Here is a 142,598-nt window from a genome sequence, read left to right on the forward strand (position 1 = left end):
AGCTTAGGTCTTTTCCTCTTTCCCTTTTTCCCCCCCTTAGAATCCCTGAGGAACATCCCCTTAAATACCCTCCCCCCTTGTCTCATAAAAAGCGAGTTTCCAAGGAGTAAATTTTGTGAAACACAAATTTATGAATGCCTGAAAATTGACTTTAAACCGAACTTTGGAAATACTCTAAAGGTTTAGGAATTTAAAGAAATAAGTTATATTTTAAGATGAAGTATTTTAATATTATTAAAAAATATATTAGTTTTGAAAATATACAAAATTATATAACCTTTAAAGAACAAGCAAACTGAAATATTTAACTTTAAAAACTTCTAATATGCATTTCTATTTTTATTTTATAGTTTTTAAACCCAAACTAACAGCTCTATATGTTCAGAGAGTATAAACATTTTCTAAGATATTTTTGGCAAATACTTTACAGCTCGCTCCGCTCATCATGGTAGCTGAAAAGTTTTTCTTGGCCAGAAACAAGACTCGAACACAGCCGAGCCAAGTTAGCGAGGCTAGGCAGCTGTCTGAAAAAACCCCTGCAGCTCAAGGCAGTGATGTCTAGTTAAAATTTAAAAATATATCTAAAATGTGTCCAAAATTATATAAATAAGGAAAGACCTTAATATATATTAACTAATCTCTTGTCTTTAGTTAGTTTCCAGTTTAAGACCCTTGAATACAGAATTTAATACCTGGAAACTAACTAAACTAAGTCTTACTTCTTGGGATTGTAAAGCGGTAACCATGAAGGATCGGTAACAGGAGCTTTAGACTTCCATTTAGCTAGCAATTATGGCCTACATGAGACCCAAAAAATGTTCACATTCGATGCCGGCTAACATGTGGCGGCCCTAATCTCGCTGAAATAGACATGAAAATCCATAGTAACTCCGGGAAAGACACACTCTCTGCCAGGAAAAATAGACTAGACAGCTGCACATATACAAGTGTATTTGTGTACTTTCAGTCCTGACTGGTTGTCCCTATTTGCAGATGCATTATGTGGGATTTGGTCTTTGCATTTCGAATAAAATATCAAGTTGCCGAAGCTCGACTTTTGCAATTTCAATTTTCGCCATAAAAACAACAAAACTTTTCGCCCCCACAAAAAGGAAAGTAAAAGAAAAAAAAAAACATACTAAAACAGGAAACATGGAAATAAATCCAGAATGAAAAATATGTAAGGGAAACTTGGTTCTCGATTTGAACGGGTCTATGTCCCAAAAAAAAACTTTCAAGTCAACTGGCCAAAATCTAATTACACTCCGAATGGGGGCCAAGAAATCAATTGCAATGTTATGTCATAAGTCCCCAAAAAAAGGGAGGGCCAAAAAAACTTTTCTGATTACCTTTAGCCAACCAACTTATGTGACCGACCGAAAGTTGTGCAACTTTTTGGGGGGAGGGAAACGAAGGAATTCTTTTCACAACTTGAGTGCAATATTAATCTGCCTTGCTAAAGCATTTGATAGATGTAAACTTTGCTTGATATCGGATTTATGGATTGCAATGGAAATTAAAAAAAAAAACCTTAAAAACTTAAAAACATTTTTAAGCTTTTCTGACAAAACTAATTTGTATTTGTTGGCCAATACCAGATTAGAACTAGAAACCCAACTTCTATTGGTTAAAAATAATCGTATAAATCCTATATATGTATTGCCACTTCCCATATGAAATTAGCATAATTCGATTTTGGGCCTTGTTCGGGCCATATGTTACGTCAATTGGCCGAGCCCACAAATCGTTGCCACTCAGTTGACTTTTCGCATCGAATGGTGAAATAAATCCAAGCCATAACCCAAAAGTGGCTATGTGCTGGTTATATATATGCATAAAGATCTCAATGTAGGTTGGATTCCCGCACATATTTTATATATGAAGAAGAAGAAGGAGGAGGAGAAGGAGGAGGGCACTTGGAAATTGGGAATGCATATATTATATCTTTCTATACCCTGTAATAGTGGGGTGACTTAAGAGTTAAGATTCTTACACATATTTTTGATAAAACTTTTGATTTTTAGTTTGATATTTTGTTAATATTCTGTTGATATATATGGGTATATCTAAGATACGTTAATATCTTTCATCTAAATTATACAAAAAAAATGCTTAACAAAACTCTGTTAAATTATAAGTCCCATAAACATAACTAATAATTTCTTTAATTATCCATAAAATATATATAAAATATCTTTTAGTTTATGTTACATATAAGGTTAAACCTTTGTCTAATCTTTGCCAGATTGTATTTTCTATTCTATGTCATTCTTTTTGCATTATTTTTTCTAACCAGCGAGATTTATGTGACTCACTTTGCCCACTTTCACCCAACGTCTAAAGCCAGCTGCATCTGCCCCGAGTCTTTTTCCACAATTTCCCTTGCTTTTCCTTTAGCTTTCCTCCTGTTTTTGGTTTATTTTTTTTTTTGGTCTCCAGTTTCATCTCGGGCTTCATCTCTGGTTTTGGTGCTGCTACTTCTTTGGCTTTGGCTTTGGCATTCGCTCCTTGTGTTACCCGGCAGCCACTTCTGTCCTACCAAAATGTCATATGAATATTTTCGCGCTCGACTGTCGCAAATGCGTGGTTCCAAGGTCCCAAAGATCACTGAGAAAAATCTATAGGCCCTGGAAATTAAATGTTAATTAATTATTAGTGATATTTGCCTATGAAATATTTTTAGAAACGAAACTTGTTTTCCATTTAAACGTATTACGATTATGGAAAATTCGACCTTTTCCCCTGCTTTACATTAACGTAAGCACAATTTATAATTTTCTCTCAGTGTACCTATCATATACAGTATCTAGCAATTTCCATCTCTATCTGAAATTGTTTGTCTACTTGTGTTTTGCACAATTTTTGTGCATTTTGGAGCAGCTAACACAATTTGTGTGTGCCTGATCTTATGATAGCCCTGTCTACGTTTCCATCTACGTTAGTCAGCCATGTGTGCCCCGCATCCTGGATCCTCATCAGCCCATATATAACCCACATACCCTGCACCTAACATGTACATATATCCCGCCTTCTGCCACTAACTACAAGCTGACTGTCGCTATAATTTTCCAAAAGGATTTACAATGCTAAAATTACTTCCTAAGCCATCCGACCATGTCGTCGTCGTCGTCGTCGTCGTTTCGTATGAGGAGCTCCATCTGGAGTGGGCTGGCAAGGAGTGCAAGGACGAGAAGTTCAAGGAGATGGAAGAGGGCATGGTTCTGCCGGTCTGAGAAGTCGGCAAAATGGCAAAACTCGCGAGGCTTTTCGTCTTTTTCTCTAGTTCTCAACTAAGCGCAAATCCGCGATGAAACCTCTTAGAGATGGCGTCGTGAGAAGGGCAGAAATTGTGATTATTATTTAATGTCCTACATTTTTGATATAATTTTTTGTTTTAAAAAAAGAAACAAATTATACTTTTTGTTAAAAACTTTTAACTCTTATTATGATTTTCAACTTTTGCACATCACATTTACGATAGTCAAGAATTTTTCTGTTTGTTTTTTTGCTTTTGGCCAACATACCAATGTCCTGGTTCTTGGTTTTTGGGGCTTCGGGAGAGACCATCCTTTATTTCTGTTGAGCCTTTCTTTCTTCTTTCTCCTTGGTGAGCTTTGCTTTTTTTTCCCCTTTTGCCTCCTTGTCATCCTTAGGCTTTTGGCGTTGTTCAACTTTCGCCCAGACGCCCACATGAAATGGCAGATGTTGTTGCCGCCTCCCCCCACCAAAAAAAAAACCCCTTCTATTACCCTTTAGTTTCCCTATTTTCCCCTATTCCTAGATTTTATATACCCCCCCCTTTGATTTTCCTACTACCCCAATAGGGCCGAAAGCGGAGAAAAAAGAAAGTAAAGAAGAAAGACAGGATTGCGTTCTCTAAGTCATTCTGTCGTTGCCTTTTGAACTTTAATATACTGCAACATTCATGTGTTTGCGGAGGCGACACCCCGCATATAACTGTCTCTTTTCTCAGCTCTATGGCTGTCTCTATCTCGCCCGCTGGAAGTCTTTTTTTATAGCACCCTCTCTGTCTCTTTCCCACTGTCTGCTAAAGACAAAGGACAACTCAATTTTACAAAAGGCGTTGATGTAAGCATGCCAGCACTCACACACTGTTACATCAACCAAAACAGAAAGAGGGGGGGTGTACAGCGTACGAAAGAGAGGGATGGGTACAGCGTACGAAAGAGAGGGGCTATAGATCGAGGTTAGAGGATTTCTAATAGTAATTCCATTTATAATTTACTGTCGTCGATTTATAAATGAGCCTAAGCCATCAGGACTTGAGCCCCCAAGCCTTTGCTCGTGCGTTTGCCCCTCCTTATCGCCCTCCTTCTTCATCAACCATTCCTTATCGCTCTGGCCTCCTCTTGCCCTTACTTCTGGCTCACTTTCATCCATCTCTGTAGATTCCGGAGACCAAGAGCAAAGCTGCCAAGTGCTTAACATAATTTTAGGCGCATTTGTGGCATTAACATGGTGGCATTTGCATATGAGAGGGTACCAGTCTGTGTGCTAAATGCACTGAGAGAAATTCTATGAAAGGAAAATCCTTAAACTAGAAATGGAAGGTAATTACTGCTTAAATTTCCACCTACTTTAGTTAAAGTTGTTAATAATTTTAATGGTTTTTTTTTTATTTTGTACATTTCCAATTAAAATTTCTGCCAGCGCAATCGCATTAGAGGCCACAGGTGTGGCCTGCACCGGAAGCTCTTAAGCTGACCCGAAGTCTGGCATTTGTACTGCCCGTAAACGGAAAGAGCCTCGTATATATGCATATACTACACATACAAACATATACATATATATACCCATATAGAGGGGACTAATAGTGCCACATGACACATGCCGCACACTTATTAGAATTTCATAAAGTGGCCGCATGCTGCAGGAAGCCGCAAAACCATGCTAAAATCTCAGATTAATGAAACGCTGTAAAGTTTTTAGCTTATTTTTTGGTCACACAGAGAAGAGAAGGGTTAATGAAAAATTGAGGTCTTAGGAGAAGTCTTGTTTACTGGAAAGGAAAGGAAAGGAAAGGAAAGTGAAAAGAGGAAAATCTAAATGTTAAAGTAAAAACTAAACCATTCCAAACCCTCCTTTTCTTAGCCCAATTTACCTTTTCCAATCCTTAAGCTGAGATGTTATTTTTTCTTTTACCTTAAACTTAACCATAATAATTCACTAATGATTCACCCAACCACCCCCCAACAAGGCACACAAGTACTATATTTAGCATATGCACAAAGCCTTTTTGTAATTTGTTATGTGGCTGTCGAGACGAAGAAGTCCCCAAGACCCATTCCCATTCCCATTCACATTCCCATTCACATTCCCATTTCCCTTCCCATTCCCATTTCCCAGATTCCAAAACTTATAAAATTATGATACCCAGAAAGCAACAAATTTTAATTGCAAGAAAATTTTCGTAATTCACGCACACAGTAGAAGGAAAATGTTTTCGTTTGCAGGGATATTTCCACGGGGGCATGGAGGCAAGGAAAGTTGCAGGGAAATTGCAAAGGTTTCGTTTACCGCATGCATGGCGTAAACTTATCGTTGATACAAATGTATCTAAAGTAGCACAAAAACCGAGGCTTCACTGTACCACAAGCACACCGCCGTAAACCAAGACAAACGCTCTAAAACTCGCTAAAGTTTTTGGGGGGCTATGCAACTGTAACTGTGTAACTTTCTCGACTCGTCTGTCTGTCTGTTTGATACCCTGGAAATGTCTAAGCATCGAAGGGTATTTCGAACTTGAGAGATAAAGATTTGAATCAAATGTTTAATATTTTTGAAAATATTCCAATAATTAATACTTAATTCTGCCTTAGAAAGTATGTGATATTTTTTTCAAGATTTTTAACCAATAATTAAGAGGTATTTTTTCTATCGAAATGCCAATTTCTAACTTCCCCTGACTCGGGGTGTGCTTGTGTATGTTCGCATTATAAATTTATTTAGCAAAAGCGCGTAAAGCGCATAAATTGCTGAGCGCAAGCTGCTCAAGGGCTGTCCTACGTCCTACGTCCTTCGTCCTAGAAAACGGAAAAGAAGGATGAATCTAGCGGGAAAACCAAGGAGCAAGGATTCCCCATGAATGCAATGTGTGTGTGAAAAATTGAAATTTATTGTTATTGTAAGCCCCGTGCTAGGAAACACCAACACACACACTCACACACACACACATACTAAAGAAATATGGTTGGGTTAAGATGGCCAAGGGTTAAGGCGGTGGTTGCACCTTTTGCCGTTTGCTGTTTTTGCCGCTGGAATCACTCGCCGACAATATAATAATGTAATAATAATTTTTCCAACTCGTTAACACATGAAAACGTGTGAGCTCCCCGCACGCACATTTCACACATACACAGACACACACACAAACAAGTTGTCCTGAAAAAGGCATCGGGGACTGCCCCCATGGATAAAATTAATGATGCGAAACTGGCTGCGGGCGAAAGCAAAAACCAGGAAAACCAGGTTGAATTCCCAGGCTAAACCAATTTTTCTGGGACAATATTTTTAGAACTTAAGTTGAAAAGTTTAAATAATAATAATAATCATATTTTAAAATGTTTCCCATGAAGTAAAGTGAAGAATACTTTGTGTTAAACCTAAAATTTAAGACCAAAAGAACCTTTAAATTACTTCTTTTTTTGCAGAAAAAGCTCTGTTCTTGGACCTCCCACACCACAAACTAAGCCATCCCCACCTTAAGAGAGAGGTAAGCTCTGAGAGCTCCTTTCAGCCGCGGCACCTGTTCCATTCAATATTGTTTTTAGCCAGACAAAACACAAGAAATCCATTTGTGAAACCTCGTCGAGGGAGGTTGGTAAGGGGGAGGAGGTGGATTGATGACAGGGCCACAGCGCCAATAATTGAAATCAATTCATTGGCATAAATTGCTTTAATTAAACGAGCGGAAATAATAAAAGAGAAGTTGGGCAAAAACGCTTAGCACAGCTGTCTTGGCTGGAAAAGCTGTGACAGCTATCAGGATGCCATCCATTTTGGCCCAAAAACCATTCATCAGTTTTGGTTTTTCTTAAAGTTTTTATCTTGTTAAGTAAAGAAGTCGAGCCAAATTTTTTTCTAGGTTTTTTTTTTTCCAAACTAATGTTTAATTCACAATTTTGTAACGCATGTATGTAATTCGAAATATGAATTGTTACTTGCTAACTGCAATTTAAAGGGATATATAAATCTCTCCATAAATATTAAGAGGCTGATTTCATGCCCAACTGCTCTCTCAACTTTTGGATTATTAGTTTATTATTCTGGACAAAATTCTCCATGGGTGTTACTTGATTCTCGAGCGGCACTTCTTCTGTTTCAGATTCGTTGTCTGAACCAACCAAAAATCGCATACCTTCCAGATAATCTTCAGACATCTCGTCGTCAAACATATCGTCTTCAGGGTTCTCGTTTCGTTGTTCTGCCGTCTCAGGACAAAACCAACGACTGAACGATGGTTCAGCGTTTGGGAACCTCCCTGATGTAGTGCTGCTTCGACCGAATAACGAATTGTTGGCTCTTTGACCAAATTGCGAATCGTTGGGGTTACGTCCCATACGGCCGCCAGACATATCGACGCCAAACCTTAACCTTTCCCTGGTCGGGTATGGCTGATGTTCTATCGTCTGTGGACCAAACCAGCGACGGAACGTTGGTTCCGCGGTTGGAGACCTCCCTGATGTAGTGGTGCTTCGACGAAGCACGAACGAATTGGTGGCATTATGTCGCATACGGCCACGCAGCATATCGACGCCAAACCTTACCCTTTGAGGGGTCACGTATCGTTGTCCTACCGCCTGTGGGCCAAACCAACGACGAAACGATGGTTCCACAGGTTGGGACCAGTTTGAAAAAGTGGCGCTTCGACTTAATAGCGAATCGTTGTCATTTCCACCGAATAGCGAATCGTTGTCATTTCCACCGAATAGCGAATCGTTGGCATTTCCACCGAATAGCGAATCGTTGCCGTTTCGACCTAATAGCGAATAGTTCGATCCTCGACCGAATGGCGAATTGTTGGCATTTCCACCGAATAGTGAATCGTTGGCATTTCCAGCGAATAGCGACTCGTTGGCACTATGAGCCATTAGCGAATCGGCGTAATTCCGAATCTCTGATATTTCATCATCGCTGGACATATTGTCCGAGGAGAGTTCTGGATCAGAGTAATGAAACCTAACCGAGTTCATTGGTCGCCGTGCACGACGTCTCCTTTCTATTGTATTGCGAATCGAATTTGCCAATTCCCGTTGTGCTTGATCACTACTTACGCTATCATCGGAACTTGAATACGTTGTTAGTTCACCGTCAGATTCAATTTCAGAATCCGATTCAGATTCTTCTTCTGGCACCTCCGGAATGGTCTGTAGATCATTGCTTGTCGGCAGAATGGAACGTCTTGGCAATGGTTCTATCAAGCCCTCAGCCCGTTGCGAGGCATAGAGCAGTATTGCCGGGCCACTGATTAAATGATTATATGGAGCCTTTGGCTCTGCCAAATGATACGTACAGTGTTCATCGTACAGCCATTCTCTGGGACCCTCTACGGCAATATCCTTAGACCGACAACATTCGACAAATTCTTGACGAGTTTGATAAAGCAATCGTAGCTGTGATACAGCTATGGCATTACTGATCCTCTCCTGCAATTTAATATCATTACGAAAAGCGTTCCCCAAAGCTTCATTGCGATCCAAGGGATAATTGATTACCACAATTCCAAGCCACAATTTGTGCAGAACGGACAATGGCAATAGGGTAAACCGAACGCAATCAATGATTTGTGGCATCGCCTTGGGTATATCCGCCGGACGATGCGCTAGCCATTTTATAACACTCAGCAAGACCTCTAATTCAGAATTGACACCCAAATTATTCTGCTGCAACATGCTCATCACATCTTCCAATGGCATTTGCAGAAATTCTTGACCACCGACAATGGCCAAAAAGTGTACACCAATCCGCTGAAGCATCAACTTACGCAGACCTTCAAGTTTCGGATACTTCAAAGCAGCTAGATAGACATCAAAGGCGATCTTCTCATGGAAATGAGATGAGCAAAGGAGTTGATAGCACAACATCTCAAGCAATTCCATTTCCAATTGCATGGCTGTATGGATAAGGAGCATGATTAGATCTGGCTTCATCTGCTTGTCTAAGGCCTCCTGACTTTTCATCCAGTCGTAGGCGATTCGAAAGCCCATGGCCGTAAGATCAGCGCCTTCGCGAAAACGATTTACCTAAAGGTAAGTATTTGAATCATTTTTATCGATTATCTATTTACTATATCTATTATAAACTCACTCTGCGAAAATGTTGTTTAAAAAACTTAGAATGCAGCTGTAAAAGTGAGGGAATACACCAAAAAGTTTCTGTGCCAATGCAAACTCTGACTGTGGATCTATAAGGATTAAGTGTTCTACATGGACTAAGATGAACATTGTTTCTATTATTATTTTCTGTTTCAGGATCAATCTCTTGCCTCATAAAATATATAGCTCGACGTATTTGGCTGCGTCGCCGTTGAAGGGAATGCTCATTGGTCTGGGCATTGCGTGGATTTGATAATGGAACGCTACGATTATTCCAGGGTGTCATATGATTGAGAGCCCTTTGAAGTTGACGTCGACGTTCTGGGATATCCATATCAGTTGATAATAATGGGCAATTAACTTGATTCACCACCTCTTGCCATACAATTCTGTCCATATCGAAAATCTCATCAAGGCTTTGGCTCTGCTCCTCCCCCATCAAAGGATGAATCGTAAAACAAGGCTAAAAAAAAAACGAAATATTAGAAAATGTAAGAAAAATTACTGCTCTGATGAGCTGTGAAAGTCAGAAGGCAGCTTCCTAGTTTTTCCACATTTTACTCATCGCTTGCTGTTTGTATATTAAATTTTAAAAATCAAATTTGTAAAGTCAAGAGAGCCTCTTTGGCATGAATTGCAGTGTGAAATTTCTCTATTAGCTCGGCAAGGAATTTCAATTATTTCTCAAGAGCCTGGCAATTAATATCCGGAATTTAAAAAAAGAAAAACTCACACACGCCCCGGGGCGATGCGCGAAATTGGCTTGTCAATTCGATTATTCGCTTGATTTACCAACTGACTTACCAAATACAAATTATCAGACAACTTCAGCTTGCAAATGTATGAAAAGTTGAAAAAAATATATATACAATTTTAAGTAAATCTTGCTGCTTACGACAGCCTTGTTTCAGTCGTACTGTTAAACTGAACTGAAAAAGTTTAAGCCTTGACAGATTAGTTTGACCAAAATCAAAGCCTTCTAAGATTTCTTAGTTAAACTTAAGAATAAGCTGTTAAATATCTTAGAAAATATTCCATACTAAATCTAAATCCTCCCCAAAAAAGAGGAATAGAAAACCCAAAAAGCTGAAAAATAGATTTCACGGCAGAGGATTTGGATTGCCCTCGAGGCCAATCTGAATTTTCTGACTATTCATCACTGTGCGTGATGGCACTTGGTGATTGATTTTGGCCATTCCCAACCACCAAATCAATCTCATTCCTGCTGAGCATATTTTCGGGCCTGGCTAATGGAATTTTAACACAAATTAGTTGTGTTGGTTAAATGCCAGCTCGTAATTTGGTAATGCCAAGTGCCAGGAACAGAAAATGGAAAACACAGGAGCACCACCCAAGCACTGGGAACTGGAAACTGAAAGCAGGAAGAAGCAGGAAGAAGAAGAAGCCGGCGTTGACCTGCGGCATTTTTTGGTAATTACAAGAGAGTCAGAGTCAGAGAGTATCCACCGCAAAAGCAATTTCTTTGGCCAGGATATTTACCACCCAACCACCAGCCACCAATTTTTGGCCAAAAGGATGTTTGCTCAACCTGAACCAGCCCCCCTTCATCCCGTCTTATATTCAATACTTTTCTTATGCTCTTCTTTTGGGCAATAAAATCAAATCAACAGGGCAACAAGTGCTGCTTTTCAGCTCCTGCCAGGCTTGTCATCTCCTGTGGAAAATGAAATCATTTAGCCCTGAGGGCCGCCTCAATATGAAAACTGTTGAAAAACGGCATGGAATGTATAAAAAGCGAAATAATATTGAACATGATTTATGCCATTTCACTTTGAGCTTAAGAAAAATATTTGGCGAGGTTGGAAAGGCGGAAAAAAAAACGAGCTGAAGGGTTGTGTGGTGAAAGGCTTATAAAAAGAAAAGGATAAAAGGAGATCTACAAGAAGCTGAGACAGTAGCAAGAAATCTGATATAGAAGGCAGCTGCTAGTGTGGGAGCCAAGAAATTGGCAGCAAGGAGAGGAGGAAGCAATATGGAAAAATCTCGTAAACCCAAAGGGTTTTCGTTGCATTCCGGCACGTTGGCAATTTATTTGCCTCTGCTGTGCCTCCCCCCCCTGCCAGTGGGCGTGGCCAACTATTTAAAAACACACACACACACACTCACACAAAATAGAAGGTTTTCAAGGAGCAGTTTTAGAGGAGGTGGAGTGGGGGGGTTTGTACCGTGATTAATGCCCGTCGTGGGCTTCTGTGCCTTCGTGTGCAAATTTCGTGTAATCTACTTTAAAGCCCGGGCATTGCATAATTTTAGGCAAGAGACCAACCAACCTGCCCGGCACTTTGGCCCCTTGCAACCCACCTCTAACCTCCTCCCCGATATTACCCACTATCGGATTAGCTGGCCAAAAAGGAGGAGGAGTAGCAGAAGCAGCACCAGCAAGAGGATGACTTCCCTTCCTGGGACACAAGATAAAGCAGCAATTCTCCGAATTGAGACGAGCTCTCCACTCTATGGCCAGGTGGGTCAAAAAGTGGGTTAAACTTGGGTTACAATAGGTTAAAGGCAACACCACAGCAACTATAGAGTGTTATTAAAATCATTTTTGACAAGAACATTTGTCTTGATCCTTAGAGCCAGATCAAGTTTGGTTTTGGTTTTTGGGCGGTTGCACCAAGGTTAAGTTGGTCTACGAATATTCCGATTGAGTTACTTTTGGGGAAGTGAAACTAAGAAAAAAAAACACCTTTCAAAAAATGCCAAACAATCGAAATTCATTGATATTTGTTTCGCTCTCGTTGTTTATATCCAACCACACATATACTTTAAGTGCCCTTCTTTTGATAGATTTTCGGTTAAGCAGACAAAAGTGGCACCACAAAAAAGTGGTTAAGCCTGAACTTTGTTTCCGGACTTTTGGCCGGGCTCGAAGCGAGAGCGCCGCTCTTAAAATTGAATCATGGCCAGTTTAAGTGGCACTTGAAAACGGATGGATTGAAAAAGATTCGAAATCGTTTTGGCCAACGCTGGGCATGAGCATAAAATTGTCAGGCAGCCGCATAAACATTGGCAATATGGTGACCTGCGGTTGTAAGGGCGGGGATTTTCCACAAGTTCAAAATGTGAGGGAGTTGGTTGGGGACGGAAAAGCCTGTTCCTGATGTCCTTGTCGTGTCGTGTTCCGCGGTTTCCCTTTAGTGGTCGTAAACAATTTTTACTGCCCAAACATTTGGCCGCGCTTTGGCCTCCCCACTTCGTCCGCTTTTCTTATTTTTATTTATATTTTTATATTTATTGTGTTTATATATTTAAAACAAAATGGCGCAAGCCATTCCAAGCGACGCTTAGCGCCATTCCAAGGCCACTCAACTTCTCTCAAGTCTCTATGAAAAATAAAAAAAAAGGAAAAATTTTTAACTTAAATATGAAATTTTATAAAAAAAAAACTTAAAACTATATTTTATGGTATAACCTTAATGACCAATGCTTAAAATAATAATATAATCTATAATGTAATACCCAAAACTTTCGCTCAGTGTAATTGCTTGTGCTGGGGCTATGGGTAGTGAGGGGGGGGAGGAAAATGTGAGAAATGAGGGTGGTAACGAAACGCCTGTCGCTGACGCTAAGTAGTTGGCTCAGACGACGGCAACTTTGGACTTGGTTTCGGATTTGGATATTCGGACTTTCAGTTAGCTCCTTGTTGATTTCCCAAGCCTTGCTCTTCGCTTTCCTTTTTTCTATGTAAAAGTTTAGCGCATTTATTTGCGTAAATGGCAGGCTGGCAAATCTTGCTGCATACTTTTTCGGGCATCTTCCCCCTCAAACTTATTTGGTCTTTAAAGAGCGTTAATTTATGCATGTCACTGGCAGTCGAAAAATATATAGATATGGTTAGAGGGCATAACGGCATAAGAACAACACTCCAGACCAAACATAAAGATGGGAAAAAGAAAAGCACATTTCCCATTTTCCTTTTGGGCAATGAATAAGTGGATTTGCAGTAATTTGCTGGGCTCCACTTCAGTTCGGTAAGAGTCTATTTAAGGCTTTGATACCCTATGGTAAGTATATATTTTAAGCAATTTAAGAAAAGAGCAAAGAATTTTCTTCATAAACTTAAAAAACTATTCTAAAAGTGGTTAGTTTATCAAACAGAAGTTAATTTCTAGTTTAAATTTCCCATTTCTTTTGAATTTTTAAATATTTTTTAGTACAGGGAATGCTCGATAGTCGTTATTAAGCAATTTTCCGGTAAAGTCATTTCCCATTCAAATTGACATTGAGCATATTGTGGGCCACCCAACACGGCTTCTCCAGTCCACGGATATTCCCCTGAATTTTCGAGGACAAGACAAGACAGGACAGGACAGGAAAGGACAGGAGAGGAGAGGACAGGACAGGACAGGGGACAGGAGAGGAGACGGGTCGGCATGGGACAATCCCCGGCAAGTGTCAGCGCCTCCTGTCGCCTGTCGCCTGTCGCCATTCGCATTCACGTTCCCTTTTATTGCTTTGCACAACATTTACTGGCGAAAATGGAAAATGGGAAATGTAAATGAACAAAATGAGCTGCACAGCAACAGACGAAGATAAACAAAAATAGAATTGTCCAATTGCAGGCAAGAAGTAGATATTGCTAAGAAGTTGCCGTTGCCGTTGCCGTTGCCATCGCCAACGCCAACGCCATTGCCATTGCCATCGATGTCGCCATTTCCATTTCCCTCATCGTTTGAAAATTTATTTTCGATTTCTATTCCCTAGCCAAGTTTTTCCACTTTTCCTCCTCATCATTGGCCTATCAATGTGCGCTATGTTGACAGTGGCAATTGCTTGAATAAATAAAGGAGCCGAATGCCATTGCGAATGCCAGAGCTGAACCTTCTGGGCAAAGTCAACATACATACATAGAGCAAGAGCATACCCAGGCACCCACTATACTCGCTACACCCACTACAACCAACCACCCACTCCCCCAGGCACCAAAAACCCATTTCATAGTCTCATTTTTCATACAAAAATCATTCCTACGTAAATTTGACTAAAATTTTTTAAGCCTTAAAAAATTGATATATACTTTTTGATAAGTTTATAAATTCTATAAAATATTTCGTAATTTTCAGTTAGGATTTAAATTTAGTTTAGATTTTACTTTCAGTGCATATGTGGCAGTGTGGTGGCCAAGTTAGCGAATGCATTTCTCATATTTTCAAATGAAATTTCATGCAGAGACTAAGAGAAATGAGCTGCTGTCTGATGGAGCGCCAAACAAATGACCGAATGAGTGAGACAAAACCAGGCGAACAGAAAGAGATGGAGTGACTACAGAAAGTATTACTAACAAAAGCTGAATAACCAAGAATTATACTTTGGCATGCCAGGTGGAAATTTATCAAGCCAATAAATGATTTGCTAATAAAGAGTTAACCGCATTTTGTGGGTTTTTTAAAGAATATAAATAAAGTAACTACAAGTTTTATTCCTTAATTAAATAGAAGTTAACATAATATATAACCCGCTTTCTGAAACTTACAACCGGGAAACCCTTTTTTGACCCCCCAAAACAGACCTCTCACCGATTTCCAACATGTTTTTGCCCCTTTAAGCCGCTTACCTGAAACTTTCCTATTTAAAAAAAATTCCCTGAATTTCGATACTCCACAGATACATTCAGAGTTCGAGAGTCGAGAGCCAGCCCTCTGTGCATTATTCAAAGGATGCGTCGATTATGCGGCTTGCTTCCGTTCTTATTTATTATGCCCATGGTGACGACGACCACACGGAACGGTAAAAGTAGCTAACACGGAAAAAATTAAATATTATATATGTATATATTGTGCGAAAAGCGAGTTACGTAGATAGTTTTAAAGTGCAACAGGAAAATAGAAGAGAGAGACAAGTGAAAATCCACGAAAAACTGCCGATGCCGTTGCCGATTCATGATAGATGGCCAGAATTCCACGATGAATTTTAATTCAGACATTCATTTGGTTTACTTTTTCCGAGTGGTTTAAGCTCCGTTCAAATTTACTGAGTTGAAATTAATTTCAGTTTTTCTACAAATTAAGTCGGATGGTGATTAATGGCAGTTACTTTTGGTATATTTTTTAAAAATATATTTAAATTGATTTAAAATATAAAAGATGGTTGGCCCATGTAGCGTTTGCTATTTGAACTATCAATAATATTGACTTTTACATTTCGAATGTCATTGTTAATGTGTCAAATATTTAGTAGAAGGTTTGCGGTTTACGAAATGGTTAAATTTATGCTCGAAGAAAATTGGGAAATATTGATATTTTTATAGCGAAATAGCAAATCTTCCGTGGGCCACCCTATAGAAGTAAGATATTTTACTTCATTGTTAATTATCGGTAATAATAGTTATCGATAAATTTTTGTAAACATTTTTTTTAGCATCTTTTGACATCTGGCAACACTGCTCAAACGTTATTTGCGAGTTTTTTCCAATAGCAATTTTTTTTCTAATATTGAAAATGTCAAGTTTTATACCCACAAATCACGATTCGCAGACATCGTTGCTTTTCTGCTTTCTTTGAAAGAAAACTGCTGTGAAAGCCCAAAGAATGCTTGTGGAAGCTTACGGTGTGCATGCCCTAAGTTGCATTAGAAGTTGCCAAGCCTGGTTTTAAAAATACCGGAGCGGTGAATTTGGAGTTAAGAATGAATAGAGTGAAAGACCACCTAAAAAGTTTCACTGAATTGCAGGCGTTCCTTGATCAGGACGAAGGCCAAACCCAAGAACAATTAGCAGAATAATTGAATGTTGACCAGAGTTGACCGTTGGAAGACGCCTCAAGGACATGGGAAAACATTTAAAGATCAGCAGATGAAGTAAAACGCAGTTTCATATGCATTCCCCCATGTAGTTGCTTTTAAACATTCTTCATAAACTAATCGACTCTTCAGGCTGCACATTCCATATGCACATATATTTATAAATATATGCGAATTGCTTGGGGAAAATCAACGGAAATTGGTGGATTCGATAAGAGGGGGGTAGAGGGGTTAATACCTTGTGGGTGGACAGGTGAATTGCGTCACGCGACATATGCAATTATTTTATTTATGCTCAAGCGCCGTTCGCCAGGCACACGCACACATGCATAATTCAGGGCTTACATGCACGTACACCTGCCAATATTTGATTTAAACATACAGGTGTGTGTGTGTGTGTGTCTCTATCTGTGTGTGTGTGTGTCTGTGTGTTTCTCTGTCGATGATAAAATCCTTTCGGTGGACGATCACGGCGAAAAGTTGATGAGCCCAGTTCGGAATTTTTGTTAACCTTTCATGGCTGAAAAAAGGGAAATTATAACACCTTTCAGGGGAACTACTACTAAGGAAAATAAATGGATTTTTAATAAGAAAATACTATAAAATTAAAGGAAATATTTAAAGAAAAAGTGGTTAAGAGATATATAATTTATATTCATAAGAAATCACATCCCGACCTGCACGTGATTATGCAACATCACTGTTACTCACGCATGGTTTGCATTAAGTTTGAATTATGCATTTTTATTTGAACTTCTTTGGCGACGTTTTTCCATTTCACTATATATATATATATATATATACAGAGAGAGAGAGAGAGAGATTTTCCTTTTTCCTTATTTCGCAACGCTTTCCGCAGCTCGTTTTCTTTGCCCTTTCCGATTGGAACGGGTATTTATTTAATGGCTCATACTTTTTGCCACAGCATGCACTAAGGAGGGTAGGAGGAGGAAAAGGAGGGTTTTCCAGTTGGCGAAGGTAGAAAAAGCTGTGAGGAGGTAGCTTGGCTTTAATCCACGGCTCGATTCCTAGCCAATAACTCACAGGTGCACATGGCACGGGCCAAATGAAATGAAATAATGAAAACAATTTCAACGCTCGTGCATTGAACTGCAATCGAAGGGGAGATGGGAAGATGGTAGGATGCGGAAAATGCTGAAAAGCAAAGAAAAGCAAAAGCATAGCAAAGAATAAACAAAACTCTACGGCCAAAGACCTATTAGTTATGCTACATGGGTTTTATGGGTCTTAAGACTTAGCCACCGCCGGACAATCCAGACACGAACAGCACAAAAATAACAGAAAAAAACCCAGAAATACCAGCAGTAGCTGATGGGCAAAAAAGAAAAGCACGAAAAAGCCAAAGTCAGGCAAAACGAAAAAGAGGAGAAGCCGTTTCAGTGTTGCAAATCTATCTTTTTTTTTGAGCTTAAGACAAATTATTAAAATAATATTAAAAAATAATAATAGGTAAAGCCTAGGCTTGAATGCCAATCGATGGGAATATTAACTACGATTTCAGAGATGTGCGAGGAAGGACCATCCTTCGCGTTGTTTTCTCAAAAATTGTGATTATTTTCATTAAAAATCCGGACTATGAGTTTTAATACAAATTGCCATAATTTTGTGGGTTTTATGGGTTTAACTTTGTCAAAATCAGACTTACATCTTTAAGAGTGGCTGTCTTGTGTAGCTAACTAACAAAATTTACTTTCTGTATCATTATTATTATTCTTAGATTCGAGAAAGTCATTTTAGTCAAAATATTGAGTTTTTTGTAAGGGGTAATATCATCATTTTTGGCAAAAATTTTATATTTTTAGGTGTGAATTCAATTTTATTAGAAATTTCATCACGAACTCTCCGAGTCATGACAATCCATATTTGGAGCCTTATTTCTTTTGTTATGATCATAATACTTCTATTTTAACTTAAAATTTAGAAAAATCTGAAAATTCAAATCTTGACAAAAATCTGAACATTTTTCTGGGATTTTTGTCTATAACTTTGTAAAAACAAATCCTACAGCTAAAAGGGAGACTGTTTTGTCCATCTGACGACCAGAAATAACTTTCTGTATCATTATTATTATTATTTTCCAGAAATTCATTTTAGTCAAAATGTAGAGTTTTTTGTAAGGGGTAACATCATCATTTTTCCCAGAAAATGTCAAAAATTCTACATTTTCAACTTTGAATGCAGTTATGTTAGGAATTCGAAAACAAGCTCAACGAGGTATTGAATTCCATATTCGGACCAATATTGGCTTAGTTATGGGAAGAATACTCTCATTTTGTGGGGGGAAATCTATATAAAACCAATTCCGCATTTTTTTTAAGGGGCAACATCATCTTTTTTGTGAAAAATTCCAAAAATCTGACTTTTTAAAGTGTGAATAGAAGTTTAAGAGAAATTTAATTAAAAACTCAAAGATGTATGACTTTCCACAATCGGACCAATATGTCCTTATCTATAGTCAAAACTTAAAGAGTTTAAGTTAAGTTTTCCTGGAAATTGAATTAGGAGCTCATTGAGATATGACAATCCATACATACCATACATTTTTCCCATTGTTATAATGGGTTATTGATTTACTGAGTTTTTAACGCTCAAAATCAAGATAAAAATTGTGTGGAAAAAACTCATTATTTTCATAGGATTTTTCAAATTTTTTTAGGATTTTTATTTCCAGCCTTGTTTACATTTTTAGAAACCTCAGTACAGAATCTCTTTTGGCTAGTTATCTATATTTTGGCAACACTGACACTGGCCAGAAAAACGAATTGGATACGCTTTGTGTTGGGTCGTGTGCCGCCTGATCCCTTCGATTAAAATCATCCTGTGACTCCTTCATTACTTAGACGGTTTATGGCAATCCGTGATTGCACATAAACTTACCTTTTGACGATGTCCGGCAAGGGCAAACTTTAATTTGCTTTTATTCTGTGGCTATACTGTATAAGCAAGGCATGTTAGGGGGGGGGAGAAGACCTTGAAATTAGTTCTAGAAACTTTTTGCACAATTATTTTGTTAATGGAATTTTATAGCAGAAAGTTGTTCCAAGAACTAAACTTGAAGTTCCTAACAGAAATGTAGTATTAAGTTTGATTTTTGAGCAACCAAAATCTAGTTTAAAATGCATGCAAAATGTCATATCCTTGCCGTTTGTGTCCCTTTTGATTTGAAAGCTTTGTTTTCCGCAATGTTGTTTTTTTTTTTTGTCGATTTCCTTTGGGGCATGCATTTTGTCCTCGTCTCTTTCCGCTTTGCTGCTCTCTTTGTGGCAATCAAAAACTTCAATGCAAATTATAAGAAATCGCTGGCATCTTCATCTCTGAAGCTTTATCCTGCCGCCCTTGTCCTTTTTCGTTGTTGTTGTTGCCTTCTAGCTGGGCTCCATTTCCATTTCCGCAAAATGTCACGTACAGCGAACAGCGAACAGCGAGCAACATGTCCAAACATGCAACAAACTAAATGTTTCGCCTTTAAAGCGTCCTCCGCCTTCGCTTATCCAGATCCCTCATCCCATCCCCGAATATCAAAGGACACAGCAGGCCATCAGGACAGTGCCGGAAGCTCTGGCATATTTGCACAAAAAAAAAGAAGAAGAGTGGAAAGCGAACAGAAGTCGAGGAATAAGGATCTTTAAGCTATATACGCCTCCGTTGCAGCTGCAGCGAGGGGCGGATCGAAAGTTAATGGCATAGACGGGTGAGAATCTTAATTTATACTGAAAATTGTATATTTTATGTTCGTTTTTTCATAATAACTTGGCTAGAAATGGAGCTAAACTAAAGCCTTTTTACCCAAATCACTTTTTGGAATTTTTTGAAAAATTGATTTTTTGGCCACATTTTGGGTTTTTCACACAAAATTTACATTTTTAGGTAGGACTACAGATTGACTGGGATTTAAAAAACAAACTCAACGAGGTATGACTTTCCATATTTGGACCATTATTGGCTAAGTTATGGACATAATATAGTCGCCTTGAGGAGAGAAATGGGAGTAACCATTTTTAGCATTTTCTATAAGGGGTTACCCCTCATTTTTGTGAAAAATGTCAAAAATTTTACATTTTTAGGTGAGAATGCAGTTTTATCAGAAATTTAAAGACGATTTGAACTAGATATGACATTCTATGTTTGGTCTATAACTTCCATAGTTGTGAGAATAATAAAGATCTTTTTATTCCTGAAATAAGAAAATTCGAAACGTCAAGATTTGACCAAAATGGAAATATTTTTTCAGGTTTTTAAGCTGTAACTCAGTCGAAAAAGGTCGCAAAGGTAAAAGAAACAGAGTTTTGAAAAGCTAACAACCGAAACTTACTTCCCTGTGAGTTTTGTTTTGATATATGAAAAATCAATTTTTAGTGAAATTTTTCTTTTTTTTTTAGGGTTTACATCATCATTTTCTGTGAAAAATCGTTAAAATCTTACATTTTTAGGTGAGAATGCAGTTTTATCACAAATTTAATTACGATTTTAACGATATATAACATTCTATATTCGTGCCATTATTTCCAATGTTATAAGCAAAATTCGGATTATTTTATGGCTAAAAATTGAGTTTTTGACAAAAATCGGACATCTTCATTGGGTTTCTCTTTCTCAACTTGACTAGAAATTATCTTACAGTAAAACTACTTACTGATTTGATTAGTTTACGACCTCATCTTTCGATCTGTGCTCATATCCAGATGGTTTTCCAAAAAACAATTTTTAACAAATTTCAAATTTCTCAAAAGGTGGAAATCAAGATAAACCAAATTTTGTATTTTTGATCATCATTTTCTATGAAAAATGTTAAAAATCTTACATTTTTAGGTGTGAATGCAATTTTAACAGAAATTTAATTACGAACTCGGCAAGGCATGAGAATCCATGATCCTTAAACTATTTCCATTGTTATGAACAAAATACTGACCGGAAATCAGTATTTACTTCCTTAAAAACGAAAACTTCTTAAGATACTTCTTAATCCAACCCCTCTTAATGTCGAATTCCAGTGGCTGTCCTTTTCCTCCTTAGCTTGCCTTCACCTTGTTACTCTTTCTCCCTTCCCTTTTTCCCCTATTTTCTCAGATAGCAAGGGACCATTGCAACTTTGTACCGTCAAATGTCAGCCGCCCGCGAATTGGCCACGCCCACAGCTAAGCGGGCATGACGTCATCGCGAATGATGAGCAAAGAAAGCAAATCTGAAAATAGAAAAAAAAAAAAACCGGGAAAAAAAAAGTAAAATAAAAAATCGGAGAGAAAAAATAAAGTAACACATTGCTTTCCATTTTGCAACACACTTGAACATGCTTCCGCACTTAGGCGAATGCGTGAGACGGTGGGTAAGAAAGAGGGTGGCAGCGATGATGCAGGGTGTGAGTGACATATGCATTCCATCACCCACCCAAACCCTACATCAAGTGTGCACTTTACACGCCTACTAAGACTCATATTACTTACTTAGTTTGCGTTTTACTCTTAATGAAGACAATGTACAAAATCCAGAGGGGGGTTGGTGACCTCAAAGAGGGGATGGCGGAAAGGAAATAGTCAACGGAAGCTGTACTTGGTCTTTTTTGATTATCAAGAACTTAATCTAGAGTTTGGGAGAAATCAAGTTGTTTATGGAAACAAATAAATCAAAAAATTAAAACAAAACTTAAAGTTTATACAGTCTTAGCTTAACGTATTTCCTTAAACTGCTTTCTGGCTCCGTTTCCACTGGCCTAAATTGAATTTCTGATAAATCAAGTAAACCCTAATTTGTCCTGTAGCAACACTTTTCTTACCAATTTAGTCGTTACTTAAACCCAATCAACAGATTTGAAGTTTAAGCTTAGCTTAAAGAACAATCTTTGAGTTTCTGGCGTCCAAAACAACTTCCTCTGTAATGGCCGCTAGCGCGAAAATGAAATTTACATCAAACCATAATCGATTTAGTTTGTTTTCCTTGCAACAAGGACACACACACACAGATAGGAGTCCCAGGATAATGGCCAGGTACTTCTTATGGATAGCCGCCCCGAAAATCCAATGTTATGCCAACTGTAAGGTGGCTTCAGAAAAAGTGGCCCCAAGGTGAAACGCAAAGCAATGCGCGGCCTGCCAGCTGAAAATTTAATTACATCACAGAATGGGAGAATGCGGAAAGGGAAAATGGAAAATTGTGGAGGTGGATTTTTGGGAAAGTCCGAGCCAAGACAGCGCCACATTTTCCACATTAACGAAATGCTTTTAATTGTGCACTTAACGCTCGTAAAATGTGATTTAATAGTTTCGGCGAATGCCAAAGGGCAGAACAGCCAGAGAAAAGGGAACGACAGAAAGGGCAGAGGGTGAACTGGAAAGAAGGTTTTTTTTGTCAGGGTGGTGAAAACGGGGCTGGGTTGACTGTGGTCTTGAATGTCCTTCGTCTGGGCAGGCGGCGGAAACGGAAGTGGAAGTTGGCTGCGTTATAAGTTGGCGCAGTTCCTATTTAACCGCAACACAAGCACACACTTTCGAACACTAACAGAAAAATGGGAAAGCAAGTTTAAGTTTAAAAAAACAAAGTTAAAATATTTGTTTACAAAATTCCAATAATATGGTAAGAACATCAAAGAATGTAAAAGAAACTTTTGTTCTTTCTTGAGTTACCATTTTTCAAACGACTTTTCTTTCAGTGCTTTCAGAATCACACAATTACAGACAGCTGACAGCCCAATTTGGGGCTGCATAGGTGCGAGCTTATCGGAGACTCCATCTCGATGGGAGAACTCCGTCGCCTGACTTTGGGGAATTCTCCGGCCGTCGGCTGGCAAACAATAAAAGCCAACGGTTTGTGCTTTGTTCACACTGCGGACATGATGATGATGATGAGGAGGAGAAGGAGGCGGAGAAGGATGTAGAGGAAAGCAATAGTAGTTTCCAGAGCTGAAATCAATACGAACTGGGTCACCAAATGGGTCCCAATGCGGTCACTTAACCCGGAACCGTTGGCCACTCAGTTCCCCGATGGCCAACAAACACGGCCAGCATGTCGGACAATTGTCATCCAGGAGCAGGCAGGAAATCTTGTGACACGGGGCAAATAAAGACCAGATGCTGAAGGAAATCACGTCGTCTTTTGATTGACACTTAAAGGGAAAGAAACAATTTAAGACCACCTTAAGGTTTATTTGAGTACTCATTAGTGGTTAGCCACTCAATCTAAGGTTTTAAAGAAAAGTTAAACCATAATGGCATCCCGATTTCAGAGTCCTGCTTCTCCTAGTCTCAAAAATGGTAATACAAGGCCTACAGAGTACTCCTTAGGATTGATTTCTTTAAATGGCGTGTCCCTTTCTTGCCTGTAGCTGGATGCTCTTCATCCCAATAGCCGCAGCTTAGCGTATACATGCCATCCTCCATGGTCAGAAATCCATGCAACCAGCCAGCAGTCAGCGTGTTATCCACAGCCAATCTCACCTGATCAACGGACTTGGCCTCCATTTCGGCCACATAGCCAGCCACCTCGTCGAGTTCAAGAGGTCGATGAAAGACATTGAAGGCCTCCAAGCAGTGATCGGCGTACTGGTAACGCGACATCACCAAAAATAAATTTCTACAAAAATTCGAAATTTAAATTTGAAATGTTAAAAGGCAAACCGAATGTTGAGTGAGTAAGACTGAAAGGTTTACTGGTTTCTGTTAAACATTTTAAGAGACTAACTTAAACCCCATTTTGTAGCCCAAAACTTGATTGCCAGTTTTAGTTAAGCCCAACAAATAGTTACTTTCCGGTGTGAGTAAACCTTCGATTAGTAGCTATACAGCTATTAGAAAAGACTTCAAGAACAACCGCCCTGTTTCCTTCTAAAAACAAGTTTTCGGGCTTACTACAGTTCTCGGTGTTTTTTGCCATTTTGGGTGGTAATTTTACCAAAGACCCCAAGACCAACACCATCTAGCAAAGGGAGAGATGGAGACGAGGCGATTATATCGTTTACATTTACATTTACACCAAATGCAGGAAAATTGGAACGCCAGCCATTCCCACATTTTGCTGGCTCTTTTGGCCCATTTAGTTGTTGGTCGTTTAGCATTCGCATTCACTTCTAGATTTGTCATTTATGATAAGCAGTCTTGCCTTGAAAATGGCACGGCCGGAGCCCCTGTTTTCCGACCTTTTTTTTTTTTAAGCCAAGAACTACTGTATACTATATACTATATATATATGTATATATATCTTATATATATATCAAAGAAACATGCTTAGTTTAACTGCATTTGGCTTAGATGCAAATTGAAATTCAAGACAAGCTCTTGGTGGAAAATCTGTGAAACATTTAGGAAAATCTAAAAGAAAAAAGATAACACTTGGGACTTTAATGGAAAGGAAACTTTAAGCTTAAAACTAAGAGGAATTTATCTAATATTATTTATAATTATATATTAGATATACTTATAACTATTATTTAAAGAAACCCAAGATTTATTTTAAGTTTTTTAACAATTTTTTTACCTGTTTTATACTTTTCTGAATATTTTCCTTATCTGTCCAGAAATCCATTTAAAAAAGTATATAGCATTAGTTACATACTTTGATAATGTTTTAAGAATTTTTCCAAGTGCTTTAGCATACACGCTTAAAGGTAGGTATTTATGTGAACTCTTGTCTAGGCTGTCAGAATTTCTTAAATGCATTTTCCTCGCTTACCCAGTTGAGAAAGGCATTACTTATGCCAGCGGGCCATGAAATGTGTCAAATTGCCCAACACACAATTTCCTTCTCGTCCTTCTCGTCCCTAATGAAATTAAGCAAAAATCGATGAAAAATGCCCCAGAAACAATGCCTCTCTTTTGGCTTTGACTTTGACAAATGAAAGTGCGAAATGCTGAATGCCAAATAAACTAATTGCTTTAGGATATCATTTTTGGTTACTCATATATATACAGATATATATATTAGATATAGCTACGAGAAACTAAACTTTAAGAAACGAAAGTGGTTTTAATTTGAATAATCAAACATTAAACAAAACTTTTGTAACAAGTCAAATGCCAATTTCAGATACTTTCTCCTCCAGCCAGCTCCGTTGAGAATTTCTATCAAATAATGCCTGCGGTTAACGATGCGGCTTTTAATTTGCCACGGCCATGGCCAATGCCAGTCCATAATGGTTTTTTTTTGGTGGGGATGGGGGGGTGGTGGCCGAATTTCGAATGAAGTATGCAAAAAGTTTGCAATTAATTCGGATCAATTATCGAATTAGTCGAGACAAAGTTTGTTCAATTAAATTCAAGGAATTTCGGCTAAAGCTAATTTCATTTTGCACTCCAATGGATTTGTTTGGATTGCCTAATAATTTGCCCACATTAAGTTTTCCATTTGAGAACACTCAATACAAGTGTTGATTTAAACTAATTAATGAGCCCAAAATGTGTTATGAATATAAATCTTAGAGTGCCTTAAATAGGGATAAGTCTTTAATTTTGATTTTAATCAAATTTTCTAATCAACTTTAGTTGATATTGCTGTAGAAATATTATTAAAAGGCTTTCAATTTTTGAAATTCTTTAAAAAAACATTGCCTGAATAATACCCATTGCAGTTTTCAATTTTCAATTTACCGATTTTCCATGTATAACAATCACTTTTACCACCCCCAAAATCCGTTGAATTAAGCCCTTTCGTTAGTTACTTTCCAAGCCTCTCGGAAAAATCCCTGAACAAAAACAATCAGCCTCGCAAAAAATAAAGGAAAAATGCACCAAATCAAAGATCCATTTGGTTTTTGGGTGAGTGAAAATTAACGTTGTCATTGTGGGTGGGCTAAAAAAAAAAGAAATACAAACAGAAAAAAACAACAGCGGGCCGTGGGGAGGTGCAAATGTTTTGGGGTTTTCGGTTCAGGTTCCTCCATTGTCCATTGATTGAAGCGTTTGTTGTGGCCAGCAATGGGGAAAAGTCGGAAAGGGAAATGGCAAAATCGGAAAACTCGGGAAAATGTGCAAAATAAAGAGAGATGTGTGTAGGGGCGGGAAAGAGGGGAAGGACACGGAACGAGAGGCACGCGGAACGAAACCGACACCCCGGGGCCAAACAAAAATCGGTAGCAGGACAAGAGTGCTGTAATGGAGTTTTAATTGTGCCCCCATCCGGCCGCCTCTATCTATCTATGTGATTTTATACCCAAACTCTGTCTGCTCTTCTGATTTTCAGCCCGCTGGCATTTTCCGATTTTCCCGGGCACAAAGCGCAGCCAATTGGCAAATATGCTTTGACACACACCGGAGCGGATCGTTTCAGGATCGAAAGGCCACAAAGCCAGTCCAAAAGTCCAAGGACCAGCCGCCAATGGCAGCCAAGTTTTGGATTTTGGATTTGGATTCACTTGCGCTGAAAGTTACAGAGATGGAAAATTTAGATAATCTGGATTAGATATAATATTTAAAACATACAGAAAACTTAATCAAAGATATCCCTCTAATCAGTTTGGTTCTAGAATCTAATCCGAAATGATAGAAAAAAACCATAAACAGTAAACCCCATCATCATTATTTCCTTTTCTCAGTGCATGCAGCATTCACTCCCACACACATTTACTGTGTGGGTGTGGGGAAATCCCCCTTCTCCATTCCGGCGGAGGTGGCCACCGGACCCGGAGATAATGCCAACAATCAGAAACACGCTCTAAGCGCGCTTTGCCCAATGAGCCGCAACAAAAAGCGAGAGCCAAAGCAAACATGAAAAGGAAAACTGGCGGATGGAATCATATTGAACTATGGATGCCCTGAAAGGTAAGTTTATAACCTAGAAAATATTTATAAAATATTTTAGAATATGAAATTTAACTTAAAAGAACTCAGAAAGGATGAAAGATTTGATCTAAAACCTTTTTTATAAGCAAATCAAATCTGTTTATATATATTTTACAGATTACAAATTTGATATTACTTGACATTACTTCTTTGATCTACTTTCTAAATTTTCTCAACTATGAAAACTATATTCGAATATAAAACTAGTTTCAAACTAACATTCAATAACTTAGTTTGGCATTTCCCCACTTAATGAGCAATCAATATTAGGACATAAGTGCCCCATGCCCCATGCCCCTAATGCAACGTTCTACGCTCTCCTTTTTCGGAACCCTCCTCGAATACGCATCATTCCACTTCATTTCAATCTGAATGCCAATTACCTCGCTTAGCGTCATTTCAGTTGGCAACCAATTGAGGGATTCGAAATTATGCACTGAATCTGCGTAGGATTTTGGATGTGCAATGGATGGGCCTAATGTTTAGAGTTTACTCTAAGAGTTGTTTTTCGTTCACTTTTAACTACGCTAGATCACTTGTATTAAAGTTAAAGCTTTCATCAGTTAATTTCAAAGAGTGGTTGAACAGTTTGTAATAGAAGTCTATTCAAGAAAAGCCTATATGCATATCAACTTTTTAAAAAAGAAAATCTCTTTTTACTTAATCAAGTTAGTTTACATCTTATGACTGGCCTCTTTGGCCAATAAATTGTTTATAAAAAATTCCGTTTATAGCTGCATGTATCACAAGGTCTGGCTGTTAATGTTGCAGGTGTTCTGTTCGAGGGGAAATCCTTTGGGATGGTTGGATGGGTCAGATGGCCAGTGAGAGAGGGAGGCAATTAAAAATTTATTGAAAATTGATTTTCAAGCGCTCATCCCTGATGGCGGCACGGCTGCTGTCACAGTTTGCAGACGCAACCCCCCAGCGGTCAGTGCTTTTCCCGTTTGTCAACGTTGTCTGACGGCCAGACAGTCCACTGCATCCTCAACTGCATTCGCATCTGCCTGCATCTGCATCCACATCCCATTCCCCAGTTGACTTAATTGCAACGTTTAAAAAATTTCCATAATTTCCCGCTTTTTGTTTGCTCGGCACTCGACAGCAGGCTCCTGCTCCTGGTTGTTCCAACTCCAGCTTCCACTTTTTGAATCTATTAATAAACAAATTTGTAATTAATTTAATTATAATATATATAAGGTTCTGGTTAAACAAAAAGTACGGACATACATTAAATTTTGTCTCCCCCTTTACTGCAATCTATCGACGACCCCTTCTCGACTCAGCAGCTGCCTTCCTGAAGCGATTATGCGATCCTGCGCCAAATTGCTTGCCAGCTGCCAGCAGCGCCGTCGAGCCGGCCACCTCGTCCTTCTCTGGCAAATGGGCCACATGCAGGATATCGTACAGCAGCTTGGCGCTCTGCTGCGATTGCAGCAATTCCTCCAGCTCCTTTTGGCTACGCAGCAACAATTGCCGCAGGCTGCCACCCTTCCGGAGAAGGCCGTGTATATTTCGAGTCTGTACACCGGGCAGACGTAGCAGGAAATCGTAGATGCCGCTGTTGAAATGCAATTGCTCACCCGCCGTTGGCTCATCGCTGCCCAATGCCACTGCCTTTTGGGGATCCGGTTCGGGTTTACCCAGTTTCAACTCTTCAAATAGCTGGGCAGTGGCATATGGACTCGGTGACCAAATGAGTCGAAGTTTTGGAAAATGAAGCGTTAGAAGTTGCAGTTTCTGTACAATATCCGCATTGGCCATACTCGTCTGCTGGGATAGCATGAATTTTCCCTGAAGATGAAAGGGTTTATTCTGATCGAATTCGATCAGCAGAATGGGCTTAGCATAATGTCGTTGCATCTGAACACATTGATTGTACAATCTTCCGGAATTCAGAGAGCCAATCAAATCTGAGATTGACTTTCTTTCCACACATACATCCGGGGTGAGTATATAATCACCAATCGTAATGGTCAAAGGTAGCACCTCCAGGCCACGCTTGTGAATCAAACATGGCAGATCCGAGCGAAACTCACGCATGTCCACAATCACTTTGGGCGTCTCTTTTGGTGTCTGTGGCGCTTGGCCACCTGCCTGACGACTCTTGGTATTCTCATTCGTTAACTCATCATCGTAGTTCTTATATAGCGTGAAGGCTTCATCGGTCTTGCCATCCTGATACTCGGGTATCACCATTTTCTATAAGATAATAGTGAAATTCTGATGCAATAATCTACAAAATTTGCATAACTTACACTTTTCGTGTCGATAATCAATTCAAAGGCCGCCTTCTCTCGACGCAAACTGGTCAGATATGCCTGCTCTTCTACACTGCGTGCATGGATCAAGAAGTATACTCTCATCCTCTCCGCAGGCGGTAAACGTCGCCTAGCTTCAAAGACTTCCAATTGCCGAATGGCCGTCACATTCGTATTGTACATAACAACGTATTGTGGCTGAAGTTGCTCCAGCATGTGCTCCAGGGCCATGGAGCCTTCTCTCTCCGTTTTAAAAGTCTGCAAGCATATATACGGTTGATGAGGCACCGATGCCAGTGCTGCTGTTACATCAAATTGTTCTAATTCCGGTATAGTTTCAAAAATAGAGGCATCCAAATCGGGTTTAACATCCGACATAGGCTCTAGCTGTACAGGCTGTGTCATGGTTAGCATGTAGCTTTCCTCGTAGTACTGACCTTCTACCTCTGCTTCACTTAAAAGCTGAGCCAATTCATCCATCCCAGCAGATGGTGGCTGAGAACTAGAAGCTTCCTCTTTGACTGGCTCCTTTTTAGTGGAGTGCTCCTTTGAAGGAGCTCCTTGAGATTGGCTTTCCTTAGCATATTTGTCACTTAGTTTGCCTACAGGCACTTCATGATGCAGTGCCTGTTGGAGTAGAAAACGTGGCCCGCCTTGCGTTAGATATTGTTTCAACTGGTGGCAGGTGCGTGCATCTTGGCAGAGGATCAACACTTTTGGTTGCTCCGTACGTTTACTACGGCGCATGTCACCGGGTATATCCTGGGTTAGCAGTTCCGTGAGAGCATGCCATTTCGGACAGGGTTCAGGCTCAAATTCTGCATGATTAAAGGAATTCAAGTGGAAGCATTGCTTTTCATTTGATAGTCTTACCCTGTTGACCATTGAAAACACGCTGCCTGGAAAGCGTAAAGATCTGCTCGGCGGCATCTAGCAAAGTCCATCCTGAGTTACTCAATGCATATTCCTTACTCCGATAGCGTTTCATCAAGGCATAGGCACCTACTGCATCATGGTACATGGTGGAGCTATCAAAGTTAATCAGGTTAATTAAAAAAAAAACATATAAAACTGCAACTTACATTATCAAACTGCGCAGAATTTTGAGGTCCGCCACTATTAACTTGGTCTGCGAATTCAGCTGGTGCCAAATACAATCCAACTGCGCCTGCAGGATCTTATGAAATTTCTTGGTTACACAGTTCTCCACGGTAACAGCTTCCATGTCAACAGTACGATTGATCCGCTTAATCTCCCGCACCAGAAAGTTCATGATGTCCAGAATGTGCGTTTGAATGGCAGTCATGGTCTGGCTAAGTGGAACATGCAGCTCGATCGTTTGTGTCTGCCACGGATGCAAAGCGCCACGAACGGTGGCATGGAATCGTGGCCATATATACAAATTCTTCACGAACAGATTGCGCATGGTGCGCTCCACGTGCGAGTAGCCAATGGTGAAGGCTTCCGGACTGCTGGAGAAGGCCTTGATAAATCCAGTTTTGTTCTTTTGCCTATACAATCGCAGGGCGAACGCCTCCTGGCAACTCTCAATGATGGTGTGGGCCCGCAGGACAATAATACCGCTGATCAGCTCAATGGGGATACGCTGCTTCAGTAGATCCACTACCAGGATGCGGGTGCTGATAAACTGTAGGCCGCCTTCCAGATAAACTCGTTCCCTAGACAAAGAAAGGATCAATTAAATTTCAATTTAAAGGTTAGTTTAAGATCACTAAAAAGAGTGAGAGGAAAGCAATTAAACCTGTAGGTTTATTGCTGGGATATATCTGTATAAATATCAGGGATCCTTTAAACATTTCTTAAGTGGAAAGCTATATATTTTCGTTTATAAGATGTTTAATGATTATATTTGTTTTTTGCTTTTCGCCGTAAGGATTATAGTCTTACCTTTCGGTGGCCGTGTTGGCCACTTCGTGGACGTATTTGGCTTCCAATTTTGATTTGTAATATTGCTCTTCCCAGTCGGAACTGTTGATTACCAGCACCAGATTCCCAGCATCACTGTAAGCCTTCAAAATATTCATTAAAACTCGCTCATAGCTCAGACCCCTATAGGAATTAAAAATCGAAATAAATCTGGCATTAAGCTAGTGTTCACTAGTCTTACTTGGCACAAACCAGAAGACCATCAGCCTGAACCTGATCAAGAAACATTTGTTTCTCGTATTCCAGAAGGACTACATCCTTGCGCATTAAATACTCCTCGGCGGTCACGATATTTGCAAGTTCCTCGTCCTCCTCAAGGGCAGCGGTGGTTTCCAGCAGCTTAGCGGAATCAACATCTTCCGGTTGCTCTTGTTCGGCATCTTTTTCGGTATTTTCCGCACCCGAATCGGACATTTTTGTAATATAATCAAGAACAATAAGATTTCGCAATTTAACAAATCTGCCGGTAAAATCAGCTGGTTGTGGCTATCGAAAAGCGATTGAAACAATGTTACCAGGCCGGCAGAAAATAATTAATAGCTACTACAATGAAAATAATCAAATATTTGCTAAACTGACAATAAACATATAATACAATTTCTTCTTTCAAATCTCAAACGAATACATTATTTTTAAAGCAAATCAATGCGCTATCCAATTATCAATATTCCTCATCTGTCTGGCAACTTCTTTAGCTTTTGCTATTAGAAATCTATCGAGCAATCGATAAGCCGCCGGCGTAAATAGCTGTATAAGTAAGCACGTGCGAAGACATTTCAAATATCTTCAGTTTTGTGCCAAAACATACCAATATTCAGTAAATCGTTTTGTTTTATATGTAGGTGCATTACTGCTTTCAATACCCGTTCGTAAAACTTTATTTGTGTCTGAAAAACATCCGAAAAATGCCAAAAGCGGCGTCATCTTCGGGTGCGGAAGCTCAAGGCAGTCGCAAAAAGCCCAAGAGCCCAACTAACGGTACAGCTAAAGCCAAGAAAACTCCCAAATCGTCAGATATCAATACGGACGATGTCGATATGCTACTTAATCCAAGCTCCAATCTATCCAAACAGCAGAAAGAAAGGCTTAAAATGTTGGAGGACTACGTGACCACCGAATTCGAGCGAGCTGGCGAATCAGATGGAGAATCTAGCCCATCTTCACCGGAAGAAGCCACATCTACGAAGGGCAAATCGAAGGCAGCCAGGCCCACGGATCGTAAAAGGCGTCATCAAGCTGAGGTTTCACCACCAGCAGATGGCAATAATAATAAAGCTCCTAAGGTGGCCAAGGAATCCGCCCAAGGAGCCACCGCAGCCAATCGCAAACAACGCCGTAGTCAGGGATTGGAAAAGACTTCGCCAATTCAGGTGAATGGAGAGGCTCTGGCATGTCCTTTGGTGCGAAAATCCCTGCCAGCAGCTAAGAGTGGAGCCTCGGGGTCTTCCAATAAGTCCCCAGTCCGTAGTGGTCCAGCCAAATCTTGTCCTCTACCAGAAAAACGGAAATCATTGCCGGCTGGAGCTGCCAACTCTTGTCCACAGCCACCCAAAAAAGACAATCCTGCCAAAAGCCCAAAAATTAAACGGGAAGTGCCAGAAGACGAGGACGGTAGCAATCAAGTGAAGCAAACAACCTTGCCAATAGAAATTCACAAAGCCGACAGCATCGACGAGGGTCTCCGGATTCTGAAGTGGATCATCAATCCCGTTAAAACAGATCATTTTTTCAACGACTTTTGGGAGAAGAACGCCTGCCTGGTGCAGCGTAAGAACCCTAAGTACTACAGCGATCTCATATCCTTCAAGATGATAGATGAAATGCTGATTCGCCATCGTCTGGACTTCACCATCAACCTGGATGTAACCAGCTATAAGAATGGCAAGCGTGAAACTCTAAATCCCGAGGGCAGGGCAACTCCACCAACTGTTTGGGCCTTGTACTCCGAGGGCTGCAGCATTCGTATACTGAATCCATCAACATATCTGCCGGGATTGCGGCAGGTATGCAGCATACTGCAGGAGTTCTTCCATTGCTTGGTCGGGGCAAATGTCTACTTGACGCCACCAAATAGCCAAGGTTTTGCCCCACATTACGATGATATTGAGGCCTTCGTTGTCCAAGTGGAGGGACGCAAGCGCTGGCGTTTGTATGAGCCGCCCAAGAAATCGGATCAGCTGGCCAGATTCTCATCGGGCAATTATGATCAAGAGGAGTTGGGCGAGCCTTTGCTTGATGAAGTCCTTGAAGCCGGCGATGTTCTATATTTCCCCAGAGGCACCGTCCATCAGGCCATTACCGAGGAAGAACAGCACTCGTTGCACATCACCTTGAGTGTGTATCAACAGCAGGCCTATGCCAATCTTCTCGAGAAACTTGTACCCATTGTTCTTAAGAAGGCCGTGGAAAATAATCTTTCATTACGTCTCGGCTTGCCGCTGCAAACTTTTCATGTTTTGGGCGAGGCACAGAAATCCAATAAAAGCAAAACTCGCGATCAACTGGTGGAGAATGTCCAGATGATGGTGGCTAAATATTTGAAGCCCACTGCTGATGATATTGATCAAGCTGTAGATCAGATGGCCAAAAAGTTCCAGCACGAGGCATTGCCACCGACCCTTTTGCCAGAAGAGAAGATTCGCACTGTCTTCGGATCCCGGAATAGCACTGACGAACAGGGTAACTGCATCTGGGATTACGAGTTCGATAGCAAGACATCGGTGCGTTTGCTGCGCGCCAATATCCTGCGTCTCGTGACTGAGGAAGATGGCAGCGTGAGGATCTATCATCATATTGATAATGCCCTTGAGTACTGCAAATACGAGCCCATTTTCATGGAGATCCTACCCGAGGAAGTGCCTGCCGTTGAACTGCTCATATCTGCCTATCCATTTTACCTCGAAGTCAACCAGTTGCCATTGGAAACGACGGCTCGAAAAGTGGAAGTAGTCACTGCGCTGTGGGAAAAGGGTCTTCTAATGACCGAGAAGCCATTTAAGGTGTAAAATCAAGAGGAGATAGCTGGAGATCATTAGGAGTTTAGAGTATTACAAAATGTTAGGAATTCTATGAGAAATTTCAAAAGATCTTTAAGGTGTTTGAGCAGAAATCTAATATAATATGTAAGAGTCAATTCAAAATCCAAAATAAGAAAATCCAAAGGAAACCAAAAGCATGTCGTAGAGTTCACCTCCAAGCTCAAGTCACCTATAAGTCCCATGGATTTGTTTTTTTTTTGTTTGTAATCCAAGCTGGAAAACCATTCACATATGTAATATATATATCGTTTTGTTTAAATCTTGTTTTATCTTTTATTTGCACTAACTATATGTGGGAAAATTAAAAAAAGCAAAGGGATTTTCTTTATGCGCTGCGGATTTTCTTGCGTTCGCGGTAGAGACTTTCCTGTTGAACTGGAAAAAGAGAAAATTGTAATTCAAATTAGTGTAATGCATATGTGAGGCTTATGATTAAGATATAATAATAAATTAGCGAATAAAAGCAATACATTTCAAAGGAATTTGTTGATATAACTTCAAAGTAATGTTTAATAATAAAAATCTCTTATATTAAGAGAAACTGTGAGATATATATTTATATGTGCCATAATTTTGAGCGCAATATTTGTAGGCAATACTTACTGTATGGATCGAAGCGAATTATCTCCAATTTCTCAGCCAAACGATCGCGGAAGGCATTATATTGGTGTCCACTGACCACACTTTCCAGCACAACCATGATTCGCCTGAAAAACGGTAGATGTTATCAATTAAGCCTAGTTAAAAAGTAAAATTACTTACTTGCTCTTCACTTTCTTGAATAGAACATTTGTCAGACGCATTTTGTTTCAGTAAATTTATGAAAAATCAGTAAAATGTTGAAAAAATGCCGAAGAATTGTTGTGCAAGCGAAACGATAAGTAAATGAAACAGCTGACTGCGGCTATCGATTGGCAGGTGCCCAACAACATAGTTGCCAGATTTATTTCGGAAAAGCTTTCAGCGCGGGCAATTTGAATTTCGTTAGCTCATTAGTTTATTATTAATATAATTATTTATTTGTTTATCACTAATACCTTATAATGCATTTCATAATATAGACATTGATAAACGCAGCAAAACTTTGCAAATCTTATTGAATTTGTTTTGAATCACAAATAAATAAAGCAACATTATTGCTAAAAAACAAAACTAATAACAATTATAAAGGAGAAATGTATATATAATAATATCTTCCTTTGTGCAAGCAAAACATTCCCAGGTTAAAAGCATTAATTTCCCTTTAGACTACTTTATCCCGGGAATTAAGCTCTGAACTTTGAAGCTTTGAAGAGAAAAAAGTCCTTAAATATACTCTTATATTGGGGTTGAGTCCTTGCTTACTTGCTGTTAGAAATGTTCCTTATTATACTATTACCACTTTATATTCCTGATGTTATTCTTCTAGCAATAGTAATGTAGGTATTAGGAAAATTTACTCCTGCATTAAAACGTTAGGAAAAAATAAACAGCAGCACAAAATTCATAAAAATGTTACCGCCAAATTTGGGTTGTGACCCTGCTAGGGCATGTGTCTGTGCTATAAGTTCCCAGTTTTCCAGATTTAAGCTATGGTCATACTGCCGCCTGCTGGCCACACCATTCTTCATACTCGTGCGAAACGGACGCGATTTTCATTTGTGCTCCGGGAACCAACAACAACAGACAAAATAAAAACAAACAAATTAAGAAACGGTTAAAACTCCGGGTAAAAAAAAACGCAAGCGGTGTTAATTAAAATTAGGAAATATATAAAAGCCACAGACAAAAATCAAAACAAATAGCGCAAAACAAAAGTCCTTCGTTTTAGAAACCAAAAAAAAGTTAGCGCAACACGCGCTTTAAGTCACTCCTTTTTGCCTTGCGCTCTTGTTTGCCTTTTTTTTGTGATTTGGCTTCCTGACAATTTCTGATATTCGCGCGAGGTAAACAACTTTAATTTTTTTGCGGTGTATGTTTTTTAAAGTGAAAAAAAAAAAACAAAACAAAAAGAGGAAAAGATAGAGAAGAATAAAAACAGAAACCAAAAAGCAGCAACAACAAATCAACAAAACGGAATCAAAGTCAAACAAACACAAGCACAGCGACAGACAGACGCGAAGGAAGCTTGAAAAGAGAGGAAAAAGCGGAAAAGTGTCGAAAGAGGCGAGGGGAGAATCAAAGGTAAGAGGAGCATTGCGAAAAATGCGTATTTCTTGTTGATTTGCATATTCAAAAGTTTTGTGCCGTGTCTGTGGGGGTTGCAAAGGCAAATTAGTTTTAAAAGCCCGCTTTTAGGCGCCGCATTTAAGCTAACATCCTGCAAGGCTACAAAAAGTGCCAATAAACTACAGTGGGTGTTAGGGCACATTAACGGATCTACTTTATTTTATAATAACTATTCATTTTTGTCGAGAAAAAGACTGCAGTTAAACCTTTTGATTCTTAAAGGAAAAGAAATATGAGTACCTAATTTTTATTTATTTATTTTGTTTTAAGCCTAAATGCAATTTAAGAATTTAAATTATGTAAACTTAGTGATACGTTTTCTGCTAAGAGTTAATAAGTAGAAAGTCAGAATTAATCATTCAAAGTAATAATTTATAAATATTATTTTCTCTAAGCGGCATCATAAATGCATATATGTAGCTTTTATTCATATAAAAATTGTTTTTTCTTTACCGTAATTGAAATTCATAATTGTTGATATTTCGAAAAGGGGGTTTTTGAAAAGCGATCATGGTCTGAATTGTAAATGATTTACCAAAACGTAAACTTGGCCATGAGGCTGGGAAGAGGGGAAATAGGGGGGCGATAAAGTAGAGAAGGAGGAGAAGGACCAGGTGAAATACATAAACAAACAAGCGCGCGAAGAGGAAGCTACGCAAATACATAAGTAAATGAATAAATAATGTAAACAAAATATTAAATTAGAAGAAATTTACTTGCGCGCACGCCGACGCAAACACGAATGAAAAGAAGGGGAGGAGAAGGCAGATGATAAGGCAGCGTCGGAGGAGAAGCTGGAGGTGGAGAGAGGAGAGAAACGCACATAAAATTGAAGCACTGAAATTTACACACGCAAAAAACGACGTCGGCAGAGCAAACAAAAATTTGCACGTCCTTTCTCACTCACACCCATTGTTACCTGGTCTCGTTCTTTCTCATTCGCACACACAGTAGCCACTTGTTTCGCCCTCTGCCAACGTCAACGCAGCTAATGTGCACTGAAAGAAAACAAAATAGTACACTTAAAGTAATGTATTTATGTAAAAATATGTTAATTATATGAAAAACTTAAAAAGTAGACTGCTATGAATGACTCACAAATGATTATTTAAATCTTAAATAATTATTTAAGACTGCACTAACGAACTCATTCACTAAGCTAGCAAAATGAGTCATATCAGAAAGTCATTATAATTTTTTTATGTTTTAAGTCAGATTTCAGTAAGGAATTCAATATAGTTCTTTCCATATTTTCCTCTGTAATAATTGTGAACTGCATTTAAGAGGCTTTACTGTACTGCATTGGCGCAGTTTTTGTGGCAAGTGTGGTGATCAGTAGCTTTCTTCCCCTTCTCCCGCTACCTATTCCATTACCTTTTGTTTGTTTGCCCTGCAACCGAGTTAAAGGGGCGGGCCAGTTGGGCGGTGGGTGGCATCGGATTGTGCAATAAAGCTATAATACAAAAAATAACAAACAAACCGTTACAGCGACCGCCGTCGCACACTCATCCTACTAACACATACGCACTTTCGTTTGGTTCGGGTAACGGTGAGGGGGAAACAGGCGAAAGAACAATAATAATCATATTTGCAATCGTTCTCCCGCTCGCACGATCAGCACCCACGCAGAGCGGGAGCGAAAGGGATGGAGTGATGGGGAGCCGATGAAAAGGAGACGATATGCAACAGAGAGTGCCAATACAGTAGTTATTGGTTAAGTTGATGAAAGGATTAGGAGAAATTAACAGAAGATCATTATATTAAATATATATTTTATGTCAATATTTAAAATTTTAAAAATATTTTGGAATATTAATTATTATCTGTAATTAGCCGTTGTGAGTGCCCACTGTACTTAAGATAAACGCGCTCTCTCCGTTTCGAGTGCCTAGTTCTCCATCGCTGCTGGCTCTCCGTTCTCAGTTGGTCAGTGGTCGTCCACCGGAGCTTTTCCCGTTAGTACCGCTCGCATAATATAATCCGCGATAAACAGGGAAAAAACATCGAGAGGGAGAGTGGACAGAAAATAGAGAGTAACAGAGGGAGAAAGCAACGTGTTTTGCGGTTTCGTTTTGATTTCGGTTTTAGTTTCGTTTGCCGCACAGGTTGAGTTTTTCATTGTGTTCTGGGCTCTTCGTTTTATTTTTTTGGTTTTCTTTTCTTTTTTTTTGTAAATGTGCGAATAAATATTCTGATCGCGGTGTTTTTTTGCAGTGACGTTTAGTTTGTGACAAGTGATGAATGCAAAAAAAGTGCAAGAAGAAACGTTCGTTTGTCACCTGTTGTGAAAACGAGGGAATGCGAGAAAGGAGAGAGAGCAGAAAGAATGAGAGAGAGAGTGAGGCCGACTGATCAAAACTGTAAATCGTGCAATGCTCTTCAAACTGAAATTTGCAAGGCGGGAAAAAAACAAACAAAAATATAAATAAACACAAATAACAAATAAAAATAGGTAACGAAAAACAAAACAACAAAAGCCGAAGCCAATTAATTAAATACGTAAGTTAAACACTTGAGCCTAAAACCAACAACTATGATCAGTACACTACAAAAAACGGTCTACTATTTCATTGCTATTTATTTTGTTTTTTGTTATTTATTTTCTCTGTGTATTTCTCATGTTTTAAACTTAAAAACATTTTCATTATCAGTATCATATTTCTGGAAATTTTAGATTTATATACATAAGCCGGATGAGTCATAATTTTATTATTATAAACTATATTCACAAACAAAGTCTTTCTATATAGAATTTTAGTTTAAGATTTTTAGAATATACATATATTCATGAATTATAAGGAATTAAAAAGGGAAACCACCCACATGGCACATTTTGTAATAGATAATAAATGTTTGCCCAGTTCCGGAAAACAGTGTTATCTTTCATATGAAAATTGCTTGGTAACAATTTATGGTCTTGTATGCAGTAAATAAACTTGAATTATCATAAATAATCTAAAATCGCCGAGGATTACTATAGCTTGCAAGAGATAAAAACGTTGCAAACACAATTTTGTTCTGTTTGCGGGGTATAGAGAACAGCGTTTTGTTTTGATTCTAAATATAGAGAAAAATGGCACCCAAAAGTCCAATGTTTTGCTTGATATTCGTAGTTTTCATATCACCGATAAGAAGAGAACCGAATTACATATCCAATTACAGATTAGTTTGTTTAATTAATGTTCCATTTTGTCATATCCATTTGGTTGAGACAGAACACAATACCCCTCATATGTATATCCACCATTTTCATTCGCATTTTCACACCCATTGCGACAATTATGGTTCGCATTGTATTATGCATTTATCGAGTTAAGGCCTTTTGTGCCTACGACTCAGTTCACCTCGCTTGAGTTGATTCAGTGCGATTCAGTCAGTAATACACGGCAATTCAGTAAATTCGGATGACATTGGGGCCCCTCCAATGAATGGCAATCGTTGTCGAACGCGGTGCACGCGGCGTATGCGTAATTTTTGCTTAAGGCTCTTCCGCACTTTTATTCGTTACAAAATAGAGAAGAACCAATGAAATTATTCATAATGAATAGGGTTTTTATTGATAGTTTCTTTTTTGTATTAAAAATTTATTGGGTTATGGTTAGTAAGCAGAAACCTTCCATCTTTTAGGCCATAAAAACCGAATTACTTTGTATATATGTTATGGCTAAAATCGAATAGAATTACTGGGTATTACATTGACCACCCACAACCCTATGGTCTGAACTTTCTGTCAAGTAATTCACTGCCAAGCTGTCAATCGTGTTTGAACACCATTTCGAAATTAGAATGAATTGTGTATTTCGCGGTCGACCGCAAACCGAACAATAATGGATTTGGACAGTCACATTCAGATATTGCAATCAATTGAGGTGGAAAATACAAATGGGATATGGACATGCACACACATTAAGTTTTATTTGCCCAATGTTCGTATCATTTTGCGTTCTTATAACTTTATTATTACTGTTATTTAAAGTCTAGCAGTTAGGAATACAAATTCGTTTTTTGTTAAATATCATTTTGTTATCAAGAAACTTAAATTCAGGCTAGGGGAAATTTTTTATTCGAATTTTTCTGGTTTAGCTTGTGAAATACTATGTCAAAAAAGAAAAACGAAATGTTTTTAGTGAGCGTAAATGAAAATTCTCACAATATCCCCATTGACCCCTTTTCGACTCGACTCTTTTAAAAACTCCAAAACAATGGAAAAGACTCTCTTGATCATTTTCCCCTCATCATCGAATGAAGTTAATACATGGCAATAAGTAGGAATACGGCGGCTATCGCTATTCGAAGTAAATTATCAGCCATCGGTGGTGTGGCAAATGCGGGAGCCAGGCAGTCTAGTGTTTCGGCCACCATGTGGTATACGTAACCTTGGAAAGCTCCTTGACAGTAGCCCCATTCACGTTCCGTCAGATAGAAGATCATATAGCGTGCGAAGCCCATGCTCTTCTTTAGATTCGAAATCTCCTTTTGCAAATCCTCATCGATCTCGTTCTGGCGCAGAGCCTCTTTGTATTTTCTAGGTAAAATAGGTTAAGGATCTTGTCTTTTTGATAAGACTTTTAAAACTTACAACTCCAGCTTGGCCAGTTCTTGTTCGCATCGCTTCAGAGTCTCGTAGGCGGTGTTCAGTTGTTCCTGTTTCTCGGCCAGAGCCACCGACATCTGATCATTCTGTAGGGCAAACTGATCCTTGATTGTGAGCAGCTGATCCTCCAGCTGGGCATTTTCATGCTCCAAATCGAAGGCTCGTTTCTGTTGTTTGGCCAACTCGGCAGCATTTTCACGATAATTTTCCAATTCGCGAAACATTTCGGAACGGCAGATTTCTAGCATTTCAGCGAAATTTGAACATTCCTGCGACTTGGACGCCAGTTCGCTGTTCAAAAACGCCTCCCGCATCTTCAGCTGCTGCAGCTCATTGTCCAGTTCGGCGCAACTTTCCATGGTCATGCGGATGCGACTCATGGCCCGCATCAGCTGATGAGACAGCTGTTCGCCACGTCGTTGCTCTAAGCAAATCATCTGGTTTCGGGTTAACAGCTCGGTTTGGGTGCGAGCAGCCTAAGGTGAATAATAGTTGTAGAAAATATAATATTTTAAAGAAGTTCTTATTTGGATATTTCTTGTTAACTCACATGAGCCTGGTATTTGCGAACAAGCGTGTGCAAATCCCCGACCTCTGACCTCCGGCGTCGCCATAGCTTCGCATGCATTAGATTAAAGAACTTGATGACCAGCAGACGGGTTTTCGCATTCATTTCGTCTTCTGGAAGATCAAGAGTCTGGTTTTCGATAGCCAGCAATGCCTGTTGGGGTTTTTCCTCAATTTCCAGCTCAGTTTCCTCAGGGTTTAAGATGGGATTACGAGTATGGGTTCTCTTAATTTGGCCCCTTGATATTCGTCCCGCTGGTGCCTCATCCCAGCCATAGAATACCGGATCGGATTTGTTAATATTCCGTAGACTGTTGTTGGGCAGCTCTCGAACCGGAGAAGGTGACGGTGCTAGGCTTTCGAAAATCCGCTGCAGTTCGCCTAAGGTTGTGTTTTCTTTTTTATCAATGAGAATCGCTTTTTTTTTATCAGACAAACTAAGCTCACCTATGCTCTCGTCCACTTGATGGTCCACAATGGAACTAGAGAAACCCATCTGTCGATTTGGTACATCTAAATTGATGGGATCCATCTCGTCCAGATCCTTCAACTTCCCATAGGCGAGTGGACTAGCTTGTGGCTTGAGATCAATTGATTGCTTCGATAACGACATGTTTTCCCGTCCTGAGATGCGCTATTCCTTAAAACGAATCCTTTCGTTAATAAAGTGTTTATTGTTTTCTTTTTGTTTTTGTGATACAAAATGTGCCGAAATATTTGAGGGTGAATGGAAATTTGTCTTTAACTGTTTTGAACTCTTATTTCGATGTGGATGTGTACATGTAATCAGCACTGATTGACAGGCCATTCACAGCAAACTGTGTATGGATTTTTTGTAAATTTATAGAGTTCTGGTGGAAATGCTTTAAGTTTAAAAACTAATTGGCTTGGTTAGGATGGGATGCAAGTGTTTGGAGACTCTGTTGGCGACCTTTAACCTCGTTTAGCTTGCTTGCGAGGAATGCTGGCTGGGTTCGTTTAATGGCCCGCCTTCAACTCATTTCCTCATTCATTTCCCCACCACTCTCTCTCTCTCTGTGTATGTAGTCGAAATATCAAACGAGAAAATTACATTATTGACTCACTGACGTCGTTGGCATTGCCGTTTCCCCCATTCCTCTGTGCCTCCTTCCCCGTTTCTGTTTCTGTTTTGGGGTTTTGGTTTAGGTTTTTCCTTTTTTTTTTTTTTTATGGCCAGCGCGCACCGCGCGCCATTTTGACAGTTTGAACGCTTTGCAAATAAACCGTTAGGAGGCATGGCGTTGACAGCATGGACGTCGCGACGCCTGATGCCTGCACTGCGAGAAAATCTTACTTAGAAGAAGGATGAGGAAGTAGAGCCTTAGAGGCTTTCAATCAAAAAGAGCAAAGGAATTCGTAACCTCTTATTACATTATCATTAACATTATTAATATAGAACTTTTAATGTAATTTTTGTGCGTGTCTTGATAAATGTTTGCTGGCCGAGGCATTGTGATATCAACGAGGCAGGGGAGCCACAACAAAAGGGGTGGGCGAGTTGCAAGAGTGGGTAATGCAAAAGGGTGGCGGATACATGACAGGCAAGATTAGATACGACCCGGGGAACTCTCAGAAACAGATATGTTTGATGGCCGGAAATTTCTGCACTTTGCAGCTTGCAACTGTTGCTATTTGCCATGAAAGTAGATCTACTTACTAACTAAGATTTATAACATTCATAGTATTAGTTAGTTTATTCATAGATTTCCTCTTTCAATTTCCTAGATAAACCCTAAGCTTGCCCTAATTAAGATGTTAAAAACATGTTAGGGGTTCGGTGTCTATATCTGGCCATTGGATAAATAGCCAAGTGCATATCGTAATTACTACTACTCACCGTGTTTATCCATGAGATACAAGTAGTACTTGAACGAAAGTATCTCAAGGTATTCAGCTGCCAGCCAGAAGTATCTCATGGCTTTCATTTTCGATTTGATCAAAGATTGCCGCCGCAACAAGGAGGCTAGCGAATAAATTCAACAAAAACCCAAGCCGCAAGGCACTGGCTTGGAAAAGCAGTCGGTGGGAAGGGGGGGGCAGGGGGAGAGGGGCTTTTCGGTTGTGGGAAATGTGGAATTTTCTGGGAAATCAACGAAAATCGAATCAGGCCCAAAAAACACACACAGGCAGAGGAAAAGTGAACAATTTTATTAAAGCTGCCGCTGCCGCCGCCGCCGCCGCCGTTGCGTTGCGTGAAAAGCCAAAAGGTTTTCCCCCAAACTGCTGTTTCACTTGATTGACCAACTGACGAAATGACAGAAAGGACTGAATGACCAATTGACAGACGGACGGTGAAGTACCTTAGTGATTATTTACATGAGTACTTATTTTTTAGTACCTCTTAGTTATGATGTAGTTAAGGTTATAGTATTACATTTTTTATAGTAGGAAATATACTCAGGAAAAATCTTAAATTCTTAAAGAATCTTAAATGAAAAGTTAAGCTATATATATTAAACTTATTTCTGTTAGTCATTGACACTAAAATGAAGCCAAAAAAGAGGTATAAAAGTAGTGCTACCTCTGGAAAGTTCGGCATAGTTTTAATTAAAATATCATTAGGCCAGGCGAAGTGAATGTTTTTCTTTCACTTTTTGTTTTTTTTTTTTTTCTCCTGCGCCTTGGCAACGCAGTAAGCCAGAAGCCAAGGAGGGAGTGGTGGATATAAAAGGGCGTTCGCAGAGGGGGGGGCCAAGAAAGTGGGAACGAATGAGGAAGTAGGTTGACTGCAAACATCATCAAACTAATTATGAACAAGCCGAGCAGTAGCAGTGGCAGTGCCAGCAACATAAAGTCGAGTATCTTTTGCATATGAAAGCAGCTGTGGAAATTGGAACGCTGTGGAAAACCCCCCTTTTTGCCCAGGCCCGCCCAACCAGCCATTGATTAAAAGTTTTCTGAAAAGTCAACACAGGACAGGAGCAGTGCTTTTTTGACCAGACCAAAATGCAATTTGCAGTGAAAAGAGTCACAAAAGTTTCCCTGAATTATTCAGCAATTCAAGATGAATTTTTCAACTGTGGAATCATTTTTCGAATGGCCAGGAAAATGGGGGAAAATGTACACAAAAAAGGAAATGTAGGTTGTTGGTCCTTATCTTAAATTCTACGTAATGAGAAAATTTTAAAAGGCTAAAGTTAAGTTTAAAAGAGGAAAATTCTTGAAATTTATACTTCAACTTTCCTTTGAGTTTTCTTTTTGTGTATTTTAACCAAAATCCTGTGTGGGCGTGGCACGCTCGCCCTGTATTTTGTGTATGCCGTAAAGCTCGAGAGCTTATCCCAGGCCGTAACCCACCTCCCCGCTCGGAATATCTGCCTGCCCTTCCCCTCTGTATTATGGCCTGCCCTTTTTTGCAATTTCGCTGCTCATTTGCCAGCTTTTTTATTTGCATAGCCGTCGTCGTCATCGCTGTTTGTTGCTGCCTTCGTTACCTGTTACCTCTGTTACCTCTTGCCTCTTGCCTTTGCCTCCCTACCTTCAGTTTCGCCTCACCTGGGCGGCTGCTGCTGTATTTTATTTTATTTGCATTTGTTTGTAAATGATTAACAAAGAGGTTAATGTGCACAGCGAGCGAGATAAACAGCGAACAGGGAACGCCAGCTGAGTTTCAGTTGCCTCTTTTTTTTTTGCTTTTCGGGATTTTCCAAGGCAAGGGCAAGGCAATGGGTGGGTGGATGTTTGTTTCTAGAAAGGCGAAGGAAAGAAGGGAAGGATGGAATGAAGGGGGCAGCTGGCAGCTGGAGCAGAAAACATACAGCGCCCGTCTACACCAAAGGCAAATACAAGGCACTAAGATTAATACACAGCAAAAGCAGATTGGCTAAAATTTGGGTAAAATCTGTGAATATTTTGTTGGATTTAGAAATGGTTTTTTTTTAGAGAATTTTAGAATGAATTTTTATATGATTTTAGTCCCAAAAGAAATTGATTTTATTTTAATTTTTTGTCTTTAAAAACTTAAAAAACTTAATGAGAAAAATAAAGTTGAAAAATTACAATATTTTAGTTTAGTATTTCTCACAGTGCACTGAAAACTTGTGTGGAAAGATGGAAATTTAGTTCATTAGGTACACCGCCCTGCATGTGTGTGTGTTTTAGTTTTTTTTTCTCTTAGTATCTTAGTGTTTGGGTGTGGAAGTGGGTGGCATCATTTAGAGATGCAACATGAATGACCTTCGCTCACACACACACACACACACATAGACAAATTACACTCGTGTGGCTGCTCGCTCGTCTTTTCTTTTATTTTGTTTGATTTGGAAAATTAAGGCCAAAACTGCAGCAGCTGTGGGACTTGAAGTATATACACGGCTTACACGCGATATGAGAATAATGTATACAAGCATCCTGCAAACTATTCAGATTTTTAATATATATGTTTTTCTTTCTTTCTCTTTGCAGTTTGCTTGGCTGGAGTTACGCTCATCAATTTCTATCTAAATGTGGCGGTAAGTTCTGTGTATTTTTTTTAAGGATCTTAAAGTAGAGAAAATTCCAGACTTCTTCTGCCTGGAAAATCACAGAATATTTGACAATGGCAATTGCTATAACCTATTGCTCTTTTAGTTTCTTGGTTGCAGCTTTTTCTATCTTCGCCGAAATAGAAGCCAAGAAGAAAAAAATCAACCCAACAACTTTTAAGTGTGGTTGAAAAGTTTGGTTTTTTTGGTTTTTATTATTTTATTATTATTAGAGTTGGTTCGTTGGCTTCGTTGGTTTATGTATATTTCATATGCCATGAATGGCACACACGCACATTGCTGATATATGTACAACACTCATACACACACACAAACACACACACGCTCACAGCATACAATAGGGGCAAAAGTTTTGTCATGGATTCAAGTCGGCACGCCTCAATGTATGCAACACACTTGTGGCTCATGTTGTATTAATATAATCACTTTGGGAATTTTCCCCGACTTACCAAACGGCACTGAAAGGAAATTTGTTGTCATTTTTAACTCTCTCTTAATAAGAGTTAATAAACTATCTGTAAAGACACGCCTAAATCTGATCAATTATGTTGAATTTTTGTTAAACAAAATGTGTTTGGTTCATTGCTTATAGAATGCAAACATAAACAAACAGCAGGAGCTTATATTTACCTTTTCTGAAAGCAGATGTTTAACCCTTTATTTATAAACTGTTTTGCTAAGCAAATGTTTTTCTCAGTGAAAAGCAGAAGCAACAACATGCGAGCATGTTAAATGGATATTAAACTATGACTGCGGTTCCTGCCTGTTCCCTTTTTGTTGGTAGTTGAGGTGGGGTTGGGGGGACTTTATCCCCCGATTCTGCCCAAAAACTTGGCCATTATGTTCCAGTTGATGTTTTGGTGGCTACCATGTCCGCATCCCTGATTATGACAGTTATATGTCGTGCGGCTGGTTTTCGGTGAGTCAGTTTCAGTTTCAGTTTCAGGTTTGGCTTCGGTTTATGGGGCGTATGAGTAATCTCTGCCCTTGAAGCTACCTTTTGCGAAAACCTACAAAATTCTCGGCCAGGAAATAAGGGTTTAAACAGATTTTAATTACCCGCCAAGAAAGGCAATGCTTGTTTTTTTTTGGATTCATGGAGTTGGTTTAGGATTTTTGGGGGATTTTGATGGAGGATTGAAATCTTGATTTCTGTTCTTGTTTAAAAGGTTTTCTTCCAAAAAGTGTTAATATTTGTATATATTTTAAACTTAAATAGCTCAAAAAGTTTATATATTTATGGCTAACTATCCGTGTTAATCTATATTAACTTTTTTACAGAGTATTTGGATGAATGTTATTAAGAAGAAGAGTTTTCTAATCTCACTTTTGCCTTTTCCGGTCTACGGAGGTAGAGAGGGAGAAATCTCTTCCCCTTTTTTTTTGGGAAAATACCCGCCCTCCATTTCCATTTTTGCAGACTTAGTTTTTGGGGCCCTTTGTTTTAGCCTCGTTTTCCTTTTGTCATAATTTGGGCATGTTAATTTGCCGGGCTTATGGCTTTTGAGTGGCGTGCCGTGCGTATCCTTGTCGACCCTCAACCGCTGTCCTTTTACCCCACCCCCCCCCCGCCCAACACCCAACCACTCTTCATTTCCCTCAGTGTTTTCCATGGCCAGAAATAACACACTCATACAGCCACACACACCCTCACATAAGCACTCACACAGACAGGATGGATGGGTGGCCATCAAAAAGTGTAGCATACAGTTTTGCGTCGCTTATGTAATGCAATGCTCGAGCATCTGACGTTGTCTGCCTTGACTTTCATGCGTACGTAAGTGTGTGCGCTATGCGAAAAAGAGAGAAAGCAACAGAGAGAGAGAGAGAGAGAGAGAATGTGAAAGAGATGGAAAGAGAAAGGAAGAGAAAGTGATAGAGGCAAGCAAAGTGAGACAGTGTGTGGAATGGACCTGGCTACGTGCACATACATTAAACGTTCGCCTAATGTTGGCGTCATTAGCCGCGCCACCAGCCCAAAAAATAGAAAACAACACCTCCCCCCACCCCCTCTTTCCCTTGACCTACGCTCATTCTTACCAACCGCCCCCGCCCCCTGCAAAACATCTCACCACTAACGTTCACCTCCACACCAAAAGTTTTCAGCATTTTCATGCCTTGAGCAAGTCTTTCCTTCTCACTGAATTTTCTCGCCCAGCAATTTGGGCACTGAGATATGGCTTTTATTTTGAAAAGAATAAACTACTTTTCCAGTTCAAAGAATAAATTCAAATATTAGCCAAAATTTCAGGTTTTATAATGGCAAAAACACTGAGAAGTTTTTGAACTTAAAAGGGCCTTAAAGATACTTCCTTGATCTTTCTTTAATCAGAACTAAATTCTATTGATAAATCCTTAGTTAGTAGCTCTGTCCAGGTTGGGGCTGGACTTTTGTGGCATTTGCAACTTTTCGAGCAGCCCAAGAGCCACCCACTCGTAATGCTGATGACATCGGTGGCAGGCAGACTGCACTCGAAACAGCGAAACTTGGGGGAAGGGTGGGCAATCTGGCGCAGGCGGCGCATCTCATCAGACCAGGAATGTTGCTTGAATATAAACCCACGAGTTCGGACTTTTTCCAAAGGGGCACGGGGGGGTAAGAGGAGAATAATGGCGTCACTCACACACACTTGTAGACTTGCCAGGAAAGTCACACAAACACACCAACACACACACACGCACCATCAGCAGCATTTTGTTGACTAATGATTTACAAAATATCCTGCTGAGCTGCCGTCACATGCATGGCGCACAAGTCAGGCCACGAGAAGAAGGACACCACTTGGCTTCGCCTTACACTAGCAAAAAAGAAGCCTCATTCTGATTTTTGTGAAAAAATATTCAGTATTTTGTTTATAACAAACGAAATAATAGTCGGAATGTGGATTGCCAAACCTCGCTGAGTTCGTAATTAAATTTCCAAGAAAACTGCTTTCACACCTAAAAATTTAAGATTTTTGACATTTTTACAAAAGATGATGATGTTACCCCTTATCGAAAATGCGAAATTTGGTTTAAGGAGATTTCCACCCAAAAATGGGTAGTATTTTTCCCATTACTCAGCCAATAATGGTCCGAATATGGAATGTCATACCTCGCTAGGCTCGGAATTTGATTTCCAACAAAACTGCATTCACACCTTGAAAAGTACAAATTTTAAGGTTTTTCGCAAATTTTGATGATGTCGATGATGATGTCGACCCCTTACCAAAAATTCAAAATTTTTCCGAAAATTGAAATTCCCAAAATCGTCTAACGAATGATGAGGAAAGTTAGTTCTGGTCGTTAGCTTTACAAAACAGTCTTCATCTTAGCTGTGCCTCTTGTTTTGGCCAAGTTATGGACATAAACCCGTTAGAAAAGATCGCTTCTTCTGTCAGAACTCGTAATCCTGATTTTTGCCCCAAAACATTCAGAATTCTTCCCACAACAAAGTCAAACATAGTCCGAGTATAGAATGTCATATATCGATGAACTCGTCATTAAAATTCCAACAAAACTGCATTCACAGTTTAAAATGTGAAATTTTAGCCATTTTTCGAAAAAAAAGATGATGTTACCCCTTACAAAAAAAGTGAAAATTCGTTCAAAAATTATTTTTCCAAAAATCAGCCAAGCAGTGATATGGTTGAAAAGGTGAGGTCGTTAGCTGCTCAAATCAGTTAGTGATTTTCTTGTAGGACAATTTTTGGTGAAGTTATGAGAAAAAAACATAAAGAAAATATCGTATTTTTGCCAATATTCCTGATCTCATTTTTGATCAATAAAAATTCCGAATTTTACTCATAACTTAAGAACTAATGGTCCGAATATAGAAAGTGATATCTCGTTGAACTCGTAATTAAATTTCCAAGAAAACTACATTCACACCTAAAATGGTAATTTTTTGTAAAATTTTTCACAAAAAATTACGAAAACATGCGAAATTTTGCTAAAAATTGGTTTTTATAAAACCAACAAGACATTGGCATGGCTAGAAAGGTGAGTTCGTAAGCTGTGGAAATCAGTCAAAATTTTTTCTCTATATTATGAACTATATTATGAGAAAAAACATGAACAAAAATATCGTATTATTGGGAAAAATCCAGATCTGCATTTTTAATCAGAAAACAATAAGAACTCTAATCATAAAAAAGAAAATAGTTGGCTATCTATAAAATGCAATACATCGCTGAACTCGTATTTAAATTCCCAATCGATTGGCATTTCCACCTAAAAATATAAAATTTTTGTTTAATTTTTTTCAAAATTTATATATTTTCTGGGAAAACATTTTTGCCACAGTGCTGGCACCGTTGTAGCCTTTTCTTTTTTGGCTTTTTATCCCTCGATTTGATGGCAATTACGAACAAGCATCGATGGCATCAGAATTCAATGTCTAATCGGAATGGATCAATGTCAACGGCCCCGAAAAAGGTTGGAGGTGGGATATCTTGTAGCTCCTGTGTCCTGTCTCCTGGCTGTTGGCTCAGCCAGCTCCTGTCTCGCTCTTCAATTAGAACGCCAAGTGCAATCATCGTATGTCAGCTATGGGGGGTTCCGTGGATGGAGATCCGGAGATGACGATGCCAACGACGTGTCTATGGCCGGCACATGAATGTGTAACCATGTCTAACACATTATTTACACAATACGCCCAAGTTAATTGGTGACGGGGTCGAAGTAGGATCGCGATACCCATCTCCATAGTCATCTCTATGCCCATCTCCATAGCCATCTCTATGCCCATCTTCATGCCCATCTTCATGCCCATTCTCTATCCATGTCTAAGCCTCTCGCACATCAGACATATTTGTGTGCTGTTTATAAATGGATACAGGATTCACAGGACACACACACACACACACACAAGCTGAGTCCTGACTGACAGACAGACACACATATATATATTTATATATATTGAAGGAAAGATAGACAGGACCTCCCGTCCCGTCAAAGTGTGCGCAATTAATTATTTGTCATTGGTTTCCCCGCAATTCGTTTTCCTTTTTCCCCCCCATTGAATGGCGTTTTGAGGAGCAAATTAACGCATCGGCACAAGGGCTTTAGGCTTTGGGCTTTGAGCTATGGGCTATTTAGAATGGGATTTTCAAGGTGTAATCAACATATTTTCTACAACTCAATGGGATTTACCTAAATACTTCAGCTATTAAGATAATGAATGCATTTTGGTAAGAGATATTTAGGGCTAAAAATGTATTTCTGCAGAGATTTAATGATTAAAAATGAGATTTAAACTTAGGAAAATCATTCGAAAATCAATACTTTAGTGATAGTTTAGCAGCTGAATAAGTTTTAGGTGGATATTGAAAGAAAGGGTCAGTGAACTCAGGGAATGTTTTTATATTTATACGAGGTGTGTTCAAAAAGTAAGGTGACTCTTCAAATTTCGCGAATTTCAAATTTTTCGATTATCGAAACCTTTTAGAAGTTATACGAGTTGTGTTCAAAAAGTAAGGTGACTTTTCAAATTTCAAATTTTTCAAATTTTTCGATTATCTTCAGTTTTGGGAACAAGAAAAAGTCACATGGGGCCAAATCCGGTGAATATGGTGGCTGAGGCATTATTGTGGTGTTGTTTTTGGCCAAAAAATCCAAATCCTTTGATCCATATTTTTCGATAGCAAAAAATCGCCGAGCTCGCAAAACAACTTGTAACTTTACGCCTCTCACAACCAAACAAAAGAGGATGTTCCATTGAAACTTGGTACAGATGTTAGGGAAGAGTGTACCAATATAACAAAACAAAAAAATCGATAATCGAAAAATTTGAAATTCGCGAAATTTGAAGAGTCACCTTACTTTTTGAACACACCTCGTACACACGAATCTGTTGACAGAAGTAAGTTCTCTGTCATTTGAGCATTTCAAATTGATGATTGCTTTGTGGAAACTTTTTCCTTCTCTAAGTTTTGTTTTTATTTTATTTTTATATATATATATATATTTTTCTTCTTTTTTCTTTTACCAATGAACAAAGCTAACACCATTGTGTTGGCTATTAAGGGGAGGTTCAGAGAGCCAGCTAGCGAGCGAGGCTTGGCATTCATTTTCAACTTAATATTGACCAAGCCAAAATATTTGGATGCTTTCTCTGCTTTTTCTGTTTGCCTCTTTCTCTCTCTCTCTCTCTCTTTGGCCAGCCAACATTTTCGGGGCTTTCCTTGACTGGTTTTTCCGACGACCATTATTCCCATTGAAAGTTCGTTGTCCTGCTGGAAGCGGGAAAAAACAGATGACGGAAGAAAAAAAAAAGTCGCCTGGAATTCCCTTTGAGTTTTTGTTTTTACCCTCCCCCCCACTCATCCCGAAAATGTATGCTACAGTTATGATTCTGTTTTGGTTTTTCCCTGTTGATGGCGCTGAAAATGATTTCCGGGTCGCTCATTAACTCCAAATTTGATTATATTTACTTATTTCCAAGCTTCCCTCCCTCTTCGACCTTAGCCTTTGCCCCGCTTTTCCAGCAAAAGAAAATTTGCGAGAGAAAATACGTAAATAAATCAATGAAGAAAAATGTCAACTTCAAGTGGATTCCTTCTCATGTAATTCGATGCACTTAACCTTTTCGGCAGTCACCTTGGCAATCCTAAAAGGCAAAAGCACACATTAACAAAGGCAGAGCGTTGAACAAAAGCAGCAACTTTATCAAAATAATAAACAAAATGCTTAGACAGTGAACGGGGATAAACGAACTCAAAGCGAGTACATAGATCTATGCATATGAAACTGCGTTTTACTTCATCTGCCGACCTTTAAAATGTTTTCCCATGTCCTTGAGGCGTCTTCCAACGGTGCTCTGGTCAACATTAAATTGTTCTGCTAATTGTTTTTGGGTTTGGCCATCGTCTTGATCAAGCAACGCCTGCAATTCAGTGTCCTTAAACTTATTTGCTGGTCTTCCACGCTATTCCTTCTCAACTCCAAATTCAACCAGGCTTGGCAACTTCTAATGCAACTTAGGGCATGCACACCGTAAGCTTCCACAAGCATTCTTTGGGCTTCCACAGCAGTTTTCTTTGAAAGAAAGCAGAAAAGCAACGATGTCCGCGAATCGTGGTTTGTGGGTATAAAACTTGACATTTTCAATATTAGAAAAAAAATTGCTATTGGGAAAAAAACTCGCAAATAACGTTTGAGCAGTGTTGCCAGATGTTAAAAGATGCCAACAAATATTTGTACCAAAAATTTATCGATAACTATTATTACCGATAAATAACAATGAAGTTAAACGCAGTTTCCTATGCATAGACCTATATATATTTCGATTTTCATAAACTAACTCGGGCTTAGTTTATAGTGGCAGGATTTAATTTGGATTTCTATTAACTGAATTGGGTGAGATTTTGGGTTTCCGGTAACAGTATAGCAAACTGGTTGGTTAGTAATAAAAAGCAGAACTTAAACTTAATTATGGGAATTAGTAAATAAGACCTTCCTAGGAAAAGGTGAAGTAAGAACCACAGCTGTCTGTTATCCCAAGGCATACCTACACAGCCTTACGTCCTGTAAGAAGAAAATATAAGAGGTTGTTACCTAGAAAGGCAATTAAAAAGAAGTAACTTCCAGGAAAGGTTATAGAACTGTAAGATTTTTAAGGAATATATATATATTAATGCCCTAAAAAAAAAGGGTTAGGTAGAGCGTACAACCTTGTTCTTGCCAAACACACAACATGCTTTGCCGTTTAAGCCAAAAAGAACCTTGAAAAATTTTCATTTTCAATATCAATTCAAATTGTACATTCACGAGGCTTATAAATCCCATGTAGATAATAAAGCTGATATTTTAAATACACAAAAAATTAGCAATAATTACGATAGAGAGTGGGTGGATGAAATGAAAAGAGCAAATGCAGATGCCCTTTGACCCCTTGGAAAACGAAACTTTTCCCCCCTCCCCCCACTCCTTTTGCCTTTTGCGTCTGCGGGTAATTAACGCACATTAATATTTCAGCATTAACAACCTTCGATGCTTTTGTTTGCCTTTGACAGCCCCCAGCCCCCCCAAAATGCTGTTAGATAAATATTTGCCATAAAAATAATTGTCGGTGGTGTGGTATTGCCTTTCGCTGGGGTGGCAGAGCGGGCGCTGCTAGAAATGTTCATAAACCTCAAATGCGCATTCTTTTGGCTTTTATTGTTTATAAACAAATAACAACCAGCTAATAAATAAATCAAATTAATTTCAATTCCACTAAAGTGTACAAATACTTGGCGGTTCCACTCTCTCTATCTCTCTCTCTGAATTTTCCAGTCCAGATGGGATTTTCACAGAATGCGGATGTATCTTTAAGCTATATTGTTTCAATTAAAACGAAGATCATTTTTCGTAGATCTTCTTCTGGTTATTTCCTGCATGTGTTTGCAGATGTGAAAAGATGATTCTATGATGGCCTCGCTATCAATGTAAATAAATCAAAAGATATAGACAGAGATACAGCTACAGAGGTACATTCTGGAAAAGAACAAAAATCAAGCGAATTGTATGCGAAAATAAATCATTATGTAATTACGAAAAGCACACATCTAGCAAGCAGCTATTGAAATTGACTAACTAAACAAAATGTCCGCCACGTGTAATGGGGGAAATGTGTGTTTACGATATACGAGCTATGTATGTACAGACTACAGACCATATAATACCCCCATCCTCTCGCTCTCTCCTTCTCTCTCTCTCTGTGATATTTGCCCATATCTTTTAAATGATGCGTGTGGGCAGGCCAACCGACAAACCAACAAACCGACTGACTAACCAACCGCCCGCCTGGAATGCCATTCAAATGACAGACTATAAATAGGCATTCAAACAAACAAGTTGGCCAAAGTGACTGCAATCGAATTCCCAGAACAATGCCACCGACAAATGGGAGCTGAATTTCTAGGGGGAAAAAAAAACCAGCACTAGAAAAGTGAAGTTGAAAAGCCAGACAAGAGTCGGTCGTCGTCATAAGCAGAAATCATAGGAAAAAATGTCAAAGTTGCAATAATCAAAGCAAGTTCTAGGAATTTTCCATTAAGGAAATGAGAAGAGAAGGCAACTTTAAGGACACTTTTTTTTTACCAAAGAAAAGTAGAAAGACATAAGTTTTAGCTTGAATTTAAAGTTATTTATTATCATTCTGGGCAGAATGGAAATACTTGGGCTTAAGCGGACCTTGAGGACACATCTATTTTAAAGCTATCCAAGCAGATGGTGATGGTTCATGGTCTTCCATTTTCTCCAAGTTGTCAATCCAATTCTTAGCCTCTTCGTTCATGAAGCATATTGATTTTAACTTCTCTTTGATTTTCTCCATGCGTTTCTTATCGGCCAGCATGAGATCTCGTGCCTCTAGGAGTTCATCTTGCAATTTAGCGAACTTTTTCGATTGTTCGATCAAACGTTTATTGGCCGTTAGAAGCATGTTTATCAGGAATTCTGGTTTAATTGTTGCCTTTTCTTTGACTTTCTTCGCCTCTTCTGCCTTTTCTATTGCCTTAATTTTTTCTTCAAACTCTCGGGCCAGCAATTCACTTGTAACCAATATCGTGAACGAGTTGCTACGCAAACTCCTGCCATCGTTTGCCATTATGAAAAATTCAAAAATCAAAAAATTTGAAAATAAAATAAATTTAAAAATTTGGAATTTCGATCTAAACTGTTGGATGCCTTGACGATTTCTGAACTAGAACGGGTTGGGCCTGATGATGTTAAAGGGAGACGCCTGCTTGTTGCTTGTTCGGAAAAGTTTCTGGAAAATGATAAAAGGGTTTGGGTTTTTTTTTAGCTTTTCAATTTGCAACCATAAAACCCTACTAATGCCAGGTGACTCAATCTAGTCGAATCCAATTTCCAAACCCATCCATGACCTATTTAGCACACCTGTTTAATGGGTTCTTTCCATCCACCTCCCTCCCCCCCCGCTCTCTGGTACATACACTCCCCACTAATCGCTCAATTGTCAACTGGAGGAGTGACGAGTGACCGATCCCTGGACTATTTGTAATTACCAGGATGTGAAGGGGGATTTCGTTTCGTTTCGTTTCGATAGGAAGGTCGTGAGTTAGCTTCATGGGAGCAAGGAGGAGCTGTGGCAATGATTATTTGATTAAGCGACAGGCAACTAAGCTGATTACGTATACGTAATGCAATACAACCACCTATTCGCAACTTGGATGCACTCAACAACACACGGCTAATCAAAGTGGGTGTGCTTAGGCTGTGGGTGGCATTGGGCAGTACACTAAGAGAAAAATCTAAAAGGGTTTTTGGGTAGGAAACATAGTTAGCAGCTATAGATCTATAGTTTACCATATATTGTAAACGAAAATCAAATATTTTATTGATCAAATAAGGTTGTAAACTCTTCCTTCTTTTCTCCCAGTGCCTTACTGTGAGCAGACTCTCGATTGCAAAATGGTTCTGGTGTCGGATGTCGCAATGGCGTCACTGTTTGTCCATTCAGGTGAAGGTTGCCTGTCCAACGTTTTCCAAGGGATATACACTTGTCCCTGCACTGCGCTTAACCACCCGGCTCCCACCCATTTCCATTCAGTTAATTAGTGCAATTGGAGTAGCTTGGTCGTAAATACACGCTGCACTTCATTGGGATTGGCCCAAATTTATGGCATTGACACGTTTCGATTTCGCCAACAGCAGCTGCCTTTCTTTCCACGGATTTTTCAAAAACCCATTTAGATAAGGTGTTTGTATTAAAAGGGAATTAGTTTCTAGGATTAATGGCAAGTGTTTCTTTTTTTTTTTGGTTTAGTTTAGTTTTTTAACTCTTTTTGTGCGTGGAGAATTGGTTACAAAGTCAGGCCAGGCAGGAAATGTAATTTAGCAATGCACTAAGCCCTCTGATTTGCTATGAAAAAGGCAGGTATGAAAAGGATTTATTAGTTTCCTAGTTACTAGTAATATTTTTCAATATTTTCATTCAAAAATCACAACCAGAAACGATGCCAAAAATCTTAAAAATCTGTAAAAAGAAAAGCCCCTGTAGTTCGTAGCTCTAATAACACATTTTCCCTATCCAAAGACAATGGAACTTCTCTGGCAACCAGTTTTTCTTGCCAAGGTTGAAGCTCTCGCGTCATATTTTCCACAACCTTGATAAGCAGTTTATATGGGGCGTATACGTAATGTGCAGTATAAAAGTCCGCTTCAGCCTGGGAATCCGGGAGAGATGAATGAGCGACGAGTACACTAACGACGTTGACAATAAAGCTTACAAATTGAATAAACAGAAATATGGAAAGATATATATATATAGTATTTGCATTCTTACAAAAAAGAAAATTATAAAAAAAAAAAGAAAAAGGGAAACAAGATGGGTGGAGAAAAAAAAAAGGGAAAATTCCCGAGAGCGTTCTCACAATTCATTTGATGTTATTACCTCGCATATTATCCACTTAAATTGAGAGACAGTGATGGCAAAGGGTTAAGCGGGGGTTGGGAAATGTCAATGCAATGGTGCCTTTGCCTCTCCCCCTCCCCCTTCCCTCCTCCTTCTCCTCCTCCTACTCCTCTTCCTCCTCCTCTTCCTCCTCCTCCTCTTTTTTGTATATGTGTAATTAATGCGCTTAAAAAGTATTAAAATGAAATTATGCTCGCAGCTTACAACTAAAGCTTGCAGTCAGGACAAAAGGGTAAAACAAAAATAGGGGAAAAATCAACAACAACAACAACAATATATATATGGGGAAAGGAAAAGAACAATAAGACGAAAGAGACAGATAGAGGGCGAGAGAGGAGAGAGAGATGGAGGGGGGGAAAACCCAAAGGCCATCAAACATAAAGAACAAACTGTAACGAAAACAACAGAGGGAAAAATGCGAAAATGCGAAACGGGAGAAATGAAAACAAACTTGTTTTTCCAATGCAGTCATCACAGGCAGCTAGAGAAAAGTTTTCATCTTTTTTTTTTTTTTTGGTTTTTTTTTTTGGATAACCAAAGGCGGCGTGCACGGAATTACAACTTTGGCGATGGGATAGAAAGTTTTGCTGATGGAAAACTTCTCGGCTGCTGTTGGCATTTCCATCAGCCGTGAGTTTTTCGCTGGATGGAAAATTCAGACAGTGAAATTTCAGCCAGGAGCCCAAAATCAGAGAGAGAGATATACGAGAAGGAGTATGAGTGAGATATAAAGTTTTCGGCCTCTGTCGCTGACAATTGCCCTGCCATTTCTGGTTGCCTTAATTTGTAACTTGATCTAAGTTATAGCCATAACTATAAGGGAGTTCTATTTTAGTTAGTCCCGCGATCACATGTCAGCTATATATGCGCTGCTTGGGGAGGATAAAACTAAGAAAGGAAACTTAACTTCAAGATTAAAACTAAGCCAAGGCTTAGGGTAAGTCAAACTACACATTATCTAAACTATATTTAATTGAGAATTCTCATTTGAATACCGAAAATTCATAAATAACTGAACGTGTAATTGACTTTGTTTTTTCTTTAATGCCATGCGGACTTCATTATTTGTATCCCACGAATCGGTATTCAGTATCTCGGCTTATCTAGACGGATATATCTAGGCCACATCGCATGTCCTGCTGGCTCCTTCGACCTTGCTGACTTGCTATTGCCTGCTATTTATATGGCAAAGTGAAAGTAAATCAATTCAATTAAAAGCTCATCAAATATAATTGTCCATGGCAATCGATAAAATGTCTATTAGACCTGCTCACTTAGTCACAGGCAGCTCCAATTCCCATGTCCAATTGGCATTGCCATTCCTTCTGGCCACTTTGTGTCCCATAAACATAAGCGAACATTTTACGAGCTCAACGAAATTATCGACAAATTAGTATAAATGCCCCATGCTGCCCCATGAAGCAATCCATCCATCGAAAGAGTTTTTCACGTCAGACTTTCGGGGGGGTGGTAGGGGAACATGCAAAGAACTGGGCTTTCCATTTTCTTTTTGGAGGAGAAAGGGGGGAAAAAAGGCGGGTTTACCCATCCTGACAACCCACGACGACAACGAGACCGAAGGTCCCCGCAAACCTTTGTCAAATCAAAACACGCAAATTGTGTCCTCTTCTTTGCATATTTTCATACTCTCACAGGGGACAAAAACGACGGAAAAGTGAGTTTATTAAGTTAATTAAAGAAAGTTTTAAGTAGCTAAATTCTTTACTTACTCTATTTAATATTGTATTTATTTTTTAAATATATTTTAAATAATGATTTTTGGAATTAAGCTAAGGAAGCTATTTTAGACAAACTTTACTGCATACTTTTAGGCACCTTGCTAAGTCTTGGCCATTGAAATCCCTTTAAAAGGGCATTCAAGCTGCCGCAAGGAACTTTCACTTTAACGATGATTTTCATTTTTTTTGCCCGCTTCTGTACTGTTGTTCTTATTCCCGCACTGTCACATATTTAATATGCACAATTTCACCAAAGGACCAAAAGCGGCAGAAGGGAAAGGAAAGGGCATTCGGGTTTTGCGAGTTGCGTCCGCCCCATGATGATGTATTGTTTTGATTCGAGGAATTCGAAGTTTTTCACGGCCTGTGGGGGCTAAAAATAAAACGAAAACCGCCGCCAGAAGAGAGGAGAGCCTGCTACGTGCCGCAAAAGTCCGCCAACAGCTGTAAGCCATATGACAAAGCCTCCTTTTCTCCCTACCTTTCTTTTTTTCTTTTGATTTTGGTAAGGTTTTTGGCCCGATCTGCTGTCAATGTTGTTTTGTTTTTTTTTTCTTTGGCCTGGCGAACCATACCACCCACTTTCCTTTGTTTTACTTTTTTTTTTCTTTCTTTTGGTTTCGTTTAACTTCTTCTGACAGTTGCTGACAGTTTGTTTGAAGGATGCCCGTGCTGTCGTTCCGCCCATCATTCGGTTTTGATTTGCCTGTGCCACGCCCCTTTGGCCCCTTGCCCCATGCCCTTTTGGAAAAACGCTGCCCCTGACACTGCCACGCCTTCTTTAACGCCTCTCGCCTTTGGGTTCTTTCTTTAGTCTTCTTTTTATTTTTATTTTATTTCATTTTTTTTTTGACGGATGGTGCGTGCCTAAGCGAGTTTCTTGGCCCAGAACTTTGCATATTCCCACACATCACGTATACGCCAGGGTCACCTGGGTGTAGATCTATGTGTGGCAGGAGTGTGGGTGTGTGCGTTGGTGGTAAATGATAGTCAAAGCATACAAGTGGCTTAGTGTCAATAATGATACGGATTGGTTGGGATTAATTAAGAACATGGGTTCTATAGGGTGGCCTATGTAACGTTTGCTTTTTGAACTATCAATAGTTTTGAGTTTGACATTTCAAATGTCATTGTTAATGCGTCAGATATTTAGTAGAAGGTTTGCGTTTTACGAAATGGTTAAGTTTCTATAGCGATTTTAAAACGCCAAACTTACGTGGGCCACCCTATAGGTTTTTATTTTGATTTCATTATTACTTTGACTAAAGTTAACTACAGAGAAGTAAACTTAAATGAAATGAATATTATTGAGAAGTTTCATAGTTATTTGGTAAAAATAAAGGAACGCCTTTGTGCTGGGAAAAGAATTTATTTCCATTGAATACCACAAATGAATGGCATTTAAGAGTCTTTCAAAGCCACAATATAAATATGAATTTCGATAGAAAATGGCAAACATATCAGTTGAAAATTAAGCAGAAAGCAAATGAAATCCGCTCTTTGCCAGCACATTCTGCATATGCAGGATTCATTTGGCAAAATAAATATATAAATGTGTGGGCATTTGCTTGCCTTAATTAAACGAAAAATTGTTCACTTGGCAATCAGGAAAGTATGCAATTTCCACCGAAAAACTGAAAGAGAAATAACTCAAAATTTGAATAGGAAAAATTGTGGATGTGTGCTTTGGTAATTTGTGAAGTTATTTGGCATATTTCCTGTTTATTTATTTCACTTTTTAGTTAGTCCTTAGCATTCAGCACTACCCTTAGACACCACCTCCGTCTCTGCTCTGTTTCTCGGTCAGTTTGGGCCATCTTTTTCTTGGTCAGTTTGGGCCATCTCTTTCTCGGTCAGTTTAAGCCATCTCTTACTCTTCGGGCACACATGCCATTTCAATTTGTGCATACAATAATAGAGGACTTGTTTATCAGACGTAATTACTTTTGGCCCTCAAAGTCAAGTCAAGTCAAGAAGAGAGGAAGACAAAAAAGGAACAGGAGCAGGAGAAGGAGAAGGAGAAGAAAAAACCCATTTGGTTTTCGGTTTTGGATTACCTTTCTCGCTTGATTGATGTAATTGAGCGGGGCGCTTGATTGATTGACCAACTGGCTGCATGAGGCGAGTGTGTGCAGTGCCATCAATTTTGATGGATGCCCGGCGCCAGCAAGGTCAAGTTGTATGACCCCTTTGAAACTCACTCTACCAGCTCTACCATCGCCACCTCCCTTTCACACATCCCTCAATATTTCATTTGTGCAATCAGTGTTCACTGTTCGAATCGGCTGCCTTATTTCTCCCTTTTGGCTAGCACCCAAAAAAAAACAGAAAAAAGAAAAGCAGACACTCAAATATTTTACTACCTGCGATTCGCTGCGCATTTCCCTTTGCTTGTCTCATCAAATATTTAAATGCCAATTTCACAAATATTGTATGGCCAGCAAATTCAATTTGGTAAGTGTAATGGCCGAAGAGCAGCAACAATGGTCAAAACACTGCTGCCAACATATTGAGTTAATAGGAAGGACTAACTGCAGAGAAGGTTTTTTTTTCTTTTACTAGCAACTAACTTAAGTTATAGCTTAGAAAGTCTGATCAAAACTAGAAAAGCTATAGAAAACTGACTGCATATTGCAGTAACCTTGCCGACGACAAAAGCAATTTTAATAACTGCAATACCAACATTGTTTACAGATACCCAGATATTGCAATGAAAAGCCAGAAAAACAGAAAACAGAAAAACAGAAAAAAATGCCATACAGCCATAAAAGCTGTATCAACAATTGTTACAACCATAACAATAAGACCAACAATAGCAATGACAACGACTAGTAAAAACTTCAATTTAAAGAAAGAAACAAAAAAAACAATGAGGTATGGGAAAAATATCTACAACTTTATAGGGCATTAAACAGAGAAACATATTCATAAAAACTACATTAGCTTTGGGCAGAGAGAGAGAGAGAGAGGCAAGCAGATGAAAAAGATATTTAAATCATGGCAGATACGATGGCAAACATATAAAACAATAATCCAGGTTCATAGTATTTTAATGTTTTAATCTGAAAAACAAACTGAGTAGCGAAATGCATAAATTTTAAGCCGTTAATACTCTTGTTTCGTTGGCCATTAAAGTTATTTATTATCAATTAAAGTATATCAGTTTTCAATATAATCATCACTTACCGGGTGATCTGAAAGCGGCTCCTTTAGCAACAGATCGCCAAAGAAGTCATCACAGTATTTGGCCAACTTGTATTGCTGGGCACGGTTGCAGTGGTTCTCGAAGGACAGGATGACTGGGTACTCAGACGACACGAAGGCGCAGTCCGCAATCGCCTGGATGCAGTCCTGCAAAATGTATTTAAATTGAATTTTATTAGAATTTTCCAGTAATTTTACAACAAAGCATAGTTTGGAATTTTACAACTAAGAATAGTTTGGAATGAATCTGAAAAACAAATTCATGACCGGAAAAGCAATAACTGGTGAAAAGTTTAAACTTATTAATATGGTTTTCCAACCTTTTTGCAAAACTAAAACTAAAAATGATTCTCGGAGCTAAAATTAAAACAAATTTTTATGTAATTTGTTCACCACCCCAAAATGTTTCTGAACAAAGCAACCTTATTCCCTGACGAACTGTATACATTAGATGGGAAAAGCTATGGAAAAGTATGGCATTTTAATTACTAATTATTTTAACAATTAATAGTACAGGGTGGCCCATGTAGCATTTGCTTTTTGTCATTGTCAATATGTCAGATATTTAGTAGAAGGTTTGTAGTTTAGGAAATGGTTAAGTCTTCGCTCGAAGGAAACAGGGAAATATTCAAATTTTTATAGCGATTTAAAAACGCAAATCTTCCGTGGGCCACTACTACTACTACTAAAAGCTCTCATACTCACCTTTAAAATCTAGTCTATCTTACTTCAACTTTTGCAAGACAGTTCTTAAATTTGCAAAAAGTCCAAAAAGCTATCAAAACCATAAATGCCTCTAAATTGCCTATAGTTATGGCACTTACAACCACACACCTGTAGCCCAACGTTGCATATACATATGTGATAAATCTATATATATATATATATAGGTATATAGTACAGTATAGCTATATGTATTCCCCATAGATCTATCTATAAGTACATGCAACAGAAGCCGCGAAAGGATGGCAAAGGATGCCAGCCAAGTTTTATGGCCGCAAAGTATGCAATAATAAATTGAGCAATTGTCGCTGGAAAAAAGGACGATGGTAGGGCAGGGCACGAGAGAGGGGGGGGCACTGGTGTATAAGTAGTGGGTGGTAGAGCGTTGGAGGGGGGTCGTGGTAGGTTGGCTGGTTTGTCCTTTGGGGTTGAGGCTGCCACTTGGCGCGCACGTAATGAGCATATTTGTAGCACACTTCTCGGCGTACGTGTGTGTCCTTTGAGGGAAAGTTTATGCAAGTTATTTTTACTCTGTAACCCGGAAAGTCGAGAAACGGGAAACGGGAAACGGGAAAGGGGACACGAGACACGGGATATGGGAACCTCTTTTCAACCCACGAGAACCTTCGAACTGTGAGCCGAATTTCCACTCGAATCCTGGGATGGGGACGCGCAGGTGTTGAAGGCGTGGCACTTGGCACAAAAAAAAAAAAAACAAAAAATAATAAAATAAAATAAAACCAGCAGGAAAAAAAAGAAAGCAAAAGGACCGTTGTCATACACTCCTTCACACACAAAACTTCTGGAAGGGAAAACTAGAGGTGCTCTTTCTCGTTCTCTCTGCATAGAAGGACGATTTGATTTCCCTTCGTGTTGTTCTTTCCTTTAGCCCCCCCCCCTCCTCGCAACACCCACTTATTTTCCTTTCTCTCCACTCTTTGCCATGCTCAAGTTTTCCCTTTTGGTATCTGCATTTAATGGTCGCCGGTGAAAGATGAATTCAAGTGCTTCGATTTCGCGAAAAGTGTTGTGTTCGAGTGGTTTGAGCGAGTGAAGGGGATGCTGTAGTGTATGGCTTTATAACCTGGCACCCGGCACTTTAATGGCCGCGATTAAATTTACGATTTATTCGAGCCATTCTAGTGGAAACATAATAAAGGGATCTCAAAATTTTGCAAATTTCGAACTTATTTTTTTGGAATATATTATTGATCAAAAATGAGATCAGGAATTTTGGCAAAAATACGATATTTTCTTTATGTTTTTTTCTCATAACTTGACTGAAAATTGTCCTATAAGAAAATTACTAACTGATTTGAGCAGCTAACGACCTCACCTTTCCAACCATGTCACTGCTTGGCTGATTTTCGGAAAATAATTTTTGAGCCGATTTTCACTTTTTTTGCAAGGGGTAACATCATCATTTTTTTCGAAAAATGGCTAAAATTTCACATTTTAAACTGTGAATGCAGTTTTGTTGGAATTTTAATGACGAGTTCATCGATGTATGACATTCTATACTCGGACTAAGTTTGACTTTGTTGTGGGAAGAATTCTGAATGTTTTTGGGGCAAAAATCAGGATTACGAGTTCTGACAGAAGAAGCGATCTTTTCTAACGGGTTTATGTCCATAACTTAGCCAAAACAAGAGGCACAGCTAAGATGAAGACTGTTTTGCAAAGCTAACGACCAGAACTAACTTTCCTCATCATTCGTTAGAAGATTTGGGATTTTAATTTTCGGAAAAATGATGACTTTTTTGTAAGGGGTCATCTCATCATCAACATCATCAAAATTGGCGAAAAACTTCAAAATTTGTACTTTTCAAGGTGTGAATGCAGTTTTGTTGGAAATCAAATTCCGAGCTTATCGAGGTATGACATTCCATATTCGGACCATTATTGGCTGAGTAATGGGAAAAATACTACCCATTTTTGGGTGGAAATCTGCTTAAACCAAATTTCGCATTTTCGATAAGGGGTAACATCATCATTTTTTGTAAAAAACTGCAAAAATCTTACATTTTTAGGTGTGAATTCAGTTTTTTTTTTTGGAAATTTAATCACGAACTCAGCGAGGTTTGGCAATCCACATTCCGACTATTATTTCTTTTGTTATGAACAAAATACTAAATATTTTTCCATGGAAATCAGTTTAAATTCATAGACAAATATTCACATTTGGTGAAATGAAGTAAAAGAATAATAATTATATAATAATAATAAATATCCAATACCTAAGTCTGACATGTAAATAACTTAATTTCCGCTCACAATGCTGATTGCTAAGAGTTAACTATTAATGGCAGCTCACTTAAAGCGGAGTACATTGACGGTGGCATCCTTGTTTGTCCTCGAGCACCTTCCTCCATTTTGATCCTTTGTCCTTGGCGCTTCCTTTCTTTGCTAATTCGCCCGCCCGAAAGTTCAAAAGCGCAAAGAGCGTAAATTCATTAAACATTCGTGGAGCGGGCGTGAAAGTATTTTCAGTTTTTCCCTTATTTTTTTTTTTAACGCTTTTATTTAGAGTCCTGGCTGTGCGGTTGTTTGTGAGTGTGTGTGTGTTTGTGTGTGAGTCTGGCTAACGAGCTCTCCAAGTTTAACAATGAGCGAAATTTCGCAGCTCATTGAATTTGAAGTCATGTGTAACACGACAGCGCCGTCGAAATATAAAAAAAAAAAAACAGAATGGAAAGCGGAAGAAATCACGGGGCACCGAGTAATCAGTCAGCTTTATATATATATATAAATGTCACACAAAGGACTCCGACACCCGTGAAGAGCGTCTGTCACAGACTATATACATGCATATAAATAAAAAGTAAAATAAATAAAAAAAAAGGGAGCCAAGACGGTGAGCTATAAGATACAGAGAGAGAAATGTTTTGCTTTTTGGGATATGCTATTAATTCTTTTCATTGCTGTTTTTAAGTAGAAAAGCGAAACTACGACAGTTACAAGTTAACTTTAGCTACAGTTTAAGAATGTCTTATCTTAATCTTAGTCTTATCTTAACTTTAGCTACAGTTTTGGAATGTCTTATCTTAAAAACTAAAAACTAAAACTAAAGAAAACAACAAAGCCTCGCAGGGCAGCGCACTAAAACGTGACTTGTTAGTAACATAACAAAACCTACTTAATTTCTATTTTATAGTTATTCTAGGTAGTAAAAATCTAAACTAGAACGTGTTTTTTTTTGTTTTTTCTTAACGTGTAGCTAAATTGAAAAGCCAACAATGTAAAGTACAGCAACAAGCAGCTGTGAAAATGCCAGCCACTTGAGTTGTGTCCCCGAATTGGAATCAAAGTCAGGTGCACGAGGCCATGGCCATGGTTTTCGTCGTGGTGTGGGTGGGTAGTGGATAGTGAGAAGGTGAGGGAGGCGTGGGTTGGGTGCTGGTTTGGGTAACTATAGAGGGGATGGCTTTTGGCTGATGATGTTAAGATGGCGAATGGACGGGAAGTCCCCAAAGTGCCGCAAAATCGAATCGCAGCGAAAAAAAAAACAGAACCTGTGGCCATGGCCCTGGCAATGTCGTCACTCGCTAATTCCATTAGTCTTAGTTTTTCAATGTTTCTTGGCTTCCGGCTGCAACGATTCGATGTTAGTTCTTAGTTAGTTGTCTGTCAGCTATCAGCCGGATTCGTGTCTAACTAACTGTTCCGTAAATATCACAAACTTGCCTGTCTCTAATAACATTCTTGTGATCCTGCCTAGTCCTTGTTTGATAATTTGCATAAATCTCAAGTCTCGGGTAAAGTTTTTTCGCTCAACTTTAAAGTGGATTTTTGTTTTTGTTTCGCTTTTTTTTTTTGAAAATTGTGTCAAGCTCATAAAGTGTCTGCAGATTGCAAATTGGCAAGCGGATTTGTGTGTGCGAAATTAGTTCCATTCGAATGCTAATTTAATTTGGAAGTTTTTCCTTTTTTTGTTTGCTCTCTTAAAGGGAGAAACTCGTTAAAATTTATAGGAAAATTGTTTGCAAATTGCCAGGCGATTTGCGAATACATTCCTGTTGATTGTCCACATTCTGGATGGCAATTTAAATTATTTAAATATTTATAAAAAATGTATAAGAAAGGCATTCCCTTTGCTTGATCGCTTAAAGAATTACTACCAGTTTATGCCATTAAGATTGACATTTGATATTAAAAGCTTATCGAAATACGGGGGGAATCATTTCATTTTCAAGGGCAGCCTAAGTGCTGTCTTTAGTTTTGGATGTTGAAAATGGCATTTCTTGGATAATTAATGAAGGAGCTGGCACAGACACTCTCTCTCTGTATCTCTCTTGTAGATATTTGGCCACAAATCGAAATTCGAAATTACAGGATGCACTAAGAGCTAAGCCTTGATGGACATTGGGGGCCAAACAAATGCATTCTCTTGAATTTTCTTTTGTAAAATGACCAGTCAAGCTGTTCGGCTCCTGGTTTCCCTTTTTTTTCACAATGCACTTTGAGAAAAGATTGGAGGAAGTTAAAAAATGAATATAAAACTAAATAAATATCAAAAAAAGCAAGTCTCCTTTGCAAATAGTTTATCAGAACTCCAATCTACAAGCTTCTAAAGTTCTTTCCCTTAAAAATTCCCCTCAAACTAGTTAAGTTTTTTAGTCTTAATCGACATTACGCTGTTTACCTTCAGTGTAGCCATGTCCATGTCTTCATTTTGCTTGCGGCAAACCGCACAATTATTATTTCAGGAGTACTTGAACCCGAAACCCGTTGTGCCTGTCACTTCTAATGTCTAAAAATCTCTGTTTTTCCATTTGCAGCTGAGTCGAAGGTTTGTTTTTGGATAAAAGGAAACGCGCCGTTTCGAGGTCCTGGCAGAAGTGCAGCTGGTCTTGCCCAGGCCAAGTATTTAAAACACAAACCGGAAACGGAAAACGGACCATGTGATCCTACAATAAATGCAATTGTATATAAAAAAAAAAACACAAACACAAGCACACACACACACATACACACGTCCGTTTGGAGGACAAACGATAAGTTAGTGCCAGTATTATAATATGTCCCGAAACCTTTGAGCCAAGGAAGAAAGGAGAGAGTAAGCTGAGAGACAGATCTAGATCTGGATTTGAGATATATATAAATATATATATATATATCGCATGTGCAGGGCAAAGGAAGTGGTAGCGTCAGCGGCAACGGCAACGGAAACGGAAACAGTAACGGAAGCGTTAAAGGAAACGGAAACGGAAACGGAAGTGGCTAACATAGCATCATCCAGTGAGCAATAATGACCAAGAAGTACGAGTTCGATTGGATCATTCCGGTTCCACCGGAATTGACCACGGGCTGTGTGTTCGATCGGTGGTTTGAGAACGAGAAGGAAACCAAAGAGAATGACTTTGAGCGCGATGCCCTTTTCAAGGTCGATGAATATGGATTTTTCCTTTATTGGAAAAGCGAGGGTCGGGTAAGTTAGTCATTAAATGGCATTTATTTTATGATTTTTAAGCTTTCTTTTTGTTAGATTTCTAAATTTAAAGAGATAAACATTAACTTAGTGTTTAGCTTAGTTTCTAATAAGAAATTTATTTACTTTCTGCAGGATGGCGATGTCATTGAGCTGTGTCAAGTGAGCGACATTCGTGCGGGAGGAACACCAAGGGTGAGTGGAGACTCTTTTTTACATAAAACTTTCTAAATATCAGAAATAAAATTCTTTTCCCTTCGTGTTAGTTTAAATATTTAAAAATATCGCCATAAATCAAGTTTTTTTCCCCTATGATTGTTGGCCAAAAACAAAAGCATTTCAAGCCCTAAAAATTGTGAAATTTATTTGTTAGCAATGAAATAGATTTGAAAGGCTTTTGTGGGAGTCGCCGAGCGAGGGATAGCCTATCCAAAAATCAATTTCCTGCCAATGAATTATTTTTCTTTTTCCCCACCCACACATATTCCATTTTAAATCGCAATAAATTGGAGATTTTTGTGTAAAATGTTGGCCTTAGAAAAATAGATTTTAATCCATTTTATTACGCCATTCAATTAGTCGATTTACTGACAATAATAAAGCACATTTAATGGTTATTTTCAAATAAATTAAATAGTAAATTAAATATGGAATTGAATAATCTCTGAATGGCTTTAAAATTTAATAAGTTTAATGGGGAATTTTTAGCAAAAATCTTTAATTTAAATACTGTTTTTCGATATTTTTGATTTGTTTTTTCTCTGTTTTTATTCTCTGACACCTGTCTCCCTTTATTTTCATTGCCTATTTTTCCACATTTTCCTCTAGCTTACCCGTCATTTCCCCCGCTTTTCATGCCAACTTTTGACTAAGTGCAGTTGGTCTTTCCTTTATTTTCTTTTTTCTCGCTGGCAGGATGAACTATCACAAAGCCATAAAACTGTCGCCTACTAGAATGTGTATTAGTGTGTGTGTATGTGTATAGATGAGTGTGTGCTTGTGTGTGTGTCTGCATGGCTCGGTTAATGTGTCAATATGTCACTTTTGCTCTCAATTGTTTTCAGCCAACGCCATTTGTGGATCAAAGTCGCCGTCTTCGACTCGAAACGCATTTGTTCCATGCGCTAGATTTATTGTCACCGACTGGCCACGCCTCCCTTTTATTTATTCCTTCTAACCCGACATATGGTACATATACTATATAAGATATATATGTATATATATGTATAAGGTGGGAGGTGGACTGATAGAGTGATGTATTTGTGTTTGTCTGACGACGTCTCCTAAATGAAATTTATGACCGAACAGCAACAGCCCGAAATGAACTACCATTTGGGCCAATTCATCTATCTATATATATTGTCGGGAGTATATATAAATATATATAATATAATCTTCTATATATATATACTATATATATTTATGGGCAATGCAGGTACTGCCCAGATACTCCTCGAACTAATTTAGATTTGCTGTCCAGTTTCACTCTCTGGTTTTCCTTGCCGCCCTCCTTTGACACACTTTTCCGAGAGGTAAAGGTAAGGGGATGAGAGAGGGGCCAAAGGGAAGTGAAAGTGAAACTGAATCTGAAACGGTGGCTCGGATGAGTGCATCCAACTGGCAACTGGGCAAGCCCAACGCCCAACGCCCATTGCTCATCGCCCATTGCCCATATCTATAGGAATGCCTGGCCATATCCCACACCCATTCCATCCACATCCTGCTGCACTGCCAGAGGATACGCTCAGTGATGCACATTTGGATTTTTTTCCAGCAAGTTTTTCTATACAAGAATCTAGTTTCAGGGCTTAAAGTTTCCTCAATTTCAGGATATTTAAAACTTAGAAATATTATTTATATACTTTTAAACATATTTTTGGTTTTCTTTCCTTGTGATCTCTAGTAAGTAGCTCTGAAAATTCCTCAACCCAATCCTCTATACCGAATCTTTTTGCTCTCCATTTTTGCATTTTTAGCCCCCAGGCAAACCCTTTGACTATTATGCATGTGGGTTACAGGTGCATCTAAGGGAAAATGTGAAATGGAAAGTAGGGAGGGGCAAAAGTTGGCAAGGGAAAGTGATGAAGTGGACAGAGGGAAAGGGACTACTACTAAGTGGCAACCAGGTGCGGACGCCGCTAATGCTTCATTCAATCGAATGAACAGGTTGCCCTGGTAGCGGCTTATGTCCCTACCAGTGGAGTACCAAAAATTGAATGAAAAAAATATTAAAAACAAATTGGAACTGAAAAGTGTGGCGGGGAAAAAGGGGAAAAGTCCTTCATTGTCAGGGAATTATGAAAAGTAGTAAAAGAAAAAGATTGAAATTATGTTCGCAATGTTCCAGATTTTTCCATTTTGACTTCCTTAAAAGGGAAAAGTTTCTGATATTTTCTGACAGTGTTTGGCATTTATTTGCTTAGAACTTGAACAGGGGAAACCTTTTTGACCAGTTCTCTGTCAGAGCTTAACAAAGGGTTACTTCTAGTTCAAACCCTTAAACATCTTTTGTGTGTTTCTTTGATTCTGCTCTTCTCTATGTCCTCGGGCAAATTCAATTAAAATGCAAAATAAACACCAAAGAGCAGAAGTTGCAAGAAATTCGCATAATGATCAGTATGCGTGTGTGTGTCGGTCTATCTGTCTGAGTGTGTGTGTGTTTGTGGGGGGTAGTAAGTGTGTGTGTGCCAAATTTGTTGACCACAAATGAGATGGGCAAAAGGAAAACGCCAGCTGAGTAAAAGCAGCAGACGCAAAATGCAAAACGTTTTCAACAGAAAAAACAGGGAAATGTTGTGAGTTTTTTTATACACTGAGAAGATTTTTCTAAAAGCAAGTTAAGAAAGATAAATATTTATTTGTTTTATTTCAAAACTAAACAAAATTTAAGATTTGCTGTCTTTGAATTAGCTCTGCTTTCTACAGAAATCAAAGGATGGATGGTGGATCAAGCTCTGGTCGAAAACTTTGTTTTATTATTGAAAATTGTAATTGTATTGTAAATTACCTTACCTTACCTTACTGTTAGTATACTCGTATGTATATATAGCTTTCCGTATGTGCGTGTGTGTTTGTTTGTGTGCGTTTAGTGCTCTGCCATCACTTGAAATGTTTGGTCATCAATATTAAATCAGTGAGCGACACACACAGCCAAATGAATGAATGAAAGAAAGAGAGGGGAAATAAGAAGGCAGGAGAAGCAAGAAGCAGGGACCAAGGGGGGCAAGTGTGTGCGACTTTAAGGCGCGATAGAGACGGGCAGACAGAGGCTGGAAGGAGACAGAGTGCTCAAAACGAAAAGCCTTGCACAATGAACCATTAAAAGTTGCTTCGTTTGGCAGAGAAAAACCGCAGGAAAAACTCGAAAGGGGGGTAAAAAAAAGAGAGAATGGAGAAAGAGAAGGAGGGTAACACACACAACCGAAAAGAAATATTGAAAACGAAAAATTTGAGCATGGTTGCAGTTTTTTCGTTATTGCCCCCGACTTTTCCTGGCTTTTAGTTTGCTGGCGCTTTTCAATAATGCACGAGAAGCTCTGCAAACGTAACAAAGCGAGTGCCACACAAAAAAAAAAACTGAAGAAAATATATATATATATATATATATATATGAAAGAAAGAATAAGGGAACAAAACTTTTATAACATTTGCTTTCACTTTATTTGGTTCAAAGGAGCGACAGGGGGATAAAGTCGTGGAAGGCTGACTTATTTAGCACTCGAAAGTCTGCTGCTTTCTTCCCCACGACTTTCCTCACAAATTGCACTTGAACTGATTGAGCTATTGTGCCTGTGTTGGTTATATATATATAAGTGTGTGTGTGTGTGTGTGTGTGTTTTGGAGGTGAGGAAAAATCCTCAATGGGGGTCTCTGCATAATTCAATTTCCTTTCAGAAATTCACCGCTTAAGTGGAAGACTTTGAAACATCATTTAAGGCGGTAAACAACAGGTTTCTCTTTATACAATTGCACTTTTTAAGTGCTGTGGAAGCTGGTTAAATTAACTGTTTGAGGTTGGAATTTAAAGTGGAGTTTAAGTGCTATATTAAGTAAAAAGCTTCTCAACTAATCTGATGAATGGTGGAGGAGCTGTTTAGGAGATATTCCCCCTCTTAGATAGAAGAATCATTTTTCCAATTTGTATTTAATGATAAGTCCATTAACGAAACTTTCAACTAAATACAAGAACTGTGCTCACTATTCAACGATTTTCTCTTGGATAATAATTCAATTTGCCAAAGTTATTGCAAAATTTTATATTAAATTTTGCGACTCGTTTTCGGGAGAAACAAAAAGGAAAATAACTGTAGCATACTTTTTCACGCTCAGAAAGTTGCGCAATTGCATTTCATTGGACTGGCCAGCAATTAAATTGAAATGCTGGCCAAAAAATTCAAGCTAGAGCTAGCTGAACGAGAAGGTCGAGAAAAGTACACAACATTTAATTGTTGCTGACGGCCAAAAAAACAAAAAAAAAAAAAAGGGAAGAAAATAGAATGGGAAATGTATTTGGCTCCGCGAATGCTGCACAAATGTTGATAAATGTTCTGTGCAAGCCTTGATTAATGATCCAAGTGGAGATTAATGTTACGCGATGCTGATTCAGATACTGAATACACTGCCCGAGATGCGCTAAATTGCAGTCAAATGGCTTGGCCATGGGGCGTATACGCAATGATGTCCGAGTGGCGGTGGGGGAGCGGTTTGAATATCCAGAAGCTTAACTAATGAATATCATTTGTTTTTAATTGTTTATCCAAACAGGATCCAAAGATACTCGATAAGGTGACTAAGAAGAATGGAACCAATATACCGGAACTGGATAAGCGATCCCTGACGATCTGCTCGAACACGGACTATATCAATATAACATATCATCATGTTATTTGTCCAGATGCGGCAACAGCCAAGGTAAGTGTCAAATTTCATATATTAGCTTGTAAGCAAAGACAGGAAGCGGAAATGACAGCTGGAAGCAGGGATATTCACCGGCTCAGATATCAGTAATTAACATTTCCCTATCGCTGGAAAGTCCTGCATTTCCTGCACATTTCTCAAACAAAAACTATCTCTGTAGGGAGAACCTCGAACGGATTTTAGTTTTTAGGGTTTCTTATAATAGAAGTTAACGGAAATTAATGAATTATTTAAGAAATTTAATGAAGAAAACTTCTCAAAAATAAGCCAAAGACATTTTTAAGCATTACTTGCAAATATTACGTATACGTAGTGTGGTACAAATAACTTGACAAATATTTGGAATACTTTTTTTTTTTTGTTTTTTAAAGACACACTGTACTGTATTAGAAGATTCCCCTTGATAAAGACATACCCCCAAAACAGCAAACTCAATCATTCGTCGAAAAATCCATGAAATCCACAATCCCTCTATCGACTCCTCTCTTCTTTTAGATCTGGCTAGATGGCATACGAAAAATAACTCATAATGTCAAAGCGAACAATATCTGCCCCATGATGTGTCTGCGGAAACAGTAAGTGGGCGTGTTCACTACTTACCTCACCACTTACCACTTATCACTCACCATACCCCTTACCCCTTACACCATACCTATAACCTTATCCGTACCCTTACCCTTTCCTCACTTCTCCATCGCATTTGCTCTGTCTTTATCCATGTTCTTGCCACGGCCTCGGCTGTTCCCATTGTCCTGTGTCCTCTGTCCTCTGTCCTCTGTGTCCCATGTCCTTTCGCCTTGCCACATTAATTCCACTTGCTGCACCTCACTCGATTACACTGTGTACATAATTGCATCGATTGTTCCGTTCTCTCTGTTCTGCATGCTGTTCATTTTCTTCTTCTCCTTGTTCTTTTCCTTCTTCTTCTTCTTCTTCTCGTTACTGTTGCTGTTGCTGTTGTTGTTGTTGTTATCCTTTACGATTATCTACTTTCTCTGTCTCTGTTTGTATATACATACAACTGTCTCACTCTCGCGCCCAGAGCTGGCAAAAGAACTTGCGTCTCATCACGCATAACAATCGCGCCACAAATGTGTGCCCGCGCGTCAATCTGATGAAACAGTAAGTAAGGTCACACTGAAACCTGTTCGACACAAATCTAGAAAGCGAACTTTAATCGGAAGAAACTCTTTTTAAAACGTTGCTCTAAACAAAGTTAAAAGTAGAGAAGAGCTTGTTTAAAGTTTAAAGTTAACTAGAACGAATATAATCCTGGAACCTGGTACGGTAAGTATAGTTGTGAATCCTTTAATGCACTAATTAATAACTACCCTTAATAGTAAGTTGATCTTTCATCTCTGTTCTTTCCGAAAAATGCCAGAAAACTGACTAATTGGAAATTGAAATTCCATCCGTAAAACTTGTTTCCCTCCCGCAAAATTTCATTGACTTTTCGGTCTTTTCGGGTCAATTACTCGCGTTCGGTCGTTATTAATTTCCTGATTGCTGATTACGCAATACCAAAGAATACTAAACTCCGGTCGGTCAGAAGCCCAACTGCAATTTGATCCATGGCCAAGGGACTCGACTTTCTATTCCGCCCAATAACCATAGTTGTTGATTTTTCTCTGTACTGTTTCCATGTTTCATGACGGCTTCATGGCTTCGTCTCACTTTTAGCACAAAATAAATTCATTTTATTTGCATTTCCTGTCCCACACACACAAAATGGCCAAAGCAAAAGAAAAACAAAAAGTAAGGAGAAGCAGTCAGTCAAGGGGGGGAGCTGCTGCTGCTGTTCTTTTTCCCACCATGGCTTCCATCATGAAAATATCCAAGAGTGGGTGCGTGGGTGTTTTGTTTGTTTGTTGGCTGGTCAAAGGGCTTCATACTTTATGCGAAGCACATTTTTGTAAAATAAGGAAATTATGAGTGTCCTAACATAAATATCAAAATGCAAAAAGCAAAAAGCAAAACGAAAGCCATTTTCATGCACTAACAAAAGTTGCATCCCATCAGGGAAATAGAAAATTGTACCATAATGACTGGTGTTAGTATTGATTCAAAAATGATGGGTTTCTTTCCAATCATTTTTATTGCTCGTTTTCATTTGTTAAGTGTGAGTTCTCAATGAAATGTTCACTGCAATGAAAATTCCAGCCTCGTCATCCGAAATTGGGTTAAACCGCCCAAAGTTTGCTCGATTCCCTTCTAAAAGACAAGTGAAACGAATGCATTCAATGGTCGTTGGTCGATGGTCGATGGTCGATGTCCATGGGGCAGATGAAAGGCGGCAACTGAACTGCGGTTCATTGGATATGCGTTGCCTTGCGGTGAGCTCTGTCTCCCTCGCTCTCTCTCTTCCTTGCTCTGCCCAGTCGAGTGTGTTTTTAGGGGGTCTCAAAAGGAGGGTGCTTAAGGGGGAATGGGTGTGTTGCATCCGGAATCACACACCTGCAAAGGGTTCACTGGGAAATAGCAGTTAGAGGATTCTATGGATAACCCACAGAAATTATAGCCAATATACCATACAAAGACTAGAATTATCTGACAAAAAGAGGTTTATATCAAAGAAAACGGTTAGCAGAGAAAGGAAACCCAAACTAATAGAAAAAAAATCTTTAAAGAAAATTTTCTCTCAGTGACTAAATGTTTTAGTGGTGCCTTTTGGTTGCTGGGTGGCTGGCAAAAAAAGTTGCAAAGTGCATTCTACACGAACAACCGTGTTAACCATCGACGTAGCCAACACCTTGGCCAAATGGTAGGCGGAAATGGTGGTTATAGGAACGTGAGTGGGCGTGGCATGGCGTAGAACAGGCAGTTGCATGTTTGTATTGTAAATTAGTTGTCCTAGTTTGCAATTTGTTTTCTGATTGCATTATTTATGCGTCATTCGGTGCATACGGGAACTGCAATTACTTGACCCGAAACCGAAACCGAAAATAGAAACTAAACTTTAACCACAACAAGGGATGGGTGATATCCCACGGATACGGATCCAATGCAAATTGGATACAAGTGCGAGAGATGAGGCGCTCTCTCTCTCTTTTGATTCAATTAGTTATGAGTTCCGTTTTCGGAGCAGGTCGTTAATCATCTGCGTAATGGATAGCCTGGACTTGATTGCTAATCAATATTTGATTCGATTACCGGGGGTCAGCTTAGTTCACTAAACAGTCGTTAAAGGAAAATAAAATTGGTCTTTTTTTTTTTTGGAATATGAAAGGGGCGGTCCTTTGGCATAGTTTCAAAGGCAATTAAATCGAAAATTTTCGTTTTTTCCTAATGGGAAATATTAAATTTGATTTTACTTACGGTTTTAAGTGGCATTTAAAAAGTGAAAATAGTGCTTACCTCATCATCATTCTTTTATGATTTTAATAACCAATCATCTTGCTTAACCACTTTAACCACATCAAGTTAAGTTTAAATCAGACTCAGAATTTGCCTCACCATTTCCAGGTATGTATAATTAATATCTATCTTCTTGTCTATTGTTCTAACAAAAGTTTGCTCTTGCTATTTTCATTTTAATTGCATTTTCCAAAACACCCCCAAAAAAAAAAAAAACAACTCAGTTTCATTCCGAGACAAATGTGCAATTATTACTGACTCGCTGCCTCTCTACCTCTCTTAATTATTATGTAATCCAAAAATAGTTGGATGAGATTGAGTTACTGCGTGGAGAAGAGTGGCAAAATTCCGGTTAAAACGCTGGCAAAAACCTTTGCCTCTGGCAAAACGGAGAAGCTGGTGTATACGTGCATCAAGGATGCTGGTCTCCCAGACGACAAGAACGCCACGATGACCAAGGAGCAGTTTACTTTTGACAAGTTCTATGCCCTGTACCACAAGGTCTGTCCCCGCAATGATATCGAGGAGCTATTCACCTCCATGTAAGTACAAAATTAAGATTTTTTTCTAAGAAGTTGAGTTAGAAAACATTTTTGTATTCAATTTTTAGTACCAAGGGCAAGCAGGACTTCATAAGTTTGGAGCAATTTATTCAGTTTATGAACGACAAACAGCGCGATCCCCGGATGAACGAGATCCTGTATCCTCTCTATGAAGAAAAACGCTGCACGGAGATCATCAATGACTATGAGCTGGAAGAGGAAAAGAAGAAAAATGGTAATAGTTCTTTGAGATAAATATAGAGTAAAGGGGGTTGTCTAGCAATATTATGAAACTTCAATAAGGAGTAACAAATAGCCACCATGAATGTATCATATTTTTGTGCAGAAGCTCAGATAATCATTTTTTTGCGATAAATGAATAGTCCAAAAGTGGATTGTCATTTCTCGACGTGCTCGTAATTAAATTTCCAAGAAAACTGCATTCACACCTAAAAATGTAAAATTTTTGCAGTTTTTTACAAAAAATTATGATGTTACCCCTTATCGAAAATGCAAAATTTGGTTTATGCAGATTTCCCCCCAAAAATAGGTAGTATTTTTCCCATTACTCAGCCAATAATGGTCCGAATATGGAATGCCATACCTCGCTAAGCTCGGAATTTGATTTCCAACAAAACTGGATTCACACCTTGAAAAGTACAAATGTTGAAGTTTTTTGCAAATTTTGATGAGGGGACCCCTTACCAAAAATTCAAAATTTTTCCAAAAATTGAAATTCCCAAAATCTTCTAACGAATGATGAGGAAAGTTAGTTCTGGTCGTTAGCTTTACAAAACAGTCTTCATCTTAGCTGTGCCTCTTGTTTTGGCTAAGTTATGGACATAAACCCGTTAGAAAAGATCGTTTCTTCTGTCAGAACTCGTAATCCTGATTTTTGCCCCAAAACATTCAGAATTCTTCCCACAACAAAGTCAAACATAGTCCGAGTATGGAATGTCATACATCGATGAACTCGTCATTAAAATTCCAATAAAACTGCATTCACAGTTTAAAATGTGAAATTTTAGCCATTTTTCTCAAAAAACGATGATGTTACCCCTTACAAAAAAAGTGAAAATCAGCTCAAAAATTACTTTCCGAAAATCAGCCAAGCAGTGGCATGGTTGGAAAGGTGAGGTCGTTAGCTGCTTAATTCAGTAAGTTATTTTCTTGTAGGACAATTTTTGGTAAAGTTATGAGAAAAAAACATAAAGAAAATATCGTATTTTTGGCAAAATTCCTAATCTTATTTTTGATCAGTAAAATGTTTCGAATTTCACTCATAACTTAAGAACTAATGGTCCGAATATTGGAAGTGATATCTCGTTGAACTCGTAATTAAAATTTCAAGAAAACTGCATTCACACCTAAAAATGCACATTTTTTTCCATTTTATGCAAAAAAATGATGAGGCTTGAGCCTGATTAGTCTCTCAAAAAAGTTTTACTAATTAAATTGTTGGTTTGCCCACGTTAAGTGCAAATGTCGCTGGATGGATTCAAACGCTATCTGATGTCCGACGAGAATGCACCGGTGTTCCTGGACCGACTGGACTTCTACATGGAGATGGATCAGCCGCTGGCCCATTACTATATAAACAGCTCGCATAATACCTATCTATCGGGTCGTCAAATCGGTGGCAAGAGCTCCGTTGAGATGTACCGCCAGACACTGTTGGCCGGTTGTCGGTGTGTGGAGTTGGATTGCTGGAATGGTAAAGGGGAAGACGAGGAACCGATCGTTACCCACGGCCATGCCTACTGCACGGAAATTCTGTTTAAGGTGAGTCGTAGAAGTAGATTAAAATGCAGAATCTGACATTTATTTAACTAGTTTAAGCAACTAGTTTATGAACTAAAAGAAGTTTGCTGCAGTCTTAATATAGGGTGGCCCACGTAAGATCGCTAAAAAATATCAATATTTCCCTGTTTTCTTCGAGGGTAAACTTAACCATTTTGTAAACTGCAAACCTTCTACTAAATATTTGACACATTGAAAATGACAAAAAGCAAACGCTACATGGGCCACCCTGTACTAATAATTGTTAAAATAATTAGTAATTAAAATGCCATACTTTTCACTGTCAGCAATCTTAATTGCCAAAGCGAATCAGCTTTTCCCATCTAATGTTTCTAGTCCGTCAGGGAATAAGGTTGCTTTGTTCAGAAACTTTTTGGGGTGGCGAACAAATTACATAAAAATTTGTTTTAATTTTAGCTCCGAGAATCATTTTTAGTTTTAGTTTTGCAAAAAGGTTGGAAAACCATATTAATAAGTTTAAACTTTTCACCAGTTATGGCTTTTCCGGTCATGAATTTGTTTTTCAGATTCATTCCAAACTATTCTTTGTTGTAAAATTCCAAACTATGCTGTGTTGTAAAATTGCTGGAAAATTCTAATAAAATTCAATTTAAATACATTTTGCAGGACTGCATCCAGGCGATTGCGGACTGCGCCTTCGTGTCGTCAGAGTACCCAGTCATCCTGTCCTTCGAGAACCACTGCAACCGTGCCCAGCAATACAAGTTGGCCAAATACTGTGATGACTTCTTTGGCGATCTGTTGCTAAAGGAGCCGCTTTCAGATCACCCGGTAAGTTATTATTACCGTTTCTTAATTTCCAATCCAATCTTTGATTCCCATTTTCATATACTTATAGCTGGATCCGGGACTACCGCTGCCGCCGCCCTGCAAGCTAAAGCGAAAGATTCTCATTAAGAATAAGCGAATGAAACCGGAAGTGGAAAAGGTCGAACTGGAATTATGGCTGAAAGGCGAGCTGAAGACAGATGATGATCCGGAGGAGGATGCCAGTGCAGGCAAACCGCCAGAGGCTGCTGCCGCACCAGCTCCTGCCCCGGAAGCAGCTGCCGCCGCTGAAGGTGCCGCCGAAGGCGGTGGTGGAGCGGAAGCTGAGGCAGCTGCCGCCAACTATAGTGGCTCCACCACCAATGTGCATCCGTGGCTCTCATCCATGGTCAATTACGCGCAGCCCATCAAGTTCCAGGGCTTCGACAAGGCAATTGGTAAGTGACTTTGACATATTTTTCGATTTTTTTATTAACAAATTTTATTTTTTTTTTTTTACTACAACCATAGAAAAGAACATTGCCCATAACATGTCCTCGTTTGCGGAATCGGCGGGCATGAACTATTTGAAGCAGAGCTCCATCGACTTTGTCAATTACAACAAGCGTCAGATGTCGCGAATCTATCCCAAGGGCACCAGGGCGGACTCCTCGAACTACATGCCGCAGGTATTCTGGAATGCCGGCTGTCAGATGGTCTCCCTTAACTTCCAGAGCTCTGATCTGCCCATGCAACTTAACCAGGGCAAGTTCGAGTATAACGGTGGCTGTGGTTATTTACTGAAACCCGATTTTATGCGTCGTGCCGACAAGGATTTCGATCCATTTGCCGATGCGCCGGTGGATGGTGTGATTGCGGCTCAGTGTTCCGTTAAGGTTATAGCCGGTCAATTCTTGTCCGATAAGAAAGTTGGCACCTATGTGGAGGTGGACATGTTTGGATTGCCATCGGACACGGTGAAGAAAGAGTTCCGTACCCGTTTGGTGGCCAACAATGGTCTAAATCCGGTTTACAATGAGGATCCCTTTGTGTTCCGCAAAGTGGTGCTGCCCGACTTGGCTGTGCTGAGATTCGGCGTTTATGAGGAGAGCGGAAAGATCCTGGGACAGCGAATTTTGCCGCTGGATGGCCTGCAGGCTGGCTATCGTCACGTATCCCTGCGCACGGAGGCCAACTTCCCAATGTCGTTGCCCATGTTGTTTGTGAATATCGAGCTAAAGATCTATGTACCTGATGGCTTTGAGGATTTCATGGCCATGTTGTCGGATCCGCGAGGATTTGCCGGAGCCGCCAAGCAGCAAAATGAGCAAATGAAGGCACTGGGCATCGAAGAGCAGAGCGGCGGTGCCGCTCGTGATGCTGGCAAGGCGAAGGAGGAGGGAGAAAAAGAGCCACCACTTGTCTTTGAGCCTGTCACGCTGGAGTCGTTGCGCCAGGAGAAGGGCTTCCAGAAGGTGGGCAAGAAGCAGATCAAGGAACTCGATACGCTCCGTAAAAAGCATGCCAAGGAGCGCACGTCGGTGCAAAAGACCCAGAATGCGGCCATCGACAAGTTGATCAAGGGCAAGAGCAAAGATGACATTCGCAACGATGCTAACATCAAGAATTCGATCAATGACCAGACCAAACAGTGGACCGATATGATCGCCCGCCATCGCAAGGAGGAGTGGGATATGCTGCGACAACATGTCCAGGACTCGCAGGATGCCATGAAGGCGCTAATGTTGACCGTACAGGCGGCGCAGATCAAGCAGCTGGAGGATCGACATGCCAGGTGAGATACTAATCTAACTTCACATTTTCTAATCAAATTTATTTTCTTTTCCAATGCAGAGACATCAAGGATCTGAATGCCAAGCAGGCAAAGATGTCGGCCGACACGGCCAAGGAGGTCCAAAACGACAAAACGCTGAAGACCAAGAACGAGAAGGATCGTCGTCTGCGCGAGAAGCGTCAGAACAATGTTAAGCGTTTCATGGAGGAGAAGAAGGTTGGCTCTGTATTTTTTATTATCCAAAAAAAAGAATGTAATAAATATATATCTCTTTTTCGTTCACAGCAAATCGGCGTTAAGCAGGGCCGCGCAATGGAGAAACTGAAACTGGCGCATTCGAAGCAGGTCGAGGAATTCAGTACTGATGTGCAAAAGGTACTGAACGAAACTCGGCCGCAGACCGACACTATAACCAGTATTGAGACTGTACTTTAGACAACCACACCTGTATAGCTAGAGAGCGATAAACCGTAAACGATAAACGATATAACTAATACAACCGATAACTGAAACGTAAAATGATACGTCAAAAAAAAAAAACCAAACTTAAACCAAAGTGAGGATGTGCATCCCAGATACGATCGTAGTTGCTGTAAACCCTTCTTGTTCATCAAAAAAAAGAGAGAGAATATGTGTGAGAGAGAGAGAGAGTATCGCCTGGGGATGCATCTTCCGATAAACGATAAACAATAACCGATCACGAACAAAAACCCAACCTAACCGAACCCATCCGTACTAACCTGAAAAAAGTAATCGATCAGTCAGTAGCTGCTAATCTTTCACACTAACTGCTAAGATGTAATTATCTACTATTTCCTATATATGTATTATATATATATATATTTATCGGTACATGTTCATTTTTGTTTAAACCATCGTGTGCGTGCTCTACATTTGTCCTGGTTTCCCCAATAGTTTCCATCGTTTTCGAGCACTGTTTTTGGCGATCTCCTAGAGGAACGCATTTTGGTTTGAAGTGGCTCCTTCGTTTTGCTTTGCGCTTTTCTTTATGAATTTTAATTTGGAATGTCTTTAAGTTGAACTATTTCCTTTGGCTTTTAAATAGTTTATAATTTTGTTAAGAGGTTGTGTAAAAAAAAATGTGCAATTTATCAACGAAATGGATTTTAACTCATTAAAATGTAGTTTTCATGATTTTAGAAGAGAAATTTCTTCAGTTACTTTTATAAACATCACTATAAGATCCCATTACATGGCAATCTCTTTGGGATAGTTCCTTGTTTATATGATTTCCTATAGCCACAAGCATTTTTTGAATCTTATTTATGGAGAAATACATTCCATTTGGAATAGTTTCCACATTGATTTTCATTTGAATCCACAGTTGGCTTAACATGTTCCTTTCCTACAAATGCTTTTATGTGCTTACTTACAGACTTTTTGTGTGCTTTGTGTCGAACTCAGTTTATTCTTTAAGCCTCTCCCTCAAACTGTCCACTTTTCAATCTATATAGATATATAGAAATATAATATGTTATATTCTAAAATCTTGGCTTGTATCCCGATTACTCCCTACTACCCAAGCTCGCAGCTCTACTATCGAACTACTTTATGGATATACATATATATATATATCTCTCTCTCTCTCTCCCTCTCTGTTTCACTCTCTAAACCTGTCTCTGTCTATAATAACCCAACCTGCCACCGCCCCCCTAACGCCTTGTCATTTATCGTTTGCTGTGTCGCCCTAGAACATAAATGCCAAAAAAAAAAAATTAATAACCAAGAAAAACTAATACGAAATTCTATATTTTCTCTTGCTCTTTCTTTCTCTCTCTCTCTCTCTCTCTATTCCTATCTTTTTCCACCACACCTACACATACCCATGCTCTGTCTCTTTCTGTGCCATTTAAACCACAAAAACAAAAACAACAACAAAAAAATCACACAATTTGTTTACTTTTGCGAAATGTTTTGTATTTGCTGTTTCACACGCTGCCGTCTGTCATCTCCAAAATTCCAACTGCCGCTTCAAAAATCTAAAAAACAAAAAAAAAAAAAAACAAACAAACAAAAAACCAGCTTATGGACATGTACAAAATCGAGGAGGAGGCCTATAAGACGCAAGGAAAGACGGAGTTTTATGCCTAAGACTCCCAGGTCAAAGGTCGAAAGAGGAAGAGCACCGCGATACCAAATTAAAAAAAGTTTAACTAAAACTAAAACTAAAAACTAGGAGAAAACATTAAAAAAGAAATGCTGATCAAGATGAAGATGCTAACATATATACTTCTTTATAAACTGTATTTACACACTCATCACTCCAAAACACACACACACACACCATCGCCCAAACATCTTGAAGGTATTAACTTTACTTAAAACGGAAATATTTATAATATGTTTTATGCATGAAGCATAAGCCAAGCCTATATTAACTTATCAACTAGAATTCAAAAAACTGGAAAGTCAACACTTTGTGCTTTATATTTATTTAAGAATTCTGATGAAGAAGAAAACTAGAAGAAAAGCCACACATTAAGGTGTGTATTTTACGGGGACTTTCCCCTCTCGAATCCATTGTAATTTATTTTGAAAAACCAAGAAAGAAAAAAAACCTAAGAAAAAAAAAAAAATATGAACACCAAAAATCTTGAAAGGTATTTTGTGCTAACAACACAATAACAACGGTACACCGATAAGTTTAGACCATATATATATATATATATATATATATATATAAAATACAGTGTGTTTCAGGGCCATAAGGCGGTGAAAGGCACTGTACACACAATCATAAATGTATACATAACACCACTCCAAGAACATCCCTCTGTCCAACCTCCACTCCCACCCCCCAAATAATCGTACGTTTCAAGTGAACGACTTACATGAGTTTCCGATTCTCCACCTAATAGCTTAGCCAATTAACTAACCAGTAAGCCAGTAAACCATTAACCAAGTTAAGCAATCCAAGGAGCCCACAATTAACCACACAGACAGATCTATATATATATATCTCGGGATATATAGGATAGAAGATTGAGAATGTTTTTTATTTTTAAAAGCATTTATTTTGCCTTACCCAAGGGAAAACCCTTAACTGCTCGAAGAATATTCAAAAAGAGAAAGAAACCCAAAACCGCATACACAGAGTCATAAACGAAAAGCAAATAGTTTATAAATGATAAATGTTATAAAAACTAAGTATTAAATGTGTAATTCAAACAATGAAACACCCCTACCGGCAGTTATATTTACACACACAAACACACACACAACAAATAATAATAGTTATTTTTGGGCTGAAAATACGAAAACTTGAACTTGAATGTGAATTTTTCAATCCGCTCTGTATAAGTTCCAAAAGCTAATTTCCAATTTAAAAACAAAAACAAACCAAAATGAGATGGAGATTTTGCAATTTTTATTACCAGAAAAAGTAGCCAAAAAAAAATAAATATATATACATACATATATACACCGAAAGAAATAAGAAACACAAACATAAATAGATCTAGTGAATATTATACCAAAGTGTAAGAGAAGCAAGCAAGAACTTAAGATAGTTTCTGTTCGAATTGTCAAGACCGTTTATGTTGCACTCAAAAAATTGCTGTTTGCATGTATTGTAGTTGTTGCAAAAATACCAAAAAAAAAAAAAAATACCAAGAAAAGAAAATTTAAAAAAAAAAAATTAAAACAATGAAAAACCAAAAATCTAGAAAATTAAATGAAATTAAGAAGAAGGAAAAAAGAAAAGTAAAAGAGAAAAACCTCCATCAAACTTAATTTAACTTTGTATTTTGAATTGAATTTAAACTTGAATATGTGCCCTAAAGATCGAAGAAGATGGAGAAAAAAAGCGTTTACACTGTGCTATTAACAAAACGAAAACATTTAGTTAACTCATACAAGGTAACTGTACTAAACGATGTACTATATTTAACCTATGCCTAACGACTATGTATTTAGAGAATTGATCAAGTTTTATGAATGTGATAAGCCGGTTACATTTTATTACACGAAAGCGAAGAAAACCAAATCCCAACTATTTTTAAACCCCAAATACTTTCGCCTTAACCAACACTGTTTTGTATTTTATTGTATTGTTTTTTTTTTTTTTTCTAAGGGCACGAGTTGATGTTAAAATGAAGAAGAAAAACAAACGAATGCGAAGCTTTGTATGATATGTAATATAATGTGCCAATCCCAATGTTAACCAAAAAAAAAAAAATGAAAAGAAAATGAGGAAGAAAATGATGAACCATCATCGTCTAAATAGAAATCACAACTAATTTATTTACTCGCATGTATAATGTATACATTAGATAGAGGCCTAGCCTCTTAGTCAAAAAAAAGAAAGCCCTTAATTCCGGCACACCCAGATATAATATTGGCGCGGGTACAAACTTCAAGAACTGGAGATTTTAGGTGTATTTCCTTTTAGAGAGGTCCTCTAGCATTTGTTGCTTTTTAAAACCTGTTTTTAGCTTTTTCGAAACCCCCATCGAATTAGGGTACTTTTTGTAGCCAATAGAGGGCTCTTAAAGTGCAGTGTTATTTAATTTTAGAACACTTCAGAATACAGCATTACACGAGAGGTCAATTTAGATAAATGTTTTACCCCGCCAATTGCTTGGATGATTGTCTAAACTTAGAGAAAGAAAAAAATGTGTCAATTTTTTTTGTTTTTTTTTTTATTGTTTGTCTGTTTTTTGTGTCTGTTTTTTTTTTTAATCTTTATAAGTTGTAGCGCTAGAAAGAAACTGTTACAGGATATGCAGGACGACGACGACGAGGATGATGATGATGATGATGTAGTAACCCACACACTTGGGGCCACATTGATCTAGTTTATAAAATTCTGTGAGAGCAAAACCCCAGATTATGATTATGAATAGCGATAGCCAGAGAAAGAGAGAGAAAGTTAACTCGTAATTGTATCTACTATCTACGTATTTATTGATTATGTTTTTGTTAGATGAACAAAAGCGACTTGACTTCTGTATAAATATGATTACGAGAGAACATAATGTTATATCAATAGTTTAAAAGAAGTCGCGCGCGATGAGATGATGATCGATGAAATTAACTTATATTAATAAATGCTGCGTATGAACTTATGATTATATACTATAAACTATATATTAAACTATTATTATTACCATTATTATCCTTATTATGATTATTCGCCGATTGCAATAAATTCAATTCCAAAGCGACTCTAGAGATTGATTTTCCATTGATTTGCCTTTAATCTTATTTTTCCTCTTTTATGGTTTTTCCCCTAACTTTTAACATTGTTTTTGCTGGCCATTATTTGTGGCCGGCAACAGTGCGTTGTGCTCCCACTAAAAGGGCAATTAATTTATGGTATATATGTTTCAGCCTCATATCACACAAACTCCGAGTCCCCGAAAGATGTGCTCTATATATATATATTTGAATCTGAGAATTCGGCCCCTGTAAAAAATGAATTAGTTTAGCTGTAAATGGATCCTAAAAATCCTACAAAGTGTTAAGATATAGCGAACTTTCGCCAGAAACGATACCAAATGAAAAACAAAAATAAAAAACAAAACATAAATGTTAGAACAGCCTCACACACTATGCATTATATATCCAATATATACATACATATATGATTAGATTGGATTTGGATTTAGATTTGGATTTGAATTATCGATTGCTCTATGATTTCGGTCTGAATGTGTTTGTTGATTTTGTAAGAAACGACGAGCAGAGAAGCATAAGCATAAACTTAAAAAAAAAAAGAAATACAACTCAATACGAAAATTCTTTGGGTTGCATCAGAAAATTGTAAAAAAAAAAAAAAAGAAAAGAAAACCAAAAACAAAAACAAAATGATATAAGAACTAAGAAGTTACTGGGTGTTTTGGTGGTTATTGGAAATAAATCTTCAAATGAAAAGCTCTTCTGTGTTTAAATTTTATAATTTCATTTTGATATTCGGCTGCAGAGTTAATAAACCATCGTGCCTTGGGAAGTACAATAATACAATCTTCCGCTTGCATCTCCCAAATCACGATCGATTTATTATTCACTCGTGATTTCAATTCTTCATTTATTGCAGAAATTATTAACATTAACATTTTTCACAATGTATTGTCAATAGATGAGTGAAACTCTACTCTCTACGTAAATTAATAATTTTGTTTTTCACTTATGTCACCCCAACTTTGATTAGATGTTCGACTGCAGAGTTAAATACCAATCATGCTTTGGGAAGTCCAAGATAAAGATATATTAAGTGCTATCTATCTTTCGCTTGCATCTCCCAAATCACGATGGATTTATTCTAACCTCATGATTTCACTTGTTCCCGAAATTATTAACACATTCTTCATTCTTCATATTTTCTTCGCATTTTAGTTTTCCATCACTTTTTTCACTTAGTATATAATTTAGCACAGATGTTATCCAAAGTCCTATAGTAATCTTAGTATCTAGCATGTTTAAATTCTATGCATTCGGAATTGTTCGAATTTTAGATTTTATTTTCATATTCCACTGCAGAGCTAAAATACCATCGTGCTTTGGAAAGTCCAAGATAAAGATATATTAAATACAATCTTGTAGCTTGCAATTCCCAAATCACGATCGATTTATGACTTTACTTATTCATTTTTATTGCCGAAAATATTAATACCTTCTTTACATTGTACTACCAATAGAAGATAAAAACACCCTATTGATAATTCGCTGTAAAGTGCGTAAATTAATAATTTGGTTGCATTTTGGTTTTCCATCTATTATCACTTTTTTACTTAGTAGTCCTATAGTAATCGCATAACTTCGCGCGTTTAAATTCTTTGCATTGGGAATTCTTTGAACTTTTTATTTTATTATAACATTCCACTGCAGAGCTAAAATACCATCATGCTTTGGGAAGCACCAGGTGAAGATATATTAAATACAATCTTTCGCTAGCACCTCCCAAATCACGATTGATTTATGACTTTAATTCTTCATTTATTGCCGTTATTATTAACACATTCGTCACATTGTATTGCCAATAGATGATTAAAACTCTCTATTGATAATTCGCTGTGCAGAACGTGAATTAATATTTTTGTTTCACTCTTTTAAGCGTATACATTTTGGCACAGATGTCACTCAATTCTGATTAGATCTTCGACTGCAGAGTTAAATACCATCGTGCCATGGAAAATACGAGATTAAGATATATTAAATACAATCTTCCTCCTGCATTTCCCCTAACACGATCGGTTTACTATTTATTGTTTTGGTTTTAACAACATTCTTTACATTACTGATACTCCATTGATAATTTGCAGTGAATTTATATTATATATATTAATATTATTTAAATGCGGAAAATAATATTTTCTTCCCATTTTTGTTTTTCACACACTTTTTATATTTTTTACCTAAAATCGATGTTTAAAAGAAATCGCGTTTTTGAGCGTATCACGATTTCGAACAATTATAATTCATTTTTTAGTTTTGATATCTTTTTGTTACTAAAAATATTTTACGTTTTTTTTATAATTAGTTTCCCATAGTCAAAGTATTTATTTTAGGCATTTTTATGGTTTGGCTAAGTGTAACTCCTTTGTTTTTGAGGTCATTTATAAGAATTCTTGCCACAACAGATATTATTGAATATTGATCTTTGGACAACTACTAAATGTTTTGCTTAAAAAAAAAACAATTCAACAGTGGGCCAAAAAACACTATAAAACCATCACTTTTTTTTAAATTATTCTTTAAATGTTAAATGAACAACTTTCTGAAAAGAATGGATTGTAATTAGCAAATATAATAGTTATATTTTGATATTATATATAATATAATAACTTTTGATTTTCCAGTCAAGTTTATGCAATTCAAATTTGGCGGCATGTTGGTTTGTGCCTCCGCTAGATGTTCGATAACTTTCGCTAATGGTAAACCACCTCTAAGATTGAAAATCGACAAAGTTGTTCATCCCTAATTCACTTTACTTTTTGTTATTGTGCCGAAGAACCAATTTACTAATCGCTATATAGTATTTATATATACTATTCAGCTATTCGGTTGACCTGCAGAGGATCAGGTTAATTCCATGAGGTTGTGATACATATAAATACATACGTATACGTTTGCGGTGGCTTATGGTGGATTTGGCCGGTGGACAAGATGTGGAAAGTGCTGCAGCGTTCGGGAAATGCAGTTACTAAGCTTCCCAGGCGGTGTTCACCTGGCCGTCCGGATGCAGTGCGTTTGGTAAGTGGCCAGGTGGATCCGGCGGATGATCAGGTACTGCGGAAAAGGAAATTTCAACCGCAACAGGCAGCTGATCTTAGTGAAGAGTTGGCTGGTCAACTGCCAACCAAAGCCCGAGTGGTTATATGTGGCGGCGGTATTACTGGAGCCTCGGTGGCCTACCACCTAGGACTGAGTGGCTGGGGCGGTGAAACACTGTTGGTGGAACAGGATCGTGTGAGTGGCGAGCTACCGTGGACGGCCTGTGGATTGGCTGGGCGCTTTGAACCCAGCTATACGGAACTCAAGCTGGCCGAGTACTCCATTGATCTGATCAAACGATTGGCGGAGAGTGGTTTGCCCACAGGATGGCGGCCAGTTGGTAGTCTGAATCTCGCCCGCAGCTGGGATCGTATGACCGCTTTCAATCGCATGAAATCCCAGGCTTTGGCGTGGGGCATGCGCTGCGAAATACTTTCTCCAGAGCAATGTGCCCAACATTGTGAACTCCTCTCGTTGGATGGAATTGAAGGTGGCCTATGGATACCCGAAGACGGAGTCTGTGACCCGCAACTCGTTTGCCAGGCCTACATGTCTGAGGCGCAGCGATTGGGAGTCCGCATCGTGGAGCACTGTGCCATTAAGAAGATCCACAGCGAGCACGGCAAGGTGAGGAGTGTAGAGACAACAGCTGGCGATGTGGAATGCGATTACTTTGTCAATTGCACGGGCTTCTGGGCTCGTGAGGTGGGTACTTTGTCCAAACCGGTGGTGAAAGTGCCACTGAAGGCGGTAGAACATCACTATCTGCACACGAAACCCATTGAGGGACTTAGTCCGGACACGCCCTTCGTCAGAGACTTCGATGGACGCATCTTCTTCCGAGAGTGTGAAGGTCACATTCTCGCCGGCGGTTTCGAACGTGAGGCCAAGATGGTCTACGAGGATGGTGTAATACCACTGTCGCAGACAGCCCGCCAACATCCGCCGGACTGGGATCACTTCCATGAGCTGCTGGACGCTTTATTGCTAAGAGTTCCTTCCTTTAGAGACGCCACGTTGGATAGGCTCACGAACTCCTTGCAGGTCTTCTCTCCAGATTGCAAATGGATCCTAGGCGAAGCCCCAGAAATACAAAATTACTATGTGGCGGCAGGCAATAAGACAATGGGTGTATCGGCTTCCGGTGGTATTGGACGCGTCCTTACCGATTTGATAACCAAGGGCTCTACCTTTCTGGATCTGCACATCCTAGATATCACTCGATTTCTAGGGTTACATAACAATCGAAAGTTTCTGCGGGATCGCTGCAAGGAGGCACCGGGCAAGCACTTCGAGATCAATTACCCATTTGAGGAGTTCCAGACCGGCCGGAATCTGCGCATGTCACCCATCTATCCGCAGCTCAAGGAGGCAGGCGCCGTTTTTGGGCAGTCGATGGGCTATGAACGACCCAATTACTTCGATCAGCAGGACAAACAAGGTGAGTTTTAAGTAGATATAGCTTGGAATGGAAATTATAAAGCACTGTGGAATCTTTTGGTGAAGATTTTTTGTTAACAAAAGTCTAATAATCCCAGCCTCAGCAACGGTATAATGAAAGAGTTGTTGAAATTTAGATTATTAAACCACTGAAACAACCGTTTATAGCTTGCAGATTTGAACACGCGACAAAAGCATTCAGAAATACGTTAAAATAATGTAATAATTTGAAGGACAACCTGAATTCAAAGACACAGTTTTGTCCATTAAACTATTAGATTATTGTAGCGCTTTAAAATTCTCGCCACAAAATTAATGTATATGCAGAAACTTTGACTTAATGCGCCGAACCGTATAAGGCTTTAAACTAAACTAATACGGTTTGGTTTATTAAATCAATGTTACTTGAGTTTGAAAATGCACTTGTTAGTCACAAAATGTAAGATGGTAATGTGTTAATACTCATCTAAACGGTTTGTTTAAGCAGGATGGCAAATTGTATTCCAATGTGTAGGAAACTTGATAGCGAAAGTCTAAGTATGTAATTTTAAAACAAACAAAAACATAGACTATCCTATCAAACTCACTACATTATATTCTTTAACACCAAATCACTGACACTTATAAAATATTCAACTAGTACTTCGATTTGTTTACATCGACTTCCAAATTCAAACTGAATAATTGAATTATTTAACACACTCAGTTATCCAGTTTGAATTGTTTAGTTAACGAAACTGAAAGGTCTCGTATAGTTTTTGAAAAGGGAATCAGTAGTCCACTAAATGATGAATTGTTTTTTAAAGATTTCGACAAGTCAATTTTCAGCTTTATAATTTGAAAACAAAACCTCAAATTAACTGTCAAAATCATAGAAAAAATAAATGAATTTGTATTACAACGCTTAAAGTTGGTTACTAATCCTACTTCGTATTGATACTCTATTACAGATGAATTTGGGTTGCCGCGTTTCCGGATTGCGCAAACCAGAACCTTTGGCAAGCCGCCGTGGTTCGATCACGTGGCCTCCGAATATCGAGCATGCAGGGAACGCATTGGCATCGCAGACTACAGCTCCTTTACCAAGTATGACTTCTGGTCAAAGGGCAACGAGGTAGTTGAGCTGCTGCAATACCTTTGCTCCAATGATGTGGACGTGGCTGTTGGCTCCATAATTCACACCGGCATGCAGAATCCCAATGGTGGCTACGAGAACGATTGCTCCTTGGCTCGGCTCTCTGAGAGGCAGTAAGTAGTTGCTTAAACATTCTGTTCCTTTGATTAATGAGTTGACATTCTTTCAGCTACATGATGATTGCACCCACCATCCAGCAGACCCGTTCAATGTGCTGGATACGAAAACATATGCCCGATCACCTCAGGGCCAAGGTGAATGTTGCGGATGTGACCTCTATGTACACAGCTATCTGCATCCTGGGACCCTATTCGAGAATTCTGCTCTCAGAGCTTTCTGACACTGATCTCACGCCCAAAAGCTTTCCCTTCTTTACGTACAAGGTGGGTATTATTCCTAAAAGAAGTTTTATTTTATTAATATCTTAATACTAATGACAAAATCTTTTCCAGGAACTGGATGTGGGCTTGGCCGACGGTATCAGAGTGCTGAATATAACCCACACGGGTGAGTTGGGTTATGTCCTCTATATCCCCAACGAATATGCTCTGCATGTGTATTCTCGACTTTACCAGGCAGGCCAAAGGTTCAACATACAGCATGCAGGTGAGTTGCAAAAACCAGAAATACTCTTTTTCTTTCTTCAATCGTATCTTTTGACCATTTTAGGTTACTACGCCACCCGAGCCCTGCGCATTGAAAAGTTTTATGCCTTTTGGGGCCAGGATCTGGACACCTTTACCACGCCGCTGGAGTGCGGACGCAGTTGGCGCGTCAAGTTGAATGTGGGTTATAGAATGAACAATCTAGCAAGATCAAAAAGCAATGTTGAATAATGTCTTTACAGAAACCCATCGACTTCATTGGTCGTAATGCACTGCTCAAACAGCGCGAGGAGGGCGTTAAGCGAATGTATGTGCAGCTGTTGCTGAACGACCACGACCACGAGGTGGATATGTGGTGCTGGGGCGGCGAACCCATCTACCGCGATGGAGTTTACGTGGGTATGACCACCACCACTGGCTATGGTTACACGTTCGAGAAGCAAGTATGCCTCGGATTCGTGCGCAACTTCGACGACGAGGGACGAGAGCTGGCGGTGACCAATGAATACGTATTGTCCGGCCACTATGAAGTAGAGGTGGCCGGCGTGCGGTTCGAGGCCAAGGTCAATCTGCATTCACCTAATCTACCCACCAAGTTCCCGGATCGGGAACGCGAAGCCTATCACGCCACGCGCGACAAGCCGGACGAGACGGATCTGTTATCGTTCGGCGGTTTCACCACGGTCAAAGGCACCGGAACGCCAACGGACGGGCACGGACTTTAGGAAGTGTCGCGGAGCTGGGCTCCTGACCAATAATATATATTATCCGCCATCTGGCCAGGCCAAGCAAGAGGCCCTTCGTTCATTTCTAGTTCAACTCGAGAGTCTCAAAAGCAAAGCGCGATATTATTCGGTTTAGTACGTTAAGGAATCGAGGAATATGAGCCAGGTAAATGGTTGCCAAAATTCAATAGTAATTGCTATAAAATATACTTTTCCTGTAGCCCAAAAAGAAACATTTGAAATAATCATTTGACCTTAAAACTTAAGAAACTTAGTCTCGATTTCGTGTTGATGATGAACATAACAAATCAGGAAAAGTATATTTTATGCTGAAACCGTAGATTTGGTGGAAGTTTGTTACGAGTAAGGCAGCTATTTGCATGCTCAGTCAGTAGATTTGATATGATTAACAAGGGCATTCGTGGTTACTGTGGTTTGGGTTTTATTTAAATTGAAGAAAATGTTTTGTAAAATGATTTGGTTACCAAAGTAAACATCGAAACTATTTGTAAAAAAGCCCAAGAAAGCCAAGCTCTATATCTATATCTTGTTCTCTCTTGAGTTTCCGTTTTGTTCGTCTATCATCAGACGTTAAGTGTCAATTAAACATTAAAAATAGTGTATAAATGCGGTTATATGTCCGTGTATATCTAAGAATCTTCCGTGATATTGGAATAATTAAGGATTGTATGCACATTGTTAAAAAGAAAACAGCACAAAAGAAAAAAAAATGTTAAAATATTTGCTCAAAGCTGGCTTTGCTTCTACTTTAGACAAGGCAAACTCTATAGTTGGAAAACAAAATTAATGAAAATTTACATAGATAAGCGATAAATATGAAATGTTTTTGAGCAGTTTTGCAAAAAGTTTTGATTGACGTTTTTTTTTTCTACTAACCCAGACGATTGACTTTGTATATGATGGTGTGAGATTGTGTAGAACTTACACCATATTATAAATCATATTGTACTATATTTATACAAATACATTTACTGTTTACAAAAGCTTTATAAGATGTTGATCCCCACCCGTGAGCTGCCAAAAAGTTTAGCAGCTGTTCGTGTTGCTCGGGGTGTGTTGGTTTTTCGCTTGATTTTTGGCTTTTGGTTTTTGGCCAAGACATTCAGGCTGGCAGTCAGGCAGGCGTGTGCTAATGCCCAGAAAACTCTGGTACCAAGATTGCAGCACATGTTTTGGCCAAGTTTCGACGACTGGCTGCTGCTGCTGCTGCTTGGCTTATGCTTTGCTTTGCTTTGCTAGCACAAAGTTTGCTTCCCCAAAAATACAGAATACAAAATACAGGCTACCGGTGGTCGGTGTCTGTTGTTGTTTCAAAGCACCCCCCCTCCACCCCACCCCTCTGACTTGTCCTGGAGGCACTTTTGGCCACGCTTGGCTAACTCTTCTGGCCAAGTTCTCCGTTCTCCGGCCTCCATTCGCCATTCCCCCAGTTGTGTAGGATTACAAACTATCTTTTTGTTAGTAATTAGCTGCACACGATAAACGTGACATTATTATTGTTGCCAGGCAGTTGGGCAAAAGTTTGGCTCTGATCTGAGAGACTTGAGGGACCTCGCTTCGGACCATTTGTTGGATTTGTTGGCCTGCCTTCTTGGCTGTTGCTCTGGCTGTGGCCCATTTGAATTTTGCGAGGATGAGGATGAGGAGCTGCTAAGCTCGCCGGGCCGTTTTACAAATGAGCATTTGTTAAATCAAAAATTCAAGTGGCAACGCCGCACTCCAATGGCGCCAGCCATCCAGCTAGCCAGCTCTTCATCATCCATAGCCATAGCCATAGCCACATCCACATCCCAGCAATGATCAATTTTGAGACTCCCTCCCCCCTCACTTTGTCCCTCCAATACCGAAGAACTACTCACTGTCTGGTGGCTCCTCCTTCGGGTCGTGTAATTTATGCCCATTTATTGTGTGGTCGCTCCTACTGTCTTGCCTGTGGTTTCTGCGGAGAGCAATCACTGAATTTGCATACAAATGTCCCGTCTCCATGGCATCCCATATCCCCAAACCGACGTGGTCTTGGACTCAGATTCTGATTCCGAATCAGATTTTGATTTCGATTTCCAGTTCCAGTCCCCGGTCGCCATCGTCGTCGCAATTCTCCGACCGCGTGTCTAGGGTCAATTTCAATTTGTGGTCTGGAAACTGGAAGCAAGAGGACATTAGACTTTGGCTATATGTATGTTCATATGGAAAGATAATGCTGGACGAAATATTTCGGCAAATATTATCAATCGAAATTATTACCAGGAACAAACGCGTGCCCATGCGCACGAGCGCGAGTTTAGTTACAATTTTACGTTTTTTCTAGAAAGTAATTAAAATTGCGAATTTGGATATAAAATATTGGTCGAAAGAGGTTAGAAAAACCTTTCTCCTTCATTGATGTTCTTTACTTCTAGTAACTTCTCCTTTCTGGCTTTGTTGAAATAGGTAAATTCCAATTTTTCCGAAACGCGGACAGCTTTTCTACAATTTATTATTTCTACTTGTGATCAAATCTGTTTTCCTTACAATGAATTAATATTTCGAATTTGGATAGAAAGTATTTGTTCAAAAAAAGTTAGGGAAACCAGTACCCACCCTCCATTGATTTCCTTTACTCCGAGAAGTTTTTCGTTTCGTTTTGATAAAATAGGTTAGGAAAATTCCAATTTTCCCTAAACGCGACATGCTTTACCAGTTTTTAGGTTAGGAAAACTGTGCAACTCTCCTATATTGCTTCTTTTTTATACTCTGGAAACTTCTTATGAAGGAATCTGAAATATTTAAGAGCACGTGCTTTGCAAAAAAAAAAGGAAAACTCAAATTTTCCCTATATGCGGACCTGCTTTACCGGTGTTTTAGGTTAGGTTAGGTTAGGAAAACTTTGCAACTTCCCTATATTACTGCCTCTTTCAAGTCTAGAAACTTCTTTAAATGGAATCCAAAATGTTTAAGAGTAAGAAATAGGTTAGAAAAACTTAAATTTTTCCGAAATGCGAACTACTTTTCCAGAATTTCATGCTTGCTACTCTGGTGGTTGTTGCGCCTGCGCACGCACGCAAACTTTGCCGTATTGCAGTTTTCGTAAGCAATTTTTAAGCTTTCTCCAGGAAAATCTACGTTTTTACTTCAAAATTCGAGAATATTCTTCGAAATAGGTTAGGAAAACTTGGAGAAATACCAAAATTTATATTTCCATTTATTTTCATAACTTTTTTTTCCAAACTAAAACTAACTTCTAAAAATGCACCCTAGCAAGTGTTTGGTTGAACGCTAGGAAAACTTAAACTTTCCCGAAACGCAGACTGATTTTAAGGAATTTTCCTTTGGATTCTTTGGTAATTTCTGCGCATTCGCAGGTTGCTTTGTTGTAATTCGAAATAGATGAAGAAAGAAGATTTCCCGAAACATGAAATGCTTTTTTCTTCTATTTCTAGAAACTTCTTTTTCTCAGAATTCAAAAATGTAAAAATTTAAAAATATTAGTTTTGTTTTTATCCACTCTTAGTTTTCACCGCAGTTGCACATCCTTTTTTAATTTCCTTACACTTTTTTGTGTTAACTTACTTCTTTTTAACTTACTTCTTACTTACTTTTTTATTAAGAACTTCCAATTTTTAGTCAGCTTTTCAGGAGAACTTAAGTGCCTGACGTCTGACCGGCAAAAGAAAGAATTCTCGGAAATAGAGCTGAGATTTAGGGAATTTTTTGGTAGAATTTAGTATTTTAACGGACAGTACCGCTTCAGGGCTGCCATATCATATATCGATTACCTGAAAGCTTATAATCGAAATACCAGACATTAAACAGTGACTTTATGCCTTATGATTTTTGCTATGAAAACTTTAGACAAAATTTAAACTTTATATGGAAACTAAACTCTAAGAAATAAAAACTAAAATCTGGTTTTACCTTCAAAATGAAATGTTTATTAGAAATGCAAAAAATTTGAATATTTTTCGTAACTTGATTATAAATCAAAGCAACTTAACTGATAAATAAAAACTCCTTGGAATATTGTAGCATTGGAAATTGCTTTTAAAATAAAATAATAATAAATATTTAACAAAAAATAGTTAACAGTAGAAGTCACAGCTTTTGAGAGTTGCCAATACCAAAGTTTAAGTTAACATAACGCATAATTGAGTTAGAGGTGGACATGGAATTCTGGGAATTGGTCAGTGTCCTATTGTTTACATTGCATTGCTTGCAAAGGCAAAACACTTAAATTCTTGCTGAAGATAATTGGAGATTGTATAAGATTTATAAAACTGATCTGGGTTAAGTTAAGAGAAAAGCACAGGAGGGGATTATTTTGCGGATGAAAGAGGAGTCAGCTGAAAATAGGCGAATATTTGTGATAACCTCACTTATTAAGTTTTGGTAGCATGTGGAGTTATTTTACAAAGCTATTCAAGTTTTTAAAACATTTTTTATTCTTTTTTTTTAGCTCCATGTGCTTGGCAGGGATTAAACTTCGAAGTTACCCACAGATAAAGCCCAAAAAGATGTTCGATTGGCTAAGAAGAATGGAACTTCCCATGGTAAGTAGAATATTTGTTTTTCTTTAATGATTATGATTACTTTTAAATTTCTTTTAAATGAGTTGCAAATAGCATAGCTAAGTTCTATATAGAGGGATACAAAAAAACAAATCATAGACAATCTTTAAATCTTGTCATTAATACTCGACAGGTTTTCTCATTAGGCTATTGTTTATTATTTAACAATTTTTGTAAAGAGATTCGTTCAGTGAAATTTCAAAATCGAACTCCTATCAGTTCCCTGCTCTCTTTTTGTTGCCTTAGGAAATCATATCCCAACCTGTTCCCTACCAAAAACCCAAACCAAATGTGAACAATACACGGCCCGTAATCATTTCGGAACAATCAGTGTCCTCCGTGTCCGTTTGCTTCAATATTTGCCCATCCAGGAGAGGGATTCAGGATGAATGAGGGGATGGAGCTTTGGGCCTCGGCCTTCGATGTTTGCACAAAATTAACAAATGCCGAAATTCCGAAATGCCAGAGACCATGGAGGTCCGGGATTAGTTTCGATGGGATAATGATTTCAAATCTCTGGCCGAAAGTAATGCGCCTCATTAGAGGTTAAGCTCCCGGCTACCAGATCCGTTGGCTTTGCTTTCCGTCGCCTTCGGCCATGTGGATTCCGTCCGGATTTCGTTCGGCCAAGAGAGAGAGATGCCTTTGTTTGCCTAATTTTCCACGTTGATTTTCTAGCCGCAAAACAAATGAAACGTTCGCCGCATATTAAGCATCTAATTTAATTTACCAGAACCAAAAACCCAAAAACCTAAACAGAAAAGGAAAACCGAAACTGTAACTGAAGCTGTGGTCGGGGAAAAAGAAGTGGAAAAGTCAACCCCCGGGACGACCATTGGGTGGTGGGTTGGGCTTTTTGGATTTTGGGCTGGCTTAAATGCTTCATAATGAAAATCTGTGATATCTAGCGTTTCGACTTTGATTTTTCCCTTCTGTTTGCCGTCGCTCAAGTGGTTGATGTTGATTGTCTGTCAATAGAGGTCCGGAGATTTGGAGCGCGGTACTCGGCGACATGTCCGTCCTTTGGGATTACAACTTTCGAGTGCCGGGCACGTTCCAAGAAGTTATTAGTGACCGTGCCTAAGCCTTTGATTGCCCAGCCAGCCAGCAAGTCAGCTACCCATCTTCTGAGCCAAATCAATCCTAATTTGTTTATGGCATTCTTATTGCTTTTAAATTCCTTGAGATCTCAGCTTCGGATTGGTTCGCCTTTTTCACAGTGGCTTTCCTCAGATGGGTGACAAAGATGTGGTGCTAAAGTCAAGCCACTTGCCAGAGGAAAGCATAGTAAAAGGCAAATGAGTCTTAAGTTTCAGAAAATGTACAGATTTTGCTGTGAAAAATGTTATTTTAAAATGAGTTTTCCTATGCAAAAACTAGGAAAGCCTTAACTTTTATAATATTTGGCCATTATTTAAAATTAAATTCTTAAAAATTCTATAAAATTTCCCAATAAACTGAAGGACACTGTAGCAAACCAAGTGATCCACCTCCGTTTCTGCGACACCACCCATCGTACCACCAGTACCACCGTGACATGACACGCTTCGCTTTCCGCGCCTTTGCATGCGACGAGTTTGTCACTGTGATTTATGCCTGAGAGGGTTGCACCACAGCACCGCCAAAGAGGGGAATGGAAGGGGGTGGGGGGTCGATGAATAGTCAAAAAAGCGAGTACATATAGAGCCGTGCAAGTGAAATAGAAACGGCGGCGGCGGCGGCGGCAGTCAAAAAGGCAGCCGAGCGGGGGAAGCTGAGCCAGTCAGGCGGTCGCAGGCGTCAACAGGATGCCAAGGACGATAGACGAAGAAGGACGTAACCGGGGGTGACTCGGCGGCAGTGGGTGGCAATAGGAGGAGATGATGATGAGCAGACGAAGGACCACAAAAAGTTGCGGAGGGTTGCTGCGATTACAGTGTCATTGGCAGCGTCGACGGCGTCACTTTGCGCACTGCCAAGTGCAGCCACCAGAACCGAATCCAATATCCAAATCAGAGCCACTCCACTCTACTCCACCCATCCACCCATTCACCCATTTACCCATCCCAAAAACAACAACTGAACAAAAAAAAAAGAAGCAAGGGCGAATCCACGCCCAGCAGCTACAATTGAAAATTTTATTTCATTTTTATGGCTTTTGGAAATTAAATTGTTGTCAGCGCATACAAAATTAACCAGAGCACCGGGATTTGCATAGCCAGCCAAGAGGTGTGACCTCTAACCTCCAGCACCCGGCACCCAGCATTCAGCACCCAGCACCACCCATGTTATTGTTATCTCACCCGCTGGGCCTGCGGTCTCTAACATTTAGCAAAACATTTGATTGCCATCAGGATAATCCCGAAGGGGAAGTCCCAGGATGTGAGGATGCCAGTGGATGTGGGTTGCCAGGAGCGGAGCTCATTGATTGCCCGGGAGGTGTATCACATCTCCATAAAGTCCTCAGCCGATGGCCTTAAATAAATGTTTATTTAAAATAAATGCCAGGCAAGAAAAGGGATTCCTGAAAAGGAAGAATCTCCACTTAAATGCTTTTAGCAAAGTTTTACAAATCAGACTAGAAGCTAAATTTTTAAGTGACTTTGATGGTGGTAATTTAAGTTGTTTTTCCTTAAACTTAAATGTACAGAAATTTTAATTTTTATACAATTTTTAGTTCTTTAACATTCAATGATTTGTTTTACTAATTTATATTTGTTTCTTTCAGTTAAAAGTGGCTTCCAGTGGTCAATGCTTTCTTCAATTTTAATCTTTAAGTTTTCCCGGCTCAGACAGCCCCAAGTCAATTTGCAATTAGATCTTATCCGGAGGCAAACGGACACTCGGGATACGGGAAATTGAGCCAGGTCCCGCATAAAAAACTAAACACGCAGCAATCAATCGATTAAAAAAGGGCAAAAAGGGAAAACTTTTTAGTCTACAATGGGCGCTAGAGGAAGCTAAAGGCGGCGGAGCAGGCGGTGGATGTGGATAATAGCCCACCTATGGTGTCCAGGTCCGAGGTCCTGCAGGAAGAAAGGACGCCCCCCGGGGACCCGCAGCCAACTCAAGGAAGTGGCCTGGCTGGCTTTTGTCTAATGCGGCGCTTATCTCGATATTATTTGGCCATAAAAAAAAAGGACACGGACACATGTCATTTGTTATGTGGCCAGTTTAACGAAGGGAGTGGACAACACTCGACGAAAAATCATAGTTTCTTTACTAGGAAAGGTAAGTCTTGAGAGATTTTACATGATAAACTTAAAGTTTTTACTTTATATATAATATAAGAGCTCATTCCTAGAAACATATTCCTAAGAAAATTTTTTGTTTCAACGAACTTTGATTTAGATTTGATTTTTCCAAAGTGTAATTCAGATTTTCTGTCTCAGAGAAAATGCAAAATATTCCATAAAAGCTAGAAATCGAAACACCACCAAGAAAGCCGACACCAAGATGCCCTGCCATTAGAATATTTTTCGATTCAGCAGCCATCCTTCGGCTGAAACCGAATCCTCCAGCATAGAAGAGAGAACCCATTCCATTTCGAAGGACAAAGAAAATTGCAACATTTCACATGTCACAACGAGGGCGATTTCCCAAACCATAATAAAATGGACCATATCGAATCCTGCGGGTTCCGTTGATTTCCTCGCTCCTCGCCCCCTTGGAAAAAACACAAAAATAACAAAATAACCCAGTGAGCCAGCCACGCGCGTTTCAAATCCCTTTAGTTACAGTGTTTCAAAATTAAATATTTACATTTTGGATGCGAACGCGGAGGCGGATGCGGATGCGGATGCGGCGGGCATGAGGCCTCGGAATCTCGATTCACATGTGGGTGTTTTTGGCCGATGAATGGTGGTATCTAGATGCTGGATACTGGCCATCTAATAGGTGGTGGCTAAAAGTCCGTCAGCTGTCAGTGGACACTTGTCGTGGACAGGGACAGGGACAGGGAGAGGGATTATCTAACAGTTCAGGGGATATATTATATATCCAGTAATATAAATATTTGTAAAGTTCACAGCATTTTGGAGGTAGCATTCCTTCTGGAAAACTAAGAAATAACTTAAAACTTACATAGATCATTTCCTATACTGATAAGCATCTTGTAGTATCACTTGAAAAGTTTTTAAGGTTTCTTTTTAATAACATTTATAACTTTTCATTTTCATTTCTTTCAGTACATAAACAACTATTGTTGGACCCCTTGAAGAACGCCACTGTCTGTCACATATGAGTTTAGAGCATCAATTCCCCCGTTGAACGGCTGAGGGGGTGGCCACCATCCAGTTGGCGATGCGCGTTTATTTAGTAATTTGTTTGTCTACCGACTTAGTCACGGTTTATGGTTGACATTTATTTTATGAGCGTGAAAAATATATCACTCGCCCATGGCAACCATCCACAATGGGATATCAGGCAGGTGGCTGCACCACCACCACCACCACTACCCACCCACTTGCACCACTTAAGCCAATTTTGATAGCGGTTTATTGATGGTCGTGCGATGGACGATGGAAGATGGGCGATTTGTGCGTTAGTCTCGCCCGAGTTTGCTGATTGAATCAGTGCGGTTGAGAATGAGATCGATGGGCTTCTCCTGGTATATAGCCAATATCCTTGGCCGGATGAGTCACGGCAAATATCTCCGATTTGCAATGGGTGAGTTGCATGTTTTTGTTCAACTATTTAGTGCAATATATCTTAAATCTATATCATTGTGGAACTTAAAGAATGGTTTTATTGTTAAACTAAGAAGTTTTCTTTTCCATTTTAACTTAAAGATGCAGAACCTTTAGAAGTATTTTCCGCTGTTCAAAAGTCCTCGAATTTTCTCTTCGTGTGGCACTTCCTTTAGCCAGTATTGTTAACCGCTTTTAAGCGCATCAATTATGCCAGGAGGCTCCTTAGAAACTTATTGGCCTATAAACTAATCGCATAATTGCACAAAAGTAATTATCCTTGGGCTGAGCCTCGGCTAGCTTATTGTGTAGCAACTATGCGGCATATATCCTATATCCTGCATCCTTAGTGCTTAGCCCTTAGTCCTTATCCCCTGGCGCTCTGATTTTTCCACCTTGCTGGCCAACTATGCGGCTCATCCGCTCCGCTGAACGCCGCCAGAAGGAAGTGCCGTGTAGGACCCAAATCGCAGGACGCAGAATGTTGAAAGCAGAATGCAGGACTCAAAAAACGCTGGCAAAACAGTTGGAAAAACACAACAAGCCGAAACAACAACAAAAACAAACACACAAGGACATTGCCTTTGTTTGCAGAAAGCGAAAGAGAGGTGAAATTAAAATCAAGCTGTTGATAGCAATCACACACTCGAGGCTGCTCGAAATGGATAAATGCACAGCTAGAAATACTTACTTTCGATGTTTCTCAAAAATAAAGCCGTTTAAATTTTTCTTTATTACGTATTTAAACTAAATATTTTATTAAGAATATAAATCTCATCTAATCATACTAAGGAATTCATAACTTATTACATTTTTATTTCAGTGTAGATGTCCTGGCTGTCCTTTCTACAATTTCGATGGCGATGTGATGGCTGATGGCCGAGAGAGAGAGAGAGAGTGGGATGCATTCATCACTAGCAGTCACATGGCCAACTGCTTTGGCTTCCGGCTTTCGATGGCCAGAAGAGAATCGCCGAAGCTGAGAATCAGCGACTGTCATTCATCATTCCATTTACTGGATGCATGCCTTTTCTTCAGCTCTCATGGATCTCTACAATCTCCGCCTCTTCATCTGCATCTCGGGAAACTATGGCAAGGTAAGGCAAATAAAAGTAGTTAGGGTTGACATCCTGAAGTGGCCCAGTAGTGGCTTTGTTGTTCGTCCGATTTGTGTTTGTCGAGCGTGCAGTAATTAAGTTGAAGTTGCACAGCAGATCCCCGATAAGCATTGGGATCAGGATGCGGCCACGTTGGTTAGGGATAATCCCCCGAAAGGATCGACAGGACGTTTTACCCGTCGATCCTTTGTGCCTCTTTCTGAACATCAATCGGGGCAATCGGATTGACATTTTTAGATCGCCGGATCAGTATCTGTTAATTTCAGCAAAACGATAGTGAACTCAGGGTAATTGCTTTGTAAGGGATCTTTTAATTAAGGAGGCATCTTTTTTTGATCTAAGTAATTAAGGATTTAAAGTTAGTAGAATAATAAGATATAGATCACATTCTATAAAGGAACATTACAGTTGTCAAGTCAAGTCTAAGTATGTTTAAGAATTAATCCTTAACTACTGAGAAATGCAAAGCTCTTGGACTCCAACGATAATGATATTAATCGACTTTTGCCTAGTCATTAACTATCGATATTTGCTCTGTAGAACGGTAAAGATCAGCAATGAAGATCACTCTATTCTCCCCCTCCCTCATTTCTCCTTTAATTCTCGGCTTTTGCGGCCAATTAGCTGATGCCACAAAATGAAATCATTTCTCACAGCTATTGTTGGCTGGGCAAAAGTAATTAATTGCCAGTGGATTTTTTTCCCTCTTGCAACTCGGCTACCTTCGGTTGAGTGATTCTCCAAAACGGACAGCCAATCGAAGCGAGAGTCGGTCTCTGCAAGTAAAAAAAAAAATAAGACTAAAGACTAAAAACTGAAGACCGCAGAATTGGACGGAAGACTGGGCCCGAAGACTGCGCCTGAAGAAGGCTGCGATTGCAACCGAGAGAAGCGCATACTTTCCAAGGCAATTATCGAATGCCAGCGTGTCAGCCTCGACTCCCGATTCTCTGGTTCCCCGTTTCGTCCAGATCCATCCGTTTCTTCAGTCTTGGTAGATTCTCTACTGCTCTACCAGAGTCGCCAGGGCGTCGCCGTCGGTTGGGTTGAAGCGGGACTTTCGGCCCGTCTGCAGTTTCAGTTTCCCTGACGCCAACAACGCCTCATCGTGTTCGTTTGGCCGCCAGAGCCGTCAGAGCCGCCACCGCAGCGACGCCAGCAGTAACAGCACCACCACTAACAGCACCACCACTAGCACCACCAGCACCACAACCAACGCCACCATACTAACACACGATGCCTGACGCTCTGAATGATAGTGTTGAACATCTGGCCTTTTTCGATAGATATATCCTTCGATATATATTCAATACTTTCCTTATAAATGTTGATATCATAAGCATATTAAGAAGTTGTTGACTTTAAGAAAAACAACTTGTAAATTATTTATGTTCTTATTAGTTTTTGTACTCAATTGATCACTTTTTAAGTACATATAAAAGTGATTCTTATTCACGATAATACAAAGATATAGCTTTTCCTTATATTCCAGGTGTATCCTTGTCATCTCTGGCTGGTTAAATGGCTCTACGCAACTGCAACTCTTTCGTTGCCCCAAATTGGCCTTGAGGCAATGATTGGCTGCCGCTGCTGCCCAGATGCCAGCACCACCACCGCCTCCTCACCGTTCTCCTGTCTCTCGCCCTCCCCCCTTGTTGCGTTTCTTTCGCACTGATCTCAGCTGTCGTCGCTTGTTAGTGCAGACGCGTGTCTTTTCCTCTCTCTCTAAAAACCAGGCACCATGTGTGTTCCCCTCTCTTTTGCGCCAACTGCCTGCCTCAACGACCCCCCTCCAGCTCACTGCTCTAGCCCTCCTGCTCGCACTCGTATTGGCATTAGCGTGAGGCGTTGATGGCGATGGCGCTGAAGCTGGCGCGCATGCGCAACGCAACCACAAAATCGCAATTGCCGGGGCCAAAAACCAAAATGAAAAAAATAAGAAAAAAAGAAAACTGAAAAAATAAAGGCAACAAAAAAGCTGAGCTGGCACAACGTTGTAAGACATAGTTTGTTGCCAGCCTCCCCCCCATCACCCCACACCCCTGTGTTTGTGTGTGCGGGACCTCCCGCAGATAATTGCCCATCATCTCATCAAGTTCCGCCCAGCTATTTAGCAACCGGGGAGCTGGAAGAGGAGGATCGGAGGGGGTTTCTCGAGAGCAATGAAACCCACAAAACAAGACACCAAAATGATGAACGCGACCACGCAAAGTAGAAGTAGCTGCCCGATCTGGGGAGTCCGAGGACGGAGTCTGGCTCCAGACTATTAGATCCCGAGCCCTCGTAATCGAGGGCTGATCCATGAGTTGTCGTCCATTTCGAAATTAATGGTAAGTGTTGATTTTTGTCTTTATTTTTAAACAGCTATGAATTACTTAACTTATGAAGCCTAGTAAGTAATGGTAAGTTTTGGGGAAATTAAATACATGTCAATAGTTATAAATAACTTAAATTAGTCTATGTAATATCGCAAGTGGTTGTAGAACTTAAATGGTATTCTGATATACATATTATAGGATTCCTGAAACTTTTGGAGCGGCCTTAGGCTGGCGCCACCAACGTTCAGCAGCAGCTTGGGGCGGCGGCTGCAGATCGGCTCCAAATCGCACAAGTCGAGGTTGCAGCTTCACTCCAACCACCCGGCATCAATAGCACCACCGACGACGAAAAAGACGGAGACGACCAAGGAGAACCAAGCACGTTAATCGAGTCATATCGATTTTGGCGTGGTTCGTGTCTCGGACGTTTTACCCAACCACCGCCCTCCATCCAGCGCCACAACCCCCACCATCCCTGAAAAAAAGAGAGGGAGGGGCCGATCCCATCAGCGGACTCGTAACTAAATTGAATCCAATTGCAGACGAGCCGGACCAAATAACTGTGAGACATAATGAATGAGTGTTGGCCAAATTGCAACTTGGCTTGCCAGCCGACCCGTTAAGGGTTAATGGGTGGGCGCCAACGGGGCTTAAAGGGGTCCAGGGGAGGGTGCTCTGCATCTTCAGCTTGATAGCAATGCCACTAATATCTCAATTCGCCAGTGAAAGGTTCAACAAACTGCTGAACGGGCCACCCACCTGGGGGCCCAACACCTGTCCTTGATGATGTTCCTGGACTCGCAGTAAGTTTAAATTTGCACTTTTTATTCTGAACTTTAGTTTACCAAATCATTTTTTCTCTGCAGGCGACCAAGTCAGTGAATTATACCTCTGCTACTTACACAAGGAATTATTAAAAATCGGTAAGTTATCCCAGGGAATGATACTCGTATCTCACATTTAAACGATTTTCTGGGTTATTGAAAAAAGAGCCCAAAATATTATCACGCCCATTTTTGTCAATGTTGTTGGAAAAAAACTTGAACTTTAAGTGCAAAGTCAGAATGCAGCCGGTTTTTTAGCTCTAGTTCGGCCAAAACAAGACGCACAGCCAAAAGAACGACTGTTTTGTGCTGCTAACGACCAATACTTACCACCCCTATCACTCGTTTTTCGATTTTGGGAAAATCAATTTTGGCCCAAATTTCGCATTTTTGATAAGGGGTACCATCATCAAAATTTCCAAAATACGGCCAAAAATTTAGTTTTCCATATTTGAGTGCAAACCAATTGGGAATCATTGCAATCAAGTTACGAGCCCTACGAGGTATTACATTCCTAGTTTGGGCCATTTTTGGCTTTGGTATTGCAAAAAAACTGATTTTTTTATGCCGAAAAGTATGTTAAGTCTTTTAGCAGCAGAGATTCCGGTTTCCTTGCCGTTTCTTAGCTTTAACTTTCTCAAAACAAGCCCCATCACTAAAACAATGACTGTTTTATACAGCTAACTACCGACTCTTAACAATCCTATACTTACTTTTATCATTATTGTTCTGCTTTTTCGGTGCGAGCTCTGTTTTAAGGGCTGAAAAATCAGGAAACCGATTTTTAGAGAAATTTGCAACTTTTTTTGGGGTTTTTAGCTCTAGTTCGGCCAAAACAAGACGCACAGCCAAAAGAACGACTGTTTTGTGCTGCTAACAACCAATACTTACCACCCCTAAAGTCAATTTTGGCCCAAATTTCGCATTTTTGATAAGGGGTACCATCATCAAAATTTTCAAAAAACGGCCAAAAATTAAGTTTTCCAGATTTGAGTGCAAACCAATTGGGAATCATGGCAACCAAGTTACGAGCCCTACGAGGTATTACATTCCTAGTTTGGGCCATTTTTGGCTGTGCTATGGCCAGAAAACTGATTTTTTTGCCCCCAAAATATCGTATACGTCGGGTGACAGCGAGATGCCGGCTTTTTTGCCGTTTCTTAGCTCTAACTTTGTAAAAACGAGCCGCATAGCTAAATCAATGACTGTTTTGTGAAGCTAACTACCGAAATTTAGAACCCCTATACTTACTTTTATCATTATTGTTCTGCTTTTTCGGTGCGAGCTCTGTTTTAAGGGCTGAAAAATCAGGAAACCCATTTTTAAGAGAAATTTGCAACTTTTATTGGGGTTTTTAGCTCTAGTTCGGCCAAAACAAGACGCACAGCCAAAAGAACGACTGTTTTGTGCTGCTAACGACCAATACTTACCACCCCTATCACTCGTTTTTCGATTTTGAGAAAGTCAATTTTGGCCCAAATTCCGCATTTTCGATAAGGGGTACCATCATCAAAATTTTCAAAAAACGGCCAAAAATTAAGTTTTCCATATTTGAGTGCAAACCAATTGGGAATCATGGCAATCAAGTTACGAGCCCTACGAGGTATTACATTCCTAGTTTGGGCAATTTTTGGCTTTGGTATTGCAAAAAAACTGATTTTTTTATGCCGAAAAGTATGTTAAGTCTTTTAGCAGCAGAGATTCCGGTTTCCTTGCCGTTTCTTAGCTTTTACTTTCTCAAAACAAGCCCCATGACTAAAACAATGACTGTTTTATACAGCTAACTACCGACTCTTAACAATCCTATACTTGCTTTTATCATTATTGTTCTGCTTTTTCGGTGCGAGCTCTGTTTTTAAGGGCTGAAAAATCAGGAAACCGATTTTTAGAGAAATTTGCAACTTTTTTTGGGGTTTTTAGCTCTAGTTCGGCCAAAACAAGACGCACATCCAAAAGAACGACGGTTTTGTGCTGCTAACGACCAATACTTACCACCCCTATCACTCGTTTTTCGATTTTGAGAAAGTCAATTTTGGCCCAAATTCCGCATTTTCGATAAGGGGACCATCATCAAAATTTTCAAAAAACGGCCAAAAATTAAGTTTTCCAGATTTGAGTGCAAACCAATTGGGAATCATGGCAATCAATTTACGAGCCCTACGAGGTATTACATTCCTAGTTTGGGCCATTTTTGGCTGTGCTATGGCCAGAAAACTGATTTTTTTTGCCCCCAAAATATCGTATACGTCGGGTGACAGCGAGATGCCGGCTTTTTTGCCGTTTCTTAGCTCTAACTTTGTAAAAACGACCCGCATAGCTAAATCAATGACTGTTTTGTGAAGCTAACTACCGAAACATAGAACCCCTATACTTACTTTTATCATTATTGTTCTGCTTTTTCGGTGCGAGCTCTGTTTTAAGGGCTGAAAAATCAGGAAACCCATTTTTAAGAGAAATTTGCAACTTTTATTGGGGTTTTTAGCTCTAGTTCGGCCAAAACAAGATGCACAGCCAAAAGAACGACTGTTTTGTGCTGCTAACGACCAATACTTACCACCCCTATCACTCGTTTTTCGATTTTGAGAAAGTCAATTTTGGCCCAAATTTCGCATTTTTGATAAGGGGTACCATCATCAAAATTTTCAAAAAACGGCCAAAAATTAAGTTTTCCAGATTTGAGTGCAAACCAATTGGGAATCATGGCAATCAAGTTACGAGCCCTACGAGGTATTACATTCCTAGTTTGGGCAATTTTTGGCTTTGGTATTGCAAAAAAACTGATTTTTTTTATGCCGAAAAGTATGTTAAGTCTTTTAGCAGCAGAGATTCCGGTTTCCTTGCCGTTTCATAGCTTTAACTTTCTCAAAACAAGCCCCATCACTAAAACAATGACTGTTTTATGCAGCTAACTACCGACTCTTAACAATCCTATACTTACTTTTATCATTATTGTTCTGCTTTTTCGGTGCGAGCTCTGTTTTAAGGGCTGAAAAATCAGGAAACTCATTTTTAAGAGAAATTTGCAACTTTTATTGGGGTTTTTAGCTCTAGTTCGGCCAAAACAAGACGCACAGCCAAAAGAACGACTGTTTTGTGCTGCTAACGACCAATACTTACCACCCCTATCACTCGTTTTTCGATTTTGGGAAAATCAATTTTGGCCCAAATTTCGCATTTTTGATAAGGGGTACCATCATCAAAATTTTCAAAAAACGGCCAAAAATTAAGTTTTCCATATTTGAGTGCAAACCAATTGGGAATCATGGCAATCAAGTTACGAGCCCTACGAGGTACTACATTCCTAGTTTGGGCAATTTTTGGCTTTGGTATTGCAAAAAAACTGATTTTTTTTATGCCGAAAAGTATGTTAAGTCTTTTAGCAGCAGAGATTCCGGTTTCCTTGCCGTTTCTTAGCTTTTACTTTCTCAAAACAAGCCCCATGACTAAAACAATGACTGTTTTATACAGCTAACTACCGACTCTTAACAATCCTATACTTGCTTTTATCATTATTGTTCTGCTTTTTCGGTGCGAGCTCTGTTTTAAGGGCTGAAAAATCAGGAAACCGATTTTTAGAGAAATTTGCAACTTTTATTGGGGTTTTTAGCTCTAGTTCGGCCAAAACAAGACGCACAACCAAAAGAACGACTGTTTTGTGCTGCTAACGACCAATACTTACCACCCCTATCACTCGTTTTTCGATTTTGGGAAAATCAATTTTGGCCCAAATTTCGCATTTTTGATAAGGGGTACCATCATCAAAATTTCCAAAATACGGCCAAAAATTTAGTTTTCCATATTTGAGTGCAAACCAATTGGGAATCATTGCAATCAAGTTACGAGCCCTACGAGGTATTACATTCCTAGTTTGGGCCATTTTTGGCTGTGCTATGGCCAGAAAACTGATTTTTTTGCCCCCAAAATATCGTATACGTCGGGTGACAGCGAGAGGCCGGCTTTTTTGCCGTTTCTTAGCTCTAACTTTGTAAAAACGAGCCGCATAGCTAAATCAATGACTGTTTTGTGAAGCTATCTACCGAAACTTAAAACCTCTATACTTACGTTTATCATTATTGTTCTGCTTTTTCGGTGCGAGCTCTGTTTTAAGGGCTGAAAAATCAGGAAACCCATTTTTAAGAGAAATTTTCAACTTTTATTGGGGTTTTTAGCTCTAGTTCGGCCAAAACAAGACGCACAGCCAAAAGAACGACTGTTTTGTGCTGCTAACGACCAATACTTACCACCCCTATCACTCGTTTTTCGATTTTGGGAAAATCAATTTTGGCCCAAATTTCGCATTTTTGATAAGGGGTACCATCATCAAAATTTTCAAAAAACGGCCAAAAATTAAGTTTTCCATATTTGAGTGCAAACCAATTGGGAATCATGGCAATCAAGTTACGAGCCCTACGAGGTATTACATTCCTAGTTTAGGCAATTTTTGGCTTTGGTATTGCAAAAAAACTGATTTTTTTATGCCGAAAAGTATGTTAAGTCTTTTAGCAGCAGAGATTCCGGTTTCCTTGCCGTTTCTTAGCTTTTACTTTCTCAAAACAAGCCCCATGACTAAAACAATGACTGTTTTATACAGCTAACTACCGACTCTTAACAATCCTATACTTGCTTTTATCATTATTGTTCTGCTTTTTCGGTGCGAGCTCTGTTTTAAGGGCTGAAAAATCAGGAAACCGATTTTTAGAGAAATTTGCAACTTTTTTTGGGGTTTTTAGCTCTAGTTCGGCCAAAACAAGACGCACATCCAAAAGAACGACGGTTTTGTGCTGCTAACGACCAATACTTACCACCCCTATCACTCGTTTTTCGATTTTGAGAAAGTCAATTTTGGCCCAAATTCCGCATTTTCGATAAGGGGACCATCATCAAAATTTTCAAAAAACGGCCAAAAATTAAGTTTTCCAGATTTGAGTGCAAACCAATTGGGAATCATGGCAATCAATTTACGAGCCCTACGAGGTATTACATTCCTAGTTTGGGCCATTTTTGGCTGTGCTATGGCCAGAAAACTGATTTTTTTGCCCCCAAAATATCGTATACGTCGGGTGACAGCGAGATGCCGGCTTTTTTGCCGTTTCTTAGCTCTAACTTTGTAAAAACGACCCGCATAGCTAAATCAATGACTGTTTTGTGAAGCTAACTACCGAAACATAGAACCCCTATACTTACTTTTATCATTATTGTTCTGCTTTTTCGGTGCGAGCTCTGTTTTAAGGGCTGAAAAATCAGGAAACCCATTTTTAAGAGAAATTTTCAACTTTTATTGGGGTTTTTAGCTCTAGTTCGGCCAAAACAAGACGCACAGCCAAAAGAACGACTGTTTTGTGCTGCTAACGACCAATACTTACCACCCCTATCACTCGTTTTTCGATTTTGAGAAAGTCAATTTTGGCCCAAATTTCGCATTTTTGATAAGGGGTACCATCATCAAAATTTTCAAAAAACGGCCAAAAATTAAGTTTTCCAGATTTGAGTGCAAACCAATTGGGAATCATGGCAATCAAGTTACGAGCCCTACGAGGTATTACATTCCTAGTTTGGGCAATTTTTGATTTGGTATTGCAAAAAAACTGATTTTTTTTATGCCGAAAAGTATGTTAAGTCTTTTAGCAGCAGAGATTCCGGTTTCCTTGCCGTTTCTTAGCTTTAACTTTCTTAAAACAAGCCCCATCACTAAAACAATGACTGTTTTATACAGCTAACTACCGACTCTTAACAATCCTATACTTGCTTTTATCATTATTGTTCTGCTTTTTCGGTGCGAGCTCTGTTTTAAGGGCTGAAAAATCAGGAAACCGATTTTTAGAGAAATTTGCAACTTTTATTGGGGTTTTTAGCTCTAGTTCGGCCAAAACAAGACGCACAGCCAAAAGAACGACTGTTTTGTGCTGCTAACGACCAATACTTACCACCCCTATCACTCGTTTTTCGATTTTGGGAAAATCAATTTTGGCCCAAATTTCGCATTTTTGATAAGGGGTACCATCATCAAAATTTTCAAAAAACGGCCAAAAATTAAGTTTTCCAGATTTGAGTGCAAACCAATTGGGAATCATGACAATCAAGTTACGAGCCCTACGAGGTATTACATTCCTAGTTTGGGCCATTTTTGGCTGTGCTATGGCCAGAAAACTGATTTTTTTGCCCCCAAAATATCGTATACGTCGGGTGACAGCGAGAGGCCGGCTTTTTTGCCCTTTCTTAGCTCTAACTTTGTAAAAACGAGCCGCATAGCTAAATCAATGACTGTTTTGTGAAGCTAACTACCGAAACTTAAAACCTCTATACTTACTTTTATCATTATTGTTCTGCTTTTTTCGGTGCGAGCTCTGTTTTAAGGGCTGAAAAATCAGGAAACCCATTTTTAAGAGAAATTTGCAACTTTTATTGGGTTTTTTAGCTCTAGTTCGGCCAAAACAAGACGCACAGCCAAAAGAACGACTGTTTTGTGCTGCTAACGACCAATACTTACCACCCCTATCACTCGTTTTTCGATTTTGGGAAAATCAATTTTGGCCCAAATTTCGCATTTTTGATAAGGGGTACCATCATCAAAATTTTCAAAAAACGGCCAAAAATTAAGTTTTCCATATTTGAGTGCAAACCAATTGGGAATCATGGCAATCAAGTTACGAGCCCTACGAGGTATTACATTCCTAGTTTGGGCAATTTTTGGATTTGGTATTGAAAAAAAACTGATTTTTTATGCCGAAAAGTATGTTAAGTCTTTTAGCAGCAGAGATTCCGGTTTCCTTGCCGTTTCTTAGCTTTAACTTTCTCAAAACAAGCCCCATCACTAAAACAATGACTGTTTTATACAGCTAACTACCGACTCTTAACAATCCTATACTTGCTTTTATCATTATTGTTCTGCTTTTTCGGTGCGAGCTCTGTTTTAAGGGCTGAAAAATCAGGAAACCCATTTTTAAGAGAAATTTTCAACTTTTATTGGGGTTTTTAGCTCTAGTTCGGCCAAAACAAGACGCACAGCCAAAAGAACGACTGTTTTGTGCTGCTAACGACCAATACTTACCACCCCTATCACTCGTTTTTCGATTTTGGGAAAATCAATTTTGGCCCAAATTTCGCATTTTTGATAAGGGGTACCATCATCAAAATTTTCAAAAAACGGCCAAAAATTAAGTTTTCCAGATTTGAGTGCAAACCAATTGGGAATCATGGCAATCAAGTTACGAGCCCTACGAGGTATTACATTCCTAGTTTGGGCCATTTTTGGCTGTGCTATGGCCAGAAAACTGATTTTTTTGCCCCCAAAATATCGTATACGTCGGGTGACAGCGAGAGGCCGGCTTTTTTGCCGTTTCTTAGCTCTAACTTTGTAAAAACGAGCCGCATAGCCAAATCAATGACTGTTTTGTGAAGCTATCTACCGAAACTTAAAACCTCTATACTTACTTTTATCATTATTGTTCTGCTTTTTCGGTGCGAGCTCTGTTTTAAGGGCTGAAAAATCAGGAAACCCATTTTTAAGAGAAATTTTCAACTTTTATTGGGGTTTTTAGCTCTAGTTCGGCCAAAACAAGACGCACAGCCAAAAGAACGACTGTTTTGTGCTGCTAACGACCAATACTTACCACCCCTATCACTCGTTTTTCGATTTTGGGAAAATCAATTTTGGCCCAAATTTCGCATTTTTGATAAGGGGTACCATCATCAAAATTTTCAAAAAACGGCCAAAAATTAAGTTTTCCAGATTTGAGTGCAAACCAATTGGGAATCATGGCAATCAAGTTACGAGCCCTACGAGGTATTACATTCCTAGTTTGGGCCATTTTTGGCTGTGCTATGGCCAGAAAACTGATTTTATTGCCCCCAAAATATCGTATACGTCGGGTGACAGCGAGAGGCCGGCTTTTTTGCCGTTTCTTAGCTCTAACTTTGTAAAAACGAGCCGCATAGCTAAATCAATGACTGTTTTGTGAAGCTAACTACCGAAACTTAGAACCCCTATACTTACTTTTATCATTATTGTTCTGCTTTTTCGGTGCGAGCTCTGTTGTAAGGGCTGCAAAATCAGGAAACCCATTTTTAAGAGAAATTTTCAACTTTTATTGGGGTTTTTAGCTCTAGTTCGGCCAAAACAAGACGCACAGCCAAAAGAACGACTGTTTTGTGCTGCTAACGACCAATACTTACCACCCCTATCACTCGTTTTTCGATTTTGGGAAAATCAATTTTGGCCCAAATTTCGCATTTTTGATAAGGGGTACCATCATCAAAATTTTCAAAAAACGGCCAAAAATTAAGTTTTCCATATTTGAGTGCAAACCAATTGGGAATCATGGCAATCAAGTTACGAGCCCTACGAGGTATTACATTCCTAGTTTGGGCCATTTTTGGCTGTGCTATGGCCAGAAAACTGATTTTTTTATGCCGAAAAGTATGTTAAGTCTTTTAGCAGCAGAGATTCCGGTTTCCTTGCCGTTTCTTAGCTTTAACTTTCTTAAAACAAGCCCCATCACTAAAACAATGACTGTTTTATACAGCTTACTACCGACTCTTAACAATCCTATACTTGCTTTTATCATTATTGTTCTGCTTTTTCGGTGCGAGCTCTGTTTTAAGGGCTGAAAAATCAGGAAACCGATTTTTAGAGAAATTTGCAACTTTTATTGGGGTTTTTAGCTCTAATTCGGCCAAAACAAGACGCACAGCCAAAAGAACGACTGTTTTGTGCTGCTAACGACCAATACTTACCACCCCTATCACTCGTTTTTCGATTTTGAGAAAGTCAATTTTGGCCCAAATTTCGCATTTTTGATAAGGGGTACCATCATCAAAATTTTCAAAAAACGGCCAAAAATTAAGTTTTCCATATTTGAGTGCAAACCAATTGGGAATCATGGCAATCAAGTTACGAGCCCTACGAGGTACTACATTCCTAGTTTGGGCAATTTTTGGCTTTGGTATTGCAAAAAAACTGATTTTTTTATGCCGAAAAGTATGTTAAGTCTTTTAGCAGCAGAGATTCCGGTTTCCTTGCCGTTTCTTAGCTTTAACTTTCTTAAAACAAGCCCCATCACTAAAACAATGACTGTTTTATACAGCTAACTACCGACTCTTAACAATCCTATACTTGCTTTTATCATTATTGTTCTGCTTTTTCGGTGCGAGCTCTGTTTTAAGGGCTGAAAAATCAGGAAACCGATTTTTAGAGAAATTTGCAACTTTTATTGGGGTTTTTAGCTCTAGTTCGGCCAAAACAAGACGCATAACCAAAAGAACGACTGTTTTGTGCTGCTAACGACCAATACTTACCACCCCTATCACTCGTTTTTCGATTTTGAGAAAGTCAATTTTGGCCCAAATTTCGCATTTTTGATAAGGGGTACCATCATCAAAATTTTCAAAAAACGGCCAAAAATTAAGTTTTCCAGATTTGAGTGCAAACCAATTGAGAATCATGGCAATCAAGTTACGAGCCCTACGAGGTATTACATTCCTAGTTTGGGCCATTTTTGGCTGTGCTATGGCCAGAAAACTGATTTTTTTGCCCCCAAAATATCGTATACGTCGGGTGACAGCGAGAGGCCGGCTTTTTTGCCGTTTCTTAGCTCTAACTTTGTAAAAACGAGCCGCATAGCTAAATCAATGACTGTTTTGTGAAGCTATCTACCGAAACTTAAAACCTCTATACTTACTTTTATCATTATTGTTCTGCTTTTTCGGTGCGAGCTCTGTTTTAAGGGCTGAAAAATCAGGAAACCCATTTTTAAGAGAAATTTTCAACTTTTATTGGGGTTTTTAGCTCTAGTTCGGCCAAAACAAGACGCACAGCCAAAAGAACGACTGTTTTGTGCTGCTAACGACCAATACTTACCACCCCTATCACTCGTTTTTCGATTTTGGGAAAATCAATTTTGGCCCAAATTTCGCATTTTTGATAAGGGGTACCATCATCAAAATTTTCAAAAAACGGCCAAAAATTAAGTTTTCCAGATTTGAGTGCAAACCAATTGAGAATCATGGCAATCAAGTTACGAGCCCTACGAGGTATTACATTCCTAGTTTGGGCCATTTTTGGCTGTGCTATGGCCAGAAAACTGATTTTTTTGCCCCCAAAATATCGTATACGTCGGGTGACAGCGAGAGGCCGTTTTTTTGCCGTTTCTTAGCTCTAACTTTGTAAAAACGAGCCGCATAGCTAAATCAATGACTGTTTTGTGAAGCTATCTACCGAAACTTAAAACCTCTATACTTACTTTTATCATTATTGTTCTGCTTTTTCGGTGCGAGCTCTGTTTTAAGGGCTGAAAAATCAGGAAACCCATTTTTAAGAGAAATTTTCAACTTTTATTGGGGTTTTTAGCTCTAGTTCGGCCAAAACAAGACGCACAGCCAAAAGAACGACTGTTTTGTGCTGCTAACGACCAATACTTACCACCCCTATCACTCGTTTTTCGATTTTGGGAAAATCAATTTTGGCCCAAATTTCGCATTTTTGATAAGGGGTACCATCATCAAAATTTTCAAAAAACGGCCAAAAATTAAGTTTTCCAGATTTGAGTGCAAACCAATTGGGAATCATGGCAATCAAGTTACGAGCCCTACGAGGTATTACATTCCTAGTTTGGGCAATTTTTGGATTTGGTATTGCAAAAAAACTGATTTTTTTATGCCGAAAAGTATGTTAAGTCTTTTAGCAGCAGAGATTCCGGTTTCCTTGCCGTTTCTTAGCTTTAACTTTCTTAAAACAAGCCCCATCACTAAAACAATGACTGTTTTATACAGCTAACTACCGACTCTTAACAATCCTATACTTGCTTTTATCATTATTGTTCTGCTTTTTCGGTGCGAGCTCTGTTTTAAGGGCTGAAAAATCAGGAAACCGATTTTTAGAGAAATTTGCAACTTTTATTGGGGTTTTTAGCTCTAGTTCGGCCAAAACAAGACGCACAGCCAAAAGAACGACTGTTTTGTGCTGCTAACGACCAATACTTACCACCCCTATCACTCGTTTTTCGATTTTGGGAAAATCAATTTTGGCCCAAATTTCGCATTTTTGATAAGGGGTACCATCATCAAAATTTTCAAAAAACGGCCAAAAATTAAGTTTTCCAGATTTGAGTGCAAACCAATTGGGAATCATGGCAATCAAGTTACGAGCCCTACGAGGTATTACATTCCTAGTTTGGGCAATTTTTGGATTTGGTATTGCAAAAAAACTGATTTTTTTATGCCGAAAAGTATGTTAAGTCTTTTAGCAGCAGAGATTCCGGTTTCCTTGCCGTTTCTTAGCTTTAACTTTCTTAAAACAAGCCCCATCACTAAAACAATGACTGTTTTATACAGCTAACTACCGACTCTTAACAATCCTATACTTGCTTTTATCATTATTGTTCTGCTTTTTCGGTGCGAGCTCTGTTTTAAGGGCTGAAAAATCAGGAAACCGATTTTTAGAGAAATTTGCAACTTTTATTGGGGTTTTTAGCTCTAGTTCGGCCAAAACAAGACGCACAGCCAAAAGAACGACTGTTTTGTGCTGCTAACGACCAATACTTACCACCCCTATCACTCGTTTTTCGATTTTGGGAAAATCAATTTTGGCCCAAATTTCGCATTTTTGATAAGGGGTACCATCATCAAAATTTTCAAAAAACGGCCAAAAATTAAGTTTTCCAGATTTGAGTGCAAACCAATTGGGAATCATGGCAATCAAGTTACGAGCCCTACGAGGTATTACATTCCTAGTTTGGGCAATTTTTGGATTTGGTATTGCAAAAAAACTGATTTTTTTATGCCGAAAAGTATGTTAAGTCTTTTAGCAGCAGAGATTCCGGTTTCCTTGCCGTTTCTTAGCTTTAACTTTCTTAAAACAAGCCCCATCACTAAAACAATGACTGTTTTATACAGCTAACTACCGACTCTTAACAATCCTATACTTGCTTTTATCATTATTGTTCTGCTTTTTCGGTGCGAGCTCTGTTTTAAGGGCTGAAAAATCAGGAAACCGATTTTTAGAGAAATTTGCAACTTTTATTGGGGTTTTTAGCTCTAGTTCGGCCAAAACAAGACGCACAGCCAAAAGAACGACTGTTTTGTGGTTAGCAGCCAATACTTACCACCCCTATCACTCGTTTTTCGATTTTGGGAAAATCAATTTTGGCCCAAATTTCGCATTTTTGATAAGGGGTACCATCATCAAAATTTTCAAAAAACGGCCAAAAATTAAGTTTTCCAGATTTGAGTGCAAACCAATTGGGAATCATGACAATCAAGTTACGAGCCCTACGAGGTATTACATTCCTAGTTTGGGCCATTTTTGGCTGTGCTATGGCCAGAAAACTGATTTTTTTGCCCCCAAAATATCGTATACGTCGGGTGACAGCGAGAGGCCGGCTTTTTTGCCCTTTCTTAGCTCTAACTTTGTAAAAACGAGCCGCATAGCTAAATCAATGACTGTTTTGTGAAGCTAACTACCGAAACTTAAAACCTCTATACTTACTTTTATCATTATTGTTCTGCTTTTTCGGTGCGAGCTCTGTTTTAAGGGCTGAAAAATCAGGAAACCCATTTTTAAGAGAAATTTGCAACTTTTATTGGGTTTTTTAGCTCTAGTTCGGCCAAAACAAGACGCACAGCCAAAAGAACGACTGTTTTGTGCTGCTAACGACCAATACTTACCACCCCTATCACTCGTTTTTCGATTTTGGGAAAATCAATTTTGGCCCAAATTTCGCATTTTTGATAAGGGGTACCATCATCAAAATTTTCAAAAAACGGCCAAAAATTAAGTTTTCCATATTTGAGTGCAAACCAATTGGGAATCATGGCAATCAAGTTACGAGCCCTACGAGGTATTACATTCCTAGTTTGGGCAATTTTTGGATTTGGTATTGAAAAAAAACTGATTTTTTATGCCGAAAAGTATGTTAAGTCTTTTAGCAGCAGAGATTCCGGTTTCCTTGCCGTTTCTTAGCTTTAACTTTCTCAAAACAAGCCCCATCACTAAAACAATGACTGTTTTATACAGCTAACTACCGACTCTTAACAATCCTATACTTGCTTTTATCATTATTGTTCTGCTTTTTCGGTGCGAGCTCTGTTTTAAGGGCTGAAAAATCAGGAAACCCATTTTTAAGAGAAATTTTCAACTTTTATTGGGGTTTTTAGCTCTAGTTCGGCCAAAACAAGACGCACAGCCAAAAGAACGACTGTTTTGTGCTGCTAACGACCAATACTTACCACCCCTATCACTCGTTTTTCGATTTTGGGAAAATCAATTTTGGCCCAAATTTCGCATTTTTGATAAGGGGTACCATCATCAAAATTTTCAAAAAACGGCCAAAAATTAAGTTTTCCATATTTGAGTGCAAACCAATTGGGAATCATGGCAATCAAGTTACGAGCCCTACGAGGTATTACATTCCTAGTTTGGGCAATTTTTGGATTTGGTATTGAAAAAAAACTGATTTTTTATGCCGAAAAGTATGTTAAGTCTTTTAGCAGCAGAGATTCCGGTTTCCTTGCCGTTTCTTAGCTTTAACTTTCTCAAAACAAGCCCCATCACTAAAACAATGACTGTTTTATACAGCTAACTACCGACTCTTAACAATCCTATACTTGCTTTTATCATTATTGTTCTGCTTTTTCGGTGCGAGCTCTGTTTTAAGGGCTGAAAAATCAGGAAACCCATTTTTAAGAGAAATTTTCAACTTTTATTGGGGTTTTTAGCTCTAGTTCGGCCAAAACAAGACGCACAGCCAAAAGAACGACTGTTTTGTGCTGCTAACGACCAATACTTACCACCCCTATCACTCGTTTTTCGATTTTGGGAAAATCAATTTTGGCCCAAATTTCGCATTTTTGATAAGGGGTACCATCATCAAAATTTTCAAAAAACGGCCAAAAATTAAGTTTTCCAGATTTGAGTGCAAACCAATTGGGAATCATGGCAATCAAGTTACGAGCCCTACGAGGTATTACATTCCTAGTTTGGGCCATTTTTGGCTTTGCTATGGCCAGAAAGCTGATTTTTTTGCGCCCAAAATAACGTATACGTCGGGTGACAGCAAGAGGCCGGCTTTTTTGCCGTTTCTTAGCTCTAACTTTGTAAAAACAAGCCGCATAGCTAAATCAAGGACTGTTTTGTGAAGCTAACTACCGAAACTTAAAGCCCCTATACTTACTTTTATCATTATTGTTCTGCTTTTTCAGTGCGAGCTCTGTTTTAAGGGCTGAAAAATCAGGAAACCGATTTTTAAGAGAAATTTGCATCTTTTATTGGGGTTTTTAGCTCTAGCTAATTAAATTACGAGCCCTACGAGGTATTACATTCCTCATTTGGACCACTTTTGGCGATGTAGTGTAAAACAACAAATCATACCTTGTTTTGTTTATTTGCAGGCGAAGAAGTCGATGCGGGTGATGATAACTAATTAGCATTCTGAGATGGAGGACTGCTATGAATCGAATCGAGAATGGAGCACCGTTTGACTACCGATTCTAGAAGACGCCCTCGTCGTGAAAATTTATTTTATTTATTTATTTATTTTATGTATGGTAAAATTAACAATTTAATAAAATGATAAGAAAAACACGAATATGCAACGCTTTCTTGAAGAAGTTGGGGGATTGTAGCATACTTTTAGGCATATGTGAGTACCCTAACATAAATGATAGTATACTTTTAGGCATAAAACTAATTTTCGTCAAAACTTTTGACCAAGTTAGTAATGGAAAATTTTCGACATTTTCGTCAAAATTTTTGACCAATTAGCAATGTGCGTGAAATTTTTGATTTTTTCGTCAAAAAATTTGACCAGTCGCAAATTGCCCAAATTGGGCTGATTTTGTGCACAAATTATTCGTCAAAAATTTTGACGAAAAATTAAAAATTTTCACGAGCATCGCTAATTGGTCAAAATTTTTGACGAAAAAAATAAAAAATTTCAAGTACATTGCCAATTGGTCAAAAATTTTGGCGAAAAAAATAAAAATTTTCAAGCACATTGCTAATTGGTCAAAAATTTTGACGAAAAAACTTAAAAAATTCACGCAAATTGATAATTGGTCAAAAATTTCGACGAAAAACTTGAAAAATTCACGCAAATTGCTAATTGGTCAAAAAATTTGACGAAACTGTCGAAAATTTTCCATTATTAACTTGGTCAAAACTTTTGACGAAAATTACTTTTATGCCTAAAAGTATACTATCATTATTGTTTCATTTCAAAGAAAAATAATTTTTATTGGCCACTTTCGGCATTCCCAAAAACTTTTGATAGCTTTCCCCCTATTTATTTTCTTAATACCATAAAAAGTGCAAATTATTTTATTTTTAATTTTATTGAAACGTTTTCGCATTTTAGTACATATCATTTTATCTTTTTATCTCCGTGACAAGGGCCCTTCTCTGATGAGAACACGGGGTCCTTTTAAGTATAAGAGTTCCGCTCAAAGTCCTAGTCATCACCATTCACATCGACTTGATCGCCTAAAAAACATTTTAAATTGGATTAGTTACAAAATTGTCAAGTTTTGCCAATTATTCGTCAAAATGCCAATCTAATAATAACTTATATTCAAAAGCTGCACAAAACAGTCGTTCTTTTGGCTGTGCGTCTTGTTTTGGCTGAACTAGAACTAAAAACCCCAATAAAAGTTGCACATTTCTCTAAAAATCGGTTTCCTGATTTTTCACCCCTTAAAACAGAGCTCGCACCGAAAAAGCAGAACAATAATGATAAAAGCAAGTATAGGATTGTTAAGAGTCGGTAGTTAGCTGTATAAAACAGTCATTGTTTTAGTCATGGGGCTTGTTTTGAGAAAGTTAAAGCTAAGAAACGGCAAGGAAACCGGAATCTCTGCTGCTAAAAGACTTAACATACTTTTCGGCATAAAAAATCAGTTTTTTTGCAATACCAAAGCCAAAAATGGCCCAAACTAGGAATGTAATACCTCGTAGGGCTCGTAACTTGATTGCCATGATTCCCAATTGGTTTGCACTCAAATCTGGAAAACTTAATTTTTGGCCGTTTTTTGAAAATTTTGATGATGGTACCCCTTATCAAAAATGCGAAATTTGGGCCAAAATTGATTTTCCCAAAATCGAAAAACGAGTGATAGGGGTGGTAAGTATTGGTCGTTAGCAGCACAAAACAGTCGTTCTTTTGGCTGTGCGTCTTGTTTTGGCCGAACTAGAGCTAAAAACCCCAATAAAAGTTGCAAATTTCTCTTAAAAATGAGTTTCCTGATTTTTCAGACCTTAAAACAGAGCTCTCACCAAAAAATCAGAACAATTATAACAAAACCAAGTATAGGGGTGTTAAGTTTCGGTAGTTAGATGCATAGAACAGTCATTGTTTTAGCTATGCCACTTGTTTTGACAAAGTTAGAGCTAAGAAACTGCAGCAATCCCGGGCTTTCTGCTGTCAAACGACGTATACGTGATTTTGGGCACAAAAAATCAGTTTTCTTGGCATAGCACAGCCAAAAACGGTCCAAATGAGGAATGCAACACCTCGTACGGCTCGTAACTTGATTGCCATGATTCCCAATTGGTTTGCATTCAAATCTGGGAAACTTCATTTTTGGGCCATTTTTGAAAATTTTGATGATGGTACCCCTTATAAAAAATGAGAAATTTGGGCCAAAATTGATTTTCCCAAAATCGAAAAACGAGTGATAGGGGTGGTTAGTATTGGTTGTTAGCAGCACAAAACAGTCGTTCTTTTGGCTGTGCGACTTGTTTTGCCCGAGCTAGAGCTAAAAACCCGAAAATAATATTGCAAATTTCTGTTAAAAATCGGTTTTATCAGTTTTCCGCCCTTAAAACAGAGCTCGCGCCAAAAAATAAGAACAATAACGATAAAAGCAAATATAGGGCTGTTAAGAGTCGGTAGTTAGCTGCATAAAACAGTCATTGTTTTAGCCATGCGGCTTGTTTTGACAAAGTCAGAGCAAAGAAACGGCAACAAAACCGGAATCTATGCTGTAGAAAATCGGTTTTTTGACTTTTTAGCCATTAAATCAGCACTCGCCCCAACGAAATCAGAACACTACTGGTAAAAGTAGGTATAGGGGTTTACAGTTTTGGTTGTTAGCTGCATAAAACAGTCGTTCTTTCGGCTGTGCAACTTGTTTTGACAAAGTCAGAGCTAAGAAACAGCAACAAAACCGGAATCTCTGCTGCTAAAAGACGTAACATACTTTTGGGCACAACAAAAATCAGTTTTTTGGGCATAGCAGAGCCAAAAATGGTCCAAATGAAGAATGTAATACCTTGTAGGACTCGTAACTTGATTGCTATGATTCCCAATTGGTTTGCATTCAAATCTGGGAAACTTCATTTTTGGGCCATTTTTGAAAATTTTGATGATGGTACCCCTTATCAAAAATGCGAAATTTGGGCCAAATTTGATTTTCCCAAAATCGAAAAACGAGTGATAGGGGTGGTAAGTATTGGTCGTTAGCAGCACAAAACAGTCGTTCTTTTGGCTGCGCGTCTTGTTTTGGCCGAGCTAGAGCTAAAAACCCCAATAAAAGTTGCAAATTTCTCTTAAAAATGAGTTTCCTGATTTTTCAGACCTTAAAACAGAGCTCTCACCAAAAAATCAGAACAATTATAACAAAACCAAGTATAGGGGTGTTAAGTTTCGGTAGTTAGCTGCATAGAACAGTCATTGTTTTAGCTATGCCACTTGTTTTGACAAAGTTAGAGCTAAGAAACTGCAGCAATCCCGGGCTTTCTGCTGTCAAACGACGTATACGTGATTTTGGGCACAACAAAAATCAGTTTTTTGGGCATAGCAGAGCCAAAAATGGTCCAAATGAAGAATGTAATACCTTGTAGGACTCGTAACTTGATTGCTATGATTCCCAATTGGTTTGCATTCAAATCTGGGAAACTTCATTTTTGGGCCATTTTTGAAAATTTTGATGATGGTACCCCTTATAAAAAATGAGAAATTTGGGCCAAAATTGATTTTCCCAAAATCGAAAAACGAGTGATAGGGGTGGTAAGTATTGGTCGTTAGCAGCACAAAACAGTCGTTCTTTTGGCTGTGCGTCTTGTTTTGGCCGAGCTAGAGCTAAAAACCCGAAAATAATATTGCAAATTTCTGTTAAAAATCGGTTTTATCAGTTTTCCGCCCATAAAACAGAGCTCGTACAAAAAAATCATAGCAATAATGATAAAAGCAAGTATAGGTGTGTGAAGTTTAGGTTGTCAACTGCAAAAAACAGTCATTGTTTTAGCCATGCGGCTTGTTTTGACCGAGCTGGAGCTAAAAAATTCTATAGGAATATTGAAATTTTTTTGCCAAAAGCCGTTATTCAGGTTTTGCACAACAATTTTAAGTTCTTTTTCCACAACAATACTAAAAGTGGTTATAGGGATCGTTAGTTTGGGTCCTAATCTACACAAAACTGTCGTTCCTTCGGTAGTGCGCCTTTTCTCGACTAAGTTATAGCTTAAAGCAGCTTTTAGTGTTGGTAATAATGGTCAAAATGGCCAAATGGCCAAAAATGGTCTAAATTTTACATACAATAACATGTCCTATTCTTGGATAACTTACCCATTCTAATGGGTTCCTGTGTGAACGGGGCAGTTCCCAGTTTTCCCGCCCCGTAGCAGAGCTTCACTTCAAATTTCATCGCCTGCGGAAAAAAAAACAAAATAAGGCTTACTTAAACTCAGAATAGAAACGAAATATTACAACTTACAGCATATCCAGGAGGACCTTCAATGTGTTCTGCTTGTTAATCTTGGGTAAACGCTGCAGTTCTGTTTCGAGCCACTTAAGATGCAGTTGTTTTTTGGGCTTCATCAATTCAGTTGTTTTCTGATTGGCACAGGCTATTGATTATGAAAAGAAAAATATTACTACTACTTGTGGGTTAATTTAGAGATGTTTTGATGTTAAATTAATTAAAATTGTTTAGGAAAATGGCCGTAATATGCGGAATGTCAAGAATCATTCAGGCTTGCGTGAAGCCCCCCTTTTTGGCCAGTGCATCTGTGGCTGCTCTACTTTTCGCAGCTGACAAGACAAACAGGCCGAAGGCATTGGGCTAGCCCGAAAAACTTCTAATTGAAGGCAAACATGTGCTGGCCACTGGCCGAAAAGAGATCCCGTTTTGGTCCAGTATTCCAGGATGTCAGGCTAATGTCCAGAAAGTCCTCGAGGGCAGCGTCACCTAGCGGGTTCCTTGCTGTGCATACTGTATTTTCCTCATAAGAGGAGGGCGCCTGTCAAACTTTCAGCCATGTCATGTTTGTCATGTTGCTGTGAGACTCCACCTTTTTTCCTATCCCTCCACCCCCCAACCCGGCATATCCTGCATTCTATTCCCTTCGTCCTGTTGTGTCTTCCACTTGATTTTCACTGCTTCTGTTTGCTCCCCCTCAAAAATTCTGTGTCGCTGCCTAATGGGCGCACTTGCCCGAATTGTGATAGAGGGAGGGGGTGTTTTCAAGGGATGTTAGGCAGGGGGACTTGGCTAGGTGGGTGGGTGCTTTAAAAAGCCAGTGAATGGGTGGTGTTGCTGACATCTTGTGCTCCTACTTCTTCGTGGAGCAGCACTTGACCCGGTTCTTTTATTTTTTTCGACTACGATGATGCTGCAACTTGTCCCGGAGCTTTGGCTACGTGTGGCACAAAGCTAATTGCCTTGCTGCCGGTAGAATATTTATCCCTGCCCCACTGTACCGAACCACTCAACCACTTGAAACCACCGCCCACTACGTATGTAGTGCACCTGATTGTGTCACACATTCCAGCTGAGGCTTTCGAAAATATTTTCCACTTCGTTTGCCATAAACTTCCCAACTAACAAAGATAAGAATGTCTGCTGTTTTTAAATTTTTACCAAAAGTCATCGGAGTGAATTGGTAAAGTTATGACGCACAAAGGCAAAGAGACAAAAACAAAGAAACATTCGATTAAATTAAAAGAAAAAACAACAACTCTAGTTAGTTCTGTAGAACTGCTTTTCGAGAACTGTAAGCTAGATAATATTGTTGTGTGTTAAAAACTAATCACTACTTTGAAAGGCCACACACAGTTTTGTAATCATGAGCCACCACCCACCAATAGTTTAGCAACCACTCAACTGACTCACTCAAAATATTAATAAAAATAATAATAATAACTCTGCTTGAGAATATATAATAAATGGCCAAGAAGCGAGGGAGGCGCGGGGGTCTCACAAATATGAAATGTGGCATAATGAAAACAAGAAATATGCCGACAGTTTTTTGTTCCTTTTTTTTTTTTTTTGGTATAGTTGTATGAAGCTATGAAGGGTATGGCATGGAGACCCGAAACGTAGGATCCCAGGGACCACCGCCCAGGTTTTTGGACCCTAGCCCGCCCAACGTCCCTGCTCTCATAATGCGGCTGTGGCGGCTTTTTGATTTACTGAGCCTGCCAGTGCGACCACACAGAGCAAAAAATGATATTTTTCTGATCAAATCTATCAATAATTTCGCATCTAGATCCGGAAATGGGCTAATATTTACTTAGGATTTTGTAATCTGTAAATATTTCTGGGCTTAACGTTGCCTAGCTGCGGTTTGTCTTCATGGCATCTAAGCTGCAGCTTCGCATATATCCATATCTCTAGATTACTTAATATCTCCTTTTTCTTGCAGTGCTCTTGAAACAAAATGAGGATGAAGGCGGCAAGTGCCGCCACACACACACACAATAATAGCCCAAATATGTATATATATATATCGGTATAAGTACATATATCCCCACTGGCATGAAGGATGACGCCAATTGGCCTGCGTTGCTTAGCGCCAACGAAAGGCGCTGCGGCCAACACACAGTCAGATGCAGACAGAGACGGCATGTGCGGCTGCGAAAGGGACGGGGCGACACATTGGAGGAAACATGGCATTTTTTTTTTTGGTTTTTTTTTTTAGCTTGGCCAGAAGCTTGGTGGCGCCTCAAGTAGCCGGGTATGAAAATAAGAGAAAAATAAAACGTCGAAAAGGACTGTGGAGAGCGCATAACTTCACTGAGGCGGCGGCATCGGCTTCTGATCAAACAACGTCTTCCATGCCCAGCAACAACATCGGTACAACATCGGCAACAACAAAACCAACAACAGTGAAGACACATCCAGCCAGTTCCGAAGCTTTAAGACAAAAGCGCGTTGGCAGCCAGCATAAAAAAGTGGGGGATTTTAGCAGGAGGGCGAGCGGGATTTTTAAAGAAGTTTTCAGGTGGAGTTTGGAGGGTTTACCGAGGTGCTTTTCACACAGAAAGAAAATCTAATTAGTAAGAAGGTTAGTTAGTAGATCAAAAGATTCTTTTTTAAAAGTTTCCTATAGAAGTTTTGAGATCTTTGCAAGGTTTTCTAAAGTGATTTTTGGATGATTTTTGTAAAATCTATTTAAAATCTTAGACGAAGGGTTTATTCTGACTTCTATCTTAAGGTTTTTGAATACTTTTTTGGATATTTTAGGAACTTACTTGAGGGGCGGCTAACTTCTATCCTTGATTCGTGTTCCTTTCATGTCCTTTTGTATTTAAGTGTGCACTCGTTCGCTTTTTGTTTGTTTCGTTTTTCTTTTTCTTTTTTTTTTTGGATTGGATCGTCTTTTATTTTGAGACAACGACGCCGGCAAAGCTGCTTTTTCGGAACCCTCCTCCTTCTGGCGTCCAGCGACATCTTCGGCAAAGTTATTCAAGTGGCGCCAGTCAAACATTTTTTTGTGCAGCAACAACAACAACAATAAGAGCGGCTGCAAGTAAGCTACACCAACAACAGCAATAAATACAACAACTTTTGGGCCTTCAAGACAACAATGAATGGCGCTCCACACACACACATGCACTGAAAAAGGGAGCAAAAAGCGATAAAGGAGTTTAAGCCACTGACCAGCGATTAGTGCCTCTCAAACTGTAACAAAAATGAATGAGTCGTTAATCTGAAAAGAATTTCGATATATAAATCATAAAATCATAAAAAATTTAAAACAAATTTAATAAAAAACTTACCGCAATTAACAAATCACGTAATTTAAGTTTGAAAAGTTGTAAATTACTGTTTACGGATTACCCAAAGTCTGTTTACACACAATCAAAAAAAAAAAAAAAAAAAACGGCAGTTGCTACACATTTTGGGTGTTGCCTGTGCAAATGAAGTTTCCCAGCTGACAACAGAGGGGGTTGGGTTTTTCGGGGGTGCAAAAGTCATCGACAGATTAGCCGACAATTTGGTGTCACTTTGCCCGAGCACTTTCGTGGATGCTAAGGGCGAAAAGGATGAAGGGCAAAGTACGAAGAACGTAAAGCAAGCTGGCGGTGACATCGAGAGACATCCCGATGTCCTTGTCGTCTGCATCGGATGTTTCAATTCGCAAGTTTAGCTTCCTTCCGATCACGTGGCCAAAACGCCAACGGCGGTCGTTCACTTCCGCCCGGCCGATAGCTTCCGTCCGCTCCCAGCAGCAGCAACAACAACAATCCGCGACGGAATCCAATTCCCCAGTCATCTTTTCAAGCTATCCGTTTGACCAGCTCTTCATCTAAGCGGTTGTTTGGTCTGGGACACTGGCAGAAAAAACGGACTTTGGTCCTGTAAATAAGATTGGAAAATGTGATGTATATGAAGGATGAAATTTGAGATTTGATGGATAAACTTTCCTTTAGGCTTAGTTCTAGTTTAGTTCTGTTTAGCTTAAAGAGTTTTCATTCTAAAAAGCCTTTTTAAAACGTTTCTACATTATTATTCCTACAATTTGGTTAAACTTTAACCTAATAAGCTAATCACTATATCTATATATGATACCGATTTTCTCTGCGTGCTTCAAACTTTTCCTCTTTCCAGTCGCCCCGCGTGACAATTACTCATGAATACATTTTGCGCCTGATAAAAGTGAACGCTCAAAACTCCAGGGGCGGGGCGGGGGTTTCTCTTTCTTCTGCGCTTTAGGAGGGGGTGCGTTTGAAAGGGGAACGGACAGCCGTTTGCGTTTTATTTATGGTTTTATTTGCGGCATCACAAAAGCCTGCCACGAGCCGCGAGGACTCGAATTGGGATGGAGTATGTAGTAGGATGTAGGATGAGCACGAGCATGAGACATCAGAGGACATTGTACGCCAGAGCGTCATATGTTTATAACCCTGAAGTATCTGTGGATATATCTCGACCAACCCCCGACTCCTGCATCTCTGCATCTGTGGCTCGCTCTATCTATCTATCTAACCATGGCTATAGTGTGCGCCCCATAACCATAAACTCAATTTATTTATTAAGTTTTTATCGCAAACGTCGCGCAGTTCTCGAGAGAAAAAAAAAGTTACGTTTTGGGTACGTTTGAGAGGGGAATGGGGTTAGAGGGGTGCCGTGGGGGTATCTAACAGTTGGCTATTAACAACTTGTAGTTGTTGCTGTTGTTGTTGATTTGATTTGATCAAATCAGTAAAGTATTTTGGCCACTTTGTGTGCTCTACGCTTCAAGGGCAGAACTTAAACCCCAAATCTTGGTTAGTTTTGGAAAAAGTTAAAAAACTTTCGCTTTTGAATTATCAGGCGAGCTATAAGTCATAATATTTGGAAAGTTAGGCATCTTCTTGTGCTTTTCCTATATTCACCCGTAATTCTTTTAGTTTTTCGCCCCTTTAAGTGCCGCCCACCCTAAATGCAATTGAGTAGTTTTCCTAATTTCCAAAGTGCTGCGATCGCGAGTCCCGTTTAACGGCCTGTTTAATGGCACGGAAATGAAAATCGAGCGTCGAGCGTTTTCCTCTCGCTTTTGCACCCAACACTAGCCATCTCTTTTCGCTTTTTTCTTGTCCGTGGGAAGGGAATGTCCGGACATTTGTTTTAATTAACGAAAATTAAACGACGACGCCTACGCATACTAAGGCCTAAGACCAGTGCGTGGCTCAAGTCTTTCGCCAGCCATTCCAGCCATCTCTTTCTCCGGAACACCCTCCCTAGCTGCCTCTCTCTGTCTCTTCTTATTTTTGAGTTTTTAATTCTGTTTTTATTCTGACTGAACTGGCTCGCGGCAGCTGTACGCGGGTGCTTGTTGTCCGTATGTAAATTAACTTAAATACCCTAGAAATTAATTAGCAGCGATTGAGATCGCTCGATAATGACAACACAACAACACAACAACGCAGGAAGACAACAACACGCCAAGCCACCAAAACCATCGACCATCGACCACCGACTGTTCCGAGTGGTCTTTCAGTGGTTCCGCCCTGGCCCTTAACCCTTTGCTGCCCCACTCTCTTTTTGGTCTTTCTTTTTTTTTCTTAGTTTTTTTTGGTTTGAGAACGTCGTCGCTGTGGCGGCGACAGTAATAATGATGCGTTTATCCAAAACGAGCATCAGATAAGCGCCAGCCAGAGGCGATCGACAAGTTTGATAAGGCGCTGCCTGATAAGAGTGAGATGGCTATAGAGCCTTGGGACTGGGAGAAAATTGATAGATTTTGTATCTCTCTATGATTTCAGATAAAAAATTAACATATGTTTACCTTACTTTTATGTGATTATTCTCTTAACTTAACACTCTTTGATGATTTTTTAAATAAAACTTGAAATACCTCCAAATCAGACTCAAATCTTACTCATTTCCCACTCTATAAACATCTTTTTAAGAACATTTTGCTAGTCAAGAACCTCATACTTCATTTTCCTCTGTGTAGAAAGAGCGGGCAGCGTGTGTGCACATCATTCAAATGCCAATTAAAGGCGCCGGCTTACACAGAACCTGAGAACCCTGAGCCTCGATCGAACTGGAACCGCGAGTCGGAAACCCTAACCCAACCGATCCGATCCGATCCGATCCCATCTTAAAGGAACGGATCCCGAAAGGCTGAAAGGCAATCAGCTGTCATTTGGAGGCAAACAAAGTGGACATGACCGGCGAGCCCTCTTCTCGGCTCCTTCGAATTTGGCGCAAAAGGCGCAAAGGGTCTCAGTCTCAGTCTGACACCAAACTAAATACCCTGCAGCGATCTAAGAACAGGTTAATGAGGCCCAATCATTCACCCAATAAATGTAAGAGGATTTTTGGCCTAATTAGGGGATCATGACCACGGCAGATGTGGTCGAAAAAAAAAAGGGTTAGGTATATGATTTATGTGCGTTTAAATGGTGTTTTGATGTTAAACTTCAGGTGTTTAGAGCTCGTGTTAGAAAAACGTTGTAGAAACTAAACTGGAAGGTTAATTTTGAGTTAAAAAATGCATCTGCAAGTCTTGTTAAGCAACCCTAACAACTAGCGCCTAGTCTAGAATATCCGTAGAACCATAAGTCGTTGAGTACTGATCGACCGACTGATCGCTTCCGAAAATGAGGCAAAAAAGAAAAGAGATCGAGAAGGGAGGGGGGGCGGCCTAGGACTGGATCGAAAAACCGAAACCCAAACCCACAGCCAAAGCCAAAACCAAAACCAAAAGCCAGGCCAAGAGCAAGACTGACACTGACTGGGCTGGCTGGCTTCACCATTGTGATTGCGATTGTGTTGGGACCGGCTCAGAAGCGGCGCTTGGATTCGCAACTTGGCACTGAAGCTGCAGCAGTCTCTCTCAGCAGCACGAGGGAGGTTCAGGGGAGGAGGCTTAGCAGAAGGAGGCCCAGCCGAATGGCCATTCATCGATCAAGTTGCAAGCGCCACGACGAGAAAGGCGAAACGTGAGGCACCAGAAGCTGCGGGTTCAGACACAAAAAATACAAACATAAAACAAAAAAAAAAAAACAATCGCCAGCCTGAGATCTTGCCTCTGACTCCATTTGAATACTCCCGAACTCGAACTCGAAAACTCGCACTCGCATTTCGCAGTGCTATTTGTATTGCAATCTTTGCACTCGTCAAAAGTTGGCTTTGGAAATTCTTTAAATTTAAGCAGTCATTAAGTGATTAATAGTTTGAGATTACTTTCCTTTTTTTTAAGTAATATTTAAAAGGTTTATGGCTGGGAAACTCTTTAAGAAGTATGGAAAAATAGATAATAGATAATATTATAGAGAAACTACTATCTAGCATTAAACCCTTATCCTTAAAGCCCTCCTTGTAGAGTTCTTAAGTCGCTGAATTCCTAACCTTAAACCCTAATCCTTAAAGCTCTCGTCATACAGTTCTTAAGTTTTGAAATTCCCTTACTTTCTCTGAACTCAAATCCCAGTGTACCCCCCTTGTAGACCTGTCAGTGTCGCTGTTGCTGTCGCTGTCGCCAAAAAAAAAAAAGAGCGTCGTCTTCATCGCAGCCCCAATCGGAAGGCTCATTGTCTCGACTGGGGAATCGGGAATATATTCCAGCGTATAGTATATATATATACATATATATATATAGCACAGGAATCGGGATCACACAATTCCCGATGCTGTGAGCTGGAAAACAGCGGATCATCAGATCGGGATCGCACTGCCGGGACTTTGTCTTTGATCGACTGAAGGACTGAGCCACTGAGCGACTGAAAGACTTTTCAAACTTCAGTGAGTTGAATCTGAATCTGAAGCCAAAGCTGAAGCTGAAGTTGAAGTTGAAGTTGAAGTTTCAGGCGGCTGACGTCGTCGTCGTCTGGGCGATACCGTTGTATCGCCGTATCCCCCGGATCTGCATCTGCATCTGGTAGAAACCTAAAAAGCTGTATCTGAAACCGAAACTGAACGTTTTTTTCGGGGCACCGGCAATTGATTCGCAATTCCATGGGGCGCATTGATTTTGATCGACCACGACAGGCGCGCCATTCGGTCGCTCGTCGGCGCCTTTCCCTCTCAGTTCCTCTGGCTTTATAGCCCCCCTCCTACTCCTTCCTTTTTTTTTTTTTTTTTAATGGGGGGCAGACGCAAATTTTATTGACAGCGCCTGTTGGCAGCCAAGGATCGGGGAATCGGAAATCGGGAACTGCGAATCAGAGCCACTGAGCCTCTGATGAGCGGATCTTTTGGCACTCGTGTGAATAGGCGCTTAAGGAGTGCACTTACATGGGAATAAGGTTTATGGGTAAGTAAAGAAAATGACCAACTTACATGGTTATTAACACGAAAAGGTAATCCCTGATTCTCAGATCAAACTATTTTAAATGCAAAACTAATAATTAATTCCGACTATTAACAAAACTATTTCCACTTTATTCTGCTTGCCAAATTGCCAAGAAAAAGACAGAGAGAGAGAGAGAGAGAAGGGGTAGCCCAGGGGACTTTATGTTCCGATCTGGGTTGGGAACAGAAGAGACTGAAGAAAAAGCATTTGACGGGCCATTTCACTGGCAGCGTGGCATCACTACAAAGCGCCCCACGCTAATTGCGGCAATTAAGTGTACCAAAAAAAAATCTAATGACAAAAATTTAAAAGGGGGGGGCGGGGCAGGGATCGGAATGATATAACGAAATTCGATGGGGGCTACCTGCCTTTTGTTGTCCGGAATTTTCGGCGCTAAATGCTCTGCGCCCAGTTGCGCGTCCACCCTTTGAAGTTAAATAGCGCCGAGCGGTTAGAATCCTGTCATACTATATATATATATATAATGTTTGAGGGGTTTGGGAGGGGTTTCCCAGATCGGAGATCCCAGGTCGGTTGAGATCTAAATGACATGCAACAGGCGGAAAAAACACACACACAAAAAACTAAAGGAACGTCGCCGTTCTGACAGCATGTCAACAGCAGTTTGATGAGTGAGATCTTATTTTGGGATCATGAACTCGAAATACTCTATAAGGGGTATAGGTTTTAGTACTAAAAAGTATCAGAAAGAATACTGTTCTGCTAATATTAACTAAAATGCTAGCTGAAGTTTGAAAAGTAAGAACTTTTAGAGGTCTGAGATATCCTTTACTATACCTCTTATAAGTTTTCAAATCTTTCCCTTTTTATACTATAGAAGCCTTCATGTTTCTTTACCAATAAACTTCTTATCATCCCTTATTATATATCTCTTACTATATCTCTTACTATATCTCTTACTATATCTCTTACTCTATCTCTTCTCAACTCACCCATAGCTCGTGGTATCCCCAACTTGATGCAGTGTATGGCCAGCCAACAATTTAATAGACGCCGGAGATTGGCCAGGACCTGGACCTTCTGCTCTGCCTTCCCCCACTGTCGCCAAGTTCCCCTCGTCCACGCTGGACAGTCCTTTTTTTTCCCGGGCCCAGCTCCCGAACACTCCTACACTTTTGCTTATCTCTGAATGCCGGCAGGAAATTTGCGCCGCTTTGATATGATCGCCGACGATGACAACGGCAGAAACAGCGACATCTACACAGCAAGAAAGTTTATGTTAGTTTACACTTTCTAACTAAGAAAATCTATAAATTAGTTACTTGAAATCTGTCTTTGATCCTTGTTCAGGTTCGTAATCAATCACAGTTAACTGTTACTTCGCTTTCCCTGTTAATTTTCTCCCTGTGTATAGCTGCGAATGTTGCTGAGATTTTTTTTTTGATGGAACAATATTTTCGCTTGTTGCTGTGTCGTCGGGACCATGTCAAGCGCCAATTGGAGCCACACTTTGCCAGGAGCAGGGGCAGGGGCAGGTTCTGGAGTAGGGGGGGGGAGCAGTTTCAAAAGCGGTATAGCAGCAGGGGTGTAGGAGCCCAGTTTGGATTTTTCGGGCTCAGTGGCTCCATGGTTCCATGGTTCCATGGCTCTGTCTCTGCCTCTGGATCCGCTGGCTTCTTCCTGTGCTGCCACTGACGATGACGAAGCGTTGACAAGGCGATGACAGATTTCTGCGAATTTTTCGCATTAGGCTTTGAACTCGAGCATTTGTTTTTGCAGCCACTGGAACTGGGTCGATGTGTGTCTGTCTGCAGAGAGAGAAATGGGTGATGTGATTAGGTTTTAATATTAAGAATATCATATAGAGATGTCTAGGGATAAGATAATACCCATTTGACAAACATATTTTGTAGTCATGTAGTAACAAAACCGATGTATTATCCCAATAAAAATGACTTAATAAATGCCAAAAATTTACCAATTAAAAATTAATTATATTTCTTTCTATGTACCAAGGGGTATGGGGAAGCGGCGGGGGCGGTACCGGTGGGTACGGCGCTACTGTTTTCGCTCAAGCGCTTCGCTTGCTGGCGGCTCGGAACGGCGGGCAAGTGGCGCTGCCCTTTGATGCTAACGGTTCTAGAGATGCCACGATTTCCGAGGAAATTGCTAATAGAATCACAACAGCCCCCCCTTCTCGTACTCTACACTCCACTCTGGTCCCGCCTCTTATCCTACCCTTTCCATCTGGCCCAACTTTATCAAAGGGTTGACTTTGTCTAAGCGCCTGCTGTAGTCGCCTTTCTTTAATTTCCCTCAGAGGATGCTTGAATGGAGAGAGGATGTTTACGAGGCTGGTGATTCTGCAGATTTCTGTCGAGATGGTGGATAGATGATAGATGCCCGTAGAAGAGAGGGAAAGGCGGGACAACGCCACCTGATGGCGACACGTAGCTCGTTTATGGCAGCGCCTGATGGCGGCGCCTGTGGGAAAATGTTATCCAACCCGCGAAACTCTTTCACACAGCTGCACTTGGAAAATAAACGTGCCGCCGCCTCTTTTTTTGGATACAAACTTGAGTTTGAAATATATTAGAATATGGAAAAGATTTAAGTTCGTATGACCAAGTAAGCAGGACTACAGCAGGATCAGCCTACCTTTTCTCTGAGTGCATAGCCAAAAAGGGTGTGGCTCATGGCTCACGTTTGAAACTCCCAGCAGCTCCATCGCCATCAGGTCCATGTCCACGTTTATGTCTTAGGCCTGCTGCAGATCTCGGTGGCTGATGCCCTTTGACCAATCTGCGCGAAATGCCAGCAAGTGAATGGCCAAAAGCAGCAAAAAAACCAGAAGCCACTCAATGAGTTGGCCCAAAGAGTTGCCAATAAAGCGTCATGTGAGTTATGAGAGGTGAATGAAGACCAAGACGTGAATGTCAGTAGCTAAGTACTGGGAAATTAACAAATAAAGTTTCAGCCAGGCATAAAAAATACGAGAACGTAGTTAATTTTCCAACCTTTTCTAATTACTTAAACGAAAATCCTCTTAAACCTCAAGTAACCCTTCAATCAGATAATCAATTTAATGAACTCACATTGAGTAATTATTAAAAAAAAAAGTGAATAAATCGGCGGACAAAGCAGAGGCAAAGTTGGTTAGCAACCAGCAAGGCCGGGAGTTAAACAGCGACACCAGCGATTAGATCGCCGGATAGGTGATAGATGAGATGCGACATTTGTGGTTAATGGCGGGCTGGTATATCACCCAAACCAAAGTGAAAGATATTATCGGATGGCAACGTCGTGCCTACCCAGAAGCGGAGGCAGTTGGTCATTAGGCCTAGACCATTGTCACAATATTTGCCATCTGGGGTGGGTAAGTCGGGTGAATTGGTTGCCTTGCCTGGTTATAGTTGGTGTAGGCCGATTGATAGATATAGTTAGGGCCATGTATCACACAGGCAGACCTAACCCTTGGTGACTTTTTCAAGTGCACACGCGTCGTTGTCGTCGACGTCGCAGGGCTAAAATGACAAAGACGGCGGCCGCCGTCAAGCCATTGAGATTTAATTGCACAAACGCCAGTTGAGCAATAAAATTTATGACCTACAAATAATGGGTACCAATCGGACGGAATCTGCCGAATCGGAGAGAGAAAATCTCAATGAGGCGATGAGGGGTGAAGATATATACCATATATCTGCTCTGCACTCTGGACAATCGAGACAGACTCTCCCCGCTTTGATGAATGGCCGCAATGACAACTCAAATGAAATGCCATTGGCATCGGAGATGAAATGAAGATGTGCGTCAATAACGCGGAAAGTGACCAAACAACTGGTAGATATATAGGGATATATTGGATAAGATCGATAAAGATGGTTAATTTGTGGGACTAAGTTTGTGGGACAAGCTAGAACTAGCTAGAACAAGCTAGAACTAGCTAGGCTAGGATTTGGCTTTTAGCAGATGTTAATCCTATCTTATTCTGGGTGGCCCGCGTAAGATTTGCTTTATAAAATCCCTAAAAAAATATGCAAATTTCCCAATTTCGAGCTTAAACTTAACCATTTCGTAAACCGCAAACCTTCTACTAAATATCTGACACTGACATTCGAAATGTGAAAGTCTAAATTATTGATAGTTCAAAAAGCAAACTCTACATGGGCTTACATTATCTTTCTTAGCCCTCCAAGCTTGTCTCTGATTTTAGAAACAAATTCTACATAGCAAAACCTCAAACACACAGCTGCTGATAATTCCGAGTGATCTGCAGTTTGAGAAATTCCCTTTCATTTTCACCATATGGGGGTGTATGTGGGTTTTCTTTTTTCTTTTTTTTTGTTGTTGTCGGGACTGGGAATGCAGTCAAGTAGATTTAATTGCCGCTAACCCCCGATTTGATCAATCGATGAAATGGATTCTGGCTCTGCTCTACTAGTTTACGGCCTTCTTTCTGTTCTTCTTTTTCTTTTTTTTTTTTTTTTTTTTGTTAGTGCAAATGTTCCCGATTTCATTGATTTCAATTGCTGGATTGCATTGCCCAAATATCGATTACAATAAAAACACAAAGCAAAGGACAAAAGGCGGGATTTGGGCAGCAAACAAAAGGTGCAGCAACAACAATGGAATGGTCCAGAGCTCGCTTAAGTTGTTAAGGCCATTAGAGTAGGGCCCAGGTACCTGGATAGGTCGATGATATCCTCCTCTGGTTTTTCGGATAACTCAATTTCCTTTTCTTTGAACTATTTTAGTTCGACTCCCCCGCAATTTTCATTTCGCAGATGCCAATTGCTTTATTCATACACGTGTAATCGATATTCTAGCAGGTGGCGCTTGGTAAATATCACCATTACAACATGGTTACTTAGCTATGGGATATATATATCTTATATATATTCCCTAAGTAAGAAACTACCTTTAGATGGCCGTTCCACTAGGTGGCGCTGACTTAGGGACCCCCTTGGCCTGTCCGATCTCTTGTCTTTCCCAATTGCCCAGTTGCTCAGTTCCTCAGTTGCCCAACATTTTGTCAACCGACCGACAACACAAATGCCGCCCCTAATTACAGGCTCCCACCCTAACCCCTTCTTGTTATGCCGCAAATCGCAAAAGCGTAAAAATATGTGACAACGCCCGAGCAGCGCTCGAATGGTCACAGTTCGTTATAAGCTACACTCAGAGAAAAAGGTTTCTCATATAAATAGTTTATCAAGAGCATTGGGTCTACTATTAACTGTGGAATTAAGTTTCTTAACTCAAAAATAACCACTGAAGAAAGTCTCTTATAATATTTATCTAAATTGCTAACAAAAAGGAACCCAATAAATCCCCTAAGTGTAGTCATTATTACTGGCCGCTCCACTGGCCGCTCCAGTTCACGCCCACACGTTGCGTCGCCTCTTTACATAATGGATATAGGAGCAGGTATAGGGGCCAATCGGGGGAACTCCCATGCGAAACACTGCGAACAATGCAATTGTTGTGCAAGCTGCGGGAAGGGGTGGTGATGGTGATGGTGGTGCTTCATCTGGGGCTAGAAAACCCCTTTACCTCCCCCCCTCTACAAAAAGTAGCCGCAATATTTTCCAGTCACAGTCACCGTCACCGTCGCCGTCACAGTCACAACCACCATCAAAATCCCGCAGAAATCGGAAGTTACGCTCCGAGTGAGCTCTCAGGAGAAAGTACCAATACCAATCCTATAGAGAAGAGACTTTAGTCTCTATATTACCCTAACTAGAACAAGCCTCTAGTAAAGATCCTTTCTATAAGTTAAGTTAAAAGATATTTTTTGGTATATAACCTCATAGAGTACCTTATAGGACCTATAGAGGAGAGACTCCGCAGTTAGACTTTAGAGTCTTTTTAGTCTATAGACTTTTTACAGACTCTAACTGCAGAGTCTCTCCTCTATAGGTCCTCTAAGTTAAAACCCTTTCTATTAGTTAAGTTAAAAGATATTTTTTGGTATAAAACCTCATAGAGTACCTAGGCTCTAAGTCTCAACTCACGTAAAATAAAGAAAGTCGAAAGCCATTTCGAGTCTTGTTTTTGGCATAATAAAAGCCCAGGGCTCCCCTTCTCTTCCGATTTAAATGTGGAATCAAGTTTTCTTCTGGAAATAAGTTCTTAATTAGTTATAATAAAAGTGGCGGTTTTATTAAATGATTACTCAGCCTAGAGAGTTCCTGGCACTGGCACTTCAATTGAGTTTCTTCGGAACTTCAAGACTCTGGGCGTCTTCTGGGTGGGCGATTCTACTCGATTCCCCAAATTGCGTGGCCACCTTAGCTGAAGAAAGGCAGATAGAATGAGAAGGATAGTTACAGCGAGAAAGAGAGAGCGAAAGAGAGATAGAGCCGGAAAGAGTGGGTGCAAGGGAGAAGGCATTTTGCATAACGCGACATCAGCATGCAAGGCATTACACAGGGAAAAATTATGATTATTTTTAGTTCTTTTTTCCAAAGAGAAGATAAAGTTATTCCTTAGAAAACTTTAAAGTCCAGGAAGACTCTAAAATCCTAGACAGATTCCTTCAAATCTTCCCCTAATTTTGCAATCAATTTGGTTTCCTTCTTTCTACTTTTCCCTGTGTATACCGAAGACTCTCCATTCCCTCGGTGGTCTTTCATTTTCTCAGGCTAGCAATCAAAATGTGAGCAGATGGATGGAGGAGGCGAAACTGAAGAGGGACAACGACCAGCTAAATTTGAGACCAAAGTGGAGGCGACGCGTCGCCATCATCATCTCCATCTTCATCAGGCGAACAAAAAGTTGAGGCAGCATCGTGCATTTACAATTTTCTGCGAAATTTCTTGAAATCTGAACAAAACCCCGCCCCCGCCCCCGCCCTCCTTTTTCCACACCCACTCTACGGGTTTTCCATTCTTTTTTTTTTTTGTCTTGGTTTTCTGGAAATTTGTTGTTGCTGCTGTGACCCGCCCGCCATCATCGCTTCGCAATTATAATTAAGTTTAATTGAGTGATTGACGTTTTTAGAGAGTGCGCGGTCACCCACAAATCTACAACAACAAAAACAACAAAAAACATTCTACAAACAGCAACAACAACAACAACAACATATGAGAAAAACAAATCATTAACCTTAAGGATTCTTAAGAAACCGAATTAATAGCTTGTTCTTGTGAGAAATATTTTATAAAATCTGAAATCTGATTTTTCTAGACCTTTTTTAAGCTGATTTTTCTCAGTGCAACAGCAACAGCCACAGCAGAGATTATGAAATCAACGAGCAAACAACGACGACGTCCCCCGTCATAATCAAAAACAAGTCAAAAATGTTGAAAGACAACAAAAAAAAAGCAGCAAACAAACAACAAACGGCAAACGGCAAACGGCAACAATGGCCGTTTGTTCAAGTGCCTGCGCTCCTCTGACAGCTGGAAAACCCCATCTGAAAAGCCCACCTTCGAAATCGCCATTGGAAATTCTCCTCACTCCTCTTTTTCGGGGATATACCCTCTCCCCCTACCCCCCCATATTGGGGGCGGTCTGCGTGGGTGGCCCCTTCACTAGACCAAAAGCTCGGGCTGCGGCGATTGCAGCATGCCGCTTTTCCACTTTTCCACTTTTCCGCTTTCCGCCGGCCACTGGACATTGCACAAATTCGAGGCAACAACTACTGCAGCAGCAGCAACAGCAACAGCAGCAACTGCAACAACAGCAACATCAACAGACACAACAGCAACATGAAAATGTTGACAACTTTTTTTGGCTCGATTTTTGGGTGGTCCCTCCAGTTAGTGGCTGGAATTTGGCGAGGTGATTGGCTAACTGTTATTCGGAAAATTGGGAAAAACACACTGAAACACAAAATTAGGGAAAAAGTCAGTGGAGTTTTTGGTTAATCTACTACTGCTTACTATCAAGCAAGATTTTTGTTAATTCTTCGCAGTTTAAGAGAGATTTTATGAATGAAAAATTGAAAATAAGGAAATACCGAAAGGTTAAACCCTTTGGAAGAGGAATTAAAATATTTCAAAAATATATTTGAAAGCCCTCAGAGCTTTCACCTTTGAGTTGGAATGATAATTGGCCAGCATTATGGCACCCAAAAAAATAAAAACAAAAACAGAAACAAGAAGAAACATCAATCGGGATTAAGCTGGGCTGCAAATCAGCCCCAAAATAACAGCCATCAAAGGTTTGAGGGCCAAAAAAAACACACGCAGACACACACACTGACAGTCTTTGATTTCCCCCTGATTAAATCCCCCGCCGACTATATGGATTGGATTGGCCATCAAAGCCGGGTCGTAAAATGCTCCCATTCAGCGATTTTTAACAAGCCACTCGAGTGGCGGAGGCCCCATCGATA

At 39.4% G+C, this 142,598-nt stretch overlaps 9 protein-coding genes across 16 annotated transcripts; 4 read left to right on the forward strand and 5 right to left on the reverse strand.

The window, feature by feature from the left end:
• Positions 1 to 7,105: 7,105 nt before the first annotated feature.
• LOC108103526 lies at positions 7,106 to 10,230 on the reverse strand. Of its 2 annotated transcripts, XM_017209038.1 has the most exons (3): positions 10,140 to 10,230; positions 9,328 to 9,798; positions 7,106 to 9,263 (listed from the first exon to the last, which is right to left on the reverse strand). In XM_017209038.1, exons 2-3 carry the CDS (start codon positions 9,772 to 9,774, stop codon positions 7,227 to 7,229), a joined length of 2,484 nt encoding a protein of 827 aa, XP_017064527.1. In that variant the 5' UTR covers positions 9,775 to 9,798; positions 10,140 to 10,230; the 3' UTR covers positions 7,106 to 7,226. The 2 variants fall into 2 exon arrangements, with proteins under 2 accessions (XP_017064527.1, XP_017064528.1); XM_017209039.2 differs by lacking the exon at positions 10,140 to 10,230 and having other exon boundaries at positions 9,328 to 9,810.
• A 13,000-nt stretch (positions 10,231 to 23,230) lies between these two features.
• Positions 23,231 to 23,752, reverse strand: LOC108103527. The gene has a single exon (XM_017209040.1). It carries the CDS (start codon positions 23,660 to 23,662, stop codon positions 23,372 to 23,374), a length of 291 nt encoding a protein of 96 aa, XP_017064529.1. The 5' UTR covers positions 23,663 to 23,752; the 3' UTR covers positions 23,231 to 23,371.
• A 3,709-nt stretch (positions 23,753 to 27,461) lies between these two features.
• On the reverse strand, positions 27,462 to 31,564 carry LOC108103549 (DNA repair endonuclease XPF). 2 transcript variants are annotated; one of them, XM_017209078.1, is made up of 7 exons: positions 31,279 to 31,564; positions 31,048 to 31,169; positions 30,222 to 30,818; positions 30,013 to 30,167; positions 29,137 to 29,957; positions 28,109 to 29,080; positions 27,462 to 28,031 (listed from the first exon to the last, which is right to left on the reverse strand). In XM_017209078.1, the coding sequence occupies exons 1-6, from the start codon at positions 31,498 to 31,500 to the stop codon at positions 28,139 to 28,141; spliced, it is 2,859 nt and encodes a 952-aa protein (XP_017064567.1). In that variant the 5' UTR covers positions 31,501 to 31,564; the 3' UTR covers positions 27,462 to 28,031; positions 28,109 to 28,138. The 2 variants fall into 2 exon arrangements, with proteins under 2 accessions (XP_017064567.1, XP_017064566.1); XM_017209077.1 differs by having other exon boundaries at positions 31,048 to 31,209; positions 31,268 to 31,564.
• A 192-nt stretch (positions 31,565 to 31,756) lies between these two features.
• On the forward strand, positions 31,757 to 34,383 carry LOC108103547 (bifunctional lysine-specific demethylase and histidyl-hydroxylase NO66). The gene is made up of 2 exons (XM_017209075.2): positions 31,757 to 31,841; positions 31,929 to 34,383. The coding sequence occupies exon 2, from the start codon at positions 31,992 to 31,994 to the stop codon at positions 34,089 to 34,091; it is 2,100 nt and encodes a 699-aa protein (XP_017064564.1). The 5' UTR covers positions 31,757 to 31,841; positions 31,929 to 31,991; the 3' UTR covers positions 34,092 to 34,383.
• LOC108103548 (39S ribosomal protein L33, mitochondrial) lies at positions 34,373 to 35,023 on the reverse strand. The gene is made up of 3 exons (XM_017209076.2): positions 34,887 to 35,023; positions 34,728 to 34,831; positions 34,373 to 34,499 (listed from the first exon to the last, which is right to left on the reverse strand). Exons 1-3 carry the CDS (start codon positions 34,925 to 34,927, stop codon positions 34,450 to 34,452), a joined length of 195 nt encoding a protein of 64 aa, XP_017064565.1. The 5' UTR covers positions 34,928 to 35,023; the 3' UTR covers positions 34,373 to 34,449.
• Positions 35,024 to 36,158: 1,135 nt separating this feature from the next.
• LOC108103530 (1-phosphatidylinositol 4,5-bisphosphate phosphodiesterase) lies at positions 36,159 to 86,855 on the forward strand. Of its 5 annotated transcripts, none has more exons than XM_017209056.2 (16): positions 36,159 to 36,287; positions 45,919 to 45,965; positions 67,844 to 68,121; positions 68,194 to 68,493; positions 68,629 to 68,688; positions 73,258 to 73,404; positions 73,906 to 73,985; positions 77,070 to 77,306; positions 77,375 to 77,541; positions 78,784 to 79,088; positions 79,734 to 79,898; positions 79,966 to 80,332; positions 80,406 to 81,669; positions 81,729 to 81,885; positions 81,955 to 82,044; positions 83,713 to 86,855. In XM_017209056.2, exons 4-16 carry the CDS (start codon positions 68,314 to 68,316, stop codon positions 83,779 to 83,781), a joined length of 3,288 nt encoding a protein of 1,095 aa, XP_017064545.2. In that variant the 5' UTR covers positions 36,159 to 36,287; positions 45,919 to 45,965; positions 67,844 to 68,121; positions 68,194 to 68,313; the 3' UTR covers positions 83,782 to 86,855. The 5 variants fall into 5 exon arrangements, with proteins under 5 accessions (XP_017064545.2, XP_017064543.2, XP_017064544.2 ...); XM_017209054.2 differs by lacking the exon at positions 73,906 to 73,985 and adding an exon at positions 74,453 to 74,532; XM_017209055.2 differs by lacking the exon at positions 73,906 to 73,985 and adding an exon at positions 74,453 to 74,532 and having other exon boundaries at positions 67,844 to 68,493.
• LOC108103531 lies at positions 40,266 to 42,704 on the reverse strand. Of its 2 annotated transcripts, none has more exons than XM_017209059.2 (4): positions 41,941 to 42,704; positions 41,477 to 41,889; positions 40,912 to 41,402; positions 40,266 to 40,857 (listed from the first exon to the last, which is right to left on the reverse strand). In XM_017209059.2, the coding sequence occupies exons 1-4, from the start codon at positions 42,104 to 42,106 to the stop codon at positions 40,581 to 40,583; spliced, it is 1,347 nt and encodes a 448-aa protein (XP_017064548.1). In that variant the 5' UTR covers positions 42,107 to 42,704; the 3' UTR covers positions 40,266 to 40,580. The 2 variants fall into 2 exon arrangements, with proteins under 2 accessions (XP_017064548.1, XP_017064549.1); XM_017209060.2 differs by having other exon boundaries at positions 41,477 to 41,874; positions 41,941 to 42,703.
• Positions 86,856 to 89,597: 2,742 nt separating the features above from the next.
• On the forward strand, positions 89,598 to 94,813 carry LOC108103545 (pyruvate dehydrogenase phosphatase regulatory subunit, mitochondrial). Its single transcript, XM_017209073.2, has 6 exons — positions 89,598 to 91,345; positions 92,295 to 92,592; positions 92,649 to 92,862; positions 92,932 to 93,085; positions 93,149 to 93,264; positions 93,327 to 94,813. The coding sequence occupies exons 1-6, from the start codon at positions 89,797 to 89,799 to the stop codon at positions 93,807 to 93,809; spliced, it is 2,814 nt and encodes a 937-aa protein (XP_017064562.1). The 5' UTR covers positions 89,598 to 89,796; the 3' UTR covers positions 93,810 to 94,813.
• Positions 94,814 to 106,321: 11,508 nt separating this feature from the next.
• Positions 106,322 to 106,864, forward strand: LOC108103546. The gene is given in 3 exon segments (XM_017209074.1): positions 106,322 to 106,442; positions 106,676 to 106,797; positions 106,799 to 106,864. Coding segments are annotated over 3 exon segments (309 nt in total).
• Positions 106,865 to 142,598: the final 35,734 nt, after the last annotated feature.

This window comes from Drosophila eugracilis, unplaced genomic scaffold (genome assembly GCF_018153835.1).
Source record: "Drosophila eugracilis isolate 14026-0451.02 unplaced genomic scaffold, ASM1815383v1 contig_2147, whole genome shotgun sequence".
Lineage (NCBI taxonomy): Eukaryota > Metazoa > Arthropoda > Insecta > Diptera > Drosophilidae > Drosophila > Drosophila eugracilis.

What these genes read in the sequence shown, in the direction of transcription:
- LOC108103530 (XM_017209055.2), top strand. Translation starts at nt 68,314, where the DNA reads ATGACCAAGAAGTACGAGTTCGATTGGATCATTCCGGTTCCACCGGAA. An exon ending in CGCGTCAATCTGATGAAACA is followed by an intron (nt 74,533 to 77,069) that starts GTAAGTAAGGTC and finishes ATCCAAAAATAG; the next exon opens with TTGGATGAGATTGAGTTACT. An exon ending in AGCCGCTTTCAGATCACCCG is followed by an intron (nt 79,899 to 79,965) that starts GTAAGTTATTAT and finishes ATATACTTATAG; the next exon opens with CTGGATCCGGGACTACCGCT.
- LOC108103545 (XM_017209073.2), top strand. Translation starts at nt 89,797, where the DNA reads ATGTGGAAAGTGCTGCAGCGTTCGGGAAATGCAGTTACTAAGCTTCCC. An exon ending in CGATCAGCAGGACAAACAAG is followed by an intron (nt 91,346 to 92,294) that starts GTGAGTTTTAAG and finishes ACTCTATTACAG; the next exon opens with ATGAATTTGGGTTGCCGCGT. An exon ending in GCTCGGCTCTCTGAGAGGCA is followed by an intron (nt 92,593 to 92,648) that starts GTAAGTAGTTGC and finishes ACATTCTTTCAG; the next exon opens with CTACATGATGATTGCACCCA.
- LOC108103531 (XM_017209059.2), bottom strand. Translation starts at nt 42,106, where the DNA reads ATGTCGTTATCGAAGCAATCAATTGATCTCAAGCCACAAGCTAGTCCA. An exon ending in TCAAGTGGACGAGAGCATAG is followed by an intron (nt 41,890 to 41,940) that starts GTGAGCTTAGTT and finishes TTGATAAAAAAG; the next exon opens with AAAACACAACCTTAGGCGAA. An exon ending in GAACTGGCCAAGCTGGAGTT is followed by an intron (nt 40,858 to 40,911) that starts GTAAGTTTTAAA and finishes TATTTTACCTAG; the next exon opens with AAAATACAAAGAGGCTCTGC.
- LOC108103547 (XM_017209075.2), top strand. Translation starts at nt 31,992, where the DNA reads ATGCCAAAAGCGGCGTCATCTTCGGGTGCGGAAGCTCAAGGCAGTCGC.
- LOC108103526 (XM_017209038.1), bottom strand. Translation starts at nt 9,774, where the DNA reads ATGGGGGAGGAGCAGAGCCAAAGCCTTGATGAGATTTTCGATATGGAC. An exon ending in TTAAACAACATTTTCGCAGA is followed by an intron (nt 9,264 to 9,327) that starts GTGAGTTTATAA and finishes ACTTACCTTTAG; the next exon opens with GTAAATCGTTTTCGCGAAGG.
- LOC108103548 (XM_017209076.2), bottom strand. Translation starts at nt 34,927, where the DNA reads ATGCGTCTGACAAATGTTCTATTCAAGAAAGTGAAGAGCAA. An exon ending in TTCAAGAAAGTGAAGAGCAA is followed by an intron (nt 34,832 to 34,886) that starts GTAAGTAATTTT and finishes ACCGTTTTTCAG; the next exon opens with GCGAATCATGGTTGTGCTGG. An exon ending in AATTCGCTTCGATCCATACA is followed by an intron (nt 34,500 to 34,727) that starts GTAAGTATTGCC and finishes CTCTTTTTCCAG; the next exon opens with TTCAACAGGAAAGTCTCTAC.
- LOC108103527 (XM_017209040.1), bottom strand. Translation starts at nt 23,662, where the DNA reads ATGTCGCGTTACCAGTACGCCGATCACTGCTTGGAGGCCTTCAATGTC.
- LOC108103549 (XM_017209077.1), bottom strand. Translation starts at nt 31,500, where the DNA reads ATGTCCGATTCGGGTGCGGAAAATACCGAAAAAGATGCCGAACAAGAG. An exon ending in GGTCTTCTGGTTTGTGCCAA is followed by an intron (nt 31,210 to 31,267) that starts GTAAGACTAGTG and finishes TAATTCCTATAG; the next exon opens with GGGTCTGAGCTATGAGCGAG. An exon ending in GCCAACACGGCCACCGAAAG is followed by an intron (nt 30,819 to 31,047) that starts GTAAGACTATAA and finishes TTCTTTGTCTAG; the next exon opens with GGAACGAGTTTATCTGGAAG.